General features: G+C 37.6%; 1 non-coding gene and 5 pseudogenes across 1 annotated transcript; 1 reads left to right on the plus strand and 5 right to left on the minus strand.

Annotated features, from left to right (window-relative positions):
• Positions 1-5,180: 5,180 nt before the first annotated feature.
• Positions 5,181-6,166, plus strand: LOC129025731 (adenylate kinase isoenzyme 6-like; annotated as a pseudogene).
• Positions 6,167-27,306: 21,140 nt separating this feature from the next.
• Positions 27,307-69,621, minus strand: LOC129025732 (heat shock transcription factor, Y-linked-like; annotated as a pseudogene).
• On the minus strand, positions 72,407-87,506 carry LOC129025733 (PTPN13 like Y-linked pseudogene; annotated as a pseudogene).
• LOC129025905 (actin, cytoplasmic 2-like) lies at positions 99,814-100,938 on the minus strand (annotated as a pseudogene).
• A 14,309-nt stretch (positions 100,939-115,247) lies between these two features.
• LOC129025906 (testis-specific XK-related protein, Y-linked-like) lies at positions 115,248-115,724 on the minus strand (annotated as a pseudogene).
• A 17,152-nt stretch (positions 115,725-132,876) lies between these two features.
• Positions 132,877-133,036, minus strand: LOC129026025 (U1 spliceosomal RNA). The gene has a single exon (XR_008497407.1). It is a non-coding gene; the product is annotated as a U1 spliceosomal RNA (small nuclear RNA).
• Positions 133,037-144,179: the final 11,143 nt, after the last annotated feature.

A 144,179-nucleotide genomic window follows, 5' to 3' on the forward strand; every position in this document is an offset into this window, starting at 1 on the left:
CATCTGCTCTAGGATCTTCTTCCTCTGAGAATCTGCCCTGAAGTCAGATGGAAGCAAATGGCCAACACTCCCAGGGATGCCCCCTGTCACATGGACAGCTCCCTAGAGGGGACTCAAGCAGTGGGGGCAGATAGTTTGGGCAGAAGCTCTGGAGTTTTGGCTGGCTGGTTCATCCCATAAGCATCTGTAACTTGACACAAGACGGGGGAGATGAAACAGTGACATTACTTTCATTTTATTTTCTTTTATTTTACTTTATTTTATTTTATTTTATTTTATTATTTTTTTAGAAGAAGTCTCACTCTGTCACCCAGACTGGAGTGAATCAATGTGATCTCAGCTCACTGTAACACTTCACCTCCCGGGTTCAAAGAATTCTTCTGCCTCAGCCCCCTGAGCAGCTGGGACTACAAGCATGCATCACCACACCCAGCTAATTTTTGCATTTTTCATAGAGACAGAGTTTCACTGTATTGGCCAGGCTGGTCTTGAACTCCTGACCTGGTAATCCACCCACTTTGGCCTTCCACAGTGTTGGGATTAAAGGCATGAGCCACCAAGCCAGGCAGCCTTACCTTTTCTTTCATGGCATGACAAAGAGTTTTGTGAAGTTCAGGCTGTTGTACTTGAGCAGCTCCAGTAGGTAATGGCTTAGGAAGCAAGGGCTGGTGGGCTTGGGGTTGAGCAATAGGCTGTAGGCCTACAAGGAGGAAGTGGGCACTGAGCACATGTCCTGGTTATCTGTCCACAGACCCAGAACCAGTGACATCCCAAGAGTCTGTAGGGAGCTGGCAGAGACTTACTGGATCCAGTAAAAGCCAAATGCAGATGCACTGATGGGGCCCTTCTGGCCCTTGTCTGTAATACAAAGAGGTACATGAAGTCTCCTTGCATCTTGCAGTTTCCAGGAAGTGGGTTCCAGCTGCTCATGCTAGGCACTTTCAGTCACTGAAAGCGCTTCAGGAATGGTCTAGTAGAAATAAGCTGTTCATCTCACTGAGGACCCTCTTCTTTGTTCCCTTTGGGAGTTCCACCTTCCAGTCATGGCTCTGGAGACACAGTGGCTCCTCATGGATCCCTAGAAAGATGTGCTCAGGTGGCACACAGTCAATTAGATTCATCTCCAAGCCATTCTTTCACTTATTGTCTGAGGTACTTGAGGCTGGTGGTCAGCACAGGGCCACCCAAGGCCAGCGGTCTCCACCTAAATTTGACCCTGGTTTGAGTGCCTCTAGGCCAGACCCCTCCAGGTGGGAAAACCTGGTCCTCAGCTTCTGGTATCCATGCTCCCCTCCCCTATTTTTAATCCTTGCCCCAATGTCTCCCCCACCTCTCAGATCATTGGAGAAGATGCTCAGGAAGAACCAGGAGCTTTAGTCAGCCCTGCGGAAGGTGGCAGATGGGTCCAGGCTCTTAAGCTGCTCTTTGATGTGGTTCATGTGGAAGCAGGCCTTGAATAGTGTGTATAGCTCTTTCAGGGAGAGGGAAATAGGATGTTACCAGGGCCCTGTACCCTTAAACATCACATCTAGCACAGAAAATATTTTGTAAGATAGTTTCACGGGTGATTTTAACTTTCAAATTTAGGCTTCCATTTTCAAATTCCATAATGAACACAGAAGGTGGGGTTCTAATTTCAACACACACCCCCACACTCACACAAACACACACTCCTGTCTGCTAGTGGGCAGGGATCCTTTCTTACAAAGAATCTTCTACCAAATGCCTCTGAAGCACTCGTGGGCCTTGAAGAGCTGACAAGGCTAACTGCTTTTTTTGCAATAGTGTCTTGGGTAGATGGAACATTTAGAGCTGCCTTTTTGGGCAGCCCTCATGCAGGGGTGTGCTGAGGACTCCCCAGGGCCTCCAACTTCAGGACCATCTTTCAGTATGGGTTGCATAGAATTTTAATGGTGGCTGTTTTGGGAAAGAGGAAAGATTCTGTGATCAATTATGGGCATCATTGAGCTCCAAATCTTTTCCACAATTGCTCTTAGCAAGCAGGTAGACCCTGGGAACATGAGTGGCTTTTCCCCAGGGAACATGAGTACATGAGAGATTTTGCTTTACAACCAGGTGAATCTCACCACAGCAGTTGGTGCTGCACTGGGCAGATTTCTGCACTCAAATACTGTGAATCTTTTTAAGTTTTTTTTTTTTTCCAAGACATCATTTATCTTTATAGAATTTTATTGGGCTGATATTAAGCCTGGATTTGTATTGCCTGATTTTTTTAGAATCACAACTCTGTTCTTTAACTTGTGGGATATGAAGTTATAAGGTGTTGGTGGGACAGGCTAAGAAGGAGGCTTGGGCTTGAATCCACATTCACATGCTTATCTGTGACACAAAGACCTCCGAAGAGTGGGGAAGTGCTACCTGGCCCTTCTTTTGGGATCCCTCCTCTAGGCCTTCTACCCAACTTCCAAACCAGCCGTCCCTCTTACACAGCCCTGAGCCCCCTGCAGCTCCTCACTGTTCTGCAGCCCTGGGAAGTTGTTTGGCATGTTGCTGTCCAGGTGCAGTGAGAAGAAGGTGCAGTGAGAAGCAGGTGCAGTGACACATATCTTCATGGACCATCAGCACCGGCTAAATCTCCTGCAACATCTCCTTAAGGGACACCTGCAGGGAGAAGGCCCCAGCAACTCTGATGAGAAACCGCATGGCTGGAAGCAAGGACTTACCGTTTCCCCAGCCCAAAGCCCTGAGAATCATGCCCAAAATTCTCAGGTTTCCACTTTTTGAATATTTAATTCCTTTTAGAATCCCATGCCCCCTCTATACATGCCATGCTTACCTACATCTGTCTGTGTGTGCAGAACAGAGCCTGGCCACATTGACTATTCCTGCAGACCAAGAAAAATCCCTATGCAGAGTGGGGGAGATGGAAGAACTAAGGGAGACAAAATGGCAGCTTTGTCTCATCCCATGCCCAGTGCTAAGGTCCCCAAGGCAAACAGCTTTTGCCTTCAACTTCAAGTTAACAGCATACAAAATATATTCATTTTTACTTCCCCCACTATCTTACTAATGTTACAAATTATATCTTTATATATTGTGTGTATTTTCACAGATATTTAAGAATTTTATGCACCACTATTATTACAATAGCAAATTTTATATCGGTGTATATACTTATATTTAACAGAGAGCTTTGTATTATCATATGGTTTTATGATGCTGTCCAGCATCATTTAACGTTTCAACATAATTGACTGTCATTTGTATTTTGTTCTAGGGTTATTCTAGCAGTAAGCAACTTTAGATTTTTTATTTTAAACTTAGAAAGGTTTTCTTTTTTCTAATTTTTGAAGTATAGTGTTTTCCAGATCAATTATTCTTGGTTACTAGTATGCTTTCTTTCATCACTGAAATGTGTAGGGGTCTCAGCATGCCCTCTTTTTCTCCTAAATAAGATTTATGTCATTTTCTTCCTATATTCTTTTTATAAGACTCATTCTCTGAATATATTGGTCTACTTGATCGTGTCCAGTAAGTCTCATATTTCACACTTATTTTTTCCATTTTTTTCAAAAATTTGTTTCCAGGCTTAAATGTTTGTGAATAATATATGTTTAATTTCCTGATTCCTTTTTTGCTCCATTGTTTGCTGTTGTGTCTCTGTAGTGAATTTGTAAATGCCAGTTATTGGATCCTTCAATGCCACAATTTCTGTTGGGTTTTTAGAAAAATGTTTCATCTCTTTGTTGATATCATATTTTGGTCATTTATTATTTTTAAATGTTATTCAATTGTTTATTTTTGTTTTATTTTTGTTCACTGAGACTGTTTCTTTATTTTTAATTCTTTATCAGATATGCAAAAATTTTCATTTCTTAACATTCAACTTCTGGATATTTATTCTCTTTCTTCCACTGAAGTGTATTTTCCACCATCTCCGTATGCCTTGTAATTTTTTTATAAGATTTGGAAAATTACACAACATCCATCAAATGTAGCACTTAAAACCTGGCATGGTTGGGTATGGTAGCTCATGCTTGTAATCCCAGCATTTTGGCAGGCTGATACGGGCAGATTACTGGAGGCCAGGATTTTGAGACCAGCCTGGCTAACATAGCGAAACCCATCTCTACTGAAAATACAAAAAAAAATTAGCTGGGCATTGTGGTGTGCACCTCTCGTCCCAGCCACTCAGGAGACTGAGAGAAGAGAATCACTTGAACCCAGGAGATGGAGGTTGCAGTGAGCTGAGATCACTCCACTGCACTCCAGCGTGGGTGACAAAGCAAAACTCTTTCTCAAAACACACACACACACACATTAAAAAAAAAAAAAACTGGCTTAGTAAAGGGGGATATTGACAGCACTCAGCCAGGCTATAGATTCTGGGTGCTTCACAGATGCATTCTCAGATATGTCTTCTCTGGATCTGTGTGTATTTCTCAGTTAAAGGGAATTTGTTTCATTGTTTTTAGATGGATTACCTATTTTCTTCCCCAGTTGACTCTCTGTGGTATTACAGTTTCTCTAGTGCTGCAATTTTCTTTCTTCTCATCAGACACAACTGTCATTTGTATGACTCCATCATGTCCTTCAGCACTCCATGTCAGGAAAGACAGAATCTATTCATTAGGCAATCTCTCCAAAAGACAAACATTTCAACACATACACTACAGCTTTAATTCTTTCCTGAGGAAGATGCTGGGAGTTGGGCATTTTCTGGTGAGCCCAATTACTATTGTGGGGAAGGAAAAAAAAAAAAACTTTGGTGGATATACTGTAGCAAAGAAAAAATTCCTGCAGTGTGGAAAGAGAGGAGGCAACAGCCATATAAAAAGCAAGGTGAAAATAAATGAGCAGGTAACACATGGAAGAGGTCCAAAAGTCACAGAGAAAGCCAGAGTTTAAATATGGTTTAGTCATCCCTATTCCAATGGAAGTTGTTTTAGAAAAGTGTAATTTTATTTTTCTTGCTGTCACAGAGAAACATGTTCCTGTCCCATGCTTACTATTCTCTTCAATCTTCTACGGCTTCTTTTCTCCCTCCCAGAATCTTCCAGTGCATTCACACTGAAAACCAAAGTCCTTCCAGAATCTGTAAGAACCTACAAGATCTGACTAGTTTTCATTAGTTTTGGGAATCTGGGGAAATGTGTTCACATTTCTGGAGACCTCTATGTTATGCAATTTTTTAATAAATATGTGGTGTCTGAAGTCAAATGTGTGTGAAGGGAGTTGTGGAGGCATTGGGATTTGGTTTAGAAATTCCAAGAACAGTAGTGCAAAGGACATGTGAACAAGGCACTCGGAGCCCTCGCGGCAAGCCATCATTGCTTCTGAACATCCTTCCCACCGGTACAACAGCGGGTGGAAGAACCACACTAGGCAAAGAACTTGCATGAATATCAGGATTGAAATACACTGATGTGGGTGATTTATCTTGAGAAGAGCAATTGTATGATGGCTATGTTGAAGAGTATGATTGTCCTATTTTAGATGAAGACAGAGTAGTTGATGAGTTAGATAACCAAATAAGAGAAGGTGGAGTTATTGTTGATTACCCTGGTTTTGATTTCTTCCCTAAATGCTGGTTTCACATAGTTTTTGTGCTGAGGACAGATACCAACGTATTGTATGAAAGACTTGAAACAAGGGGTTGTAATGAGAAGACTCTAACAGACAATATTCAGTGTGAGATTATTCAAGTTCTTTATGAAGAAGCCACAACATCCCACAAGGAAGAAATCATGCATCAGTTGCCCAGAAATATACCAGAAGAGCTAGAAAATAATGTAGATCAGATTGGCTGGGTGCAGTGGCTCACTCCTGTAATCCCAGCACTTTGGGAGGCCTAGGCGGGTGGATCACCAGGCCAAGAGATCAAGACTATCCTGGCTAACACGGTGTAACACCAACTCTAGTAAAAATACAAAAAAAAAAAAAATAGCTGGGGCCTGGTGGTGGGTGCCTTTAGTCCCAGCTTCTCAGGAGGCTGAGGCGGGAGAATGGCATGAACCTGGGATACGTAGCTTGCAGTGAGCTGAGATCACACCACTGCTCCCCAGCCTGGGTGACAGAACGAAACTCCTTCTTAAAATAAATAAATAAATAAATGAATAAAAATAAATATATAAATAAAAAAGAAAATAATCTAGATCAGATCTAGAAATGGATTGAACAGTGGATCAAATATTATAACTCTTGACTTATAAGGCCAGCTGCTTTACAATCATTCTTGTTGATATTACTCTACTGACATCATAGAAATTGTTCAAGTATCAGCAATACTTTATTAAAATCATGTTGCAGGACTAGCAGCTGGATAGTATAGAGGTTTATGCCTGTGTTTCTTTTTCTCCGTGAGAAACCTAAACATCTGAAATATAATGAATATAGTATTATTAAGGATTGAGACAAAAACTGTACTTTTAAAACAAATTGCTAAGGAATAAATAAATCTGACAAAATGGGTGGATATGTTTTAAGTTTATTACAGAAAAAAATACAGATGATCTCTTAACATAAAACTAAAGACTAAAGAGTATTCCTTTTTTAAAGATAAATATCAGAGTATTCCTTTTTTTCTTTCTATAAATTAGAAAATAAGGGAAGTGTTGTACTCTATACGAAATTTAAAAGGCACAAAAGAGCATGTTGAAAAGTTAGGTCTCCCTTCCAGACCACAATATTCACAGGCACTCCAGGATCCTTTACTTTAGGAAATAATGTTACTGGTTTCCTGTATGCCTCTTGAGAGGTTTTATGCCTGGACAGTGTGTGTTTGTGTGTGTATATATATATATATATATATATATGTACAATTTTTTAAAGAATATACTAGTATATTGCACACACTGTTCTGTACCTTTCTTTTTTACTAAATATATTTGGAGATTATATCATATCCGTACAGAACTCCCTGTTCTTTTTTTTTTATCGGAGATATACATATCATACATTAAAATTTACAAATTTGAAGTGTATTATCAGAATTGGATATGGTGACTTATGCCTGTAATCCCAGCAGATGGGGAGGCTGAGGTGGAGAATTGCTTGAGGCAGGAGTTCAAGAACAGTGTAGGCAACATAGTGAGACCTTAGACTCTAATAACAAACATAAATGAAATATACAATCCATTGGTTTTTAGTTTACTAACAAGGTTATGAGTGTCACCACTGTGGGGGAAGCAGTGATGATAAAGGGAAATCCTACACCCTTTAGCAGTCACTCTCTATCCTTTCCTCCTCATCCCTTTGCAGTTACTAGTCTGCTTTCTGTCTCTATGGATTTGCATATTCTGGATATTTCATATAAATTGGATTACACAATAAAAAAAGAAATTCCAGGAATACCAAAGAGAGATGACACATATTTTCTGCTATATAATTTCACATCCTATGAAGGTTTAAGACATAATTCTACAAAAAAATTTGATGGAAAATCTTTATGTGCAAAAATATCTTGCTAAATATAAGAAAATTATTGGGAGATATACCTAATGCTAGATGACGTGTTGGTGGGTGCAGTGCACCAGCATGGCACATGTATACATATGTAACTTACCTGCACATTGGGCACATGTACCATAAAACCTAAAGTATAATAATAATAATAATAATAATAATAATAATAATAATTACAATAAAAGAAAAAAAAAGAAAAAAAAATAAAAAAATAAATAAAAAAAATAAAAAAAGAAAATTATTTTATGGAGAATTCTTTTTTTTTTTATCAGGACCTAATTTTAAAAATTTAAACTCTGTATGCCAACAATGTCTACTGTAGGGTGGCTTATGTATGTAATTGTTTTATGGATTCCTTACAAAAACTTTTCCCATCGGGGAAATTAGAACACTGCTCTACATACATTGAATTTCCAATTCTTACCTTATTTCTCACTTATTATTTTGTGATTCTGTCTTCTTCAACATGAAGATTTTCATGACTGGGTTTTCACTTTCTGAATTGTCATATGTCTGTAATTTTTCTGTAATCTTAGTTTCAGAAGTTCTACAATAGCATGCTCAAGGCCTGGCATGGTCTCTCATGCATGTAATCCCAGCACTTTGGGAGGCAGAGGTGGGCAGATCATGACGCCAGGAGTTTGAGACCAGCCTGGCCAACATAGTGAAAACCCAACTACCAAAAGTACAAAAATTATCCAGGTGTGCTGGCAGGCACCTGTAATCATAGTTACTCGGGAGGCTGAGGAAAGAGAATCACTTGAAACTCGGAGGTGGAGTTAGCAGTGAGCCAAGATCCTTCCGCTGCACACGAGCCTGGGCAGCAGAGTGACACTCTACCTCAAAAAATAAATACATAACTAAAATAAAACAACATTCTCAAATGTATATGTTATATGTAAATTATATAGTTTATTAAAATATTTGTCTTGTATGATTCATCGAATTTAGGCACAATGTTATTACTAGCATTTTCTTCCATTTTCCTCAGCTTTTACCTGAATAATAGCAAAACTTATTCCCAATTTTATTTTATATATCAATTTTTTATACTGTATTTAAAATATATATAGTTATTGTATTTAGAAATGTAAGACTTTCCTTCTAAAGGCCAGATCACAGCCTTACCATTTTGAAAGAAAAGCAGCAATGGGCCGGGCACAGTGGCTTATGCCTGTAATCCCAGCACTTTGGTAGGCCAAGCTGGGCGGATCACCTGAGGTCAGAAGTTTGAGACAAGCAGCCTTGACCAACATGGAGAAACCCTGTCTCTGCTAAAAATACAAAATTAGCTGAACATGGTGGCACATGTCTGTAATTCCAGTGGCTCAGGAGGCTGAGACAGGAGAATAGCTTGAACCTGGGAGGCAGAGGTTGTGGTAAGCAGAGATCATTGCCTTCCAGCCTGAGAAAAAAGAGTAAAACTCTGTCTCAAAAAAAAAAAAAAAAAACGAGAAAACAAAGCAGCAACATATCAATGTATCAGTAGCATAATTTAAAAGTTTCTCTAGTATTTATAAAATGCATATTGTTTAAAACTTTCTCATCAAAGCACTTTATGAATAATTATAATGTGTTTTCTTTGAAATGTTGTTGCCCTAACTGTATCAAACAATTCAAAATCCATGCTTTTCGTGGATGCACAGTTAGAGTTGAAAATTGCAGGTATCTAGAATTTTTTCTCTGTTATTGAGGATTTTATGCGTTAAAGTTGCTCTTCATTAAGTTTTGTATTTTATATTTCTGTATTTTACAGAGTAGGCTGTCTCACAACAGTTGTGTTTCTAGTTTCTACCTATTTAGTGTGGTTTTGAATTGCAGTATTCAAATCAGAATTTTGGGGATTAATGTTAATTTTAACTTTGTTTGCAATTTTATATCTGTTTGTTTCATTTCTTAGGGTAGGCCACCTTACATCAGTTTACTGTTTTTAGTTTTAATTTATATATTATAATTTTGTATGACAATTGTCAACTCTGTACATCTTAATACAGTGTGAGGCAAAAGTCAATTATGAATCAGCCCTACCTCCTTTGTCAATATAATTATCAAAGTGTTTGTTTGCTTGTATAAACCTTACCCCTATTTTGTTTATGATTTGTATATTTTTCTTCTTGGCTGGTGGCCAATAATTGATTCTGTCTAGGTAAGTATTCATGGAAATTTTCTTAATTTCAACATCTTTATATTATAATATCTTAGAGTGAAAGAAACCATTTTGTGGTTTGAAGGTAACATTTTAGAAAGTTTGTAACTCTATCTCTGTTAGCTATCGTATTTACTTTTAAGACAGACTCTTGCTCTGTCACCCAAAGTCTTGCTCTGTCACCCAAAGTGCAGTGGCATAATCTCAGCTCACTGCAACCTCCACCTCCCAGGTTAAAGCAATTCTTCTGCTTCAGCCTCCTGAATAGCTGGGATTAAAGGCATGCACCACCATCCCTGGCTAAGTTTTGTATTTTTAGTAGAAATGGGGCCAGGCTGGTCTTGAATTCTTAATCTCTAGTGATCTGAACACCTTGGCCTCCCAGTGTGTTGTGATTCCAGGCCTTAGCCACCTGCCCTACGGTGTCATTGTTAATTTTAATTGTAGTAAAAATACATAACATAAAATTGATAATTTTAAATATTTTTTCTTATACAGTTTTGCTATGTTAAGTGTATTTACATTGTTATGCAACATATCTGTAAAACTTTTTTCTGTTGCAAAACTAAAACTCAATATAAATTAATAATATCCATTTTTTTTTTTTTTTACCACCTGGCTCTGGATTAAAACCATACCATTTTCTGTTCCTAAGAGTTTCAATACTTTAGATATTACATGTAAGTGGAATCATAGAGTATCTGTTTTATTGTGGCTAAGTTTACTTAGCATCATGTGCTCAAGGTTTATCTTTATTGTGGATGTTACAAGATTATCTCCTTTCAAAGGCTGAGTAGTTTTCCATTACTTTTATATCACAAATCATATTTATTCATTTATTCGGTGAGGAAAGTTTGTTTTGCTTTCAAATATTGGCCTTTGTGTATAATGCTTCAATGAGTATAGGTGTTCCAATAACTATTTTCACATATGTGCAAGGTTTTCATCTGTGCTGCATTGTGCTTTTTTGGAAAACTTGTCTGACTTCATGCCAGAACCAAACTGTTTTTATTACTGTAGCTTTGCAATGTGCTTTGAAATCAGAAAAAGTGACATCAATAACATTATTTCTTTTTTTAAACATTTTTTGGCTGTTTTGTGTCCTTTGAGATTCCATACAATTTGTTGGTTACTTTTTCAATTTCTAAAAAAAAAAAGAAAATAATTGTTAATTTAAAAGGGATTGCATTGAATCTGTAGTTCACTAGGAAGTATGAACATTTTCACAATATTAAGCCTTACAACCCTTGAACACAAGCATGCTCAAAAGAGAGTTGTTTAATTTCTATATGTGCTGATATTTTTATTTCCTTCTGTTATTGATTTCTAGTTTTATTCCATTTTGATCAGAAATAATAGCCTTTAAGATTTCTGTTCTAAAAAATTGTTAAGTCTAATTTTGTGGCCTAATAAGTGGTGTATCTAGGAGAATGTTTTATGAACTATAGAGAAAATTGTGTTCTTCTGTTGTGTATTCTGTATATTCTCATTAGATCTAATTTTTCTCTTGTGTTTTCAAAATTTGTTTCCTTATTAGTATTTAGGCTAGCTTTACTATTTATAATTAAAAGTTTGAATTAAAGTATTCTACTCTTATTATTTTTCTCTCTATTGTAATAATTATTTCAATGTTTGCTTTGTACATTTGGAAACACTGGTGTGAAAAATTTATGTGTATATATATGTACACATACATATATATAACAAAATTTCATAAGTTCTAAGTGAATGAGCCCTCTTATTGTTATTTAATGGCCTTCTTTGTCTCCTGTGACAGTTGAAACTAAAAGTTTATTTTTATTTTTGAGAAGGAGTCTCACTCTGTCGCCCAGGCTGGAGTGCAGCGGCACGATCTCAGCTCACTGCAAGCTCCGCCTCCTGGGTTCACGCCATTCTCCTGACTCGCCTATCTAGTAGCTGGGTCTACAGGCACCCACTACCATTCCTAGCTACCTTTATGTATTTTTAGCAGAGATGGGGTTTCACCGTGTTAGCCAGGATGGTTTCCATCTACTGACGTCGTGACCCACCCACCTTGCCTTTCAAAGTGTAGGGATTACAGGCTTGAGCCACCATGCGTGGCCAACTTAAAGTTTGTTTTATGAACTATGACTAAAATGTATTTTGCCTAACACAGCTGTGACCAGCAATGCTGTCATTCGATTTCCATTTACTTCAAACTTCGATTTTGATCTTACTACTTTCAGTCTAGTTTTGATATTAGATCTAAAGTGAGTCACTGATGGAGAGGATAAAGTTGTTGTTGTTCTTTATTAATCCCTCTATCCAGTTTACATGTTTTGATTGAAAAGTTTAGTTCATAAATATTAAGATGTGTTTTTAAAATTGAAGAAATTAATTTTGTCATTGTTTTCTCTGATTTTTATAGCTATGTGGTCCCCTTTACCCACTCCTTTTAATCTTCCCTTTTGTGTTGATTTTTGTAGTGACATGCTTTAATGTATTTATGTGTGTTTGTGTGTGTATCTCCGCAAATATTTTTCTTGTGGTTACCATGGGGATTTCATAAAACCTTCTTTCTTTTTTTTTTTTTTTTGAGATTGAGTCTGACACTGTCACTCATGTTGGAGTGCAAGGATGTTATCTCAGCTCACAGCAACCTCTGCTTCCTGAGTTCAGGTGATTCTCCTGCCTCAGCCTCCCCAGAGCCTAGGATTACAAGGGAACACCACCATGCCAAGCTAATTTTTTGTATTTTTAGTAGAGACGGGGGGTTTCACCGTGTTGACCATGCTGGTGTCAATCTCCTGACTTCATGATTCGCCTACCTCAGCCTCCTAAAGTGCTGTAATTACAGAGGTGAGCCACCATGCTCGGCCAGTAACAAAATAATTTTAATTACATACAAACATTCTTTCTCTTTCCATCTGCCTCAACTTAATATTATTGATGTCACCAATATCTTTTTATATTATATATCATTAACAAATGTTTTTGCATATTTTAGGCTTTTGTTTTAAATTATATTACATAATTACATATGTTTTATGAGCAATCATTTGAATTCATCATAATTTTATTTTTGTGCCTGTGTATTTCTTTTCCAGAGAGTTATGTACTTTCATCTAATTATGCGATGCTATTTATCAACACTTTATATTTATAATGAGAAAATCTCTCTTTAGCATTTCTTGTAGTGAAGTTCGAGTGGTGATATGCTATTGAAGCATGTGCTCATCATGAAAAGACTTTATTTTTTCTTCATTTTGATAAATAGTATACTTGGATACAGTATTATTGCTTAAATTTTTTTCTTCTTTCAGCACATTAACAATATTACCCATGTCCCTTCTGGCTGGCAAGATTCCTGCAGCTAGATTCACTGATTGTCTCATAGAAGCACCTATATAAATGATGCATAGTTTTTCTTTTTCTGTTTTCAAGATTATCTGCTAGTCTGTGACTTTCAAAATTTGCTTGTAATTTTTCTCATTATGAATCTTTTTGTGTTTATCCTAGTTAAAATTTCTTGAACATTTTTAGTTTTTATCTTTTTTTCTGAAGCTTGATAATTTCTCAGGCATGTTTTCTTTTATATTCTTCAACTCCATAATTTGCTCTTTAATATTTTTTATGTTATTGTTTATGTTCTCATTTTCCTGATTTTATTTCATTGTCTGTGCTCTCAGATTTTGCTCACTGAGCACCATTTAGATAATCATTTTAAATTTTTTTAGGTAATTTATACCTCTCTATTTCTTTATGGTAGATTTCTGGATTTTTTTTATTATTATTTTGCCGTATTATCTTAATACTTTGTATATATTGTAATATTTGGCTGATTACATTATATTATATTACTTTAGATATGTCCATTAAACTTGACTATTTAAAATTATCACTGGTTGGGAGGAGAAGCCAAGATGGCCAAATAGGAACAGCTCTGGTCTACAGCTGCCAGCGTGAGCGACGCAGAAGATGGGTGATTTCTGCATTTCCATCTGAGGTACCGTGTTCATCTCACTAGGGAGTGCCAGAGAGTGGGCTCATGTCAGTGGCTGAGTGCACCGTGAGCCAGCCAAAGCAGGGACGAGGTATTGCCTCACTCGGGAAGCACAAGGGGTCAGGGAATTCCCTTTCCAGGGGTGACAGACGGCACCTGGAAAATCGTGACACTCCCACCTGAATACTGTGCTTTTCCAATGGGCTTAGGAAATGGTACCCCAGGAGATTATAGCCTGCACCTGGCTCAGAGGGTTCTACACCCACAGAATCTTGCTGATTGCTAGCACAGCAGTCTGAGATCAAACAGCAAGGTGGCAGCGAGGCTGGTGGAAGGGCGCCCGCCATTGCCCAGACTCGCTTAGGTAATCAAAGCAGCTAGGAAACTCGAACTGGGTGGAGCCCACCACAGCTCAAGGAGGCCTGCCTGTCTCTGTAGGCTCCCCCTCTGGGGGCAGGGCACAGACAAACAGAAAGGCAGCAGTAACCTCTGCCGACTTAAATGTCCCTGTCTGACAGTTTTGAGGAGAGCAGTGGTTCTCCCAGCACACAGCTGGAGATCTGAGAATGGGCAGACTGCCTCCTCAAGTGGGTTCCTGACCCCTGACCCCCGAGCAGCCTAACTGGGAGGCACCCCCCAGCAGGGGCAGACTGACACCTCACACAGCAGACCAGGTACTCCAAAAGACTTGCAGCTGAGGGTCCTGTCTGTTAGAAGGAAAACTAACAGAAAGGATATCCACACCAAAAACCCATCTGTACATCACCATCATCAAAGACCAAAAGTAGATAAAACCACAAAGATGGGGAAAAAACAGAGCAGAAAAACTGGAAACTCTAAAAAGCAGAGTACCTCTCCTCCTCCAAAGGAATGCTGTTCCTCACCAGCAACGGAACAAAGCTGGATGGAGAATGACTTTGACGAACTGAGAGAAGAAGACCTCAGGCGATCAAATTACTCCAAGCTACGGGGGGATATTCAAACCAAAGGCAAAGAAGTTGAAAACTTTGAAAAAAATTTAGACGAATGTATAACTAGAATAATCAATACAGAGAAGTGCTTAAAGGAGCTGATGGAGCTGAAAACCAAGGCTCGAGAACTACATGAAGAATGCAGAAGCCTCAGGAGCCGATGCGATCAAATGGAAGAAAGGGTATCAGCCCTGGAAGATATGAAGAGAGAAGGGAAGTTTAGACAAGAAAGAATAAAAACAAATGAGCAAAGCCTCCAAGAAAAGTGGGACTATGTGAAAAGACCAAATCTACGTCTGATTGGTGTACCTGAAAGTGACGGGGAGAATGGAAACAAGTTGGAAATCACTCTGCAGTATATTATCCAGGAGAACTTCCCCAATCTAGCAAGGCAGGCCAACATTCAAATTCAGGAGATACAGAGAATGTCGCAAAGATACTTCTCGAGAAGAGCAACCACAAGACACATAATTGTCAGATTCACCAAAGTTGAAATGAAGGAAAAAATGTTAAGGGCAGCCAGAGAGAAAGGTCGGGTTACCATCAAAGGGAAGCCCATAAGACTAACAGTGGATCTCTTGGCAGAAACCCTACAAGCCAGAAGAGAGTGGGGGCCAATATTCAACATTCCTAAAGAAAAGAATTTTCAACCCAGAATTTCATATCCAGCCAAACTAAGCTTCATAAGTGAAGGAGAAATAAAATACTTTACAGACAAGCAAATGCTGAGAGATTTTGTCATCACCACGCCTGCCCTAAAAGAGCTCCTGAAGGAAGTACTAAACATGGAAAGGCACAACCGGTACCAACCATGGCAAAAATCATGCCAAAATGTAAAGAACATCGAGACTAGGAAGAGACTGCATCAACTAATGAGCAAAATAACCAGCTAACACCATAATGACAGGATCAAATTCACACATAACAATATTAACTTTAAAAGTAAATGGACTAAATGCTCCAATTAAAACACACAGACTGGCAAATTGGATAAAGAGTCAAGACCCATCAGTGTGCTGTATTCAGGAAAGCCATCTCACATGCAGAGACACACATAGGCTCTAAATAAAAGGATGGAGAAAGCCCTACCAAGCAAATGGAAAACAAAAAAAGGCAGGGGTTGCAATCCTGGTCTCTGATAAAACAGACTTTAAACCAACAAACATCAAAAGAGACAAAGAAGGCCATTACATAATGGTAAAGGGATTAATTCAACAAGAAGAGCTAACTATGCTAAATATACATGCACCCAATATTGGAGAACCCAGATTCATAAAGCAAGTCCTGAGTGACCTACAAAGATACTTAGACTCCCACACATTAATAAAGGGAGAGTTTAACACCCTACTGTAAACATTAGACAGATCAACGAGACAGAAAGTCAACAAGGATACCCAAGAATTGAACCTAGCTCTGCAACAAGCGGACCTAATAGACATCTACAGAACTTTCCACCCCAAATCAACAGAATATACATTTTTTTCAGCACCACACCACACCTATTCCAAAATTGACCACATACTTGGAAGCAAAGCTCTCCTCAATAAATGTAAAAGAACAGAAATTACAACAAACTATCTCTCAGATCACAGGGCAGTCAAGCTAGAACTCAGGAATAAGAATCTCACTCAAAAATGCTAAACTACATGGAAACTGAACAACATTCTCCTGACTGACTACTGGGTACATAACGAAATGAAAGCAGAAATAAAGATGTTCTTTGAAACCAACAAGAACCAAGACACAACATACCAGAATCTTTGGGATGCATTCAAAGCAGTGTGTAGAGGGAAATTTATAGCACTAAATGCCCACTAGAGAAAGCAGGAAACATCCAAAATTAACACCCTAACATCACAAATAAAAGAACTAGAAAAGCAAGAGCAAACACATTCAAAAGCTAGCAGAAGGCAAGAAATAACTAAATTCAGAGCAGAACTGAAGGAAATAGAGACACATAAAACCCTTCAAAAAATTAATGAATCCAGGAGCTGGTTTTTTGAAAGGATCAACAAAATTGATAGACCGCTAGCAAGATTAATAAAGAAAAAGAGAGAGAAGAATCAAACAGATGCAATAAAAAATGATAAAGGGGATATCACCATCGATCCTACAGAAATACAAACTACCATCAGAGAATACTACAAAGGCCTCTAAGCAAATAAACAAGAAAATCTAGAAGAAATGGAGAAATTGCTCAACACATAAACCCTCCCAAGACTAAACCAGGAAGAAGTTGAATCTCTGAATAGACCAATAAAGGGAGCTGAAATTGTGGCAATAATCAATAGCCTACCAACCAAAAAAAGTCCAGGACCAGATGGGTTCACAGGAAAACTCTACCAGAAGTACAAGGAGGAACTGGTACCATTCCTTCTGAAATTATTCCAATCAATAGAAAAAGAGGGAATCCTCCCTAACTCATTTTATGAGGCCAGCATCATCCTGATATCAAAGCCTGGCAGAGAAACAACAAAAAAAGAGAATTTTAGACCAATATCCTTGATGAACATTGATTGAATATCCTCAACAAAATACTGGCAAACAGAATCCAGCAGCATATCAAAAAGCTTATCCAACATGATCAAGTGGGCTTCATCCCGGGATGCAGGGCTGGTTCAATATATGCATATCAATAAATGTGATCCAGCATATAAACAGAACCAAAGACAAAAACCACGTGATTATCTCAATAGATACAGAAAAGGCCTTTGACAAAATTCAACAACACTTCATGCTAAAAGCTCTTAATAAATTAGGTATTGATGGGACATATCTCAAAATAATAAGAGCTATCTATGACAAACCCACAGCCAATATTATACTGAATGGGCAAAAACTGGAAGCATTCCCTTTGAAAACTGGCACAAGACAGGGATGCCCTCTCTCACCACTTCTATTCAACATATTGTTGGAAGTTCTGGCCAAGGCAATGAGGCAGGAGGAGGAAATAAATGGTATTCAATTAGGAAAAGAGGAAGTAAAATTCTTCCTGTTTGCAGATGACATAATTGGGTATCTAGAAAACCCCATTTTCTCAGCCCAAAATCTCCTTAAGCTGATAAGCAACTTCAGCAAAGTCTCAGGATACAAAATCAATGTACAAAAATCACAAGCATTCTTATACATCAATAACAGACAAACAGAGAACCAAATCACGATTGAACTCCCTTTCACAATTGCTTCAATGAGAATAAAATACCTAGGAATCCACCTTACAAGGAATGTGAAGGACGTCTTCAAGGAGAACAGCAAACCACTGCTCAAGGAAATAAAAGAGGATACAAACAAATGGAAGAAAATTCCATGCTCATGGGTAGGAAGCATCAATACCATGAAAATGGCCATACTGCCCAAGACAATTTACAGATTCAATGCCATCCCCATCAAGCTACAAATGACTTTCTTCAAAGAATTGGAAAAAAACTACTTTAAAGTTCTTATGGAACCAAAAAAGAGCCCGCATCACCAAGTCAATCCTAAGTGAAAAGAACAAAGTTGGAAGCATCACACTACCTGAATTCAAACTATACTACAAGGCTACGGTAACCTAAACAGCATGGTACTGGTACCAAAACAGAGATATAGATCAATGGAACAGAACAGAGCCATCAGAAATAATGCCACATATCTACAACTATCTGATCTTTGACAAACCTCAGAAAAACAAGAAATGAGGAAAAGATTCACTATTTAATAAATGGTGCTGGGAAAACTGGCTAGCCATATGTAGAAAGCTGAAACTGGATCCCTTCCTTACACCTTATACAAAAATCAATTCAAGATGGATTAAAGACTTAAATGATAGACCTAAAACCATCAAAACCCTAGAAGAAAACCTAGGCATTACCATTCAGGACATAGGCATGGGCAAGGACTTCATGTCTAAAACACCAAAAGCAATGGCAACAAAAGCCAAAATTGACAAATGGGATCTAATTAAACTAAAGAGCTTCTGCACAGCAAAAGAAACTACCATCACAGTGAACAGGCAACCTACAAAATGGGAGAAAATTTTTGCAACCTACTCATCTGACAAAGGGCTAATATCCAGAATCTACAATAAACTCAAACAAATTTACAAAAAGAAAACAAACAACCCCATCAAAAAGTGGGCGAAGGACATGAACAGACACTTCTAAAAAGAAGACGTTTATGCAGCCAAAAACCACATTAAAAAATGCTCACATCACTGGCCATCAGAGAAATGCAAATCAAAACCACAATGAGATACCATCTCACACCAGTTAGAATGGCAATCATTAAAAAGTCAGGAAACAACAGGTGCTGGAGAGGATGTGGAGATATAGGAACACTTTTACACTCTTGGTGGGACTGTAAACTAGTTCATCCCTGTGGAAGTCAGTGTGGCGATTCCTCAGGGATCTAGAACAAGAAATTCCATTTGACCCAGCCATCCCATTACTGGGTATATACCCAAAGGACTATAAATCATACTGCTATAAAGACACATGCACACGTATGTTTATTGCGGCATTATTCACAATAGCAAAGACTTGGAACCAACCCAAATGTCCAACAATGATAGACTGGATTAAGAAAATGTGGCACATATACACCATGGAATACTATGCAGCCATAAAAAATGATGAGTTCCTTTCCTTTGTAAGGACATGGATGAAATTGGAAATCATCATTCTCAGTAAACTATCGCAAGAACAAAAAACCAAACACCGCATATTCTCACTCATAGGTGGGAATTGAACAATGAGAACACATGGACACAGGAAGGGGAACATCACACTTCGGGACTGTTGTGGTGTGGGGGGAGGGGGGAGGGATAGCACTGGGAGATACACCTAATGGTAGATGACGAGTTAGTGGGTGCAGCGCACCAGCATGGCACATGTATACATATGTAACTTACCTGCACATTGCACACATGTACCATAAAACCTAAAGTATAATAATAACAATAATTAAAAAAATAAATAAAATAAAATAAAATAATCACTGGTCACAGTTCTTACATAGAGGCTTTGTTCGGAGAGAGTCTGACACAAACTTTTTGGCCTAGAAATTCTGAAGTTCTCTCAAAACTTTTCTCAAGATTCATTTTCTTTTATTACATTTGGTCTCAGCCAAACCAATCTGTCATTCAAAGTACACCACCACGTCTTTGAGCATTCTGAAGCCAGGAGTTGGGGGTCCATTCCTACGTGCACCTTGTTGTATTGGGAAGGAGAAAGAACTGTCTTGTGTAAATGTAACAAACATTTCTTTTTTTTTTTTTTTTTGTAGGGGGAATATGGTTTCACTCTCGTTGCCCAGGCTGGAGTGCAATGACATGATCTCAGCTCTCTGCAACCTCTGCCTCCCAGGTTCAAGTGATTCTCCTGCCTCAGCCCCCCGAGTAGCTTGGATTACAGGCATGCACCTCCACGCCTGACTAATTTTGCATTTTTAGTAGAAACGGGGTATCTCCATGTTGTTCAGACTGCCCTTGAACTCCTGACCTCAAGTGCTCTGCCTGACTTGGCCCCACACAATGCTGAGATGACACGCATGAGCCACTGCACCTGGCCACAAACATTCCTTCTTGTGAATGTGGAGGACATGCATGTCCCTGACAAAAAAATTTTAGGCTTTTTAAAAAATTCGATATGGGTTTGGGAGTAATCTAACCACTACTAGCTACAAGAAATCCTCAAGTAATTTTGTCAACTGTGAAGCAACAGTATCCATCAGCATTAATAGCCTGTATGAAGTGCATTTTTCCCACTGAGTTCTCCAAAAAAGTCCTCAGTGTAGAGATGAGAAAACACAGGCTACGAAATTTCAAATGGCTGCTGAACAGCACATGGGTCAGACCTAAGAACCTTCCAGAGAGGGCTGCATGAAATTTCTTCTAAATTACCTGAAACAGAGAAGCTTCTGACATTGAGTGTAAGAACCTGGAGAAGCCATATTTCCTCTCCATTTTGGAGACAGTGAACAGGGCAAGACAGCTTAGAAAGAAATAAAGCAACATTTTATTCTTCCTTTTTTTTTTTTTTTTTGAGACAGAGTCTCGCACTGTCACCCAGGCTGGAGTGAAGTGGCATACTCTGCTCACTGAGAGCTCAGCCTCCTGGGTTCACGCCATTTTTCTGCCTCAGCTTCCTGAGTAGCTGGGACTAAAGGAGCCTGCCACCACTCCCGGGTAATTTTTTTGTATTTTTATTAGAGACGGGGTTTCACCGTGTTAGCAAGGATGGTCTCGATCTCCTGACCTCGTGATTCACCCATCTCAGGCTCCCAAAGTGCTGGGATTACAGGCATGAGCCACCGTGCCTGGCTTTTCTGTCTTTAATATTAAAGAAAGTCTTAAGAAAGAGACACAACATTTTCAGACCTGGTAAGGAGACAAATGCTGGAGACTGCAGGATTAATAAGATAGTCAGAGATCTGAGGAGATAAATTGAGGAACAGAACACCCATATCTATATTTAAAATAACAACTAACAAGTGACTTAAACATATCAGTTGGAAAAATGGAAATAAAATGATCAATGTGTTTTTATTGGCCCCACACACATGAGATTGTCAGAAAATTAAAAGAATGTTAATATCCAGGTGAGGCTGAGTTCAGAGAATCAGCTTTATTCTGGGACTGTGGATGACAATGTACTTGCCACAGACCTTGTGGAAAGTCTCCTGGCTGTAGCTTTAGAAATTTTACATGTGTATATCCTTTTACCCAGTAATCACTTTCCTGACAATCAACAATTAATACATATCATGTTCTAAATTGTTTCCCTTCTCCCAAATTTATAAGTTGATATTCTAATATTTATATGTTGACATTCTAAGGCATATATAATGTAATTAACCTCAAACTGTGAGTAAGTGTGTGTTTGGACATATCATTTTTAAAGAGGTGACTATGATTAAGTAAGTTCAGTAAAGTGGAACCTAATCTAACATAACTGGAGTCCTTTTAAAAAGAGTAAAGACACAGGGGCTCAAGAGAAGACCCTGAGAAAAAACAAATGTAAGGTGGTCAATTAATCTCAAATAGAAAGAGGCATTAGAGAAACCACTTCAGCCAATAGTTTGTTTTTCAATTTCTAACCACCAGAATTATGAGAAACTCAGTTTCCATTGAGAGCTTCAGTACACGGTACTGGATTATGGAAGCCCAAGCAAGCTGTTACAGGAAATCATGACATGCAGATAAATTTTCTTCATTACAACTAAAATGAAAATAGAGTGTTATCATGGCAGGCTCCACCATTATTGAAAGGTTAAGCCACTCTGGGAAATGGCCTTCTTTAATAGAATATTACAAAGACATCTGAAGGCACAGTTTCTACCCTGATGGCCTACAGGGATGAGTTCTCTGAGGTGACATATTGCAGGCAAATGCAGAGAACAACATAACTTTTTTTCATGTAACCACTTCCCTATTTTTGTGTAAAAACCTCCCTAGTAATAGTGGTGGCTTTTAAGTCTCAGAGAAAGTCTGGCAGTACAGTGAAGCTGCCTGTTACAGAAGATACCTGGGGTAAATAGTTAAAACAATACAAACTGTAGCAACATGAATAAATACAGCCTAGTGTAAAGTAAAAACAACAAAAAGACCTCCTCTGGTATTTCCACAAGTATGTGAACAGGGAATTTACACTTAATCAAGTTGCCATTGGGACTAATAAAGGCCAGATTTTTTGACGGCAGAACTTTGGGTCACTCTGAGAAAAAAGCTCTAAGACAGAGCCCAGAGACAGTCCATATTTGGGTCTGGGTTTTGGACCCATCCTGGCCTTGTTAGGCCTCTGTCTGTAGAGACTCCCATGTGCCTGCTCTCACCATAGCTCACCGTAGGACATGCTTGGTTGTATGGCAAAACTGCCCCTTGTCCAAAGAGATGGGGACTTGAACTCATCAAAGAGCTGCTCATTGATTTTAATACAGCTCTGTAAAGAGAATGCCCAGCAGCCAAGCCAACCCAAAAAAACAAAAAAGTTAATGGTCTCCCTTGTATTTACCACAAGGTGACATCCCGATTAGAAATTCTGCTCCTGGCTGGGCATGGTGGCTCACACTTGTAATTCCAGCAGTTTGGAAGGCTGAGATGGGTCAATCACATGGTCAGGAGATCAAGACCATCCTGGCTAACACGGTGAAACCCCATCTCTATTAAAAATAAAAAAAAAATCAGCTGGATGTGGTGGCAGGAACCTGTAGTTCCAGGTACTCGGGAGCCTGAGGCAGAAGAATGGCATGAACCCAGGAGGCAGAGCTTGCAGTGAGTGGAGATTGAGTCACTGCACTCCAGCCTGGGTGACAGAGCAAGATTGTCTTTAAAAAAATAAAATTTCTACTCCCAAGATCAGGCACACAGGAGCATCTGCATAGACCCCCAGGCCCTGAGGAAACCAGAGGACAGATAAAGGCCTTGGGATTCACATCTGAGTAGACACACTTGGTCTCCACACTCAACTTTTTATTCAACCAGCCATGGCCTGTGTGGGAACATGACAGACTTACCAGAGTTCCAATGCCTGACAACCTGCATATGTGAGGAAAAGCCACCTCCTTTCCTGTTCCCCCTGCAACACATGGTTATGGTGGGCCAGATGAGGTTTCCCAGATTAGAAGACAAGAGAGGCCTGGAATGGACAGACCTGTCCTGGGCTACAGTGCCTTATCTTTGGGTGTCTCTTGCCAAATAGACACAGGTGTCAAGGATGTGGGCTTAGCCAATGTCTGTATTATTTGAAAAGGCTCTCACTTTGGACATTTCTAAGGCAACAGCTTAGAAATGTCACCATGAAATAAGAACACAATGTTCTCTTAAGCATCCCCCATAAAATGAGCTAGGTACAGGTCTGTCTCTAGAGTGTTTCTCTAGATTATGTCTAGTTTTCAAACTTGTAAATTCTGTCAGGTTCTGTCACAAGAGGAGTGTGTTAGTTCTTCAAGATTCCATCATTTCCTGAGCTCTTTTCTTCTATAAACGTATGCAAAGTCCCTGCGCAGCTGCTGATTACTCATCTTCCTTTCCCATGTCAACTCTTCACCTGTACACAATTATGCAAACACAAGCCCCTTACCGCATGAAGATATCTAAATGTAGCCAGGGCCCCAGGTTTGAGGGAACAGAGCTGGATTAAAACATTATTTTCTTCTCATTTCTGTGACCATCACAAATCACTGTTTCAGGTCTCCCCAGACCTGAAATATATGCACAATGGGGATTATGCTAGCATTGACTTCCAAGCAATTTCTTTGAGTATATATGAGATAGAGTGAATAAAATTCAGTTAGGTGCAGTGGCTCAGGCCTGTAATCCCAGAACATTAGGAGGCCAAGGCAGGTGGATCAAATTAAGGCCAAGAGTTCGAGACCAACCTTGACCAACATGGCAAAAACTCAGGAGGCTGGGGTCAGTGAGTCACTTGAACCAGGCAGGGAGAGGTTGCAGTAAGCCAAGAGTGTGCCACGGCACTCCAGCCTAGGTGATAGAGCGAGATCCTGTCTCAAAATAATAATAATCATAATAAAAATGATAAAAACATTAGATAGGCATGGTGGTGCATGCCAGTATTCTCAGCTTCTCAGGAGTCTGAGATAAGGAGGAGATCACTTGAGGCCTGAAAGGTTGAGGCAGCAGTCAGTCATGACCCACTCTAAACTGGGTAGTCCTGTGAGAAAGAAAGAAAAGAAAGAAGGAAAGAAGGAAAGTAGGAAAGAAAGACAAAGAAAGAAATAAAGAAAGAAAGAAAGAGAGAGAGAAAGAGAAAGAAAGAAAGAAAGAACCAAATGTGGACAGATCATGAGGTCAGGAGATCAAGATCATCCTACCCAACATGGTGAAACTCTGTCTCTAAAAAAAGTTCAAAATTAGCTAGGCATGGTGGTGCTTGACTGTAATTTCAGCTACTCAGGGGGCTGAGGTGGGAGAATGGCTTGAACCAGGGAGCCAAAGATTGCAGTGAGCTGAGATCACACCACAGCACTCCAGCCTGGTGACAGAGCTAAAAATAAATAAATAAATATAAAAATAAAAAAAGAAAACTGCAAATCAAACTTGGCCACCATCCTATGTGCATCTCATACTGGATCTACCCATTTGTCAACTCTGAGATCTATATTTTCCATCTTCTTTTTATTTTTTTGTTGAGGTGGATTCTCCCTCTGTTACCTAGGCTGGAATGCATTGGTCCAAGCTCGGCTCACTGCAACCTCCGTCTCCCAGGTTCAAGTGATTCTCCTGCCTCAGCCACCTGAGCAGGTGGGACTACAGGAGTGCAACACCAAGCCTGCTAATTTTGTATTTTTGGTAGAGATGGAGTTTCACCATATTGGTCAGACTAGTCTCAAAATCCTCACCTTATGATCTACCTGCCTTGGCCCTGAAAGCACTGGGATTACAGGTGTCAGCCACCGTGTCCGGCCTCATCTTTTTTTTTTTTTTTTTTGAGACAGGGTATCACTCTGTCATCCAGGCCAGAGTGCTGTGGCTCAAGTTAGGCTCTCTGCTACCTCCACCTGCCAGGCTCAAGTGATTCTTGTGCCTCAGGTTCCCTGAGTGTCTGGGATCGCAGGTGTGTGCCACCATGCCTGGCTGATATTTTCATTTTTAGTAGAGATGAGCGGTGTTTTGCCATGTTAGTCAGGCTGGTCCACTCATCCTGTTTTTTATATGTATATATATATATATATATATATATATATATATATATATTTTGAGACAGAGTCTTTCTCTGTCATCCTTTATATATATATATATATATATATATATATATTTTTTTTTTTTTTTTGAGATGGAGTGTTGCTTTGTCACCCAGAGCAAGAGTGCAGTGTCCTGATCTTGGCACACTGCAACCTTCGCCTCCCAGGTTCAAGTGATTCTCCTGCCTCAGCCTGCCTAGTAGCAGGGATTATACATTCCAACCATTGCACCCTGCAATTTTTGTATTTTTAGTAAAGAAATGGTTTCACTATCTTGGCCAGGCTGGTCTTGAACTCTTGGCCTCATGATCCACCTACTTTGGCCTCCCAAAGTTCTGAGATTACAGGCATGAGCCACCCTCATCCTTGGCCCCACTCACCTTTAAGATGACAACACTGTACAGTAGTTTAAGAAAACGGGATGCGTTTACTGAATCCTACACACATTCCTTCCTTGTAGGGTTTGTGTAATGTTAGTCACCAGTCAAGGATATACACCTCCCGCCACCTTTATTTTTTTCTTTCTTTATTTTAATCCTCCCAACTTGGCCTCCCAAAGTGCTGGGATTACTGGAGTGAGCCATCATGCCTATCTGACCTAAAGAGATATCCATTGAAAGTAAGAAATAGAGAAGTCCTTTCAGTGATTTGATTGATTGATTGATTCAGAGATAGCATCTCACTCTGCCACCCTGGCGGAGTGCAGTGATACCATCATAGCTCACACACTGCAGCCTAGACACACATTAGCTCAAGTGATCCTTCCTCCTCCAGAGTAGAGTAAATGGGACCACAGGCACACGCTACTGTGCCCAGATTATTTTTAAATGTTTTCTACAGACAGTGTCTCATCACTTCGTTGCAATCCTCCTGACCCAGCATTTCAGAGTGCTGGAAAGACGGGCTTGAGCCACTTCGCCTGGCCTCCCGGTAATCACTCACGACCACGACGAGTGTACTAATTTTTTTTTCTTTCTTTTCTTTTTTCTTTTTTCTTTTTTTTTTTTTTTGACAGAGTCTAGCTCTGTGCGAGGTGAAGACCATCAACTTGGAAGCCACAGCACCGCGTTCCAAAGCCCTGTTCAAAAGCCCAAATCCTTATTCCCTTTCTGGAGTCCTATCTGGTGACTTCTATAGCCTCAGGCTTCTCTCCATTCAGAAGCTTTTCAGGAGCCACCCCACCCGAAGGCTGGGGAGTGGGGATAGATAGTCAGTCTCCCACCTTTTCTAGCTTGGCAACGACATCCCCAGCCCCCCACCTCTTGCTCACCCTTTGAGATCCCCCACCTCCACTGCCTTGGATGCTGACCTCTTACTTTACTTTCTGTCTTTCTTCCTTTCTTGGGCTTGAGTAGGGAATGCAGGGGTGAGAGTTTGTGCGGGGAGGGATCTGTGTGGTGAGGACGGAGGGAAGTGTCCTAAAGGTTGATTTACTCTCATACCTCTTTTATTATCATCACCGTAGATGAAATCAACAATAAACTAAGAGACCCACGTTCTGCGGAGGGTCCTGCACCTTCCACGAAAGGAAGGAGCGCTGTCCTTGGAGAGGAGGAGAGGAATCTAGACAGACAGCTCTTGCTGGGCTTCCCCACTCGGTTTATGATTTCTGGCGGTCGAGGCCAGATACGCACTTGGATGGAAGGGGCGTGTTCAGACATTTCCCCCTGTCACTTGTGAAGTCTACTTCTCATATTTCCCTTACAAACTCCTCAATTTAAAAATAAACGGTTAAAGAAAATCTTACCTAGTGAAACCAATTGTGAAGGCAACGAGGAAGAAAGCTCACTATTTTGGTGTAAAATTCTATACACATGGTGGGGCGCGGTGGCTGATGCCTGTAATCCCAGCACTTTTGGAGGCCAAGGTGGGCGGATCACCTGAGGTCGGGAGTTCGAGACCAGCCAGACCCACATGAGAAACCCCGCGTGTACTAAAAATACAAAATTAACCGCGCGTGGTGGTGCATGCCTATAATCCCAGGTACTCAGAAGGCTGAGGCAGGAAAGTCGCTTGAACCTGGGAGGCAGAGGTTGCAGTGTTCCGAGTTTGTGCCACCGCACTCTAGCTTGGGCAACAAGAGCGAAACTCTTGAGTGATTTCTAGTAAATGGCACTGTATCGCTACCAGGATAATACGGCGGTGATGTTCTCTTGACGAGACACTGCTCTTCCACCCCCGGCACCACTACCTCCACCCTGATCCAGAACGATGTATCGCTCGTTTCTTTTCCGTGCTGACTGACACTTGCAAGCATCGGTTGTCTTCGGGCATAACCTAGTGGCCACTGTTATTTAAAGTGGAGGTGGTACAGAGGGAGGTCTGGCCGACTTCACAGAGCCTGGGTCACCTGGTTTCTCTTCCTGCCTTCTGGAGGCCCCGCGCTCTCTCCCTCATTCCTAGGGAACCTCTGCCCTGGCGGGGCCCCTGTTGGTCTTTTATCAGCACATTATTTTTCTTCATGTGTTGGTTTCTTTAATGTTCATAGGCTCTTCCACTTTGGCCTTATGTAGGGTCACTTTAATTTTTAAGTCACCCCCAAGCCCTTTTACCGCAATTTAGTGTTAGTTAGGTAGGTTTCCCCCAACCCTTCCACCTCCCACCACCGTGCTTGGAAATGTTCTAGTGCCACCCTGGTGTGCCTCCGTCTTCTCTCCCCTTCCCCCACCCCTCCCCGGTGATCTCATTCTCACCAGGCTGACATTTGCATTGGTGGTCGTCAGGCCTCACTCATTGGCCACAGTTTTTGAAGATGTGGGAGGCACGGTCCCAGTGCCGCAGAGGCAGCTTGGGCCGATGGCATAGACCTTGACCCGCATGGACAAGGGGACAGGCAGGTGGGCCAGACTGCAGTTGTGAGTTTTTTCCCCCTTTGCTCCTCAGGCCCCTCTCCCTAGGAAAGCTTCATCCTGGATTGGTCTCAATCACTTTTCATCAAGATGTAATTTTTTTTTTATTTTCTCCTACCACAGGCCAGCATATTTTCAAAATGGGAAAGGCGTCACTGCTCTACTCTGGGCCTTATTAGTATTTGCCCAATATAGAGACGCTTTCTACAAAGCATTTTGCTCTTTTAAGATTTCCAGAGACAATGCTGTGGCCCGTGTTTGTTTGCTTGTTTCGTTTTGTTATTGTTTTTTCTTTTTCGTATTTATTTTCAGCTTAAGTAGAATTCACCAATTTTTAGGAAGATGTATATTTTCCCCAGGACATATTAGCTGCTGTTTTCTTCTGTTGTTAACTAGCACTTTTGCAAATCTCTCAACATGCAGTGAGAACCGGTTGAGGCAAACTATAGTTCAAAATATCCTACTTTCTAAAAATCTGTAAGTGAGTGTTGCTGCTGCTGCTGTTGTTTTTGATGTTCTTGTTTTCAAAGCATACTCTGGCCACTGTTTATGGCATCAGAGCATTATAAAATATTTGTAATTATTTCTTGAGTATCTCCTTCCTCTTCCTCTCTCTCTCTTTATCTGCCTCTCTCCCTCTGTCTCTGTCTCTATCTCTCTCTGTCTCTCTCTATCTCTCTCTCTCTCTTTGTATCTTTCTTTCTCTGTCCTATTCTTCCCTCCCTGTATTTTTTCTAGTATAGGCTCACGTAGATCTAATCTAATCTGTTACCAAGGCTGAATTCTTAACTTCAGAAATCCCAGATTTGATCTCCATACAGAATCCTGTACAGAACTGGTGAGTTCATTTCTGATCTTGGACATCTCATAGATATTACATACTAATTAAAATCCTACCTTAAAATCTGAGTTTGCTTTTCCCTCTCCTCGGCTGTTACCCAGAATTACTGTCTCAATAAATCGTACCTCTGTTCACCTAGGATGCTAGGAGGGTTTTCTCAATCTGTATCCCCTGTGTCCTAAACAACTCGTGACCAAGCTCTGTCTATTCTGTCTGAAATATATATCTCCAAACACTTCTCTCAATTTCCAGAACTCCCACGGCACTTGTGGAATGACTGACTCTTTGAAAAACCTCCCAGAAGTGGTTTCAGCTTCTTGGATAGGAGGACTAAGCCTGCTGAGAACTTTCCTTCCCAGGATTCAATGTGAAAAAAAAAGCCTTTGCTGGGAGCTGTGATCCTGGAGACCATGCTTGCCAGCACTAAATGACTCTCTGGAAGGTTGCACGGGACTCCACAAAGCTGACTACCTGTAAAGAGGTCAAATGCATAACTCTACATTGGCCAGCTCCCTCCCCCATATATCCCTCTCTCTGTCACCATCAGCATCTTTGTGAGCCTGCCCAAGGCATCCATTCCAGTGAAACCCCTGGGAAGGCGGCCTTCCTTTGCTTAAGTCCAAGGTGCTGGCATCCTCCACCTACATCGTCTCCACTGCACTATGAAGATGTGGAGAGTAGGTCAGAGAGGAAAGCAGAAGGTGAGACTTCTTGACAGGTGATGAGTTCCCTAGACTCTGACCAACCCAATCACATCCCGTGTCTCTGGCACATGCTGGACACCACCACTCTCTCCACTCCTCTGTCCACAACGCCCCCAACCAGCACATATGCTGGAGGTTACAAAACCACATGGTGTGAGTAGAGCCTGACATTCTTCTTATGCGAGTGTCCAGATCATCGTTCATCTGCAGCTGCATGCTAAGAAACAGATTCTCCCATTTTCATTGAATGGAGCGAGAGCCCATTTCAGGAGGAGTTCTGTAGAGAGCCTAATTATCTCACATGGGTGGCTACAGGCTAGAAGTGAATATCGCCTCTTGAGTGCAGGGGATTCCTTAGGCTATCAGGTTTGTGGGACTACCTCTCAAACCCTCCCTTGAGGCCACAAAATAGTTTCCACCCCACCCCCTGAAATTTCCCCGCATGCTCAATGTACCCTATCAATAGACCCGAGCATGACAATTTGAGTTAAACACATTCATTGGCTTTGTTCATTTGTTTGTTTCTGAGATGGAGTCTCACTTTGTCCCCCAGGCTGGAGTTACAGTGGCTCCACCTTTTGGGTTCCAGCGATTCTCCAGCCTCAGGCTCCTGAGAAGTTAGGATTAGAGGCGTGCACCACCACACTCAGCTAATTTTTGTAATTTTAGTAGAAATGGGGTTTCACCACGTTGGCCGGGCTGGTGTTACAATCCTGACCTTGGATCTGCCTGCCTTAGCCTCCCAAAGTGCTGGAATGACAGGCATGAGCCACAGCACCTGGCCACCTTTGTTGGTTTTAAATGGAGATTCAAGATTCGAGCCACACCTCATTCTATGCCACAGAATAATTTCTTTATCCTACTGATTCAGGGAAGGCCAGCCCCTTGTCATCCATTTCCAACGAAGAGTCACCTCATGTTTGCAAAATCGATCTGCTTTCAGGTTCAGTGGAGGGATGTGGCATGTAGGATGAAGGATTGTTCCTTCTGACTAGGTCTGCACAGTGGGGCCTAGGGCAAGAACTCAGTGAGGATCGATGGCTCCTTCTACCCTGGATTCCATAGACCCGCCAACCCAGAACATGGGCCTTGGCAGATCCTGGACCTTCCTGGCCCTTCAGACACTGTCAGAAACCCCATCCTTTTCTCCAGATGACAGTGGCTTTTGCCTCTACAGAAATATTTGAAATCTATCCTCTACACGTGGCCACCTAAAACCACAGAAGTGCAGGACATTCGGCCACCATCCACCTCCCTGCTTTAGGGAAAGGATGCTGAAAGTCTCTTGTTGATTCCCCCTTGATTTGAGTTCTTCATGGGCATGTGGTCAAGGTGTAATGAGACCAGATGTATTAAGTCAGGCTGGGTGCAGTGGCTAATGCCTGCAACCTCAACATTTTGGGAGGCTGAGGTGGTAGGAATGCTTTAGCCCAGGAGCTCAAGTCAAGTCTTGGAAAACACAGTCACAACCTGAAGTGCATGCCTGTGTGGTCCCAGCTACTCGGGAGGCCAAAGCGGAAGACTCACCTAACCCTGGGGAGGTTGATGCTGCAGTCAGCCATAATGGTGTCACTGCACTGCAGCCTGGCTGACAGACAGAGTGAGACTCTCTCACAAGCAGATGGACAGTCAGACAGACAACAGCTGTATTATGTTCTTCTCAGGGTAGGAAGCAAAAATAAGAGAAAACAGCATTGAAGATTTTTTATTTTTAATTTTAATCTATTCATTAATTTTGAGTCAAGGTTATGAAACCAGTTAATTTTTGTATTTTTTGTAGAGAGGTTTCACCATGTTGTCTAGGCTGTTCCAGATTGCCTGGGATCAAGGGATCCATGTGCCCTCAGGCTCCCAAAGTGCAGGCATGACAGGCGTGAAACAGTTCCCCCGACAGCATTTTATTTTTTTTATCTTTCCCTTTTTCTGTCGCTTGTCTTTATGAGAGTTTCACCGCAGAGTGTTTGGCTGGCTTGTTTAAATTCAGTCTAAATAGAAATTGAAGATGTCAGCATCTGGTCTTATGGACTCTGAGGTGATGAGTCCCCTGATCTGTCTATCATAGGACTGTACACATAATGAGTAAAGAGAGTAACATTTACAATAAGTAATTTTGTTTTACAGAAATACACAGTTGCACCCAAAACACAGAAATGATTCTTTTAAAAATTATCTTATTCCTGGTGGGTGTGCCAGTGATTCTTTTAGTTTGGACCTTGACTTAGAATTTCCAGTCAGTCTCTTGTCTCTGATTGGAAATTCCAGATTATCTGATGGTTGGGGACTTAGGTTGTGTCTTCCAGCGGCCCTGGTTGATTAGTTGTGGGGACCACCTAGGAGAGGACAGCTGTCGGGCATCACCTAGTGGACACTGTTACTCTGAAAACTGAGGCCTCAAGGAGGATGGAAGCTTAGGCTGCCTGTGCACAGCCTGGGGCAACTGTGTCTTCTTCACTGTCCCTACCCCAACTTCCAAGTTCTTCTCTCCCTTGTTGCCTAGAAATTTGCCACACTGATGACTCGGTCTGACTGTTATTTGATCATATATAAAAAATATAGGCCAGGCATTGTGGTCCACACCTGTGATCCCAGCACTTTGGGAGGCTGATGTGGGTGGAACACGAGGTCAGGTCCTTCAAGACCAACCTGGCCAGAATGGTTAAACCTTGTTTCTACTAAAAATACGATAAATTACCCAGGTGTGGTGGTGTACACCTGTAACCCCAGCTACTTGGGAAGCTGAGATAGGAGAATTGCTTGAAACCAGGCAGCAGAGGCTTCAGAGAGCTGAGATCACACCACTGCACTTCAGTCTGTGTGACACAGTGAGACTCCATTTCAGGAAAAAAAAATTCACAACTCGCTAGGAAGGGAACAAAACGGGATGGAAGATGAGTTTGATGAATTGACTGAAGTAGGCTTCAGAAGGTAGGTAATAAGAAACTCCACTGAACTAAAAATGTTTGTTGTAACCCAATGTAAGGAATCTAAGAACCTTGAAAAAATGTGAGACAAATTGTTAAATAGAATAACCAGTTTAGAGAAGAACATAAATGACCTGATGGAGCTGAAAAACAAAGCATGAGAATTTTGTGAAGCATATTCAATAGCTGAATAAATCATGTGAACAAAATTTGAGATTGAAAATCAACCTAATGAAGTAAAGTGAGAAGATAAGATTATAGAAAGAAGACTAAAAATGAAAGAATAAAGCCTCCAGGAAATATGGGACTATGTGAAAACACCAAATCTACATTTGATTGGTAATCTAAAAGTGACAAGAACAATTGAACCAAGCTGGAAATCATTGTTCAGGGTATTATCCAGGAGAGCTTCCCCAACCCAGCAAGACAGGCCAACTTTCAAATTCAGGATATACAGAGAACACCACAGACATACTCCTCGAGAAGCGGAATCCCGAGAAATATACATAATCGTCAGAGTCACCAAACTTAAAGTGAAGAAAAAAATGTTATAGACAACCAGAGAGAAAGGTCGATCACCCACTAAGGGAAGCCTATCACACTTTTATCGTGGGATATTCGGTTTTTCACTACAGGCTGCAATGGGCTCTGAAATGTCCCCTCATAGATTCTACAAAAAGAGTGCTTCCAACCTGCTGAATCAAAAGAAAGGTTTAATTCTGTGATTTGAATTCACACATCACAAAGCAGTTTCACAGATTTTTTTAAATATTTTTTATCATGGGAAATTCTGTTTTTCTCTATAGGCCTTAATGGGATCTGAAATGTCCCATTGTAGATACTACAAAAAGAATTTTTCAAACTTACTGAACCAAAGGAAAGGTTACCTCTGTGAGATGAATCCACACATCATTAAGTGGTTTCACAGATAGCTTGTTTCTTGTTTTTATTGCGGGATATTCAGTTTTTCCCTGTAGGCTCTAATGGGCTCAATAATGACTCTTCGTGGATTCTATGAAGAAATAGTGTTTCCAACCTGCTGAATCAAAAGAAAGGATTACCTCTGTGAGATGAATGGACAGATCACAAAGCAATTTCACAGATAGCTTGTTTCTAGTTACTGTCATGGAATCTTCAATTTTTCATTATAGGCCTCAGTGGGTTCCAAAATGTCCCCTTCATAGATTCTGAAAAAAAGTGGGTTTCCAACCTGCTGTATCAAAAGAAAATTTCAACTCTGTGAAATAAATCCACACATCCCAAAGTGGCTTCACAGATAGCTTGTTTCTGCTTTTTTATCTCCAGATATTCAGTTTTTCACCATAGACCTTAATGGGCTCTGAAATGTCCCTTTATATATTCTACAAAAAGAGTGCTTCCAATGTGCTAAATCTAAAGAAAGGTTTATCTCTGTGAGATGAATCCACACATCACAATGAGGTTTCACAGGGGGATTGTTTCTCATTTTTATCGTGGGATATTCATTTTTTTCAATAGACTTCATGGGCTATAAAATGTCCCTTCTTAGGCTCTACTAAAAGAAGTTTCCAACATACTGAATCAAAAGAAAGGTTCACCTCTGTGAGATTAATCTACACATCATACGATGGTTTAACAGAGAACTTGTTTCTAGATTTATTTATTTTTATTTTTTTGAGATGGTTTTTCACTTCTTGACTAGGTTAAAGTGTAATAGTGTGATCTCTGCTCACTGAAACCTCCACCTCCTGGGTTTAGGCAACTCTCTTGCCTCACCCTCCTGAATAGCTGAGATTAGAAACATGCACCACAAAGCCCAGAGCAATTTGTATTTTTAGTAGAGAAAAGATTTCTTCATGTTGGTCAGGCTGGTCTCAAACTCCCGACCTCAGGTGAGTTACCCTCATAATGTGCTGGGATTTTAGGTTTTTAGCCACAATTCCTGCCCTTGTTTCTATTTTTTATTGTGTGATATTCGGTTTTTCAAAATCGGCCTCAATGGGTTTTGATATATCACTTCAGATATTCTACTTCAAGAGTGTTTCTAAGTGCTGGATCAAAAGACAAGTTTAACTCTGTGAAATCAATCCAAATATGACATAGATGTTTCACAGATAGGTTGTTCTAGTTTTCATAGTAGGATATTCAGTTTTTCACTATAGGTCTCAATTGACTCTGAAATGTCCCTTTGCAGATTCTACAAAAAGAGTGTTTTGAACTAGCTGAATCAAAAGAAAGGCTTCACCCTGTGAGATGAATCCATACATCATAAAGCAGTTTCACAGATATCTGCTTGCTAGTCTTTATTGCAGGATATTCAAGGGATATTCAATTTTTCACTGTAGGCTTCAATGGGCACCAAAATGTCCCTTAGTAGATTCTTTTTTTTTTTTTTTTGAGAGGGAGTCTCACTCTGTTACCCAGGCTGGAGTGCAGTGGCATAACATTGGCTCACTGCATGCTCTGCCTCCCAGGTTCACACCATTCTCCTGCTTCAGCCTCCCAAGTAGCTGGGACTACAAACGCCCACCACTACACCTGGATAATTTTTTTTTTTTTTTGGTACAGATGGGGTTTCACCATGTTAGCCAGGTTGGTCTGAAGCTCCTGACCTCGTGATCCACTCTCCTCAGCATCCCAAAGTGCTAGAATTACAGGCGAGATCTACCCCACCTGGCCATCCCTTAATAGATTCTAAAAAAGAGGGTTTTCAACCTGCTGAATCAAAGAAAGGCTTACTTCTGTTAGATGAACTCACACATTGCTAAGTAGTTTCCCAGATAAGTTGTTTCTAGTTTTTATCACGTGATATTCTGTTTTTCACTATAGTCCTTGATGGGCTCAGAAATGTCCTTTGTACATTCCACAAGAGAGTGTTTGCAGAATTAAAATAATTTTTTAACTCTGTAAGATAAATCCACACATAGCAAAGCAGTTTTACAGATATCTTGTTTCTAGTTTTTATCATGGGATATTCAGTTTTTCACTATATGCCTCAATGGTCTCCAAAATATCCTATTGTAGATTATAGAAAGAGAGTGTTTCCAACATATTGAATCAAAAGTAAGTTTTAGCTCTGTGCAATAATAGCATACATCATACAACAATTCAACAGAAAGCTTGTTTCTAGTTTTTCTCACAGAATATTTGGTTTTTCACTATAGGCCTCATTCGGAATTGAAATGTCCCTTTGCAGATTCTACACAATAAGGGTTTCCAACCAGCTGAATCAAAAGAAAGGTTTAACTCTGTGAGCTGAATCCACACACCACAAAGTGGTTTCAGAGGTAGCTCCTTTCAGTTTTTATCACGGGATATTCAGTTTTTCACTATAGGCCTTCTGGGCTCCAATATATTCTTTCCCAGATTCTACAAAAAGAGTGTTTCCACCCAGCTGAATCAGAAGAAAGTTCAACTCTGTGAGCTAAATCCACACACGCAAAGCAGTTTCACAAATAGCTTCTTTGTAGTTTTTATCACAGGATATTCGGTATTTCACTATAGCCTCATAAAGTTCTGAAATGTCCGTTCATAAATTCTATACATAGAGTGGTTTCAACCTGCTGAAACAAAAACAATGTTTATCTCGGTGAAATGAATTTACACATCACAAAGTGGTTTTACAGTTGGATTCTTTCTAGTTATTTTTTGAAGTATATTCCTTTTTTCTCTATAGGCCTTAATGGGAACCGAAGTGTCCCCTTGTAGATTCTTCAAAAAGAGGGTTTCCAATATGCTGAATCAAAGGAAAGGTTTAGTTCTTTAGGATGAATTCACACATCACAAAGAGGAGATCTTCTTTCTAGTTTTTATCGTGGGATATTCGGGATTTCAATATTGGCAACAGTGGGCTCTGAAATGTTCCTTAGAAGATACTAGAAAAAGAGTGTTTTCAACCACTGAATCAAAAGAAAAGTTTAACTTTTTGAATCCATACTTTCCAAAGTGGTTTAACTGTTAACAACTTTCTAGTTTTCATGGCGGCATATTCAGTGTTTTAATATAGGCCTCAGTGGGCTGCAAAATGGCTCCCCGTAGACTCTACAAAAAGAGTGTTACTGAGCTGCCATATCAAAAGCAAGATTTCACACTTGGAGATGAACTCACACATTGCAAAGCAGTTTCAGAGATAGCTTCTTTCTAGTCTGTATGTCAGGATATTCAGTTTTTCATTATAGGCCTTACTGCACCTTGAAATATCTCTGCAGATTCTATAAAAAGAGTTTACAAACTGCTGATTCAAAAGAAAGGTTTAAATCTCTGAGCTGAAACCACACATTACAAAGCAGTTTCACAGATAGATTTTTTTTTCTAGTTTTTATTGCATGATATTCGGTTTTTCACTATAAGTCTCAAGGCCCTCTGAAATGTCCCTTTGCAGATTCTACAAAACATGTGTTTCAAAACTGCTGAATCAAAAGTAAGGTTTAATTCCGTGAGCAGAATACACACTTCACAAAGCATTATCACTGATAGCTTCTTTCTAGGTTTTATGGTGGGACATTTGAGTTTTTACTATAGGCCTCAATGAGGTGTGAAATGTCCCTTCACAGATTCCACAAAAAAAGTGTTTCTAACCTGCTGAATCAAAAGACAAGTTTAACTTTGTCAGCTGAATCCACGTCTCACAAAGCGGATTCACAGATAGTATCTTTCCCGTAATTATGGCTGGACATTTGATGTTTTACTATAAGTCTCAGTGGGATGAGAAATGTCCCTTCACAGATTCTACAAAAATAATGTTTCCAACCTGCTGAATCAAAAGAAAGGTTTAATTATGTGAACTGAATCCACAAATCACAAAACAATTTCAGATACTTCTTTCTAGTTTTTGTGACTGAATATTGTTTTTTGCACTATAAGCCTCACTGTGCTCAAAATGTCCCTTCACAGATTCTACAAAAAGAGTATTTGCAAACTGCTGATTCAAAAGTAAAGTTTAACTCTGTGAGCTGTTTGCACATATGACAAAGCATTTTTACAGAGAGCTTCCTTCTAGTTTTTAATCTAATAAAATTCTGTGTTTCACCATAGGCCTTACTGCACTAGGAAATGGCCCTTTGCAGATTCTACATAAAGAATGCTTCAAAAATGCTGAATCAAAAGAAACGTTTAAATCTGTGAGGTGAATCCACACATCACAAAGCAGTTTCACATATAGCTTCTTTCTAGTTTTTAATCAAGAAATATTCGGTTTTTCACTCTAAGTCAAAATGACCTTTGAAATGCAGCTTTGTGTATCCTACAAAAGAGTGTTTTCAAACTCCTGAAGCAAAGGAAAGATTTAAACCTGTGAGCTGAATGTCCACATCACAAGGAAATTTCACAGATCAGATGTTTCTTGCAAGTTTTTATCAAGGGATATTCTGTTTTTCACCATGGGTCTTAATGACCTTCAAAATGCCGCTTCACCAATTCTACAAAAACAGTATTTCCAATCTGTTTAACCAAAAGAAAGATTTCATCCTGTGAGATGAATCCACATGTCACAAAGCAGTTCTACAGATGCCATTTTTCCAGATTTTATTGTGGGATATTCAGATTTTCACTGTAGGCCTCACCACGTTCTGAAATGTCCCTCTGTAGATTCTTCAAACAGACTGTTTCCAAACAGATGAATAAAAAGTAAGGTTAGCACTGTGAGCTGAATAAACACAGAACAAAGAAGTTTCACAGATAGCTTCTTTCTAGTTTTTATTATGGGATATTTAGTTTTTCCCTATAAACTTCAGTTTGCTTTGTAATGTTCCTTTACAGATTATACAAAAAGGGTTTCCAACCTGCAGAATCAAAAGAAAGCTGAATCGACCCATCACAAAGCAGTTTCACAGATAGATTTTTCTAGTTTTTATCATGGGATGTGTATTTTTTCACCATAGGCCTCAATGCACTACAAAATCTCCCTTTGCTGATTGTACAAAAAGAGTGTTTCCAAACTGCTTAATCAAAGAAAAAAAAAAGTTTAATTCTGTGAGCTGAATGTACACAACATAAAGCAATTTCCCAGGGAGCTTTTTTCTAGTTTTTATCACAGGATATTAGTTAATTTAATAAAGGTCTCAGGGGCTTCTTTCTTCACAGATTCTACATAAAGAGTGCTTCAAAACTACTGAATCAAATAAAAAGTTTAACTGTGTGAGGTGAATCCACAAATCACAAAGCAGTTTCACAGATAGCTTCTTTCTAAATTGTATTGTGAGATATTCAACATTTTACTATAGGTCTCAGTGAGGTGTGAAATGTTCCTTGGTTGATTCCACAAAAAACGGTTTTTAACCTGGTGAATCAAAGATAGGTTTAACTCTGCCAGCTGAATTCACACCTCAAAAAGTGGATTCACAGACAGCATCTTTCCCATTTTTATGGCTTGATATTCTGTGTTTTTCTATAGGCCTCAGTGGATTGAGAAAATTTCCTTAGCAGGTTCTACAAAAATAGTTTTTTTCCAAACTGCCTAATCAAAAGAAAGGTTTCACTCTGTGAGCTGAATCCACACATCACAAAGCAGTTTCCTATATAGATTTTTTCTATTCTTTACCAAAGGATATTCAGTTTTTCAATATATGCCTCAATGATCTTTGAAGTGTTCTGATGCACAACCTATGAAAAGAATGTTTCCAAATTGCTGAATAAAAAGTAAGGTTTAACTCTGCAAGCTGAATGCACACATCACAAAACAGTTTTACAAACAGCTTCTTTCTAGTTTTTATTTCAAGATATTCAGTTTTTCACTATAGGTCTCAGTGGGATCAGAAATGTCCCTTTGCAGATTCTACAAAAAGAGAGATTCCAAACTGCTGAATCCAAACTAAGGTTTAACTGTGAAGTGCATGCACACATCACAAAACGGGTTCACAAATAGCTCCTTTCTTGTTTTTATTTTGGGATATTCTGTTTTTCACTTAATCCCTCAGTGGACTTTAAATTCTCCCTTCAGAGATTCAGCAAAAAAAGTGTTTTTAAACTGCTGAATCAAAAGAAAGGATTAACTCTGTAAGCTGAATGCAAACATCACAAAGCAGTTTCACAAATAGCTTCTTTCTAGTTTTTATCGTGGGATATTTCCAAATTGATGAATCATTCCGTGAGCTGAAAGAAAGGTTTCACTCTGTGAAACTGTGAGCTGAATCCACACATTACAAAGCAGTTTCACGTATAGCTTCTTTCTAGTTTTTATCATGAAATATTCAATCTTTTACTATATGCCTCCATGCCCTCTAAAATTTCCATTTTGCATATTCTACAAAAAAATCCTTTCCAATATGCACTATATGTCTCAACGGACTGAAATGTGCCCTGGCTGATTCCACAAAAACGGTGTTTCCAGACTCCTTAATCAAAAGAAAGGTTCAACCCTGAAAGTTGAATCCACACATGAGAAAGCAGTTTCACAGATAGACTCTCATTTTTATTTTAGGATATACATGTTTTCACTATAGGCCACAGTGGGCACCGAAAAGTTTCTTTGCAGCTACTATAAGAGGAATATTTTCAAACTGTTGAATCAAATGTTACATTGAACAATGTGAACTGAATTCATATGTCACAAAGCAGTTTCACAGATAGCTTCTTTCTAGATTTTATTTCAGAATATTCAGTTTTTCACTATGGGCCTCATTGGGGTCTGTAATGTCACTTTGCAGATTCTACAAAAAGAGTGTTTCCAAAACGCTGAATCAAAAGTAAGGTTGAAATCTTTGACATTAATGTATACATCACAAAGCAGTTTCATGAATAGCTTCTTCCTAGTTTTTATTTTGTGATCTGTTTTTCATTGTAATCCTTACTGTACTCCAAAATGTCCCTTTGTAGATTCTAGAAAAAGTGTTTTTCACAATCTGCTGAATCAAAGAAAGGTTTCACTCTGTGAACTGAATGCACACTTCACAAGGCAGTTTGGCAGGTAGATTCTTTCTAGGATATTTTATTTTGGGATATTTGGTTTTTCACTTTTAAGTCTCAGTGGGCTCAGAAATGTCCTTTTGCATATTCTACAAAAAGAGTGTTTCAAAACTACTGAATCAAAAGTAAGGTTCAACTCTGTGAATTGCATGCACATATCACAAAACAAGTTCACAAATAGCTTCTTTCTTGTTTTTATTTCAGGATATTTGCTTTTTCACTGCAGGGCTCTGTGGTCTCTAAATTGTCTCTTCGTGGACTCTATAAATAAACTGTTTAAAAACATCTGATTCAAAAGTAAGATTCAACTCTGTGAACTGAATGCACATATCAAAAGCAGTTTCACAAATATCTTCTTTCTAGATTTTATCTAGAAATAGTCAGGTTTTCACTATATGCCTCAAAGAGCTCTGAAACACCCTTTGCAGATTCTACAAAAAGTGGGTTTCCAAACTGCTGAGTCAAACAAAAGGTTTCACTCTATGGGTTGAATGCACGCATCACAAAGTAGTTTCAAAAATACCTTCTTCTAGGTTTTTATCATGCTATATTTGTTTTTTCATGATAGGTCTCAATGCCCTCCAAAATGTCGTTTTGCAAAAACTACAAAAAGAGTACTTCCAACTTGCTGAATTAAAGGACAGGTTTACTTCTATTAACTGAATTCACACATTACAAAGTAGTTTCACAGGTAGCTTTTTTGTAGTTTTTGTCTTGGGATATTCAGTTTTTCACTAAATGCCTCAGTGCATTCCCAAATGTCCCTTTGCCGATTCTACACAACCAGGGTTTCCAAACTTCTGAATTAAAAGAAAGGTTTAACTCTGTGAGCTGAATCTACATGTCACAAAGCAGTTTCACAGATATTTGCTTTCTAGTTTTTTCAGAAGATTTTTCGTTTTTCACTATAGGCATCAATACACTCATAAGTGTACCTTCTCAGATTCTACAAAAAGAGTGTTTCCAAACTGCTGAATTAAAAAAAAAGAAAAGTTTCACTCTGTGAATTTAATGCACACATCACAGAGAAGTTTCATTGACAGCTTCTTTCTAGTTTTTATCATGGGATATAGTGTTTTTCAGTACAGGCCTTTTGGGCCTTGTAATATCCTTTCACAGATCCTACAAAAAGTGTGCTTTCAAACTGTTGAATCAAATGTAATACTGTACACCACGAACTGAAAGCACACAACACAAAGCAGTTTCACGGATAGCTTCTTTCTAGTTTTTATTTCAGGATATTCCATTTTTTAACTATTTGCCTTAGTGGGCTCCTAAATGTTGCTTCACAGATTCTACCAAAATAGTGTTTCCAAACTGCTGAATCAGAAATAAGGTTTAACTCACTGAGCTGTATGTATGCATCACAAAGCAGTTTCACAAATAGCTTCTTACTAGTTATTTTGGGATACTTTGTTTTGCACTGTAGGCCTTACTATGTCCCAAAATGTCACTTTATAGATACTGTAAAAAGAGTGTTTCCAATCTGCTGAATCAAAATAAAGGTTTCACTCTGTGAGCTGAATGCACACATCACAAAGTAGTTTCACAGATAGATTCTTTCTGGATTTTTTTTTTTTTTTGAGATGGAGTCTCAATCTGTCACCCAGCCTGGGGTGCAGAGGCTTGATCTTGGCACACTGCAACCTCTGCCACCCTGGTTCAAGTGATTCTCTGGCCTCAACCTACAAAGTAGCTGAGATTTAGGCTCCTGTCACTGTGCCTGGCTAACTTTTGTTTTTATGCAAGCAACAGGGTTTCATCATCTTGACCAGTCTAGTCTTGAACTCCTGACCTCATGATCCACCCACGCAGCCATCCCAGAATGCTAGAACTACAGGCATAAGCCACCATGCCCAGCTAATTTTTTTCTAGTTTTAATAGTGTCTATTCATTTTTTCAGTATAGATCTCGATGCCCTTTGACATATCCCTTCACAGATTCTAGAAATAGAGTGTTCCCAAGCTGTTGAATAAAAAGTTAAATTTAATTATGTGAGATAGATGCACACATCACAAAGCAGTTTCACAAATAACTTCTTACTAGTGTTTATTTTGAGATATTCTGTTTTTCACTGTAGGCCTTACTGTGTCCCAAAATATCACTTTGTAGATTCTACAAAAAGAATGTTTCCAATCTGCTGAATCAAAATAAAGGCTTAACTCTGTGAGCTGAATGCACACATCACAAAGCATTTTCACAGATAGCTTCTTACTAGCTTTTATCCCGGGCTTTTCAGTTTTTCACTGCAGACCTCAATATACTCTGAAATGTCTCTTGGTAGAGTCTAAAAAAACAGTGTTTCCAAACTGCTGAATGAAAACAATGGTTTAGCTCTGTGAGTTGAATGCACACATCACAAATCAGATTCAGAAATAACTCCTTTATAGTTTTTATTGTGGGATAATCCATTTTTCATTATAGGCTTTACTGCACTCTGAAATGTCTCCCACAGATTCTACAAAAAGCCTGTTTCCAAACTGCTGAATGAAAACAAAGGTTTAAATCTGTAAACTGAATCCATATCTCACAAAGTGGTTTCACAGAGAGTTTCTTTCAATTTTTTTCAAGGAATATTCAATATTTCACTGTAGGCTTCAATGACCTCCCAAATGTCCCTTTGCTGAATCTACAAAAGAAGTGTTTCCAAACTGCTGAATTAACAGTAAGGTTTAACTCTGTGAGCTGAATGCACACATCAGGAATAAGTTCTATGATAACTTCTTTCTACTTTTTGTTTAGCTATATTCGTTATTTCACTACAGGCCTTAATGCATTTTAAAATGTACCTTTGTAGATTCTACAGAAAGAGTGCTTCCTAACAGCTGAATCAAAGGAAAGGTTTAACTCTGAGATGAATGCATACATCACAAAGCAGTTTTACAGATAATTTCTTTCTAGTTTTTAGGGATATTTGGTTTTTCAATATGGGCCTTGCTGTTCTCTGAAATATCCCTCACAGATTCTACAAAAAGAGTGTTTCCAACCTGCTGAATCAAAACATAGGTTTAACTCTGTGAGTTGAATGCACACATCCAAAACAATTACACAGATTTCTTCTTTCTAGTTTTTATCATGTAATATTTGGCTTTTCACTATAGGCCTTACTGTGCACTGAAATGTCCCTTCACTGATTCTACAAAAAGAGTGTTTCAAAACTGTTGAATCAAAGAAACAGTTTAATTCTGTGATCTGAATCCACATTTCATAATTCAGTTTCACAGACAGTTGCTTTCTAGATTTTATCACAAGATATTCAATTTTCTCCTGTTGGCATATTGGGCTCTGAAATGTCTCTTCTAAATTCTACAAAAAGAGAGTTTCTCAACTGTGGAATAAAAAGAAACTCTGTGAGATGAATGCAGACACCACAAAGCAGTTTCACAGTTAGCTACTTTCTGTTTTTATTATGGGATATTCAGTTTTTCACTGTAGGCCTAATTGCCTCTGAAATGTCCCTTCACAGATTCTACAAAAAGAATATTTCCAAGTGTTGAGTCAAAATAAAAGCTTAAAGCTGTGATCTGAATGCAGACATCACAAAGCAGTTTCACAGATAGTTTCTTCCTAATTTTTATCATGGGATATTGGGTTTTTCACTAATGGCCTTAATGTGCTCTGAAATATCCCTTAGCAGATTCCACAGATAGAGTGTTTCCAGGTTGGTGAATTAAAAGACAGGTTTGACTCTGGAAGCTGAATCCACACTGTTGCAAAGCAGTTTCACTGATAGCTTCTTGTTAATTTTTATCACAGGCTATATGTTTTTTCACTATAGGCCTCAATGTCCTCCAAAATATGCCTTTGTAGATACTACAAGAGATGAATCCACACACCAGGAAGCAGTTTCACAGATAGCTTCTTTCTAGATTTTATCACGTGATATTCGGTTTTTCACTATAGGCCTCAATGCCTTCCAAAATGTCCCTTCTCAGATTCTACAAATAGTGTGTTCCAAATGGCTGAATCAAAAGTAAGGTTTAATTCTGTGAGCTGAATGTACATATCACAAAACAGTTTCACATATAGCTTCTTTCTAGTTTTTATCTAGAGATATTTGATTTTTCACAATAGGCCTTAATGCACTCCTAAATGCCCATTTGCAGATTCTACAAAAAAGTGTTTCCAAACTGCTGAATGAAAGGAACAATTTAACTTTGTAAGCTGGATCCACACATCACAAAGCAGTTTCTCAGATAGCTTCTTTCAATATTTTATCACAAGATATTCAATTTTTCACTATAGGCTTAGTGGCCTCAGAAATGTACCTCACAGATTCTACAAAAAGATGATTTCCAAAATTCTGAATCAAAGGAAAGGTTTAACACTGTGACCTGAATGCTTGCAACACAAAGCAGTTTCACAGATTGCTTCTTTCTTGTTTTTATCACAACATATTCAGTTTTATGCTATAGGCCTTGGTGTGCTCAGAAATGTCCCTTAGCTGATTCTACAAAAAGCATTTTCACACGTAGCATCTTTTTAATTTTTATCTCATGATATTCGGTTTTACACTATCAGCTGTACTATGCTCTGAAATATCCATGTGCATATTCTACAAGAGTGTTTCTAAACTTTTGAATCAAAAGACAGGTTTAATTCTGAGAGCAGAATCCACACTTCACAAAGAAGTTTCACAAATAGCTTTTTCTAGATTTTAATGGTGAGATATTCAGTTTTTCAATATAGGCCTTTGTGCACTATGAAATGTCCCTTAGACGATGCTACAAAAAGAGTTTTTCCAAACTCCTGAGTCAAAACAAAGATATAACTCTGTGATCTGATTCCACACATCACAAAACAGTTTCACAGATAGCTTCTTTGTAGTTTTTATTGTAAGATATTATGTTTTTCACTATATACCTCATGGTGCTCTGTAATGTTTTCACACATATTCCATAAAAATAGTGTTCCAATCTGTTAAACCAGAAGAAAAATTTAACTCTTGAGCTGAGTCCTTTCATAACTAAGCAGTTTTATACAGAACTTCTTTCTAGTTTCTAATCACAAGATACTCAGTTTTTCACTATAAACCTCGATGTGCTCTGAAATGTCTCTTCTATAAAAAAAGTATCTCCAAAGCCAGATGCAGTGGCTCATGCATGTAATTCCAGCACTTTGGGAGGCCAAGGCAGGCAGAACACCTGAATTTGGGAGTTCAAGACCAGCCTGACCAACATGGAGAAACCCTGTCTCTACTAAAATTACAAAATTAGCCAGGCGTGGTGGCATATTCCTGTAATCCCAGCTACAGGGAGGCTGAGGCAGGAGAATCACTTCAGCCTGGGGGGCAGAGGTTGCAGTGAGCTGAGATCACTGCACCTATGCTGCAGTCCAGCCTGGGTGACAGAGTGAAACTCCATCTCAAAAAAAAAAAAAAAAGTGTTTTCAATCTGCTAAGTCAAAAGAAAGGTTTACCTTTGTGAACTAAATGCAGATACCACATAGCAGTTTCACATAACTTCTTTCTAGTTTTTATCTAGGGGTATTCAGTCTTTTACTATAGGCCTTACTGCCCTCTAAAATGTCCTTTCACAGTTTCTACAAATACAGTGTTTTCAACCTGCTGAATCAAAAGAAAGGTTTAACTCAGCTGAATTCACATATCATAAAGCAGTTTCACAGATAACTTCTTTCTAGTTTTTATCACAGGATATTTGGATTTTCACTATAGACTTATTAGGCTCCAAAATGTCCCTTGCAGATTCTCCAAAAAAAAAAAAAAAAAAAAAAAAAAAAAAAAAAAAAAAATTCCAAACTGCTGAATCAAAAGAAACCTTTAAGTTTCTGAGGTAAATGCAGACATTACAAAGCAGTTTCACAGATAGCTTCTTTCTAGTTTTCAACACAAGATTTTTTTTTCACAATAGGCCTCACTACACTCTGAAATGTCTCTGCAGCTTCTACAAAAATTGTATTTCAAAACTGCTCAGTCAAAAGAAAGATTTGGCTCTATGAGGTGAATACAGACATCACAAAGCAGTTTCACAGATAACTTTTTTTTCCAGTTTTTATCAGTAATACCCAGTTTTTCACAAAAGGCCTTAATGTGGTCTGAAATGTCTCTTCTCAGATTCTCCAAAGGAGTGTTTCAAGCCTGCTGAATCAAAATAAAAATTTAACTCTGTGAGCTGAATCCAAAATCACAAAACAGTTTCACAGATACGTTCTTTCTCGATTTTATTGTGAGATATTAGGTTTGTCGCTATAGGCCAAGTTGTCCCTGAAATATCCGTTTGCAGATTTTAGAAAAAGAGTGTTCCCAAACTGCTGAATCAAAAGAAAGGTTTAATTTTGTGAGTTGAATGCAGATATCACAAAGCAGTTTCACAGATAACATCTGTTTAGTTTCTGTCATGGGATATTCTGCTTTTCACGGTATGTCTTACTGTACATTGAAATATCTTTTAGCAGATTTCACAAAAGGGGTGTTCCCTATATCGAATTAAAAGAAAGATTTAACTCTCTGAGCTGAATTGAGACATTCCAAAAGAAGTTTCACAGATAGTTTCTTTAAGATTTTATGGTGAGATAATCTGTTTTATACTATTGGCCTGGTTGTCTCTGAATTGTCCCTTTGCAGATTTTCCAAAAAGTGTGTTCCCAAACTGCTGAATCAACAGAAAATTTTAACTCTTTCAACTGAATGACATCACAAAGCAGTTGTGCAGATAGCTTCTTTTTGTTTTTATTGCACGATCTTCTGTTTACTATTGGCCTTCCTGTGCTCTGAAGTGTTCCCTCACATATTCTAGAAAAAGTGTTTCCACAGAACCAAATCAAATGAAACGCTTAATGTTGTAAGCTGAATACACACATCCCAAAGTATTTTCACACGAAGATTTTAATAGTTTTTATTGTAGGCCTCAATGTCCACCGAAATGTCCCTTTGCAGGTTCAAAAAAAAGAGTGTTTCCAAACTGCTGAATGAAAAGAAAGGTTTACTTCTGTGAGCTGAATTCAGACATCATGAAGCAGTTTCAAAGGTAACTTCTTTTCGTTTTTATCATGGGATATTCAATTTTTTTACTACAGGCCTCAATACCTTCCAAATTATACAAAATCAAAAGCAAAAGAAAGATTTCCCTGTGTGAGCTGAAAGCACACACCAGAAAGCAATTTCACAGATAACTTTTTCTAGTTTTTGCCTAGAGACACTTCGTTTTTCATTGTAGGACTTACTGTGCTCCAAAATGTCCCTTCTCTGGTTCTACAAAAAGAGTGTTTAAAACTGCTAAAACAAGGAACAGTTTAACTTTGTGAGCTGAATCCACATTTCACAAAGCAGGTTAACAGATAGATTATTTCTGGATTTTATCATGGAATATTCTGTAGTTCACTATAGGCCTACTGGATTCCAAAATGTCACTTTGCAGATTCTACAAAAAGAGTATTTCCAAACACTGAATCAAAAGAAAATTTTAACACTGTGAGCTGAATGGAGACTTCACAAAGCATTTTCACAGATAGCTTCTTTATAGTTTTTACTTGAGATATTCAGTTTTTTTCTTACTTCACTGTGAAATATCCCTTAGCAGATGCTACAAAAAGAGTGTTTCCAAACCACTGAATCAAAGGTAAGTTTAACTTTGTGAACTGAATGCACACATCACAAAGCAGTTTTGCATATGGCTTCTTTTCAGTTTCTGTCATAGGACTTTTTGTTTTTCACTATAGGTTTTACTTTTCTCTGAAAAGTCTCTTCGTATATTCTATAAGAAGGGTGTTACCAACTTACTGAATCAAAAGAAAGGCTAAACTCTATGAGCTGAATCTACACATCACAAAGCAGTTTCACAGATAGCTTCTTACTAATTTTTATCACAGGCTATTCATTTTTTGACTATAGGCCTCAATGTCATCAGAAATGTTCATTCAAAGATCCTGCAAAAAGAGTTTTTCTGAACTGCTGAATGAAAAGAAAGGTTTAATTTTGTGAACTGAGTGCATACATCACAAAGCAGACTCACAACAACCTTCCTTCTAATTTTTCTTGTGGAAAAATTGGTTTTTCACTATAGAACTTACTGCACTCAGAAATGTCTCCACATATCCTACAAAAACAGTGTTTCTGAACTGTTGAATCAAAAGACCAGTTTATTTCTGTGAACCAAATGCACACTTCACAAAGCAGTTTCAAAGATTGACTCTTTCTAGTTTTTTATCATGGGATATGCACTTTATCATTATGGAGCTCACTGTGCTCCAAAATGTCTCTTTGCATATTCTGCAAAAAGAGTATTTTCTAACTGGTGAATCAAAATAAGGTTTAAATCTGTGAGCTGAATGCACAGGAAGCAGTTTCACAGATAATCTCTTTCTAGTTTTTATCTAGGAGTATTTTGTTTCTCACTGAAGGTCTGATGGTGGCCTGAAATGTCCCTTCACAGATTCTATAAAAAAAGTGTTCCCAAACGGCAGAACCAAAAAAATGGTTTAACTTTTTGAACCGAATCCTCAAATAGCAAAATAGTTTCTCATATAGCTTCTTTCTAGATTTCATCATGAGATGTTCACTTTTACACTGTAGGCTTAGTGGTCTCGAAATGTGCCTGCACAGATTCTACACAAAGAGTATTTGCAAACTGCTGAATCAAAAGAATGATTTAACCTTGTGAGCTGAATGGAGACTTGACAAACTTTTTCACAGATAGCTTCTTTCTATTTTATATCATGAGATATTCAATTTTTCACTATAGGCCTTAGTGTGCTCTGAAACGTTCCTTCACAGATTCTGCAAAAAGACTATTTCCAAACCACTGAATTAAAAATGGTTTAACTTTGTGAGCTGAATCCACACATCAGAAAATAGTTTTACAGATAACTTCCTTTTAATTTTTATTGTGGGATATTCAGTTTTTCACTATGGGCCTTACTGTGCTCTGAAGTATCCCTTTGCAGATTCTACAAAAAGACTCTTTCCAAACTGCTGAATCAAAACAAAGTTTTAACTCTGTGAGCTGTATACGCACATCACAAGGCAGTTTCACAGATACCTTCTTTCTATATTTTATTGCGGGATATTCTGTTTCTCTATAAGCAAAATGGGATTCGAAATGTTCTTTTGCAGATGCTACAACAAGAGTGTTTCCAAACTGCTGAATGAAAAGAAATGTTTAAATGTATGAGCTGAGTCCACACATAAAAAAACAGCTTCAAAGATACATTCTTTCTAGTATTTTAGTGGGATATTCTATTTTCAATGTAAGATTCACTGCACTCTGAAATGTCCCTTTGCAGATTTTACATAAAGAGTGTTTCCAACCTGCTGAAAAAAAGGAAAGTTTCAACTCTAGCAGCCTAATCCACACAGCATAAAGCCATTTCACAGATAGCTTTCTTCTGTTTTTTATCACAGGGCATTCAGTTTTCCACTAAAGCCCTCAATATCACCTCATGGATTGCACAAAAAGAGTTTCCAAGCAGTTTCCAAAGTGTTGATTCAAAAGTATGTTTTAACTCTTTGAGCTGAATTCACACATCATAGAGCAGTTTCACAGATAACCTCTTTCCAGTTTCTATTGTGGGATATTCAGTTTTTTAATATTGGCCTTACTCCAATCCAAAATGTGCCTTCACAGAATCTATAAAAAGAGTGTTTTTAATCTGCTGAATCAAAAGAAAGATTTAACTCTGTGAGCTGAATTCACACAAAACAAAGTAGTTTCACAGATAGCCTCTTTCTAGTTTTTAATGTAGTATGTTTTGTTCTTCACTATAGGTCTTAGTGCATTCCAAATTGTTCATTAGCACATTCTGCAAAAAGAGTGTTTCCAAACTGCTGAATCCAAAGAAAGCTTTAACTCTGTGAGCTGAATCCATATATAACAGAGCAGTTTCACAGATAGCTTCTTTTTAAATTTGACCTGGGCTCTTCTGTTTTTGCTATATGCCTGGTAGGCTCTGAATTGTCCCTTCACAGATTTGACAAAACAGAGTTTCCAAACTACTGAATGAAAAAGAAAGATTAAATCTGTGAGCTAAATGTAGAACTAAGAAAAAAGCTTCAGATATAGTTTCTTTTTAGTTATTACCATGGAATATTGATTTTTCACTATAGGACTTATGGTGCTCCAAAATCTTCCTTAGTGGATTGTGCAAAAAGAGTGTCTCTAACATGCTGGAAGTAAAGGGAGGGTTTAATTCTGTGAGCTGAATACATATCATCAATCAGTTTTGCAAATATCTTCTTTTTAATTTTTACATAAGGATATCTGATTTTCATCTATAGACCTTACTGCCCTGTGAACTGTCCTTCCACAGATTCTTCAAAAGAGTGTTTCCAAACTGCTGAATGAAAAGAATGGTTTATCTTTGTGAGCTGAATCCACACATCACAAAGCAGTTACTAATATAGCTTCTTTCAATATTTTATTGTGGCATATTTGATCTTTCTCTATAGGTCTCACTGTGCTCCAAAATGTTCTTTAGCAGATTGTACAAAAAGAGTGTTTCCAACATGCTGAATCAAAAGTAAGGTTTAACTCTGTGAGCTGAATCAACAAATTGCAAAGCTGTTTCAGTTTCTCTTTAGTTTTTCTCATAGAATATTCGGTTTTTTACTGTATGCATTACTGTGATCTGAAATGTCCCTTCACATATTCTATGAAAAGAGTTTCACACCTCCTGAATCAAACTAAAAATTTAACTCTGTGACCTGAAACCATTCATTTCAAAGCAATTTCACAGATAGCTTCTTTTGAAATTTTATTATGAGATATTCTGTTTTTCTCTATAGGCATAATGGGCTCCAAAATGTCCCTTTGCAGATTCAACAAGAAGAATGTCTCCAACCTGCTGAATCAAAACAACAGTTTAACTCTGTGAGTTGTATCCACATATCACAAAGAAGTTTCACACATAGTTTCTTTATACTTTTTGTCACAGGATATTCAGTTTTTCACTATAGGCCTCAAGGTCCTTCAAAGTGTCCCTTTACATATTCTACAATAAGACTGTTTCCAAACTGCTGAACCAAAAGAAAAGCTTAACTCCGTGAGCTGAAAGGAGACAAAGCAGTTTCTCAGAAAACGTGTTTCTTTGTTTCTAGGTATATTTGGTTTTTCACTATAGGCCTTACTGCTCTCCAAAATGACCCTTCGTATATTCTAAATGACCCTTTGTAGATTCTAAAATAGGAGGGTTTCTGATCTGTGGAATCAAAATAAAGGTTTACACTGTGCACTGAAATCATACCTCAAAAAGCAGTATCACAGATAGCTTCTTACAAGTTTTTATTGTGGGATATTTGGTTTTTAACGATAGGTCTTAATGCAGTCCAAAATGTCCCTTTACAGATTCTACAAAAGGAGTGTTTCCAAGCTGCTGAATTAAAAGAATAGTATAATCCTGTGAGCTGAATCCACACATCCTAAAGCTGTTTCACAGATACCGTCTTTCTCGTTTTTATCGGAGGATATACTGTTTTGTACCATCAGCCTCAATGGGCTCCCAAATGCCACTTTGTGGATTCTCCAAAAGGAGTGTTTCCAACATTCTAAATGAATAGAAACGTTTAAATCTAAGAGTTGAATCTTCACATTACAAAGCAGTTTCACCAGTGGTTTCTTTCTTATTTTTATCTGGGGATGTTCAGTTTTTCCCTATAGACAACAATGGGCTTACAAATGTCCCATAGCAGATTATCCAAAAAAAGTGTTTCCAACCTGCTGAATCAACAGAAAATTTTAACTCTGTGAGGTGAATCCACACATCACAAAGCAATTTCACACATAGCTTCTTTCTAGTTTTTATAAGGGGATATTCTGTTTTTCTCTGTAGGCCCTAATGGGCACCCACATGTGAGATTTTCCAAAAAGAGTGTTTCCAACCTGCTCAATAAGAAGAAAGTTTTAATTGTTTGGGATGAATCCACACATCACAGTGCAGTTTCAAGATAGCTTGTTTCTAGTTTTTATCTGGAGATATTCTGTTTTTCCCCTTAGGCCTCTGTGGCTCCCAAATGTCCCTTTGCAAATTTTCCAGAAAGAGTGTTTCCAACATGCTGAATCAGAAAAAAATTTTAACTCTGTGAGATAAATCCACACATCACATAGCAGTTTCAAGGATAGCTTCTGTCTAGTTTTTGTCTTGGGATATTCAGTTTTTCCCCATGGGCCACTGTAGGCTTCCAAATGCCCTTTTGCACTTTCTTCAAAAAGAGTGTTTCCAACCTGCTGAAACAAAAGAAACGTTTCCCTCTGTGAGATAAATTCACACATCACAGAGCAGTTTCACAGAGATTCTTTCCAGTTTTTATGTCAGGATATTTGGCTTTTCCCCATAGGCCTGAATGGGATCCCAAATGTCCCATAGTGGATTCCTCAAAATGTGTGTTTCCAAACTGCTGAATCAAAAGAAATTTTTAACCCTGTGAGATTAATTCAAACATCACACAGCAGTTTCATGGAGAACTTCTTTCTAGTTTTTCTGGAGATATTCTGATTTTCCCCTTAGGCCTCAATGGACTGCCAAATGTCCATTTTCAGATTCTCCACAAACAGTGTTTCAAAAATGCTGAATCCACACAAAGCTTTAACTTTGTGAGTTGAATACACACATCACAAAGTAGTTACACAGGTAGCTTCTTTCTTGTTTTTATCTAGGGATATTCAGTTTTTCCCAAAAGTCCTCAGTAGTCTTACAAAAGTCCCTTTGTAGATTCTCCAGTGAGATTTTTTCCAACTTGCTGAACCATGAGCATGAAATATTCTTCCATTTGTTTGTGTCCTCCTTCATTTATTTGAGCAGTGCTTTGTTGTTCTCCTTGGAAAGGTCCTTCACATTCTTGTAAGTTGGATTCCTAGGTATTTTGTCCTCTTTGAAGCAATTGTGAATGGGAGTTAACTCATGATATGCCTCTGTTTGTTATAGGTGTATAGGAATGCTTGTGATTTTTGCCCATTGATTTTGTATCCTGAGACTTTGCTGAAGTTGCTTTTCAGCTTAAGGGGAGATTTTGGGATGAGACAATGGAGTCTTGTAAGTATACAATCATGTGATCTGCAAACAGGGACAATTTGACTTCCTCTTTTCCTATTTGAATATCCTTTATTTGTTTCTCCTGCCTGATTGTCCTGGTCAGAACTTCCAACACAATGCTGAACAGGAGTGGTAAGAGGGCATCCCTGTCTTGTGCCAGTTTTCAAAGTGAATGCTCCAGTTTTTGCCCATTCAATATGATATTAGCTGTGGGTTTTTCATAAATAGCTCTTATTATTTTGAGATACATCCCATCAATATCTAGTTTATTGAGAGTTTTTAGCATGAAATGCTGTTGAAATTTGTCAGAGGTCTCTTCTGCATATATTGAGACAATCATGCGATTTTTGTCTTTGGTTCTGATTATAGGATGATTACGTTTATTGATTTGGATATGTTGAACCAGCCTTGCATCCTAGGGATGAAGCCCACTGGATTGTGCTGGATAACCTTTTTGATGTGCTGCTGGATTCAGTTTTCCAGTGTTTTATTGAGGATCATTGCTTCAATGTTCATCAGGGATATTGGTCTAAAATTCTCTTTTTTTGTTGTGTCTCTGCCAGGCTTTGGTGTCAGGATGACGCTGGTCTCATACAATGAGTTAGGGAGGATTCCCTCTTTTCTATTGATTGGAATAGTTTCAGAAAGAATGGTGTCAGCTCCTCCTTGTACCTCTGGTAGATTTCAGCTATGAATCCGTCTGGTCCTGGACTTTTTTTGGTTAGTAGGCTACTAATTATTACCTCCATTTCAGAGCCTGTTATTGATCTATTCAGGGATTCAACGTCTCCCTGGTTTAGCCTTGGTGTGTTGTATTGCATCTATTTGTTTCTTCCCTCTTTTATTCTTTATTAGCCTTGCCAGTGGTCTATCAATTTTATTGATCTTTCCAAAATAACAGCTCCTGGATTCATTTATTTTTTGAAGGGTATTTTTTTTTATTTCTCTATCTCCTTCAGTTGTGCTCTGATCTTAGTTATTTCTCATCTTCTGCTAGCTTTTGAATGTGTTTGTTCTTGATTCTCTATTTCTTTTATTTGCGATGTTAGGCTGTCAATTTTAGATCTTTCCTGCTTTCTCTTGTGGGCATTTGGTGCTATGAATTTCCTTCTACAAACTGCTTTAAATGTCTTCCAGTGATTCTGTTATGTTTTGTCTTTGTTCTCATTGGTTTCAAAGAACATCTTTATTTCTGCCTTCATTTCGTTATTTGCCCAGTAGTCACTCAGGAGCAAGTTGTTCAGTTTCCATGCAGTTGTGTGGTTTTGAGTAAGTTTCTTAATCCTGAGTTCTAATCTGATTGCACTGTCGTCTGAGAGACAGTTTGTTATAATATTTGTTCTTTTACATTTGCTGAGGATGCTTTCCTTCCAAATATGTGGTCAGTTTTGGAAAAAGTGTGATGTGGTGCTGAGAAGAATGTATGTTATGTTTATTTGTGCTGGAGAGTTCTGTAGATGTCCATTAGGTCCACTTGGTCCACAACTGAGTTCAAGTGCTGGCTATCCTTGTTAAATTTCTGTGTTGTTGATCTCTCTAATGCTGACAGTGGGGTGTTAAAGACTCCCATTATTGTTGTGTTAAAGAGATTCTAAGTCTCTTCGTGGGTTTCTAAGAATTTGCCTTACAAATCTGTGTACTTCTGTATCGAGTGCATATATATGTAGGATAGTTGGCTCTTCTTGTTGAATTGATCTCTATACCATTATGTAATGGCCTTCTTTGTCTCTTTTGATCTTTGTTAGTTTAAAGTCTGTTTTATCAGAGATTAGGATTGCAAACCCTGCTTTTTTTGTTGTTGTTTGTTTTCCAGTTGCTTGGTAGGTCTTCCTCCATCCCTTTATTTTGAGCCAATGTGTGTCTCTACATAGAAGATGGGTCTTCTCAATACAGAATACTGATGGGCCTTGACACTTTATCCAATTTGCCAGTCTGTCTTTTAATTGGGGCATTTAGCCCACTGGTGTTGAAGGTTAATACTGTATATGTGAATTTGATCCTGTCATTAATATGTTAGGTGGTTATTTTGCTCGTTAGTTGATGTTGTTTCTTCCTAGCATTGATGGTCTTTACAGTTTGGCATGTTTTTGCAGTGGCTCTTACCGATTGTTCCTTTCCATGTTTAGTACTTCCTTCAGGAGCTCCTGTAAGGCAGGACTGGTGGTGACAAAACCTCTCAGCATTTGCTTGTCTGTAAAGGATTGTATTTTCCCTTCACTTATGAAGCTTAGTTTTGCTGGATATGAAATTCTGGGTTGAAAATGTTTTTCTTTAAGAAAGCTGAATATAGGCCCCACTCTCTTTGGCTTGTAGAGTTTCTTCTGAGAGATCTACTGTTAGTCTGATGGACTTCCCTTTGTGGGAATTCCAACCTTTCTCTCTGGCTTCCTTTAACATTTTTTCCTTCATTTCAATCTTGGTGAACCTGACAATTATGTGTCTTGTGTTTACTCTTCTTGAGGATTATCTTTGTGGTATTCTCTGTATTTCCTGAATTTTAATGTTGGCCTGCCTTGCTAAGTTGGGGAAGTTCTCCTGGATAATATCACGCAGGTGTTTTCCAACTTGGTTCCATTCTCCCTGTCACATTCAAGTACACGAATCAGATGTAGATTTGGTCTTTTCTCACAGTTCCATATTTCTTAGAGGCTTTCTTAATTTATTTTTACTCTTTTTTCTCTAAAATTGTCTTCTTGCTTCATTTCATTCATTTGATCTTCAATCACTGATACCCTTTCTTCCATTTGATTGAATTAGCTACTGAAGCTTCTGCATGCATCACGTAGTACTCATGCCATAGTTTTCAGTTCCATCAGGTCATTTAAGGTCTTCTCTAGGCTGTTTATCCTAGCTAACCCATCGTCTAATCTGTATTCCCCAAGTTTTTAGCTTCTCTGCAATGGGCTCAAACATCCTTCTTTATCTCAGAGAAGTTTGTTATTACCAATCTTCTGAACCCTACTTCTGTCATCTCATCAAAGTCATTCTCCCTCCAGCTTTGTTCTGTTGCTGAGGAGAAGCTTGCTTTCCTTTGGATGAGAAAAGATGCTCTGATTTTTAGAATTTTCAGGTTTTCTGCTCTGGTTTCTTCCCATCTTTGTGGTTTTATCTACCTTTGGTCTTTGATGATGGTGACCTACAGATGGGGCTTTGGCATGGATGTTCTTTTTGTTGATGTTGTTGCTATTCCTTTCTGTTTATTAGTTTTCTTTCTAAAAATAAGGGCTCTCAGTTTCACCTCTGTTAGCCTTTGTTGGAGGTCCACTCCAGACCCTGTTTGCTTGGGTATCTCCAACGGAGGCTGCAGAACAGCAAATACTGCACAACAGGAAATGTTGCTGCCTGATCCTTCATCTGGAAGCTTCATCTGAGAGGTGCACCAAGCTGTATGAGGTATCAGTCAGCACCTGCTGGGAGGTGTCTCCACGTTAGTCTACTTGGGGGTCAAGGACCCACTTGAAGAGGTAGTCTGTCCATTCTCAGATATCAAACTCCATGCTGGAAGAACGACTACACTCTTCAAAGCTGCCACACAGATACCTTTATGTCTGCAAAAGTTTCTAGTGCCTTTTGTTCAGCTATACCCTGCCCCCAGAGGTAGAGTCTCCAGTAGCAGGCAGGCCTCATTGAGCTGTGATGGGCTCCACCAAATTTGAAGTTCCCAGCTGCTTTGTTTAGCTACTTAAGCCTCAGCCATGGTGGACGCCCCTCTCCAGCCTTGCGGTTGCCTTGCACCTCAATCTTGGACTGCTGTTGTAGCTGTGAGCAAGGCTCTGTGGATGTGGGACCCTCTGAGCCAGGCACGGAATATAATCTCCTGGTGTGCCATTTGCTAACACTGTGGAAAAGTGCAGTATTAAGATGGGAGTGTCCTGATTTTCCAGGTACCATCCACCATGTCTTCCCTTGGATAGGAAAATGAATTTCCCAACCCCCATCCTTCCTGGGTGAGGCAATGTCCCAGCCTGCTTCAGCTCACACTCCATGGGCTGCATCCACTGTCCAACAAGTCCCAGAGAGATGAACCCACTACCTCAGTTGGAAATGCAGATATCACCTGTCTTCTGTGTCACTCTGGGAACTGTAGGCTGTTCCTATTTGGCCATCTTGGATCAGTCCCTCAAGTCTTTCTAGTTTTTAAATGGAGATATTTGGTTTTTCCCCATATGCCTCAATGGGCCCCCAAATGTTTTATTGCAGATTGTCCTGAAAGAGTGTTTTCAGGCTGGTGAATCAACAGAAAGATTTAACTCTGTGAAATGAATCCAAAAGTCACAAAGCAGTTTCACAAACAGCTTCGTACTAGTTTTTATCCCTTGAAATTATGTTTTTCCACATAAAACTCAAACGGCATCCAAATGTGACTTTGTAGATTCTCCAAAAAAAGTCTTTCCAACCTGCAGCACAAAAAGAAAATTTTAATTATGTGACATGAATCCACATATCACAAAGCAGTTTCACAGATAGCTTCTTCATAATTTTCACCTGGGGATATTCAGTTTCTCACCAAGGACTCAATGGGCTCAAAAATTCCCTTTGGACATCATTTAAAAGGAGAGTTTCCAAACCACTGAATCAAAAGAAAGGTGTAACTCTTTGAGCTGAATCCAAATATTACAAAGAAGTTTCACAGATAACTTGTTTCTTGTTTCTATCTGGGGATACTTTGTTTTTCACCACTCACTTTAGTGAGCTCAATATCTGTCTTTGCAGATTCCACAGAGTGTTTGCAACATGCTAAATGAAGAAAAGGTTTAACTCTGTTACATGAATCTGCACATCAGAAAGTAGTTTCACAGAGAGATTCCAGTTTTTATCTGAAGACATTTGGTTCTTTTTCCATAGGCCTCAATGGCCTCTCAAATGTCTTCATACAGATTCTCCAAAAATAATGTTTCTAACTTCTCCATCAAAAGACAGTTTTAACGTGTAAGATGAATCTCTATATCAAAAAGCAGTTTCACAGATAGCTACTTTCTAGTTTTTATCCGGAGATATTCAGTTTTCCCTCTTAGGCCTCAATGTGCCTCAGATGTTTCATTGCAGATTCTCCAAAAAGAGTGTTTTCAACCTGCTGAATGAAAAGAAAGTTTTATATCTGTAAGATGAATCCACACATCAGAAAACAGTTTCATAGATAGCTTCTTTCTATTTTTTACTTGTGAATATATGGTTTTTCCCCATAGATTTCAATGGGCTCCAAAATGTTCCTTCACAGATCACTTTCCTGGCATAGTAATCCAAAATGGCCTTTTGAATCGTGTCGTGCAAATGGGTGACAAAATCTGGATAAGGCTCCCTTGAAGCCTATTGAACTGAGTTAAAATATGGGTAAATAGTACCAAGGTCATGAATTTTTTTGCCTGGTTCTTAGACATATAGTTCTGAGCTGATGACCAGTTTCAACACCCATTATCATTGCTTGATTTTCAGTACTTCATGTATGTCCAATTCCAAGCAACTGATCACATGTGATATTAATGGAAGGTTAGGCTTGAGCATTTCTGCATGTCTGATTTATTGCTTGATCCATCTGACAGGTTTTAAATTACAGAAATTGAGAGAACAGTGTGGATCAGGTTAATGACTCCTAATCTATAAGTATTAAATGTTGGTTATAAGCCACAGATTGTAATAAGGAATGAACATAAGGAGAATTTGGTCCATATTGTCCAATTGCTTGCTTTAAGTCTTTTAATATTTTAAAATAAAATAGCTCCCACTCTGCTTCATCATGTTCTCTGGACTTCTCAGCTGGCAAAATATTTAATGAAAACTGCCAAACATCCAAATACCCCATTTATCCTGTTGGGAGAATGGATGCCTGCATTATCCCTGAGCCATCATTAGTATTTGGGGTGGCTCACAACATTCCTTTACCATAATTATCAGGAGTACAAGCTTGGGTTATTCCCTCACTGTAATTCACTGTTGGGTAAGCCTGAAGCTTTCCTTCACCATAGTTAATGGTGGGGCATGAAACGGGAGTGGGAAGCCACATCTCAGTCTCCCTTTCCAGAAATTCATAAGGCTGAGGCAGGGGTGGCCATTCCAGGCGTTCCCCTAAAGGCACAGTAGGTGGCACTGTTTCTGCAGTAGGTGGAACTGTTCCTTTCATAAGTTTTAGGAAGTTAGCATATATAGTTTCCCATTTCTCCCCCTTTTTAAGCCTAGACCGTAATGGTTCACTTTGCTGATCATCAGACTTCTGATTATTACAATTTTCTATGTCATCCTGAAACTCCTACTCCTTCCACTTCAGTGAGGAAGCACTTTAGTGCTCTTTTAATTGCCAATGACACAGACCAAGAGAAGAAAGGAATATTGTGGCTCTCTTGTTGTGCTCATTTTGAGTCTGATCTGACCTTATACCAATCTTTTACATTCTTTTTTTCCATATTCCAGGAACCAAGGAGAATACTCTTCTATGAGATGGAACAAAGATGTGAGGTTTCGGATACTCACAATTGCCCCACTGCAGCACAATGACTGCAGCACCAGCCTTAAGTAATTAGCAAACTTACTTTCAGCCTGACCCATATTTTCCTGCAGTTACCATTGAATTCTCCATAGAGCCTGAAGTGAAAACTTACATGGATGTCCTTTGTCAGTCATGCTCCACTTTCCATGCTCTGACATATCTTCACTGGATTATTTGTAGAGATTATAGGGAGACCCGTGTTGGGTGCCAGATGTTGGGGAAACCAATCCCACACCACCTAGCAGGTACCCCGACTCTGGTGGAGAAAAAAGGAATTAGAAAGAGACAGCATAAGTGTTTAAAAGGTGGGTCTAAGGGGCTGGAGCATTGACGGCTTGCTCACAGCCCAAAGTTCTCAGGCTCCACCCAATTTATTTGTATATAAGCTCTTTGTTCTTACAGCAGATGGAAAGGGGAGGAAGGAATGAGGTAAAGGATTAATCAGTGAAGGAGAGCTTGTGAATCATTCCATAAGATTTATAGCAGTAGTGATTTATGTGAATTTTCTTGAGGAGAGGCGTGTGTCTAAACTACTTAAGACTTTTAACTTATTGGGACTGAAGCAGGTGGTAGCAGGTTTTAGGGGAAGCCAAGATGTTTGACTATACTCCACTGCTTCAATGGAGTATTATCACCCTGAGAAAACTGTGGAATGCTGCTGAGTGTTTATGCTCATGGGGCATAAAATCCCAAAGGCAATAAAGAGACTTTTTTCCTCAGAGGCCACCTATGGCTTTCAATGTGTGTCCCATACAGAGGAGACCAGCACAAGTGGCACCCCAGAAACTCTCTTTCCCACATTTCCAACCAGATAAATCAAAAGAAAGGTTTAACTTTGTGAGGTGAATCCACACATCACAAAGCAATTTCACAGACACTTTCTTTCTAATGTTTTGCTGGGGATATTGGGTTTTTCCACATGGGCCTGAATGGACTCCCAAATATCCCATGCAGATTCTCCAAAAAGAGTGTTTTTAACCTGCTGAATCCAAAGAAAGGTTTAACTCGGTGAGATGAATCCACACGTGACAAAAGCAGTTTCACAGATAGGTTCTTTCTAGTTTTTACCTAAGGATACTAGTTTTTTACCCAATAGGCCTTAATGGGCTCTCAAAAATCCCTTCATAGATTCTCCAAAAAGAGTGCTTTTAATCTGCTGAATCCAAAGAAAGATTTAACTCTGTGAGATGAATCCACACATCACAAAGCTGTTACACAGATTCTTTCTAGTTTTTACCTGTGAAAATTCAGTTTCTCCAAATGGACGTCAATGGGTTCCCAAAAATCCCTTCACAGTTTCTCCAAAAAGAGTGTTCCCAACCTGCTGAATCAAAAGAAAGGTTTAATTCAGAAAGATGAATCCACACATCATAAACCAGTTTCATAGAAAGTTTTTTTCTAGTTTTTACCTGGGGATATTGGGTTTTTCCCTGTATGTCTCAATGGGCTACCAAATGTGCCTTTGCAAATTTTCCAAAAAGATTGTTTCCAACATGTTGAATCAAAGAAAACATCTAATTCTGATAAGAAGCAACAAACCACAAAGTATTTTTACAGATAGCTTCTTTCTAGATTTTACCTGGCAATATTTGGTTTTTCACATTGTCCTCAATGGGCTTCAAAACGTCCATTTGCAGATCCTCCACAAAGAGTGTTTTAACCTGCTGTGTCAAAAAAGAGGTTTATCTCTAAGAGATGGATCCACATACAACAAAGCAGTTTCACAGATACCTTCTTTCTAGTTTTTACCTGGGAATATTTAGTTTTCCCATAAGTTTCAATGGGTTCACAAATATCCCTTAGCAGAATCTCTAAAAAAGAGTGTTTCCATCCTGCTGAATCAAAAAAAACATTTAACTCTTTGAGATGAATCTACCCATCACAAAGGAGTTTCACAGACAGCTTTTTTCTTGTCTTTACCTGGAGATATTAAGTTTTTCCATATGGGCCTCAGTGGTCTCCCAAATATCCCTTTGCATATACTCCAAAAAGAGATTTTCTTTTTCTTTTCTTTTTTTTTGGAGGTGGAGTCTTGTTCTGTCACCCAGTTGGGAGTGAAGTATTCCAATTTCCCAGTCACTGCAAGCTCCACCACCCAGGTACACACTGTTCTCCTGCCTCAGCCACCCAAGTAGCTGGGACTAAGGCACCCACCACCATGCCTGGATAATTTTTTTGTATTTTTAATAGAGATGGGGTTTCACCATGTTAGCCAGGACAGTCTCAAACTCCTGACCTTGTGATGCACCCACCTCAGCCTCCCAAAGTCCTGAGATCAGAGGCATGAGCCACCCCACCTGGCTGAGATTTTCTAACTTGCTTAATCAAAAGAAAGGATTAATTCTGAGATGAATCCACAAATCACAAAGCAGTTTCACACATAGATTCTTTCAAGTTTTTACCTGAGAATATTCTGACTTTCCCCATGATCTTTTATGGGATCTAAAATGTCCCTTCACAGACTTTCCAAAAAAAAAAAGTGTTTTCAACCTGTCGAATCAAAAGAAAGTATTAACTCTGTGAGAAGAATCTGCAAGCCACAAAGCAGTTTCACAGATAGCTTCTTTCCAGTTTTGAATCACAGCATATTGCATTTTACCCCACTGGCCTCAATGACCTTCCAAATGTCCCTTCACAGATCCTCCAAAAAGCGTGTTTCCAACCTGCTGAATCAAAAGAAAGTTTTAACTCTGGGCTGTTTGACAGACAGCTTGCTTTTAGTTTCTACCTGGGTACATTCCGTTTTCCACATGGTCCCCTAGTCTCCTAAATTTAACTTTACAGATTCCCCAAAAAGAGTTTTTCCAGCCTGCTGAATCAAAAGAAAGTTGTAACTCTGTTAGATGACTCCACACATCACAAAGCAGTTTTACAGATACATTCCTTAGACTTTCTGGGGATATTTGATTTTTTCCCATGGGCCTCAATGAGCTCCCAAATATCCCTTCCTAGATTCTCCAAAAAGAGTCTTTCCAACCTGCTGAATCAAAAGAAAGGTTTAACTCTGTGACATGAATCCACACATCATGAAGCCATTTCTCATACATCTTCTTTCCAATTTTTATCTGTGATATTCTGTTTTTCCTCAAGACCTCAATGGGGCCCCAAATGTCCCTAAGCAGATATTCCAAAAAGAGTGTTTCCAATCTGCTGAATAGAAAGGCAATTTTACTTCTGTTAGGTGAGTCCACACATCACAAAGTAGTTTTACACATAACTTCTTCCTAGTATTTACCTGGGGATATTCAGTTTTACCCCATATGATTCAATGGTCTCCAAAATGTTCCATTGTAGATCCTCCAGAAAGAGTACTTTTTACATGCTGAATCAATAGAAATTTTATCTCTGTGAGATGAATCCACACATCACAAAGCAGGTTCTTGATAGCTTTTTTCTAGTTTTTACCTGGGGATATTGATCTTTTCCCCATAATCTTCAATAGGTTCCCAAATGTCTCTACTCAGATCCTCAAAAAGAGTATTTCCAACTTGCTGAATCAAAAGAAATGTTTAAAACTGTGAAATGAAGCATACATCACAAATCAGTTATACCAATATCTTCTTTCTAGTTTTTACCTCAGTATATTTGTTTTTTCCCCATGGGCCTCACTGGGATTCCAAAATTTTCCTTTACACATTCTCCAAAAAAAAGTTTTTCCAGCATGCTGAATCAAAAGAAACGTCTAACTCTATGAGATGACTCCACACATCACAAAGCAGTTTCACAGATATATTATTTCTAGGTATGGGGAAAAATTGGCATTTTCGTTATGGGTCTCAATGGGCTCCCAAAAGTCTTTTTGCAGATTCTCCAGAAAGAGTGTTTCCAACCTGCTGAATCAAAAGAAATGTTTAACTCTGTGAAATGAATCCACACAAAACAAAGCAGTTTCACAGATACTTTCTTTCTAGTTTTTACCTAAGGATATGTGGTTTTTTTCTGCATGGGCCTCAAAGGTCTCTTAAATGTCCCTTATCAGAATCTCCAAAAAGAGTGCTTCCAACCTGCTGCATCAAAGGAAAGGTTTAAACTCTGTGAGATGTATCCACACCTCACAAAGCAGTTTTACAGATACCTTCTTTCTAGTTTTTACTTGAGGATATTCAGTTTTTTCCCTTAGGCCTCAAAAGTGTCCCAAATGCTCTTTTGCAGATTCTCCAAAAAGAGTGTTTCCAAACTACTGTATCAAAAGAAATGTTTCACTCTGAGAGATGAATCCACTTCTCATCTGTAGAACAAGGCAGTTCCACAGAGAGCTTCTTTCTAGTTTTTACCCAGGTATATTCTCTTTTTCCCCATAGGTCTCAATGGCCTGTGAAATGTCTCTTTGCATATTCTTCAGAAAGACTGTGTCCAATCTCCTGAATCAAAAGAAATGTTTCACTCTGTGAGATGAATCCACACATCATAAAGCTGTTTCACAGATAACTTCTTTCTAGTTTTTACCTGCAGATATTCTGGTCTTCCCCATTGGCCTCAATGGGCTTCCAAATGTCCCTTTGGAAATTTTCCAAAAAGAGTGTGTCCAACCTGCCAAATCAAAGGAATTGTTTAACTCTGTGAGATGAATCCAGACATCACAAAGCAGTTTCAGATAGCTTCTTTCTAGTTTTTTCCTGGGGATATTCTGTTTTTCCCCATTGGCCTCAAAATGTTCCTTTGCAGATTCTCCAAAAGGAATGTTTCCCACCTACTGAATCAAAGCGAAATTTAACACTGTGAGATGTATCCACACATCATAAAGCAATTTCATAGGTAGACATTTTCTAGCTTATATCTGCAGATATTTGATTATTTCCTTTAAGCCTCAAAGGGTTCCCAAATATCCCATCACAGATCTCCTGAAGGAGTGTGTTCAACCTGCTGAATTAAAAGGAAGGTTTACCTCTGTGAGATGAATCCACACATCACAATACAGTTTGATACATAGCTTCTTTTCAATTTTGATACGGGGATATTCTGTTTTTACCCTAGGCCTCAATTGGCTCCCAAATGTCCCATCACAGCTTCTCCAAATACAGTGTTTTTTAACTGCTGAATCAAAAGAAAGGTTTAATTCTGTGAGATGAATCCACACATCACAAAGTAGTTTCAGAGATAGTTTCTTTCTAGTTTTTATCTTGGGATATCACATTTTCCTCCATAGGTTTCAATGGACACCAAAATGTACCTTCACAGATTCTTCAAAAAGAATGTTTTCAACCTGCTGAATCAAAGAAAGGTTTAACTCTGTGAGATGAATCCAAACATCAAAAAATAGTTTCAAAGATACCGTCTTTCTAACTTTTATCCGGGAATATTCAGTTTTTCTTCATAGGCCTCAAAAGACTCCCAAATGTCGCTTCACAGATTCTACAAAAAGAGTGTTTTCAGCCTGCTAGATTGAAAGAACAGTTTAACTCTATGAGATTAATCCACACATCACCAAATAGTTTCACAGATAGCTTCTTTTTAGTTTTCATTTGGGGATATTCTTTTCTTTTCAAAAGACATCAATGGGCTCCCAAATGTCCCTTTGCAGATTCTCCAAAAAGAGTGTTTACAACCTGCTGAACCAACAGGGAGGTTTAATTCTGTAAGATGAATTTACACATCCCAAATCAGTTTCACAGATAGCTTCTTTCCAGTTTTCATCCAGGGATATCTTGTTTTTCACCATAGACCTCATGAGCTACAAAATGTCCCTTCACAGATTCTGTTAAAAAAGTGCTTCCCAACTGCTGAATGAAAAGAAAGTTTTACCTCTGTGAGATGAATCCACACATCACAAAGGCATTTCACAGATGGCTTCTTTCTAGTTTTTGTTTGTGGATATTCTGTAGTTCATTATAGGCCTCATAGGACTCCCAAATGTCTCTTCGCAGATTCTCCAAAAGTTTTCCAAACTGTTGGATCAAAGAAAAGGTTTAACTCTGTGAGATGAATCCACACATCATCACAAACCAGTTTCACAGATAGTTTCTTTCTAGTTTTTACATGGGGATATTAAGTTTTTCCCCATAGGCCTCTGTGGGCTCCCAAATGTCCCACTGCAGATTCTACAATTAGAGTGTTTCCAACCTGCTGAATCAAAAGAAAAGTTGAACTCTATCAAATGAATCCATGCATACAAAGTCAGTTTCAAAAATAGCTTCTTTAAGTTTTTATTTTGGGATATTTGAATTTTTTCAATAGGCCACAAGGGGCTCCCAAATATCCCTTTGCCACTGGGAATTGCTACTGCACATAAAGGAAAGAGTGGTAAGGAGACAGCTAGTTCTTTCAGGCAAGGACCTACCAATCAAAGCAGAAGATGAAAAAGAAGTTTTAGATGAAGCATGGAAAAATCATAACTAGACATAAAAAGAAAGTGTGATAGTTGAAGTGATAACCAGTGATGCTAGTCCCCATAAGTCAAAATTATTGCATCTCTAATGAATGATACTGTGACCTACCCTTTTAGAAAAAGTTGTGGTGAGGAAAAAAGAATAAAAAGTAATGCCACAACACCAAGAATGTTCATTTTGACAATGAAAATAGATGTTATATTCGTATGTCCCAGTCAATATTGACTAATTCACATACATATGTGTATACATACACACACACACATATATGTATTAGGTACTGTGTTACATCATTTCTGGGTGTCCAAGACAGACAGACAAGAAAACTAATATGATAGATAAGAAGCAACTCCTGGAAGGAGTGATGTCTGTGTTGTAGGAGTCTTAAGTAGGCAAATGGGGGAGACATTTTTATCTCCAAGAAATAAATGGGACTCAAGTTGCCAGATGGAAAAGGGCATGTCTGAAAGTGGAGCTGTCTGAATCTCTCACTGTGGTGAAAGAGAAGGACATGAAGCTGAAAGGAAAACAAATAACAGGTCTGAAAGCGATTTATTTAGCCATGCTGAGGATCTGGACTCAGAATCCAAAAGGTATTAAATCCTGACAAAAGCAATTAACTCTGACTTTGTATGGAGCATGAAACCAATGTGATGAAAATCTGCATTAGAGGTGGGGTTTGGTGGCTCAAGCTTGTAATCTCAGCACTTTTAGGGGCCATGGTGGGTGGATCACATGCAGCCAGGAGTTCAAGACCATCCTGGCCACAATGTTGAAACCCCATTTCTACTAAAAATATAAAAATTAGCCCAGCATGGTGGGCATATATAATTTTACCTGCTCAAAAGGTTGAGGCACAAGATTTGCTTGAACCCAGAGGTTGAGTTTGCAGTGAGCTGAAATAATGCCACTGCTCTCCATCTGGGGTAACACAGGGAGATGTTCTCAGAGAAAAAAAAAAAAAGTAAGGAAATGTGCATTAGAAAACATGAATGGTGGACTCTAGCAGGAGGTAATGAAAGTCACAAGCATGTTGGAAAGCTTTGATATAAGATTTAAATGATGTTTTGTTAATGCCAGCTGTAAAATTCCACCATGTGCTGACAGTGAAGAAATCCATGAGCATAATATGATGTAAACATTATTATTCAAGTGATGACACAAATTATTGTGATCATGGACACTGAGCTCATTACATATGGATTGCAAAGAAGAAAATCTTTGCCAACTAAAATCTAAGTTTCAAAGAACTGAGGAAATGTAACTGAGAAAATACTGAAGTATATAGTGTGTGTTAACCTTTCTCTAGATGTTCTCTGTGTGTGTGTCTGTGTGCATTTATGTGAGTATCTATTCCCTTTGTGCCGCCCAAATTTATGCCCTATTTGATTTGTGCCAGACTACCTGAGAAGTCACTTACTACTTTTTCCTAACTCCAGTTGTTTCCTTTCCCTTGCCTGCTGTCATGGTTTTGTATGTCCCCTCCAAATTTCACATTGAATTTCTGTGTTCATTGTGACAATGTTGGGAGGTAGGACTTTTGAGAGTTGATTAGCCGTGTGTGTAACATCGTGACTAAATTGATGGTATTATCTGGAGAACAAATTAGTTATTTTGTGAGTGAGCTTTGATGAAGGATGAGTTTGGTCCCGATTTTCTGTTCATCTCATGCCCTTCACCATGTAAGGTCAACCTGCCATGTTGTAACATAGAAAGAAGATCTCATGAGATGCAGCCCATTGGACTTCCCCACCTCAAGAGCCATGAGCAAAATAAGCCTTTTTACAAATTACCCAGGTAGTGGTACCGTGTTGTTTCAGCAGCAAGTGGACCCAAAGACTTTATTATTTTTTCTTCTTTAAAGAACTAAATTACTTAACTTACAAAGGAGCACATCAAATTTCCTTACAAATAATCAAAAAGCCCACATATATTTTTATAGGAAGTAGTACAATAGCCTGACACTGAAAGAAAACACCATTTTACTTTTAACTATACTTTGAGAAATAAAGAAAAAGCAAACATATAAGTTGACATGCAGTTTTATTTTTCAGTAAGATAATTGCAGATATTTTTAGGGTTTTTTTGGTCTATGTAAATGTTAGTCTCTGTTGTCATGCATAATCTGATACTGTTTTAATGGAAGATCATTTGTAATTAGGGTGATATTTGTCCAGTTGTGATGGTTGAAGATCTGGCCTCGAATGGGTGACAGCTGATGTATCAGGTATCGTAGGCCTTTGCAACCATTGTTTGCCTACTGGTAGCAGGTTAGGATGTGGAGCCTCGTTGACTAATATCACAGGATATCTTGTTGGAAGAGCATATGGTTCCACTATCAGCCCCAGAAAACAGTTTTGCAAGGGAGATATGTTGTGGTATTGAGAAGTTGTGGTTGTAATGAAATTCACAATGTGGCCACTTGCTTGGATGCAGGTGCTATGAGAGTGCATATGAATAGAGGTCAACTGATTTAAAATAGCATGCTGATCTGTTGCAATTTGTTGAGACAAGTGACAATAACAAACACTTAAAATATCAGATTTCTGTTTCATCACACAAACTTAATATCATCAAAAAATTCATGAACATGGTTTACTATTTTCAAGAATGTGCTTTTGGGAAAAAAGCACTAAAGTTGCTAAGCCCTCAAGTGAAAACATTTTATATATTAATAGTGACATTGCATTAAGTGGCTTTGGTACATTTATTTTGATTTCACTGGTAAGATTCAAAGTTGTTAGCAAAATTTCTTAAAATGCTGGAAGGTTAATGCTCAAGCTGAACTCAATAATTTCAAAGAATTAAAAAATTTTTACCTTAGTATTTTATATAATTTTCAAGATCTGGTCTTACTGCGTGTATTAACATATTTACTGAGGTAGAAAGTAAAATTACATATATACTCTATATAAAGTGGTAACTGAAATATGTTAAATATCTTGCTTAAGACAATGGATTCATTCTCTTCTGCCAGAAAGGTGGCTACAAAGGCAGATCTTTGAAAATTCTGTCAAATTTTACTAAATCCATAAAGGCTGAGCTGTCAAGCAAAACTTTTGATTCTGTCAGCTTGAAATATTCCGTAAGGAGTCTTTCTATCCAAAATTTCTTTCTTGATGAGTTCTTCATTAATCACTAGGCAAGTTCCATTCTCATCACATAGAATAGACTTGAACTGGTCACTCTCAAATATTTTCTGATATTTCCTGGGGAAAATCAGAGAAAAAAAATCATTATCTTTATCTGGCTCAGAAACACAAACTGTGTCACATGGCCATTTTAACAAGGATTCTTGTGAAAAAGCCTGAACAGCATTTTCTTCAATCATTGACCTTAAGTCTGAGTCCCGAAGGAATGTGTGTTTACACAGTAGCCATCTAGTGGAGGCTTCTGAATCAGTTCATTCATCTCTGGGAGAAATAACTTGAGTTTCTGAAGAAACATGTGCCATCTCAAATAAATAGTTCTTTAGATACTTTTCCAGCCTGTATGGTTTTCAAGACTGAAGCTTCAAACGCACCTTCAGAAGGCCTATGCAGGTAAGGCAATCTAAAGCATCATTCTAAATGCAATCTAAAGCACATCCTCTCCAGTACCTGTTGTTTCCTGACTTTTTAATGATTGCCATTCTAACTGGTGTGAGATGGTATCTCATTGTGGTTTTGATTTGCATTTCTCTGATGGCCAGTGATGATGAGCATTTTTTCATGTGTCTTTTGGCTGCATAAATGTCTTCTTTTGAGAAGTGTCTGTTCATATCCTCCACCCACTTTTTGATGGGGTTTGTTTGTTTTTTTCTTGTAAATTTGTTTGAGTTCATTGTAGATTCTTGATATTAGCCCTTTGTCAGATGAGCAGGTTGTAAAAATTTTCTCCCAGTCTGTGGGTTTCCTGATCAATCTGATGGTAGTTTCTTTTGCTGTGCAGAAGCTCTTTAGTTTAATTAGGTCCCATTTTTCAATTTTGGCTTTTAATGCCATTGCTTTTGGTGTTTTACACATGAAGTCCTTGGCGATGGCTATGTCCTGAATGGTAATACCTAGGTTTTCTTCTAGGGTTTTTATGGTTTTAGGTCTAACGTTTAAGTCTTTAATCCATCTTGAATTAATTTTTCTATAAGGTGTAAGGAAGATATCCAGTTTTAGCTTTCTACATATGGCTAGCCAGTTTTCAAGACTAATTTTTATCTAACCCTAACAGAAACATTTTATTAATGCCTATACTCTCAGCACTTTTTGAGGCCAAGGCAGGCAGATCACTTGAGTCCAGGCATTTGAGACATGTCCAGGCAACATGGCAAAGCTTTGTCTCCACCAAAAAATACAAAAAGTTAGGCAGAGATGATAGCTGAGTCCAATGTGGAGGATCAGTTGATCTTTGCAGCTAGAGGATGCAGTGAGCGATGATGGCAATTCTGTACTCCAGGCTGGGAAAAAGAATGAGATCCTGTCTCAAAAAAAAAAAAAAGAAAAAAGAAGAAGAAGAGAAGGAATAATTGTTGAAAATTTTATATCCTGTGATAAACTTCAGTATTGTTTAATATTGTCTTCATTTTGTTTACTACTACAATTTAAGAAATTTACTTAAAAACAATTTTGGAAGGTTATTAGGTACAGTATTTGAAGAAGCAACAGAACTATACACAGATGGTCAACAAGTCAGCTATATGACTTAAAAGCAAAGCATCTCTGACAACTTTAAAAACAGAAAGAAAAAAAAATCTGGCAAGATTTGGTGGCTTAGATTTTTTAGTGTTTTTTTTTTTTTTAATTTAAGAAATCCCTTTTTTCTCTTAGACTAATTATTATGTATAACAATTTAATAGGTAATAGTTTTGTAAATAGAAGTGAAACCTTTTAAAAAAAATTAACTCTTAAGTCCCCCCACCCACCACAGTCATCTGAATGAACCCCACCATTTGACCAAGGGCATTCCAAAAGTGATCCAGTTCCCAACAGGAAAGAGGGACACACATGATTCATTACATGCTCCTCCCTTTTGAACTTTAGAAAAAGTTGATCATCATTAACAGCAACACATAACTTAAGTCTGATAAGCAATATTTACCTTCTATTCTCTCAAGCCTGCTACATGGAATCTTCATCATCATGCTAAAACTTTGGTCTCTACAGCCCTTACTATTTATTGTAACCCAGTCGTTCCTATCTTTTGATTTTAGGTTTTTAGGTAATAACTTAACTCTTTCAGACAACTGCCAATGAAAACATATTTAAATCTACCTGTAACTTGAAAGTCCAACCCTGCACCATCGCTGTTTCCAAGTTGTCCATCCTTTCTCCACCAAACCAATGTACATCTTACATATGTTTGATTGATGTCTCCTGTCTCCCTAAAATGCATAAATATAGGCTGTGTACACACCACCTGGGGCACATGTTCTCAGGATTTCCTGAGTAGGGCTGTGTCATAGACCATTTGTCAATCATATTTGGCTCAGAATTCTTCAATTAATTTATGGTATAATATTAAAATTTGATACTGTTAGTACATCTCACCTAATGTAGGATGTCAATCTTCACAAAGTGGATATTTCCATCGTCATTAGAAATCCACTCTCAATTAAACTGTGACTGTGTCAGGAAAAGAAAAAATGTTGCTAACCAGTCATATATCATATATTTAAACTTAAATAATCATTCAAGTTCTCATATACCTACTTAAAAATTTTTCTATATTGTTTGAACTACTTTAGTTCTCTAAGAAAAATGAGTCATTAAATCATGAAAAAAAGTGTTGTTGGAGGTTGTGATTTCTCCCCTGGCCTCAGCCAGTCATAGTGGTTCCATTCAGCGCCTCTCCTTTCCCTGTACCAGAATCTCCCCCAGAAACAAGCCCAGATCATCTGCAAACCACACTTTGGAAGCTGTGACAATGCGTGTTCACTGACTCATTCAAGGGACACTTTCGTATAGTCAGAATTGTAGGCTAAGGCTGGGAATTAAGGCTCAGGGCAGTGCCCCTCCTCAGTTCTGGGTGCGGCAGACAGGGTGACTTTTCCTCACCTCGCCACTAGATGTCTGAATGCCATGTCCTCTCCTGGGAGGGTGCCGAGGAGACGTTTTTATTCTCACCTGGTCATAGCACCAGATCTCTTGTAGCAACGGCCACTCCTGGACATGTACGAAAGAGAAAGAGGCTTCATCTTCATGGTGGAGGCGACCCCAGGTGTGCCAAAGCCGCGACCACACTTAGGCAGGTCCTGAGATGAAGGAGGCTTAGTCTTCACCAGGAACGTGCCACAGGTGTCCCCACATACCCTGAAACAACGGCCTTTCTCCGTTGTGTCCTGAGGAGAAGGAAGCACTGTCCGAAGCACTGTGAGGACACCCTGCTCCTCAGAGAGTTGGTTTCCGGGCTCTGCGGTCTCAGTGCCTAGGCTCCGTGCACCCTCTGGTGGTAGCCCGGGAAAATCTCTGAAATTCGGGGTGGGTTCATACAGGAGGTAATCTCAGGAAGTGGAAGTGAAATACAGCCAACATTCCCATACCTGAGTGGAGATAAAAAGAAGCAAAGAAGACGGGCAATAGATAAAACTCGATTGAGTTTTTGTATATCAGAAATAATGAATAGAAATCTTTGGAATTTGAATATTAAAACACCACTTACAACACTACCCACAAAATTGAATACATTAAGTATAAATGTAACAAAATATGCAAGATTCATTCAGTAAACAACAAGTCACCTTTGAGAGAAATCAAAAGAAATGTTAGTAAATGCAGAGAGGCCTGGCATGTTGGCAGATGCCTGTAATCCCAGCACTTTGGGAGGCTGCCACAGGCAGATCACTTGAGCCTAAGAGTTGGAGACCAGCCTGGGGAACAGGGTGAAATCCATCTCTACCAAAAATACAACGCCTGTAGTCCCAGCTACTTGAGTCATTGAAGTAGGAGAATCTCAGTGAGTTGAGATAGCAGCACTGCACTCCAACATGGGTGACACAACTCTTTTTCAATCAATCAATCAATCAATAAACAGATGTTTCTCATTCTGGAGAAGTACATTTTTGATTATTTCAGCCATATCCCAATCAAATTCCAGGTAAATATATCAACAAACTCTTCCTAAACCTAGAATAGATGAAATAAGACTGAAGAAGAACAAAGCTAAGGGACTTGCACATCTGGATATGAATACTTACACTAAAGCTAACGTAATAAAGAAGAGTGTGGCATTCATAATTTAACAGACAAGCAGATAAGTGGAAGAGAATAGATAGCCCCAAAACCATCCCAAGTCAACTGATTTTGTCAAAAAGGCAAAGCATATTCTTTGGAAGAGGCAAAGCTATTTCACAAGTGTCAAGAAAACTGCTGGAAACTAAATGGAAACCAATGAATATAGACAAAACTTTTACAGTTAAAAAATTAGTCAAAAATACCCATACATTAAATTTATTCAATGCAAAGTTGTAATTAGAAAATATCTTCATGGGTCTGGGTTTGGTAATGAGTTATTAGCAAGTCCATGAAAGAAAAAGAATGGATAATAGGAACTTTATTGGAAGCTGAATTGTCTACTCTGTAAAACACCCTGTTGCCATTGGACATGGCAGTTCAAGCCCGTAATCTTAGCACTTTCGAAAGTCAAAGTGGACAGATCACCTGAGGACAGGAGTTCCAGATCAGCATCGTATACATGGTGAAATCACGTCTGTACTAAAAATACAAAAATTTAACTGGGATTTCTGGTGTGTGCCGGTAATCCTAGCTGCTCAGGAGTCTGAGCAAGGAGAATCCTTTGAACTTGGGATGTGGGGATTGCAGTGAGGCTAGATCTGGTCATTGAACTCCAGCCTTGGTGACAAAATGAGACTCCACATCAAAAAAATAAAAATCCGATAAAGGGAAACAAAAAGCCAGCCACAGGTAGAAAAATTTAGCAAACTCATCTGAAAAGTGACTTGCATGGACAATATATGAGGAAACTCTCAAACTCAAAAAGATAAGCAACCCAATTCCAAGGTAAAAACCTGAGTAGATATTTCACTAAGGAAGATATAGAGATGGAAATCAGGCAGGCACGCCAAACACTGCTTGCGGAAAGCCTGCTCTTTCTGCTGAAGGCTGAGACTCCTAGCTATCCATGGGGAACAGCAGTGGCTGCCAGAGCAGCAGTGACTCCAAAGGCCGCCCCCACCTACCCCACTTCCATCCTTCCTCCAGGGTCCAAGAGTCCTCAAGGCACTGGGCATCCTTTCCCAGAAAGAGCCTGAAGTTGGATATTTTGTTTCTCCGCTTTCCTTAAAGTTCTGGAGGCTGCCAAGTGTCATTAGGTTGGAAGTTTTATTTTTATCATAAGAACCTTGCCGCACTGACAAGCATTAGGAGAGTTGGTTTTTAATCCATACTTGTCTTCATAAAGAGATAAAAGAATTGGCTCCAACTGCTTTTTAGTAAATTCTTTTAAAATGTTCGGTACAATATATTTTTATTTTGTTTCCCTGGACACACAAAGCACAGACAAATTATAAAGTAAAAACCAAATAGGGAGTAATCATGAATTCATGGATACTATTTAGTCTGTCATTTAACCTGACTTTTTAAAATCATAATTTAACTTCTAGGATACATGTGCAGAACAGGCAGATTTGTTACATTGGTGTACATGTGACACAGTGGTTTGCTGCACCCATCAACCCCTCATCTAAGTTTTAAGTCCTGCATGCATTAGGTATTTGTCCTAATGATCTCCTTCCACTTACCCCCTACTCCCTGACAGGCTCCATTGTGTCTTCATTGTTCCATTCCCACTTATGAGTTAGAACAGGTAGTGTTTGCTTTTCTGTTCCTATGTTAGCTTGCTGAGAATGATTGCTTCCAGCTTCATTCATGTCCCTGAAAAGGACATGAACTTATTCTTTTTCATGGCTGCATAGTATCCCATGGTATATATGTTCCATATTTTCTTTATCCAGTCCATAATTGATGGGCATTTGGGTTTGTTCCATGTCTTTTTTGCGTCTGAATCGTGCTGCAATAAACATATGTGTGCATGTTTCCTTATGTAGAATGATTTATAATCCTCTTATGGTATACAACATAATGGGATTGCTGGGTCAAATGGTATTTCTGGTTATAGATCATTGAAGAATCACCACACTGTCTTCCCCAATGATTGAACTAATTTACACTCCCACCAGCAGTATAGAGCCTTCCTTTTCCTCCACATCTTCACCAGCATCTGTTGTTTCCTGACTTTTTAATGGTCACCATTCTGACCAGTGTGAAATGGTATCTCATTGTCCTTTTGATGTGCATTTCTCTAATGACCAGTGATGCAGAGCTTTTTATATACACGTTTGTTGGCTGATTAAATGTCTTCTTTTGAGAATTGTCTGTTCATCTCCTTTGCCCACTTTTTGATGGGTTTTTTTATATTGTTGTATATTTTAAAAAAATTCTTGTGGGTTTTGAATTGTAGACCTTTTTCAGATAGATAGGTTGAAAAAATTTTCTCACATTTTGTATGTCACCTGTTCACTCTGATGATATTTTCTTTTGCTGTGGAGAAGCTCTTTAGATTAGTGAGGTCCTATTTGTCAATTTTGCATTGTGTTGCAATTGTTTTTTGGTTTTTTGGTAATAAAGGCTTTGCCCATGCCTATATCCTGAATGGTAATTTCTTGATTTTCTTCTAGGGCATTTAGGGTTTTAGGTTTTATGTTTAAGTCTGTTAATTCATCTTGAGTTAATTATGTGGTGTGAGAAAGGGATCTAGTTTCAGGTTTGTGTGTATGGTGAGCCAGTTTTCCCATATCAGGGAATTCTTCTCCAGTTGCTTGTTTTTGTCAGGCTTGTCAAAGATCAGATCACTGTAGATGTGTGAATTACTTTAAGCAGTATGGTCATTTTCATGATATTTATTCTTCTTACCCGTGAACATGATTTTTTTTTTTTTTTTTTTTTTGGTGTCCTCTCTTATTTCTTTGAATGGTGGTTTGTAGTTCTCCATAAAGGAGTCCTTCATGTTCCTTGTAATTTTTATTCTTAGTTATTTTATTTTCTTTGGAGCAATTGTGAATTTGAGTTCATTCATGATTTGACTCTCTGTTTGTCTATTATTGGTGTATAGAAATTCTTGTGATTTTTGCACATTGATTTGGTAGTCTGAGATTGCTGGAGTTGCTTATAAGCTTAAGCAAACTCATACAAAAGACAAGTTTCTTGTCTATTGTTGAGGAGTTTTAGAGGTGAGATAATGGGGTATTCTAAATATACGACTATGTCCTCTAAAAACAGGGAAAACTTGATTTCCTTTATTTTTATCTGAATATTCTTTATTTGTTTCTCTTGCCCGATTGCCCTGGGCAGAACTTTCAATTCAGTGTTGAATAGGAGTGGTGAGAGAAGCCATCCTTGTCTTGTGCCTTGTGTTTTATGTTTTCAAAGGAAATGTTTCCAGCTGTTGCCCATGCAGTATAATATTGCCTATGTGTTTCTCACAAACAGTTCTCTTTAGTTTTTGATACATTCCATCAATACCTGGTAAATTGAGTGTTTTCAGTAGGAAGGGATATTGAATTTTATCTAAGGCCTTTTTTGCATCGATAGAGAAAATTATGTGGTTTTTGTCATTGGTTCTTTTCACGTGATGAATTACGTTTGTTGATTTGTGTACTTTGAAACCAGCCTTGCTGGTTGGAGCTGATCTGATCATGATAGATAAGCTTTTTGATGTGTTGCTGGATTCAGTTTGTGAGTATTTTATTGTGAATATTCACGTTGATGTTCATTGGGGATATTGGCCTTTTTTTTTTTATGTCTCTGACAGGTTTTGGTATTAAGATGATGCTGGCCTCTTAAAATAATTTCGGGGGCAGTCCCTCTTTTTCTATTGTTGGAATAGTTTCAGAAGGAAATAGCACCAGCTTTTCTTTGTACGTCTGCTAGAAGTCAGCTGTGAATCTGTCTGGTCTGGGCATTTTATGGTTGGTAGGCTATTAATTACTGCCTCAACTTTAGAATCTGTTGGTCTCTTCAGGGATTCTAATTTTTTCTGGTTTAGTCTTTTAGAAGTGTGTTTGTCAAGGAGTTTATTTATTTCTTCTAGATTTTTTGCTTTATTTACATAGAGGGGTTTAGAGTATTCTCTGATGGTAGTTTATATTTATGTGGGATCAGTGGTTACATCCCCATTATCTTTTTTTACTATGTCTAATTGATTCTTCTCTTTTTTTCTTTATTAGTCTGGCTAGCAGTGTATCTATTTTGTTAATTTTTACAAAAATAAAAAAAGAAACACTCCTGGAGTCATGAATTTTTTGAAGGGTTTTCCTGTCTCTATCACCTTCAGTTATGTTCTGAACTCAGTTATTTCTTTTTTTGTCTCAGCTTTTGGATTTGTTTGTCCTTGCTTCTCCAGATCTTTTTCTTTCTTTCTTCTTCATTTTTTTGTTTTTCTTTTTGAGAAGCTGTCTTGCTCTGCCATGCACACTGGAGTGGAGTGGTGCTACCTCAGCTCACTGTGGCTTTTATCTTTTGGGTTCAAGAGATTATCTCAACTCAGCTTCCCAAGTATCCTGTATTACAGCTGTGTGCCCCCATGCCAGGCTCCATTTCTTTTCTTTTTATTTTCTGTGGAGATGGAGTTTCACCATGTTGGTTGGCTAAGCTGTTCTTGAACACTTGAACTCAGGTGACCTGCCTGGCACAACATCCCAATGTGCTGAAATATCAGGCATGAGCCACTATGTCTGTCCCTCTAGTTTTTTTCATTGTGATTTTATGGTGTTGATTTTAGATCTTTCCCACTTTTGATGTGGGCATTTAGTGCTATAAATTTCTCTCTTAAAACTCTTTTAGCTGTGTTCTAGAGATTGTGGTAGGTTGTGTCTTTGTTCTTATTGATTTCAAACAACTTTTTTCTTTCTTTCTTAATTTTGTTATTTACCCAGTGGTCAATCAGAAGCAGGTTTTACAGTTCCCATACAATTGTGCTGTTTTGAGTAACTTTCTTAATCTGAGTTCTAATTTTATTCCACTCCGGTGTGAGACACTGTTTGTTTGCATATCCGTTCTTTTGCATTTGCTGAGGGGTGTTTTACCTCCAATTATGTGGTCAATTTTACAATAAGTGCTACGTGGTGATGAGAAGAATGTATATTCTGTTGATTTGGCATGGAGACATCTACAGATGTCTATTAGCTCTACTTGGTCAAGGCTGAATTCCCTTCCTGAGTATTCTTGTTAAAATTCTGTCTCATTTATCTGTGTAATATTGATAGTGGGGTGTTAAAGTCTCCTGTTACTATTGTGTGTGAGTCTAAGTCTGTGTAAGTCTCTAAGAACTTGCTTTTTAATCTGAGTGCTCCTGTATTAGGTTCATAGATATTTAGGATTGTTAGCTCTGCTTGTTGAATTGATTCCTTTACCATTATGCAATTCTGTTCTTTGTCTTTTATGATCTGTGTTGGCTTAAATTTTGTCTTAGGATAGACTACAACTTCAACCCCTGCATTTTTTTTTTAACTTTCCATTTGCTTGGTAAATGTTCCTCCATCCCTTTATTTTGAGCCAATGTGTGTCTTCACCTATGAGATGGGTCTCCTGAATATAGCACACTGAAGAGTCTTGACTCTTTATACAATTTGCCTGTCTCTGTACTTTAATTGGCAAACTTATTTCATTTACATTTAAGGTTAATATTCTTAAGTGTCAATTTGATCCTGGCATGGCAATGCTAGATGGTTGTTTTGCATATTAGTTGATCCACTTTCTTCATAGTGTTGTTGTTCTTTATAATTTGCTATTTTTTTCAATGGTGAGTACCAATTTTCTTTTGTTTTGTTTTTGTTTTGTTTTGTTTTTTGAGATGGAGTCTCACTCTGTCGTCCAGGCTGGAGTGCAGTGGTGTGAACTCGGCTCACTGAAAAGTCCCGCCATTCTGACTCAGCCCCCTGAGTCTGACTAGCTGGGACTACTGGCTCCCACAAACACAGCCAGCTGATTTTTTTGTATTTTTAGTAGTGATGGGGTTTCACTATGTTAGCCAGGATGGTCTCCAGCTCCTGACCTCATGATCCTCCTGGCTATGCCTCCCAAAGTGCTGGGATTACAGGTCTGAGCTTCTGCACCAGGTGAGTACTGGTATTTTATTTCCATATTTAGTGCTTTCTTCAGGAACTCTTCTAAGGCAGGCATGGTGGTGACAAAACCATCTACATTTTGTTGTCTGTAATAATTTTATTTTTATTTTGCTTATAAAGCTTTGTTGGGCTCAATATAAAATTCTAGGTTGAAATGGTTTTTCTTTAGGATTGTTTTATATTGGACTCCACTCTGTTTTGGCTTGCAGAGTTTCTGCAGAGAGATCCTCTGTTAGTCTAATGGGTTTCCCTTTGTAGGTAACCTGACCTGTCTCTCTGGCTGTCCTTAATATTTTTTCTTTTTGTTCAACCTTGGAGAATCTGACAGTTATATGTCTGTTACTCCTCTCAAGGAGTATATTAGGGTGTTATCTGTATTTCCTGAACTTGAATGTTGGCCTGTCTTGTTCCATTTGTGAAGTTCTCCTGAGTAATGACTTGAAGTGTGTTTTCAAACTTGGTTCCATTTTTCCCCATCACTTTCAGGTACACCAATCAATTATAGATTTGGTCTTTTGACATAGTCTCACATCCCTTGAAGGCTTTGTTTTTTGCTTTTCTTTCATTTTTCTCTAATCTTGTCTTCATGCTTTATTTCATTAAGTTGATCTTGAATCTCTGATACTCTTTTTTCCTCTTCATTGATTCAGCTATTAATACTTGTTTTTGCTTCACAATGTTTCTTGCACTGTGTTTTTTAGCTCTATGAGTTAACATATATTCTTCTCTAAACTGGTTATTTTACTTAGCAGCTTATGTAACATTTTATCAAGGTTCTTACCTTCCTTGCATTGATTTAGAACATACTCCTTTAGCTCAGAGAATTTTGTTATTACTGACCTTCTGAAGCCTACTTCTGCCAACTCATCTTCCTCATTCTGCATTCATATTTGTGCCCTTGCTGGAGAGGAGTTGCAATCATTTGGAGGAGAAGAGGCAATCTAGTTTTTTCAATTTTCAGCTCTTTTTTGCTGGCTATTCCTTATTTTTCATGGATTTATCTACCTGTGATTTTTGATCCTGAATGTCTTTGGATTGGGATTTTGTGTGAGTGTCTTTTTGTTGATGTTGATGTTACTGTTTCCTGTTTGTTAGTTTTTCTTCTAACAGTCAGGTCTCTCTTCTACAGATCTGCTACAGTTTGCTTCTCTACCTCAGATGCTGTTTGCCTGGGTATCACCATATGAAGTTGCACAACAGCAATGATTGGAATATTTCTCTCAGTGTGATACCTGGCTGATGCCAGCCACAGCTCTTCTGTACGAAGTGTCTTTTGACCCCTGCTGGAAGGGGTCTTCTAGTCAGGAAGCACATTCATCAGGTGCACACTTGAAAAGCCAGTCTGTCCCTGTGCAGAGATTGAGCACTGTCCTGGGAGATACACTGCTCCCTTCAGAGCAAGCAGGCAGGAATGTTTAAGTCTGCTGAAGTTGCACTTACAGCCATCCCTTTTTCCAGGTGTTCTGTCCCAGGGAGATGGGAGTTTTACATATAAGCCCCTGACTCAGGCTGCTGCCTTTCTGTCAGAGACGCCCTACCCAGTGAGGAGGAATCTAGAAAGCCAATGTGGCCACAGCTGCTTTGCATGCTTCTGTGAGTTCCATGCAGTCCAAAGTTCCTGGCAGTTTTCTTAACACTCTGAGGGGAAATCCTTATGCTCATGTCTCAGTAATGGTGGTCAACCCTCTCCCAACCAACCATGATCAGTCTAGGTTGACTTCAGGCTTCTTTGTGTGTAGTGAGAACTTGAAGACATTGGATATCAGCTGGCTGTTGTCCATGGGATTGGGGCCTGCTCAGTGAGACCACTTAGCTCCCTGGCTTCAGCCCCTTTCCAGAGGGGTTAGTGGTTCTGTGTCACTGGTGTTCCACATGCCACTGGGGTACAAAAATTATTTTGCAGCTAGCTCAGCATCTGTGAAAGCAGTCACCCAGTTTTGTGCTTGAAACCCAGGTCTGTGGTTTTGAAAGCGCACTAGGGAATCTCCTGGTCTTTGCATTGTAAAAACCATGGAAAACTGCAGGTTATGGGCTTGATAGCACAGCCCCCAATTGCTTTCCTTGGTTAAGGGAGGAAGTTTTCAGCTCCTTGCACTTCCTGAGTAAAGCAACACTCACCCTACTTCTGCTTGCCTTTTGTGGGCTGCATTCAATGTCTAACCACTTCCAGTGACCTGATCTGGGTAACTCAGGTGGAAATGCAGAAATCACCTGTCATTTGTGTTCATCTTGCTGGGAGCTGTAGACCAGAGTTGTTACTTTTCAACCATATTGCCAGATGCCCATCACCTTTTCTTCTTATTTAAAGTTTGCACTGCTGAAATTATGAGAAGTTTCACTTGTAATGTCTCAAAGCCAAAGGGAAAAGAACAGTGAGAAATGATTTAATATATTAATCTCTGTCTTCAAATGTCAATCGAAAGCTGTGCCACGTTACGAAAGGTGAAGAAAAATGAATAGACCAAAAACATGTGATTTCACATTTTCATTTACTTTTGAAAAAGCAGATTTAAGAAGGTAAACCTCGAGATTTCTAATCTCTATCAAGTATTAAGCATTGTGAAGTATGCACTAAAATTGAAATCAATGATTTCTTCAATTTTCACAGAAACGAATTTGTACTCTAGAAATTCCTGTTGTTGCGTTGATATCTGTGGGGTTTCAGTCAAGATGGTGGGCAAAATTAGCAGATGCAAGCCTTCTTGCAAGGCCTAGCGGGTTGGCACAAGCCCCAGTAATAAACTTGCCTGAAAATGGCCTTTTCCCTTTAGTTAAGTAAGTTAGAATAGAAACAAATGAATATGGGGTGTTTACCTAACTAGCTTGCTTACTCATGTGGTCCTAAGTTTAATCTTTGACTTAGTACAGTGCTAGATTGCTTTCTAATTGGGAAGTCCAAACTGTCAATTACCCTTTAGTGGTGTTGACTTCAGCCTTGGTCAATTAATCTTTACTAAATTAATGCGAGTCTCACTAGCTGGTTGGGGCCATAGTCAAAGCTCTGCAGTGAGCAGAGGCCACACCACTGCACTCCAGCCTGGGCCACAGAGCAAGACTCCGTTTGAAAAAAATAAAAGGTTCCTACTCACTCTAGGAAAGAAGAGTCTTGTTTTGTTCCACATGGAACTATTTCAGGACCAGTTCTCAGGAAGCCTTTATTGTATGTGTTAAAAGAAACATAACATAAACTTTACTAATCTAACATTTTTACATGTATAGGTAAGTGGCATTAAGTAAGTTTATGTTATTGTGCAACCATCAGCATCATTTCACATTCTCACTAGCAATACACAAGGGTTCTGTTTTCTCCACAAACACTCCAACTCTCCCTTTTACCAAAAAAAAAAAAAAAAAGACATTCTAGTGGGTATAAAGTAATCCCTCTCCTGCCCCACTGATGCCTGTTTAAATATCTGTAACACACCCACTGGCCATTTCAAGCTACAGGTCACTTTTTCTATGCTGCCTATCCAAACACCCAGTGATCAGTGATGTCTACTCAGGGTATAAAAGGTCTTCTGCATCTTGCTCTTTTGTAATCCAGACCTCACATATAATATCCATGCATTGTTCCACTTAAATAAAGGGAAATTAACATTTTCTGAGCACCACTATGTGCAGATGACTTGCCCAGGTGAACTCACAGTAACTCTGCCAGGTATGGGTAGTCCAACATGTAGAGAAAAAGGCCAGGATAGGGTGATTGAGTGACTCACTTTCAATCACACAGCTTCCAAGTAACTTCAGGTTCCAACCCCTGGCCAGGTCTCCAGTTGTCATTTAGAAAAAGTTGGTGAGTCACTTGAACACATGTCCAGGCCACACCCAGTCTTCTTTCTATCAACCAAGATGAGCTCCAGGGACAAGGGGTGACAAGACACACCCAGTCATCTTTCTTCCATTCAAAGCTATTGTAGGTACTTGATACTCATCAGGAACACTCTCTTATCCCAAAACCCTCTCATACATAGGATGTTTCAAGGGCAATGTGTTACACATGGGTCACAGAAGGCAACTTTAGTGAGGGAATCAAAGCCATAACATGGAGAAGGAGCTGGTGATTCCAAGTGTAAAGGAAGGGTGGTATGCTAAGAAGTTATTGCCCTTGAGGGTGAAGGAGACAAGATGTTAGTATGACTAAATCAGATGGAGCAAGACAGAAATCAGGGAATGGACCAAACACTTAGCACAAGGGTCAGTGGTTCCTTAGCAAGGTTGAAGCAGACCTACCATGACATGATGTAGCCACTGCACTCCTAGGAATGAACGATGAGAAATGAAGGCAAATTTACAGGCTACATACATAAATAAATTTTCAAGACATCCTTATACACAATGTTCCCAAACCAGGAGCTCCCAAATGCCCATACACAGAAGAAGGGTGAACAAGCTGTGGCACATCCACACCATGGCATGTGGTTCAGCATGAAAAGGAATGGACTGTTTATGCACTCAGAACAGAGTGACTCTGAAAGTGGTTCTGCTAAATAAAAGAAGCCAGATCAGAATGATGCACATAGACCCAAGTACATACTGTATTTACATGTAATTCTATAAAATACCTGCTAAATTTTAGTCAAAGAAGCAAATCTGTGATCTGAGATTGGCCAGAGAGAGGTTGTTATTGTGGGGAGGAAGGTATGTTTTCATGACCTTCATTGCACTTCTGGTCTTTCGGTGAATGAAATACTCACATGGAGAAAACCACCAGTTCTTCTATCTGCACATGTGCAGTTTACCGTATGCCAATCACACTTCAATGAAGCTGTTTTTAAATAAGGAATCACCGTCTGAAGCTTAGAATATGGATGAGCAGGAGGTCTGAGAAGGCAGATTTTTTTCTTTTCCTAATTTATGAGGCTGTACAATGAGAATTAAGTTGGCCCTGAGCTCATAAACAGAACAGGCCTGAGAGGAAGGCTCACACAGTCCTTCCTTCTGCACAGAAGAGTGACGATCTAACATAGTACCCGGCTACCCCTGAGGACCTTTATAGGTCAAAGTGACTTTCCTGTCCTTGTGTCTATTTTCTGATATTTCCTCTTACATGCAGAATCTTACATGCCCTCTGATGTAGAGGAAATGATGTTCAAGTTCTAATATGAACATTCTGGTTCCATCACAGTAGAGAAATGGGTTGCATTGTCTCTCTTTAAGACAAAGAGAAGGGAAAAGCCATGAGCACAATGTCCATGGTTGTGCAAGTCAGATTGCAAGTGGAGGAAGAGCATCGCCATGCCAAGGCAGCAGCAGGACAACTGAAGGTGAAGGTTACTGCAGAGGAAACAAGGAAGCTTAGGGATTCCCAGAGGAAATCATCCTTCCCATGTGTAGACCCCTGGATTGATGGCCAGCTCCTCTTGTCCCAATGTGAAATGAGCCTGTAAACATCCCTATTTCAGCCTAAGTACTAATTGCACAGGCAAACATGAGTGTTCAACAGTTTTTAAAACTGCAAAAAATAAAAGACATATATGATCAAACACACAACTCACCTCCAGAGAAACGAGTCTTTAAGTTCCTTTTTCCTTCTGACCCCATGCCCTCCGTTCAAGGAAATTTCAGAATGCATGCTCCCTATAGTCTCAAAGAAGTATAAAATATTGCATCCATAGAAAGTAACAAAATTTAGGAAGATAATAAGAAAATTCTGAGATTAGGAAAGACAGCTTGAAATTCTCTTAAAATGTGTAACTATCAAAAAATGGAAGACAGAATCTACAAAATATTTCAAAAGCACATACAACTAAAAAAACGAACCATAAGAAAAGTGGTTAGCTCTCTGGGAGATGAGTCATCGAGTTGCAGTAGTGAAATAGCATTTGACATGTAAAAACCCAGGGAGGCAGTTATGAAAGCCCTTGGAATGACAGCTCCATCCCAGGCCTAGAGAGATGTTGGTTAGGTGGGAACAGGAAAAAGGAAGGCATCCAGCAGTGACTTTTCAGATGGGAGGTTAGAAATGAGGGAAGATGTTAAGGATGTGATAAAAGGAGACAATTTAATTTTAAACAGAAAGAGAGAAGAAAAGGAATAGAAACTTCAAGAAAATAGAGAGCTAAAGAACAAATGTGTATATACCCATAGAACACCAAGATGTGTGTGTGAATTCACAGTGATAATATACTTCCTACAAGAGGAAAGTCACAAGATTCTATTGTATTGGATCAACAAAATATATATATATAAATATTTATATTCTATAGTTACTTACAATTTCAATGATAACTAAGAAAGAAACTAAAATCATGGCATTCCTATAATTGGCTGAGGGTGGAGGAAAGGTGGGAATGTAAGAAATTCGGTTGTCCTCTGTGGTACCTGGTTGTTAACAGTTAGTTCAGGTGACTAGAGTGAGGTGTACATGGTGGCAGCTCCTTCTATGTTACTCTTGGCTCACGTCTGTATTTTTCAGTCATGTGTATATATTTTTATTTTCAAAATAAAATATATGAGAAATAATATATGGTATCAGAGACTCTAGGAACAGTCTCTGTTCCAGGTGTACTTGTTCCAAGTCTAATTAAATGTCACAGATTCCAGCAGAAAATCCTGGCTCTACCCACACTTCCACTCCCTCAAACAAGACCCAAATAATCACCAGATCCAACTCAAAAACTCAAGATCTTTCCAAAGCAGATCCACATGTAGGCATCACCAATGGTATCAATAGACACAACCACAGAGGTGTCTGCAGTGTGCATCATGAAGTCCAGCCCCTAACTGTAGACCAACTTCCCAGTCTGGAAGGAAATTTCCTTAGAGGATGCCAGTTCTAGTGCCATCAACCACGACTCAGGTGCAGCCATAGAGTGGTCCAGCATGTTACTGTAAGCAGCCAGAAGGCAGATGAAAGGAGCAAGAAAGATGAGAGGAAGGGCGGTGACAACATGGTTGGGCCCCTACTGGTACATCTCACTACCCTGCAGTGGCCTGGGGGACACAAAGAACACCTTATTTTGGTGGGCAGAGGCTCTCTCGGGTCAGAGTAGTACGACTTGGAAAGAAACTGAAGACAAGCTGAGGAATGTGGTTTCCTGTTTCAATTTGGCCACTCGTGGCTGTGGGTCCCAGGATATCACAAATTGCAATGCCTTTCCCATTTTCTCTGTGGCTGCAAACACTTGGCTCAGGCTCTATTGACCTGGCACCCATGAGGCACTTAATAATGCCTATTACTTGAAATTGATAATATGTTAGCACTTTATTTACAATGACTTTCAATGAAGTACAGTTCTCCAGTATTGAAAATAGGAAAACGATTAACAAGAGCTTGATAGTTATTTGAATAAATGATGATTGATCCTAAAGAACAATTAGGCAGCACTTGATAATAAAGAATTTGTATTTCATGAATGCACACTGTACCTCAATGGTACTCTTAGGCTTTTGATAACCACTGCCACTTAAATTTGCAACAATCCCCATGGCAGGTCCTGGCACCATCCCCATTTTAGAGGTGAGAAGTCACATTAACCTGCCTAGGGTCACACATCTGGGCAGTGCGGGATCTAAATATAAGCTGGCAAAAGAGGTGCCAGGAAACATGATAATATCCTTACGGTATGTGGAAAGGAGGAGAAAAAGTGCACATGATGTGAAGGCCAGACAAGATGTAGGCCAGCCCGAAATGTAGACCAGATCCACAGCTGGCCAGCCGGTACTTTTCTTATCTTAAAGGATCCTCCTCATCAAAGGAAGATCACGGAGTGCAGGTAGTTTGCTCAAAAAAGCACTGACATGTAGCAGAAACATGAGAAAAGAGAAACAGACAAAATACTAAAAATAAACACTCCAGAATTACAACTGGGTTTGTCTTAGGTGACAGGACTGCAAGTGTCTTTTTCTAAGTCTGTTTTCTCCATTCTCCAAAATAGACATAAATTCAGGTGATGAGTCAGGCTGCAGGAGTAAGCATGAGGTCAGAGGAAACTGCTGCCCACACCTGGCCCCCGACCTGGACTCCTGGCTGGAGGCTTCCCCTTCCCTGGGGTCTGTCCTTATCCCACAGACAGGGCCCTGTCGTCTGTCATCCCTACACCCATTCCATGCCTTAGTCCCCAATAAAATGTAGAGAGGAACTGAACAGGTGAAATGGTCTTGTGGCCCATGGGATGACTGTACCTGGTAGTCAGTGGCATTCAAATTGTCTTGTCTCCAGGAAAGTCCAAGCCCAAGTCCTTGAGTGCTTTCTTGGGACGGTGGAGGCCCATTTTATTCATGTCCCTCTAGAAGGGATCAGATGGAAGAAGAAGTTTGTGGGACTCTGAGGCCCAGCCTTCTTCCCAGAAGGTAAAGAAGGCCTGCTGGCTGGAAAATGCTGTCACCACAGGGCCACCCCAATATTTTTGTTTATCTCTTGTCCTCTCTTTGGTCCAAACCAAAAACCCATAATTGCTAACTGTGGAAAAGCGTGTTTCTGGGGTGCCAGTTATGTTGGTCTCCCCTGTGTGAGAAACTCATGGGGAGCCATGGGGAGCCTCTGAGGAGAAAAGTCTCCTTATTGCATTCACTTATTTATGCACCAAGTGCATAACTGCTCAGCAGCACTCCACAGGTTGTTCAGGTAGATAACACTCCCTTGAAGCAGTGGAGTATAATCAAACATTTTTGCTCCTCCTGAAACCAACTCCCACCTGTTTCAGGCCCAATAAGTTACAGAACTTAAGTAGGTTAGATACACACCTTTGCTCAAGGAAATTCATGGAAACTGCCAGTGCCAAACATCTTATTGAATGACTCACGAGTTCTCCTTCACTGATTAATCATTTTCCTCATCCCTTACTCCCCCTCCCAGATGCCCTGAGAACAAAGAGCTTGTAAACCAATAAATAGGGTGAAGCCCAAGAGCAATGGGCCATGAGCAAGCCTTCAATGCTCTGGTCCCCTGGACCTACTTTTTAAATGTTTATTCTATCTCTTTCTAATTCCTTTGTCTTCTCCAGAGTCAGGGTACCAACTGAATGGTGTGGGGTTGGTTTCCCCAACACTAAGCTGTTACATTCCAAATCTTGTTGATTGTATTGTCTCTCAAATCAACTCAAAAAGCCCTCCTCTGGTGACACGATAACCTTTTCTGTAGCCAAAGAACTGACCCTATCATACAGTGACCTTGAAATGCAGGCAGGCAGCCACAACACTGCCTGGGCCCGTCCTGAGCCTCAGATCACTGGTTTCAATGATCTCACAGCCAGCTGATTGACAGGGACAGGGAAGTGTGTGGAGGAAGCACTCTCCACACCACTGAACTCCAGCCTGGGTGACAGAATGAGATTCCATCTTAAAAAAAAATTACTTTTAAAAATGCATCCTATTTTTTCCTGGGGGTTTTCCAAGATCGCAAAATAGGAACAGCTACAGTCTGCAGCTCCCAGAATGATCAATGCAGGTCAGTGATTTCGGCATTTCCCACAGAGGTACTTGGTTCATCTCACTGGGAATGGTTGGACAGTGGTGCAGCCCATGGAGGTGGGTGCAGCCCACAGAGAGTGAGCTGAAGTAAGGCGGGGTGTCACCTCTACTGGGAAGTGCAAGGGGTTGGGTGATTTCCCTTTCCTAGCCAAGGGAAGACATGACAGACTACCTGGAAAAAAAAGGGTACTCCTGTGCAAATACTGCACATTTCCAAGGTCACCACATCTGGAAGAACAAGTGATTCTCTCCCATGCCTGGCTTGGTGGGTCCCATGCCCACAGAGCCTTGCTCACTGCTAATGCAGCAGTTTGAGATCAACCCCGAAGGTGGCAGCCTGACTGGTAGATGGGCATCCACCATTGCTAAGGCTTGAGTAGGTAAACAAAGCATGCAGAAAACTTGAACTGGGCAGAGCCCACCACAGCTCAACAAGGCCTATTGCCTCTAGACTTTGCAACTGTGGGCCAGGCATAGCTAAAAAAAGGCAGCAGACAACTTTGGCAGACTGAAACATCCCTGTCTGACAGCTCTGAAGAGAGCAGTGGTTATACTAGAATTCCATTTGAGCTCTGAGAATAGACAGACTGCCTCCTCACATGGGTCCCTGACCCTTCTGTAGCCTATCTGGGAGAAACCTTCCAGTAGGAACTGACCTCATATAGGCAGTTGCCCCTCTGGGACAAAGCTTCCAGAGGGAGAATGAGACAGCAATATTTGCCATTCTGTAATATTTGCTCTTCTGCATCCTCTGCTCATGACAACCAGGCAGACAGAATCTGGAGTGGAACTCCTCCAAATTACAAAAGACCTGCAGCTGAGGGACCTTGTAGTTGGAAGGAAAACTGACAAATGGAAAGGAATAGCTTCAACATCAAAAAAAAAAAAGTGCATTTACACCAAAACCCTACGTATAGGTCAAGAAGCTCAAAGACCCAAGGTTGATAAATGCACAAAGGTGGGGAGAAACCTGAGTAGAAAAGATGAAAATTCTAAAAATTAGAGCACATCTTCTCCTTCAAAGGAGCACAGCTCCTCACAAGCAGTGGAACAAAACTGGATGGAGAATGACTTTGATGAGTTTCCAGAGGTAGGCTTCAGAAGGTTGGTGATAACAAATCTCCTTGACCTAAAGTTACATGTTTGAACCCATCACATGGAAGCTAAAAACCTCAAAAAGTGATTAAATGAATGGCTAACTAGAAGAAACAGTGTAGAGAAGACCTTAAAAGACCTGATGGATCTGAAAACCATGGCACGAGAACTTTGTGACACATGCACAAGCTTCAATAGCCAATATGATCAAGTGGAACAAAGGGTGTCTGTGACTGAAGATCATATCAACAAAATAAAATGAGAAGACAGGGTTAGAAAAAAAAGAGTAAAAAGATACAATCAAATCTTCTAAGAAATATGGGACTAAGTGAAAAGACCAAATCTTCATTTGACTGGTGTACCTGAAAGTGAGGGAAAGAATGGAACTAAGTTGGAAAATATTCTTCAGTATAATAACCAGGATAACTTCCCCAACATAGCAAGGCAGGCCAACATTCAAATTCAGGAAATATAGATAACATCGCAAAGATACTCCTTGAGAAGTACAACCCAAAGACACATAACTGTCAGGTTCACCAAGGTTGAAATGCAGAAAAAGTGTTAAGGGCAGCCAGAGAAAAAGGTTGAATTACTCACAAAGGGAAGCCTGCCAGACCAACAGTGGATCTCTTAACAGAAACCGTACAAGCCAGAAGAGAGTGAGGCCAATATTCAAGATTCTTAAAGAATTTCAATGCAGAATTTCATATCTTGCCAAACTAAGCCTTGTAAGTGAAGGAGAAGTAAAATCCTTTACAGTCAAGCAAATGCTGAGAGATTTTGTCACCACCAGGCCTGCCTTAAAAGGGCTCCAGAAGGAAGCACTATGCATGGAAAGAAACAACCAGTACCAACCACTGCAAAAACATGACAAATTGTAAAGACCTTCAATGCTATGAAGAGACTGTATCAATTAATGGGCAAACTATCCAGCAAACATCATAATGACAGGATCATATTCACACATAACAATATTAACCTTAAATGTAAATGGGCTAAATGCCCCAATTAAAGGACACAGACTGGCAAATTTGATAAAGAGTTGAGACCTATCAGTGTTTTGTATTCAGGAGACCCATGTCTCATTCAAAGACTCACATAGGCTCAAAATAAAGGGATAGAAGAAGACCTACCATGCAAATGGAAAGAAAAAAAAAAAAAGCAGGGTTTGAAATCCTAGTCTCTGATAAAACAGATTTTAAAGTAACAAAGATCAAAGGAGACAAAGAAGGCCATTACATATGGTAAAGGGATCAATTCATGAAGAAGAGCTAGGCATCCTAAATATATATGCACCCAATACAGGAGCACCCAGATTCATAAAGCAAGTCCTTATAGACCTACAAAGGGACTTACACTACCACAGAATAATAATGGGAGACTTTAACACCGCACTGTCAATATTAGACAGATCAACGAGGCAGAAAGTTAACAAGGATATCCAGGACCTGAACTCAGCTCTGCAACAAACAGGCCTAATAGACATCTATGGAACTCTCCACCCGAAATCATATGCATTCTTCTCAGCACCACATCACACTTATTCTAAAATTGACCACATAATAGGAAATAAAGCACTACTAAGCAAATGTAAAACAATAGAAATCACAACAAACTGTCTGCCAGACCACACTGCAATCAAATTACAACCCAGCATTAAGAAATTCACTCAAAACTACAGAACTACATGTAAACTGAACAACTTGTTCCCGAATGACTGCTGGGTAAATAACGAAATGAAGGCAGAAAAACAGATGTTCTTTGAAGCCAATGTGAACAAAGACACAATGTACCATAATCTCTGGACACATTTAAAACAGTGTGTAGAGAGAAATTTATGGCACTAAAAGCCCACAAGAGAAAGCAGAAAAGATCTAAAATTGACACTCTAACATCACAATCAAAAGAAATAGAGAAGCAAGAGTAAACAAATTCAAAAGCTAGCAGAAGGCAAAAGATAAGGAAGATCAGAGCAGAATTGAGAGAGATAGAAATACAAAAAACCTTTCAAAAAATCAATGAATCTAGGAACTGCTTTTTTTAAAGATAAACAAAATTGATAGATCCCTAGCAAGACTAATAAGGAAGAAAAGATAGAATAATCAAACAGAAGCACTAAAAATGATAAAGGGGATATCACAAACAGTCCCTCAGACATACAAACTACTATCAGAGAAAACCATAAACACCTCTATGCAAATAAACTAGCAAATCTAGACTAAATGGATAAATTCCTGGACACATACACCCTACAAAAACTAAACCAGGAAGGTGTTGAATCTCTGAATAGACCAAAAACAGACTCTGAAATTGAGGCAATAATTAATAGCCTTTCAAAGAAAAAAAAGTCCAGGACCAGATGGATTCACAGCTGAATTCTACTGGAGGTACAAAGAGGAGCTGGTAGCATTCCTTCTGAAAATATTCCAATCAATAAAAAAAGAAGTAATCCTCCCTAACTCATTTTATAAGGTCACCGTCATCCTGATACTAAGGCCCGGCAGAGACACAACAATAAAAGTTAATTTTAGACTAATAGCCATGATGAGCATTGATGTGAAAATCCTGAGTGCAATACCAGTAAACTGAATCCAGCAGCACATCAAAAAGCTTATCCACAACTATCATGTCATCTTCATCCCTGAAATGTAAATATGGTTGAACTTATGCAATTCAATAAATGTAATCTATCACATAAACAGAACCAACGACAAAAGCCACATGATTATCTCAACAGATACAAAAAAGGCCTCTGACAAAATTCAGTAGTCCTTCATGCTAGAAAACTCTCAATAAACTAGGTATTCATGGAACGTATCTCAAAATAATGAAAGCTACTTATCACAAACCCACAGCCAATATCATACTGAGTGGGCAAATACTGGAAGAATTCCCTTTGAAAACCAGCACAAAACAAAGATGCCCTCTCTCACCACTCCTATTCAACATAGTGTTGGAAGTTCTGCTCAGGGCAATCAGGTAAGAGAAAGAAATAAAGAGTATTCAATTAGGAAATGAGGAAGTCAAATTGCCCCTGTTTTCTGATGACATGATTGTATATTGAGAAAACTCCATTGTCTCAGCCCAAAATCTACTTAAGCTGATAAGCAACTTCAGCAAAGTCTCAGGATATGAAATCAGTGTGCAAAAATCACAAGCATTCCTATACACCAATAACAGAGAGCCAAATCATGAGTGAATTCCCATTCGAAATTGCTTCAAAGAGAGTAAAATACCTAGGAATCCAACTGACAAGGGATGTGAGGGACGTCTTCAGGGAGAACTACAAAACACTGCTTAACAAAATAAAAAAGGGCACAAACAAATGGGAGAATATTCTATGATCATAGATAGGAAGAATCAATAGCTTGAAAATGGCTGTAGTGCCCAAAGTAATTTATACATGCAAAGCCATTCTGATCAAGCTACCGAAGACTTTCTTCAGAGAATTGGAAAAAAAAACTACTTTAAAGTTTATATGGAACCAAAAAAGAAGCCACATTGCCAACACAATCCTAAGCAAAAACAACAAAGCTGGAGGCATCATGCTACCTGACTGGAAACTATACTACAAGGCTATGGTACTGGTACCATACAGCATGATACTGGTACCAAAACAGATATATTGACCAATGGAACAGAAGACAGGCCTCAGAAATAACACCACACATCTGCAATGATCTCATTTTTGACACATCTGACAAAAAGAAGAAATGGGGAAAGGATTCCTTATTTAGCAAATGGTGCTGGGAAAAGTGGCTAGCCATTTTTAGAAAGCTGAAACTGGATCCCTTCCTTACACCTTACATAAAAATTAATTCAAAATGGATTAAATACTTAAATGTTAAACCTAAAACCATACAAACCCTAGAAGAAAACTTAGGCAATACCATTCAGAACATAGGCATGGGCAAGCACTTCATGACTGAAACACCAAAAGCAATGGCAATAAAAGTGAAAATAGACAAATAGGATCTAATGAAACTAGAGAGCTTCTGCACAGTGAAAGAAACTACCATCAGAGTAAACAGGAAACCTACAGAATGAGAGAAAATTTGGCAATCTACCCATCCAACAAAGAACTAATATCCAGAATCAACAAAGAACACAAACAAATTTATATGAAAAAAAGTCATCAAAAGGTGGGCAAAGGATAAGAACCGACACTCCTCAAAAGAGGACATCTATGCAGCCAACAGGTGCAGGGAAAAATGCTCATCGTCATTGGTCATCAGGGAAATGCAAATGAAAACCAAAATGAGATACCATCTCATGCCTCTTAGAATGGCGATCATTAAAAAGTCAGATGCTGGAGTAGATGTGGAGAAATTGGAATACTTTTACACTGTTGCTGGGAGTAAATTAGTTCAACCACTGTGGAAGACAGTGTGGTGATTCCTCAAGGATCTAAAACTAGAATTACCATTTGATCCCGCAATCCTATTACTGGATATACAACCAAAGGATTATAAATCATGCTGCTATAAAGAAACATGCATACATTTGTTTATTGTGGCACTATTTACAATAGCAAAGGCTTGGAAACAACACAAATGTCCATCAATGGTAGACTGGATTAAGAAAATGTGGCACATATACACCACTGAATACTAAGCAGCCATTAAAAAAGATGAGTTTTTGTCCTTTGCAGGGACATGGATAAGCTAGCAACCATCATTCTCAGTAAACTTTCACAAGGACATAAAACCAAACACCACATGTTCTCACTCATAGGTGAGAATGGAATAATGAGATCAGCTGGACACAGGGCAAGGAAAATCACACACCAGGGCCTGTCAGGAAATGGGGGGGGCGCAGCGATTTGGGGGAGGGATAGCATTAGGAGAAATACCTAATGTAAATTATGTGTTGATGGTTGCAGCAAACCAACATGGCACACGAATACCTATGTATCAAACCTTCACACTGTAGACATGTACCCTAGAAATTAAAGTATAATAAAAATTTAAAAATAAATAAATAAATAAAAATGCATCCTATTATGTTCATTTCATGTGTACGACATATACTATGGGATACCTATTGCTATTTCAAAGGCTACCATACTAGAGCAAATTAACATATTTCTAATCTCACATAGTTACTCCTATAGTTTGGATATTTGCTTTTACAAACTTTATGCTGAAATTTGATCCCCAGTGTTGGAGGAAAGGTTGAGTGGGAGATGCTCAGGTCTTGGGGGTGGATACTTTTTGAAGAGTTTAGTGTCATTCTTGTGATAAGGAGGGAGATCTTTTTTTATTAGCCTTTGAGAACTCATTAAGAAAAAAAAGCCTGGCACCGCCCTCCCTTCTGTTGCATATATGTGACTATAAATATTTCTCTTTCTGTGTCTGGTTTATTTCACTTAGCATAGTTACCCCCAAGCTCCTCCATGGTGGGGCAAATGGCAAGATCTCATTCTTGCTTAGGGCTAAATAATATTTCTTTGTACTGGACAATAAGGTTGTTTCCATATTTAGCTATTGTTAATAATGCTGCAATGAACATGACAGTGCAAATATCTCTATGAGGTAGGGATTTCCTTTGGTTATATGTCTAAAGGAAGAGTTGTTGAGGCATAAGTGGCTTTATTTTTAATTTTCTGGAAACCTCCATACCGATTTTTATAATTGCTACACATTACCAACAACACTGTACATGAGTTTCATTTTCAATACATCCTAGCCAATCTTTGTGATCTTTTGAGTTTTTAATAATAGCTATCCTGATGTGAGTTATGTAACGTCTCAAAGTATCTTTGATTTAATTTTTTTCTGATGATTAATGATGTTGAAAAGTTTTTAAATACCTGTTGCCCATTTTTACATGTTCCTTGGAGAAATGTCAATTCTGAGCTTTTGCTCAGCTTTTAATATATTTATTTGTTTTGCTACTGTTGAGTTGTACAATGTCGGGGAAAACAGTCTCACAACACCCCGCAGGTACCTTGAGTCTGGGGGAGACAAAGGAGATAGAAAGAGAGAGAATAAGCATTTAAAATGCTGGTCCAGGGGGCCTGAGCATTGGAGGCTTGCTCACGGCCCAAAGTTGTCAGGCTCCACCTAATTTAGTGGTTTACAAGTTCTTTGTTCTTAGGGTAGATGGGAGGGGGAGGAAGGAATGAGGAAAATGATTAATCAGTGAAGGAGAACTCCTCAGTCATTGAGTAAGATGTATAGCACTGGTGATTTCTGTGAATTCCCTTGAGCAAAGGCGGGTGGCTAAACTACTTAAGATCTTTAACTTATCAGAACTGAAATGGGTGGGAACAGGTTTCAGGAAGAGCCAAGACGTTTGATCATACTCCACTGCTTCAAGGGAGTGTTATCTCCCTGAGCAACCAGTGGAATGTGCTGTGCAGTTGTGCTCTCAGGGAAAAAGACATGAAGGCAGTAAGGAGATTTTTCTCCTCAGAAGCCACCCATGGCTCCCCATGGGTGTCTCACACAGGGGAGATCAAATCAACTGGCACCCCAGAAACTTTCTTTCCCACATACAATTTTTTCATAAACTTTAGATCTTAACCCATCATCAGATATATAGCTTGAAAATATTTTCCCCAATATTTAGGCTATTGTATTTGGTCGATTGATTCCTTTTTCATTTGATGTAGTCTTGCTTATTTGTTTTTGTTTATGTGGACTGAGTTTTTAATATGGTATTCAAAATAATTATTATCAAGGCCATCGTTCATGAGCTTTTTTCTGTGTTCTCTTCTAGGTGTTTTAGAGGTTGCAGTCTTACATTTAGGATTTTTCAACTCATCTTCATTTGATTTTTGTGTATGATGTAAAATGTGGATCCAATTTTTTTCTTTTGCATGTGGAAATCTAGTTTTCCCAGCACTACTCATAGAAAACATGATCCCTCTTCTCATTTTATGATTTTGCTGTAGATTTCAGAAACTAATTGACTACATATGCTTGGATGTTCTGTTCTGTTCCTTTGGTCATGATTCTGTGTTCATGCCAATTTCAAATAAGGTCATGTGATTCTTCCTACTTCTTTTTTGTTTCTCAAGAATTGTTTTCACAATTTATGGCTCTCTATATATCTATACAAGTTTTATATTTTGTTTTCTATTTCTGTGAAGAATGCCATTGAAATTTTGTTGGATCGCATTGAATCTGTGTATTGATTTTGATGCTATAAATATTTTAACAATATTAACTCTCCCAATCCATAAGCATAGACAATCTTTCCATTTATTTTTGTCTTCTTAAATTGCTTTTAACAATGTCTCATAGTTTTCAATGGAGAGATCTTTTACTTTCTGGTTACCTTTTTTTAAGTATTTAATTTCTTTGATATGCTTATAAGTCAGATGAGTGTCTTGAATTCTTTTTCAGTTAGGTAATTATTTGTACAATGATGTTACCAAATTCGTTCATTGGTTCTAACAGTTTCTTAAATAGAATATTTGAACTGTCTTTACATATAGGAGCTTGTCATCTGCAAAGAGAGACAACTTTACTTATTTCTTTATAATTTGGCTGCCTTTATTTTTTTCTCATCAGATGTTTATGTTCCCTATTTGATTTGTTTCTGTTTTAATTATTATTTTATTAATTGTGCTAATTTTGAATTTAGATGTTTTTCCTTCTAGTTTCTTAGATACAATGAGATGTTGCTTATTTGGTATGTTTTTTTTTTTAATGTATGCATTTATTGTTGTAATTTTCCATCATAATTCTGCTTCACTGCACACCATAGGTATAGGTATGTTGAGTTTCCTCTATTATTTGCCTCAAGATATTTATGAATTTTTCTTTTCATTTTTCATTTCATCAATTCATTATTCAGGACAATGTTTTAAAAATGCCATGTAGGCTGGGGGGTGGTAGGTCATGCCTGTAATCTCAGCACTTTGGGAGGCCGAGTTGGGCAGATCATGAGGTCAGGAGATCGTGACCACCTTGACTAACATGGTGAAATTCAATCTCTACTAAAAATATGAAAAATTAGCTGGGCGTGGTGGCAGGTGCCTTTTGTGCTAGCTACTTGGGAGACTGGAGAAGCACTATGGCGTGAACCTGGGAGGCAGTGCTTGCAATGAGCCTAGATTGTGCCACTGCACTGCATCCTGGGCAACAAAGCGAGACTCTGTCTCAAAAAAAAAAAAAATGTTCATTATTTGCGATTTTTTTTTTTTAAGATTTCTCTTCTTACTGATTTTTGGTTTGCTACCATGACGGTCTGAAAAAATACTCACTATATTTTTAGCCATTTTACTTTGTTAAGACTTGTTTTATGGCCTTGCATATGGTCTATCTTACAGAATCCTCTAGGCGTGTTACAGCAAAACATATATTCGGCTTCTACACGATGAAAAGTTCTGTATATGTCTGTGGGTTCATTTAGCTAAAACTACAATTCAAGTCTGGCATTTTCTTATTAATTTTCTGCCGAGTTTGTCTGTTCCTCGTTTTAATTGAGGTACTGAAATTTCCTACAACTATTTTATTGCCATTTTTCTCTTCATTTCTATTTATATTTGCTTTAAATATTTAGGTGCTCCAATGTTGAGTGCAGATTTATATATATAACTGTTATAACCTTTTGATGAATTGGTTGCTTTATTATTAAATGATGACCTTCTTGGTCTTATGACAGGTTTTGAATTGAAATCTCTTTTATAGATAGGAGTATAGCCACTCCAAATTTTTTATTACCATTTGCATAGCAGTATCTTCTTCAATTCCTTCACTTTCAGCCCATGTTTGTCCTTAAAGATTAAGTGGGTCTCATAGGTAACATGTTGTTGAATTCCATTTTTAAAATCCATTTGGTCACTCCACAACTTTTAATTGCATAATTTAATTCATTTGCATTCAAGATAATTATTGATAAGTAAGTTCTTACTACTGTTATCTTGTTAGTTGTTTCTGATTGAGTCATACATCATTTTTTCCTTTCTTCCTCCCATGTCTGCTTTTAAATGTTTAGCATTTAAATAATTTCAGTAGTGATAAGCTTTGATTGCTTTGTTTTTATCATTAGTGTTGCTGCTGTAGTTTTTGATGGTCTTCAAAGGCTCAGAGAAAACATCTTATACTTAATTATCAACTAGCTTAAGCTGACAACTTTTGTCATATAAAAACTATAGACATTTACCCTCTGTTCCAATTATGTTTTTGATGTCACAATTTATGTCTTTTAATACAGTGTCTTCCTTAAAATCCTATTGGTGACAAGTCTTTTGCTGAATGATTTCAAGCTCCTCCTTTTTTTGTTTATTTTCCCTTAGTGCTTTTAGAATTTTCTTTATTTCTCAACCTTTGAGAGTTTGATTCTTTTTTTGGCAGCACTTTTATTTTTTCTTACACAGTGATGTGTTGCTGGGTCCTAACGTTCTCATATAACAGTAGAAACAAAAATTTGTTATCATGTCTTTAAAGAATCTAGAATATCATACAAAAAAACTTACATAAATTAAAAGGATGAATACATTTACAGGTGTAAATGCAAACTGCTTTCAACTCAAGGCAAGTGACAGCCCAGGGTGTTCTGGCAAAAAACATCAGCTAAGAAAGGAAACTGGGTCCTATGGCTTGGGCTTTTCAACTGTGACAGAGAGGCAGGACAGAAGCAACTAAGTCAGGAGTCCTTGCTAGCCGCTAGAGAAATCCCAGAACACTCAGCCCTGATACATTAATACCCTGCACAGATCAGAGACTGCTGGCCATGCAGACTCACCAAGCCACAGGCTTGTCTTCCACAAGCACATTCTTACCTCAGTCATGAAGTGACCAAGCCACGTGCACTAAAGTTTGAGCTCAAAGATATGTACACAGTATTAAACAAATACCAAGGGGAACAACTAACTTGAATACAAGGTCAAAATCAGCAACAAGTTCTATGATCCAGTGCTGATGATATCAGATACAAGCTTCAAAGACAATTTCTTCTCAAAGGCTTATTCCAGTTTCATGAGTCTAGCATGAGGTGTATGCATTTGCTAAGGGCAAATTTATACTTCTTCTGTATTAACCTATGCAGCAAATGCTACACATCTGCTCAGTCCATTTAGAAGCATTTGTGGTGGACGATGGAGGGTCCCAACTCATCATACTCCTGCTTGCTAATACACATCTGCTGGAAGGTGGACAGTGAGGCCACAATGGAGCCACCAATCCAAACTGAGTACTTGTGCTCTGGTGGAGCAATGATCTTAATCCTCATATTGCTGGGCACCAGGGCAGTGATCTCCTTCTGCATTCTGTCAGCAATGCCTGGGTACACGGTGGTGCTGCCAGATAGTACCATGTTGGCATACAGGTCTTTGCAGAGGTCCACGTCACACTTTATGATGGAGTTGAAGGTGGTCTCGCAGATGTTGCAAGATTCCATGCCCAGAAAGGAAGGCTGGAACGGCACCTCTGGACGCTGGAACCACTCGTTGTCAATGGTGATGACCTGACCATTGAGCAGTTCATAGCTTTTCTCCAGAGAAGAGGAGAATGTGGCAGTGGCCATCTCCTGCTTGAAGTTCAGGGAGATCTAGCATAGCTTCTCCTTGATGTCGTGCATGATTTCCCACTTGGGTGTGGTGGTGAAGCTGTAGCCTAGCTTGTTGAGGATCTTCATGAAGTTCTCAGTCAAGTCCCAGCCAACCAGATCCAGATTCAGGATGGCATGAGGAAGGGATTAGATCTCCCAGAAGGGCACCGTGTTGGTGACCCTGTGTCCAGAGTCCATGAAAATGCCAGTGATACACCCAAAGTCATAGAGGGACAGCTCATCTCAGATGGCCGCATACATGGCTGGGGTGTTGAAGGTCTGAAACATAATCTGAGTCATCTTCTCTCTGTTCGCCTTGGGATTCAGGGGTTCCTTGGTTAGCAGCACTGGCTGCTCCTCTGGGGCCCCATGCAGCTCATTGTAGAAGTGGTGCCAGATCTTCTCCATGTTGTCCCAGTTGGTGACGATGTCATGCTTGATGGAGTACTTCAGGGTCAGGATGCTGCGTTTCCTCTGGGCTTCCTTGCCCACTTAGGAGTCCTTCTGGCCCATGTCCACCATCACGCTCTGGTGTCAGGGGCAACCCACAATTGAGGGAAACATGGCTCGGGGAATGCTGTCCCTAGCAAAGCCAGTTTTGCACATGCCAGAGCCATTGTCAATGACCAGCATGGCGATCACTTCTTCTATTGCGATGGGCGGAGGAGTGGGATAGTGGAGCCACAGAAGAACAAGGTGAGGAGCTGGCAGTGGTGACTGGGAGCGAGAGTTTGATTCTTGTTTGTTGTGGGATAGTTTTATGCAGTGTTAATCTTTTTTGTAGTTTCCGATCTTTCTGAACCTATATATTTATATTTATCTCAAATTTTTGAAAGTTGTTATTATTCATTTGAATATGCTGTATATAACTTCCTTTTGCTGAACTCTTTCATGAATATTGCTAAATCTTAGATTTTCTTATTTAAGGTAATTCTGTATATCTGGTAAATGTTCTTCATTCTTTTTGATTGTTTTTCTGTTTTGTTCTTTGTGAATTTCTTAATAACCTCTGTTAATTTACTTTTCTTTTCTTTTTTCTTTTTCTTTTTTTTTCTTTTTTTTTTTTTTAGACAAAGCCTCTCTGTGTTGCCCAGGCTGGAGTTCAATGACACCACATTGACTCCCTGAAAAATCAAGGTTTCACCATGATGTCCAGACTGGTCTTGAACTGCTAACCTCAAGTGATCAACCCATTTCAGCCTCCCAAAGTGCTGTGATTACAGGCCTGAGCCTGCACACCTGGCCCTAATAACTCATTTTACAGCTCACTGATTCTTTATTCTGTTTGATCTATTCTGCTGTTGAAAGCTTTCTGAATTTTAAACTTCAACTCGTATATTTCTCAGTTCTGGGACTTTTTTTATTTTTAAATAATTTCAGTCCATTTCTAAAAATTTCTTTCAGAAGTGTATCAGTTCCTTTTCTGTGTTGTTTTAGAGATCTGAGTTTCCTGAAAACTGATACCTTGAATTCTTGATCCAATAAACACTGATAGCCGTCTCATTAATTGGCATTGGTCAATGGTTTATGTTTTGTCCATTTAGGGAGGTTATAATTTCCTGTTTGGTATTATTTCTTGTAGTTGTACATCTATATCTCTTTATTGAAGGAGTAGTTATTTACTTTATTGTTTTCTCTGTCTTATTTTGCATTTTGAGCTTTCTTTAAGACATAAGTATTGTGGGGTATTGTTTGCTTGATTTTGGCTAGGTCAGTGCCTCTGTTTTGGCAGTAGATGATGCCTTAAGCCCAGGTTTATCACGGCTCTAACAAACTTTGAAACACTGCCAGTCTCTTATCTGAGAGATTTTGAAAGGGATATCCTAAGAGTGTGGGAAGGCTCTCCATAGGCTTGTGATCAAGGAAATTATGCACTATACCTCCTACCTTATGGTAATGCTGTACAGGCACTCAGGGTTGACATCTCCTGTGACTGAGATATCCAGGCTGGAGATGGTAGTCCTGCCTTTCTACTTCATGCCTGGTTGTCCTCAGGTTTTTTTTTTTTTTTTTTTTTTTTCTCTTTTCAGCACTCACAGGGCTTCCTTGGGTGAAGACAAGAATAAGTCTCCTGCCAGGGAATCCACAGTGATGGGGAATCTGTCTATCCACTTCAACTTTATTTTGTTCTGTGTAGTAACTAAGAGTCGGAGGAGTTTTTTTTTTTCTTTTTTCTTTTTTTAATGTGAATACAGATGAGTATTTTATTTTATTTTATTTTATTTTTTTATTTTATTTTATTATACTTTAAGTTTTAGGGTACATGTGCACAACATGCAGGTTAGTTACGTATGTATACATGTGCCATGCTGGTGTGCTGCACACATTAACTCGTCATTTAGCAATAGGTATATCTCCTAATGCTATCCCTCCCCACTCCCTCCACCCCACAACTGTCCCCAGAGTGTGATGTTCCCCTTCCTGTGTCCATGTGTTCTCATTGTTCAATTCCCACCTATGAGTGAGAACATGTGGTGTTTGGTTTTTTGTCCTTGCTATAGTTTGCTGAGAATAATGATTTCCAATTTCATCCATGTCCCTACAAATGACATGAACTCATCATTTTTTATGGCTGCATAGTATTCCATGGTGTATATGTGCCACATTTTCTTAATCCAGTCTATCATTGTTGGACAATTGGGTTGGTTCCAATTATTTGCTATTGTGAAAAGTGCTGCAATAAACATTCATGTGTGCATGTGTCTTTATAGCTGCCCACCAACAGTGTAAAAGTGTTCCTATTTCTCCACATCCTCTCCAGCACCTGTTGTTTCCTGACATTTTAATGATCACCATTCTAACTGGTGTGAGATGGTATCTCATTGTGGTTTTGATTTGCATTTCTTTGATGGCCAGTGGGGATGAGCATTTTTTCATGTGTTTTTTGGCTGCATAAATGTCTTCTTTTGAGAAGTGTCTGTTCATGTCCTTCACCCACTTTTTGATGGGGTTGTTTGTTTTTTTCTTGTAAATTTGCCTGAGTTCTTCGTAGATTCTGGATATTAGCCCTTTGTCAGATGAGTAGGTTGCAAAAACTTTCTCCCATTTTGTAGGTTGCCTGTTCACTCTGAGGGTAGTTTCTTTTGCTGTGCAGAAGCTCTTTAGTTTAATTAGATCCCATTTGTCAATTTTGGCTTTTGTTGCCATTGCTTTTGGTGTTTTAGATATGAAGTCCTTATCCATGCCTATGTCCTGAATGGTAATGCCTGGGTTTTTCTCTAGAGTTTTTATGATTTTAGGTCTAACGTTTAAGTCTTTAGTCCATCTTGAATTAATTTTTGTATAAGGTGTAAGGAACGGATCCAGTTTCAGCTTTCTACATATGGCTAGCCAGTTTTCCCAGCACCATTTATTAAATAGGGAATCCTTTCCCCATTGCTTGTTTTTCTCAGGTTTGTCAAAAATCAGATAGTTGTAGATATGTGGCATTATTTCTGAGGGCTCTGTTTTGTTCCATTGATGTATATCTCTGTTTTGGTACCAGTACCATGCTGTTTTGGTTACTGTAGCCTTGTAGTATAGTTTGAAGTCAGGTAACATGATGCCTCCAGCTTTGTTCTTTTGGCTTAGGATTGACTTGGTGATTCGGGCTCTTTTTTGATTCCACATGAACCTTAAAGTAGATTTTTCCAATTCTGTGAAGAAAGTCATTGGTAGTTTGATGGAGATGGCATCAAATCAATAAATTATCTTGGGCAGTGTGGCCATTTTCATGATATTGACTCTTCCTACCCATGAGTATGGGATATTCTTCCATTTGTTTGTATCCTCTTTTATTTTATTGAGCAGTAGTTTGTAGTTCTCCTTGAAGAGGTCCTTCACGTCCCCTGTAAGTTGGATTCCTAGGTATTTTATTCTCTTTGAAGTAATTGTGAAAGGGAGTTCACTGATGATTTGGCTCTCTGTTTGTTATTGGTGTATGAGAATGCTTGTGATTTTTATACATTGATTTTGTATCCTGAGACTTTGCTGAAATTGCTTATCAGCTTGAGGAGATTTTGGGCTGAGACAATGGGGTTTTGTAGATATACAATCATGTCATCTGCAAAAAGGGACAATTTGACTTCCTTTTTTTCCTAATTGAATACTCTTTATTTCCTTCTCCTGCCTAATTGCCCTGACCAGAACTTCCAACACTGTGTTGAATAGGAGTGGTGAGATTGGGCTTCCCTGTCTTGTGCCAGTTTTCAAAAGGAATGCTTTCCATGTTTGCCCATTCAGTATGATATTGGCTGTGGGTTTGTCATAGATGGCTCTTATTATTTTCAGATACGTCCCATCAATACCTAATTTACTGAGAGTTTTCAGCATGAAGTGTTGTTGAATTTTGTCAAAGGCCTTTTCTGCATCTATTTAGATAATCATGTGGTTTTTGCCTTTTATTCTGTTTATATGCTTGATTACATTTATTGATTTGCATATACTGAACAAGCCTTGCATCCCGGAGATGAAGCCCACTTGATCATGGTGGATAAGCTTTTTGATGTGCTGCTGGATTTGGTTTGCCAGTATTTTATTGAGGATTTTTGTATCAATATTCATCAAGGTTATTGGTCTAAAATTCTCTTTTTTGGTTGTGTCTCTGCTCAGCTTTAGTATCAGGATGATAACAGCAGATATTGGTGAACTGCAAATGCTGCTGTCTGATTGTTCCTCTAGAAGTTTTGTCTCAGAGGAGTACTTGGCCATGTGAGGTGTCAGTCTGCCCCTACTGGGGGGTGCCTCCCTGTTAGACTGCTTGGGGTTAGAGGTCAGGGACTCACTTGAGGAGACAGTCTGCCCATTCTCAGATCTCCAGCTGCGTGCAGGGAGAACCACTGCTCTCTTCAAAGCTGTCAGACAGGGACATTTAAGTCTGCAGAGGTTACTGCTGTATTTTTGTTTGTCTGTGCCATGCCCCCAGAGGTGGAGCCTAGAGAGGCAGGCAGGTCTCCTTGAGCTGTGTTGAACTCCACCCTGTTCGAGCTTTCTGACTGCTTTCTTTACCTTAGCCAGCCTGGGCAATGGCATGCGACCCTTCCCTAGCTTCGCTGCCACCTTGCAGTTTGATCTCAGACTGCTGTGCTAGCAATCAGGGAGACTCCATGGGCATAGGACCCTCTGAGCAAGGTGTGGGATATAATCTCCTGGTGCACTGTTTTTTAAGCCCATCAGAAAAGCGCAATATTAGGGTGGGAGTGAACCGATTTTCCAGGTGCCAGCTGTCACCCCTTTCTTTGACAAGGAAAGGGAACTCCCTGACCCCTTGCACTTCCTGAGTAAGGCAATGCCTTGCCTTGCCTTGCCTTGGCTCGTGCACAGTGGGCTGCACCCACTGCCTTGCACCCACTGTCTGGCACTCCCTAGTGAGATGAACCCGGTAACTCATATCGAAATGCAGAAATCACCCTTCTTCTGTGTCACTCATGCTGGGAGATGTAGAGCGGAATCTTTCCTTATTCGGCCATCTTGCCTACCAAACTTTTTTCTTTTTTTTCACACTTGGTTGTCAGCAGAATAGGGGACAAGTGTCATGAATATAAAAGGTCAAATTTTTTACACTTTGCCTGGTTTCTTCACTTCTCTGTCACCCTAGGAGCAGCCTCATTCTCAATTTTGATCTCTGCTTTATTGATGGTGATAATCTCAGCACTGTATACTCAGTTTTTCTGTGGGTGTTCTTTGGGGGTTAGGCTTGGAGGCAATTGATGGCAGCTTCCTTTACTATGCCATATTTTTTATAAAAGTACTCTACTCTAGTTTAAACTTTTTCTGCTTCTTTTTGTATACATTTATGTTATAAATTTTACATTTCTTCTTTTTTATTTATATGTTTACACATATATATTTCTCAAAATTGATTTAGTGCATTTCAAAAGCTTTAGTATGTTTTAATTTTCCTTTTATTTGTGAAAATTATTTAATTCCTTGCAGATTCTTCAGTTAACCATAGGTTGTTGAAGAGTGTGTTTATTAGTTTCCAAACAATATGTATTTTTTCAGTTTTTAGAAAATGAGACTCAGTCAGGTGTGGTGGTCATGGTTATAATCCCAGCACTTTGACAGGCTGAAGTGGGTTTATCACCTGAGGTCAGGAGTTTGAGACTAGCCTCCTCAATACAGTGAAACTCCCTCTCCACTAAAACTGCAAAAATTAGCCTAGCATGGTGGTGTGTGCCTGTAGTCCCAGCTACTCAGGAGTATGAGGCAGGAGAATTGCTTGAACATGAAAGGTTTTGGTGAGTCGAGATCACACCACTGAATTCCAGCCTGGGTGACAGAGTGAAACTCCAACTTATTTATTTATTTTGTAAAGAAAGAAAGAAAAAAAGAAATAAAGAAAAAAAAGAAAATGGGTCTCTAGTTTTATTCCATTGTGGTTGGAGAAAGCATTATGTGTGATTTCAATTATATTAGATATAATTACACTTGCTTTGTGGACTACCATAAAGTCTATTCTGAAGATAGCTCAGAGAATAACACATAAGCAGTTTAGAAGAATGTGTAGTCAGCTTGTGGACTGTTTTGTATATGTCTGAGAGACTTATTTAGTTTATACTGCTTTTCAAGACCTTTTTTTTTCTTATTGAACTTGGATGTGGTCGCTTCACTCATTATTGAAAGTGGGCTGTTGAAATCTCCAACTATTATTATTATTGCAGAACTGTCTAGCTCCACAAATCTATTTGTTTTTGTTTCACATATTCTGAGGATCTGTTATTAGGTATATATGTAAGTGATATATCTTCTTGATTAGTTAAACAATTTTGATATTTATCTAGTAATTCCACCTCTATTTTGGTTACAGTTTGAGTTATTTTTTCCCTCACTTTTAAAACATTTAAAAAGTTATTCTGCCAGTCTTTGACATTTAACTGGAGTTTATTTGGACTGAAATTAATTGCTGACAAGAATTTAATTTCCTATTTTTGTCCTTTTTTCTACAAGTTTTGTTGTTGTTATATTTCATTCCTCCAAAACTGCTCATATTTACATTTGTTTTTCTGGGGTACAATTCTGACTCCTTCATTTCTCTTCAGTATATTGAACAGTTATTTTCCTATTGGCCATTAATGGCACTATAATTAATATCTGAAATTTATAATAATACAGTGTGAATTACAATAACTGAGTATTGACATACACAAATCATTTTCCTATATTGCTCTCCCTACCTTTCTACTTTTTTTGTCAAAAATTGTTTGTCATACAATATGTAGTAACAACACAGATATGTAATTATTGTTTTATTCTTTGTCATTTCTTCATTTTATTATTGAATTTTATTTTACTTCATTGAGACAGGGTTTCAGTCACATAGGCTAAACATGGTTCACTACAGCCTTGAGCTCCTGGGCGTAAGGGATCCTTCCACCTCAGCCCCTCATGTACCTGTGACAGAAGTGTATGCCACCACAGCTGGCTAATATTGTTGATTTTCTGTAGAGACAGGGTCACGTTTTTTTGCCTTGACTGGTCTCAAACTCCTGGGCTCAAGGAAATCCTCATCTTTGGTTGGGATTACAGTTGTGAGATACTGTGCCTTTCCTCTTGTCATTTAAATCCAGTAGAAAAATACAGTTACAGAAACCCCATATACAATAATATTGGCTTTTCTATTTCCTGGTGTAATTACTTTATTGATATTCTTTATTTCATTTCTTGATTTGCACATGAGGTACGGGTTTACTTTCACTCCTTATATGTTTTTATCATGTTTGGTAAGGCTGATCTAGTAGTAATGTACTCTCTTTAATTCTGTTTGCTTGGCAATGCCTTACTTGCTCATAAATTTAAATTTTGGTTTGGACAGATATTGAGTTTATGATTGACTTAATTTTGTTTATTTCAGCACTTTGAAGATCTCATCACAGTGACATTTCCTTAAAGTTCTCTATTTATTTGTCTTCTGTCAATTTCAGTGCATGTGTTTCAGTGTGGATGTCCTTGAGTTTATTCTTCCTGGAGAATTTTTTTTTTTCTTTGGAGATACCTGGATGAGTAGATTTCCATCTATCAACACATTTGTGAAGTTTCAGCCACTGTTTATTCAAATATTCTTTTCCTTCACCTCATATTTCTCTTTTATCAGTGGAACTCCCATTATGAATATGTTGATATTCTTGATGGAATCCCATGGCAACCTTAGTTTTGTTCATTATTCTTGCTTCTCTTTTTGTTTCATACACTGAATAATATCAAACAATCTATCTTCAAGTTGCCTCATTATGCTTTTTGCATGCTCACACAAGCAATTCAATCTTTCTAGTTACAGATTTCATTTTTTAAATAATGTATGTGTATTTATTGGTATTTTCAATTTTGAATCACTGTTCTACTGGGTTCCCTTAGGTCTTTGAGAACATTAAAATGAAGAGAATTGAAAGATTTCCCTAGTTAGTACCATGCCTGGGCTTTCTGAAATAGTTTCTTTTAATCATGTTTTCTTTGAATGTGCTTTTTTGCATTTATCTTTGAATGGCTTTTATTTTATTGTTGAATTTTGAACACTTTGGATATTATTCAGCATATTTAGATAAAAAATTCTTGACCTCCACAATTGCTTAGTTTGTGGGTTGTGTACTTGTTTAAAACTCTTTAAAGCTAGTTTTGTAGTCTGTGTTCTTTGTCATGTATGGCCACTTAACCTGTTTTCTCTCATATTTTTGTTCATATCTTTTCCTTGACACATTAAAAAAAAGATCCAAGGAAGGAAAAGAAAGAGAAGAAAAACTGTCCAGAATTTGCATATGGACTCTTTCAGGAACTCTAGTGTTTAGTACAAAGTCAGGAAAAAGTTAAAAGTTTTGGGGTCTTCTCCATGCATGCATCCAAAAATGGGCATACTTCTATCCGTCTAAATATACCAGTAGGAGTCTGGGTGCGGTGGTTCATATCTGTAATCCCACCAATTTAGAAGGCTTAGGAGAACAAATCACTTGAGCCCAGAATTATGAGACCAGCCTTGACATCATGACAAGATCTCTTCTGTATAAAAGAATACAAAAATAAGCTAGTTTTGGAGGCCCATGCCTGTACTGTGAAATGCTGAGGGGGAAGGATTGGTGGAGTCCAGAGAGGTGAGATGCTCAGGAGGCTAAGTTGGCAAGATCATTTGAACCCAAGGAGGTTGCTGCTGCAGAAGGCCATGATCATGCCACAGGATTCCAATGTGGGCCACAGGGCAAGTTATGTGACTATTTAAAACCAAATCCAATATAAACAGCAATAAACTGTGAGAATTTTTCAAAGGTGATTTTCCTCATCAATTTTCTTTACCAGACTCTTATTTCTAGGCGTTTTGTTTGTGTACTGCTTGACCTGACTCTTATTCCTTGCTACTAGTGGCCCCGACTAGTATATTTCCTTTCCACAAATGTCTCCTGGGAGTCAACTTATGCCCCCAAGAAAGCTCTGAGGTGGGCTAAAGAAAAGCTTCTGAGCTAATATTCTCCAAGGGATCCTCAGACATTTTAAATCACACAACCACAATTATTTGAGATAAGCTCCATATTTCCACACGTGCATCAAAATCTGCATCTAGAATCTAATCTTCCTCACAGTTGTCATGAAGCCAAGGAGTTGGTGATGATGGTCAGTTAAAATGCCACATATTGTCTTGCCCAAACTTAGAGGTCAGGTCTTTCTTCATTAAACACACCCCTGAGTTATGTTATTAGATTCCAGAGCTCCAAAAATCAAGTCTGATGTTGTTTTCTCTTCCTTATAGATCTTCACTTTTAACTCAATTAACTTTAATGACAGCTTAAAATAGAAACTTGGTTAAATCTACCTTGCTTTTTAATGTTCAGAGAGGTTTTTCTCGAGATGTAGTCTCACTTTCTCACCCAGGCCAGAGGGAAGTGGTGCAATCTTGGATCCCTGCAGCCTCTTCCAGGTTCAAGGGATTCTCTTGTCTCAGCTTCCTGAGTAACTGGGGTTACAGGCATGCACCCTCATGCCTAAATAATGTTCTTATTTTTAGTAGAGTAGGGGTTTCACCATGTTGGCCAGACTCATCTCAAACTCTTGCAATGAAGTCATCCACCTCCCTCAGCCTCCCAAAGAGCTGGGACTACAGTCATGGAGCCATCCTGTCCAGACAGTTTTGTAAGATTTTATTTGACACTGCTTCCATCATTATCATGAAAGCCATTCTGTCTTTCATGCCGTAAGAAATGTTTAAGAATATATGTTTCTGTTAGCAACTTTTAAATGATATGATTTTACTATTTTCCAAATTATTAAGAGTTCAGTTACTTCATTTCACAACAGTATGGTAGTTGTTATAAATAATTAAGTTCCATCTTGGGCCAGTTTAATCTCACAGTCCCTAACTAAAGTATTTGAGTGTAAAAATTAACTCTCTAAATAGACTATATAATGTGCAGCTCATATATTATTATTACATTAGTGTTGTTTTATATAATTAAATGTAAGGGTGATATTTTAGGACACTATCCTATTCATCTTGTAGAGTCATACCCTCCTAAGAAGGCAGAATTACACTTGGTAGATGTAGGCATATCAATATAGATTTCAAAAGACACTCTTCAGATTTCACTGGGAAATGAAAACTGAAATGTTACAACTGTTCTGGAAATATGACCCTAACCAGTAAGGAGAAGGCTTGTGACCTCTATGATAAAAGGAATGATAAATAATGAATTACTTGAGATATTTCCACATTTGTTTCCCGTATTGTGTTTTGAATAATAAAAAATGTAAATGACAACTCTAATAATATATTTAAATAAAAAAAAATTTAAATACATTTTAAATTTTAAACATTTATATTTATTTATATGAATTAAATAGTGAGCATACATTTCTTTATTCATATAACAGGCTCTCAAGTATAGAGAAGAATATGTCAAGTTCACACCTCTAAGGGTCTTATAGCTAGGTTGGATAGAAATGGAAGGAGTGAGTGAGAAGATAGCATAAGCTTATCTGCAAGTCAACTAAAATATTGTTTCATAAATATTATATAGACTTAGTATTCAAAAATGTAATACTGAAATTACAAAGTTGTATTATTTATTATAATATTAAACACTTAGAGAGACATTATTATATCTCAAAATTCTAGCTTAAAATGGTGGATATAATAGTAAATAACACTGAAATGGCCCCTCACTTCATAAAGTAACAGTTAATAGTAAAGCAGAAAGGAACAAGAACAGAAAAGAAAAGAGATGTGTTTCATTCGTTGAAAAGTAGAATAATTCTAGACCCTCAATGAAAAATAAATTGATCAGGGTAACACAGAAGAAGGAAGTAAATTAAGATGTTAATACTATCATTTTGGGAACAGTAAATGATGACCTCACCTTTAATGCATAAACAGCAACAAGAAAAAAAATTGTAGGCAGTAGATAATAGATAAAATATTGGTATAGATAAAATATGAAAGAGATGAGGGAAAATAAGTGTATTTGGAATATCCCCAGTTTTTATGTTATATAGGTGATGCACTTTTGGAAAAAAAATAACAGAAGAGAGAGGCATATAGAAAGTGTAAAGAAGTTCAGGGGAAGTTTTAAATTTGGCTGTCTTAGTCTTGGGGCACTCGTAAGAAAAAAAAAACAATGTATAGAAATTCAGAGATCATATCACTGGTTGAATTCCTTAGAACCACAGATTTAAAACTGAAGAGGCTTTTTTCTCAAAACAACCTCAATAAAAAGCCAGGTGTGATGGTGTGCATCTGTAGTCTCAGCTACTGAGGAGACCAATGCAGGAAAATTGCTTGAGCCCAGCAATTTGAGGCTGTAGTGAGTCAAGGTCTCATTACTGCACTCCAGACTCGGTAACAGGACACTTTCTTAAAAAAGAAAAGGAAAGAAAAAGGGAAGGGAAAAGGGAAAGGAGAAAGGGAAGTAGAAAGAGGTATTCTGTGTAGTTACATTAGTGGTCTAACGAACAGACATCTATGAGATAAAATGAAACAAAACACACTGACAACTAAATAGAGAAATCAGATGAAAGTTGAGTCATGTAATCCAAAGCAAAATAGTATTTCAAGAATGATGGTGTGACTCAGTTTTACAAATACACATGACTGAGTGATATGCAAAAGACAAGTGATACATGGGATTTAGTGACAAGTAGAAGATATGATTCTAAAAACAGGGTAAATTCCTTAAGAAAGGAGAGTTAAGAAAAATAAAATTAAACCTTGTCAGGGCCAACTCTTTCCATGAGTCTTCCTATCACAGGATTTAAATAAATGAGTTGACAGTGGCATATCTAGGACTAAGACAAGCAAGATGTAGATCTAGTAAAGAAAATGATCAAGCCTGGTTTGGTGGCTCACACCTGTAATTGCAGCACTTTGGGAGGCTGAGGCGGTGGATCATTTGAGGTCAGTTTGAGACCAGCCTTGGCAACACAGTGAAACACCATCACAATTAAAAATTCTAAAACTAGCCAAGCGTGGATGTGCATGCCTATAATATCAGATACTCAGGAGGCTGAGGCCGGAGAATCACCTGAATCCAAGAGGCCAAGGTTGCATTGAACCAAGGTTGTGCCAGAGACCTTCTCTCAAAAAAATTAAACTAAACTAAAATAAAAAGAAATGGTCCTGCAGGTAGAATGAAGAAGTAATGGTACAAGGAGACAATAAATAATAAGCAAATCAGTGTTTTAAGAAGCTGGGAAATTCAAAGCAAAGGCAAAGAGGGTCATAACAAGGAGCAGTAAAAAGTACACACAAATCTATACAAGTTTTTTTTTTGGTGGTGATTTCTTAGGAGAAAGAAACACAAAAGAAAGTGTGAAAAAGAAAGTGTGAAAAAGAAATTTGTCACCATTGCTTTGGTAGAAAGGAAAAAAGGAGAAACACCAACCACAACAAAATAATGTAAATTATACAATGTTAAGCTTTAGTGTTCTTCGTCCCTTCCCATGGTTATTGTTTCCTCAAGAAATAACAGAAGCCAAATATTCAAAATAGAAGAAAACTTTAGCATATATTACTATCTATATATATTAAGCCAAGTTTATTTTAACTGTCATTCTTTTAAAATTTGTATTTTAGATGAAGAAATATAAATATTTATGGGACACAAAGTGATTTTATAATGCATGTATATATTGCAAAATAATTATATTGGGTTATTTACCATATCCATTACCTCACATACATACCATTTCTTTCTTTGAGGTAAGAATATGTAAATTCTAATTTTTAAACAATCTGTATTTTTGAGATAGAGTTTTGCTCCTGTTGCCCAGACTTGAGTGCACTGGTGCAAACTCAGTTCATTTCAACTGCCACCTCCGGAGTTCAAGTTATTGTCTTGCCTCAGCCATTTGAGTAGCTGGGGTGAGAAGTGCATGCAACCAAACCTGGCTAATTCTTATATTTTCAGTAGAGACAGTGTTTCATCGTGTTGGCCAGGCTGGTCTGGAACTCCTGACCTCTAATGATCCTCCCTCTATGGCCACTCAAAGTGCTGGGATTTCAGACATGAGCCACCATGCCTGACCTTCTTTTATTAAACAATTTTGAAGTTGACATTTATTAACTGTGATCACCATTCGGTGCAAAGGATCACCAGAACTTCTTCCTGTCTCACTGAAATTTGTTGTCATTTGATGAACACCTCCCCTTTCTCTATCCACTCCCATCACCACCACACACTCCAATCTCTGACTACTTTTTGTGTGTTTGTAGAAAGAGTCAGGGCCTTGCTGCATTGCCCAGGCTGAAGTACAGTGACACAACTATGGCTCACTGTGGCCTCAAACTTCTGACCTCAAGTTATCCAATCACCTCATCCTCCCATAGTGCTGGAGTGACAGGCATGAGCCACCACATCTGTCATATTCACAGTTTGAATGAGTTCAACTTTTTTAGATTTTACATATAATTGTGATCATTGTATACTTGTCTTTCTATGCCTCTCTTATTACACTGAGCAAAATATCTTCCAATTCCATTCATTTGATCACAAATAAATAAAATATCTTTCTCCTTTTTTTAAGGCTGTATAGTATATCTCCTTCTGTATATGTGCCACACTTTATCTGTTGCTGCATTGATGAGCACTTGGGTTGTTACCGTATCTTGGCTGTTATGAATAACGCTGAGATGAATACAGAAGTGCAGATATCTCATTGACATGCTAATTTTATATCCTTTGAGTACATATTTGGAAGTAGAGTAACTGGATTATGTGGTAATTCTTATTTTTAATTTAATTGTATTTTTGAAAACTCAATTCTATGACCCCAAAAGCACAGACTACAAAAGCACAACAAAAAACAATTGGATCACATTACATCAAACTGAAGTGTTTCTGCACCACAGAGGGAAAAGTGTGAAAAGAAAATGTTCACTGATAATCTATATGCTATATTACAAACACTTATGAAATTAAAGGTATAAGTTCCAAAAATGTACTAGGTGAAAAATGTATTATGGTTATTTTTTCTGCTTAGTTTTTGGAGCCAGATGGAGTTTGGATTTTGTTTTGTTTAATAAGTTGTACAATTATATTTAAGAAAACAAAAATTATTAATGCATAGTCACATTAGAAAAGTCAATTTTATTTGAAACTACTTCTAAGATTTTGTTGTTTATAATTTTTTATGAGTATCTTTATAAAGTCACACTCACCCTCTTTTCTCTATCTTCTGTGAAAGTATATATGGATATAGCATACTCATTTATTGAAAATATCTAACCCTTCTCCATGAGTGATAGTAATTCCTCAGCTGCTTACATTTATTATTTTAATGGAATTTTCTCCAGATGCTTACACTATATCACAGTGCTTCTGGATGATTTTCAGTATCTCCTGGCAATACTTTGACTGACCACATTGGTTGCAAATACTGACAGAAGAGGAGCATAAAGCCAATGGCTACTATGTAGGTTATGATGAGCTACACAGCAGTTATTTAGTCGCAAGACTTCAGTAAAGTGTTTCCTCCAGAGTATCTAAATATCACTATTATTATCACATTTTCTAAAAACTGAAAACTGTAGTGTAGGATTGTATGGCCCACGTTGGCCTCTTATCAATTCCTGATTTGACAGCTGCAGTTTCACTGCTGACCAGCAGGAGAATTGATGGCAGCATATACTAGCATGATTAAGATAAGCATCCATAGTTACCCACCAAGCTGGAATTATTTTCTGTGTTGCTAGGAAGATGAGCTCCACTTTTCCAAAACTCCAGCCATGGTGTCAACAATAACACAAAATATGTGATTAATAGAAAATGTAAGCTCCCCTGTTTCAGAGATGCAGGGAAAAATGACAGCCTCTACATGTGAGATAATCACCAAGGAATGCCATATCAAGATATAGATGAATTTTATCACCTGTAGCTTAATGGCAGCAAAGTCGTTGACAGTGTGGATGGCCAGTATGTTGCAGTGAATGGCACTTACACAACTGAGAAGAGGGAGTATGCATCAGCAATGCTATTAAAGATAAACATGTAAATGTTAGAGAATAATTTTCATTAGTAATGGCCACTTTCTCTTTTAAACTTGCCATGTTAAGATATATTTCTCCCAACCCACCTCCTTCAGAAAATAATTTACTTACAAAAAGGAAAAAAAAAAACTGTTATCTTTCCATTATCAGGGATTTAGTAAATATCTGCATGCAAAACATATATTACACCTGGGAAAAACAAATAATAAGTGAATACACACATACCCAAATTTATAAATGTATATACACATTCCCTCAAAATAAAATAACTGGAACACAGGAAATTGGATAGAGACATTCATATCTGATGCTATAAGGTGTGACAGCACCTAGAAAGAAGTCTCAATTAAGAACAAATAAAATTACCTGAACTAGATATTGAAAAGGTAGTTTCTTTTTTATGGAAAGTTAGAGTGTAAAGTAGGAAATTACAGTGTAATGGTGATAACAGGAAATCAGAAATAATCTGTGGAGTCCAAGTAAATTCTGGAAGTGGTGCTGCCAGATTTTGCTGAGTGATGGAATACAAGGTGCTAGAGAAACAGAAAAATTAAAAGTTTTAGAAATTAAGTGATATGTGTGGGCATGTTTTTGTTTGTGTGTATTTAGGTAATTTTATCAGAAACTTTTTAAGATGAAAATTAATTTAATTTTGACATTGTTATCCCAATAACTAGACTAATATGCACAAGGAAGAAAACCAAAATTATGTAGTAGCTGAATAATCAGTTTAAACAATCTTCTACTACATTCAGTTGAAAAAGTAGAAATTCATTTCATGTATACAGGAGGGTTAAAATAACACAGTCTTCATACACAATGAAATGAAGTCAGAAAACAAAAAGAGGCCAAATAGTCTTTACTCATCTAAAGTAATTGTTCATTTTCTAACACTATTTAGAAAATGAATATCAAGAGTCCATTTATTCCTTCAGGAATACCCAAAGAGAAACTCTAAAGCAATAACATTCTTAACTGCATTTATGAGAAATAAGACTGAAAAAAAGAAATGACCTAAAAGTTAAATTTTAGAAAGTAAATTTTAGCTGGCTGTGGTGACTCATACCTGTAACCCTAGCACTTTATCATGCTGAGGTGAGTAGATCACTTGAGCCCAAGAAAAACAACAACAAAACACCAAAAATGTCAGCCAGCCATGGTGGCACTTTCCTGTAGTCTCAACTATTCAGGAGGTGGAGGTGGGAGGCTTGCCTGGGCAAAGGAAGTAGGCATAGTACATTTTGCCTTGGGACTTTTATTTGCCTGTCCCCTTACCCCAGCACTTTATGAGGTTGATACCCAGGGGTAATCATGTAGACCAACGCTGGCAACAGATAAGAAACTATGACCTCAGCAGAATGGAGCTGAGTTCCAGTCAATATTCCTGCTGATTGACTACAGTAACCTCAGGCACCAAATAAAGGTCAGAGGGGAGACCATGGAAGCTACAGGCCTTGAGTGCACCCAGTGCTCAACTGTGTGATGCAGGTGCAACCTTGCACTGAGTCAACATTGTCGGTCAAATTACTCCAGCCATGAAAGTCTGCTCATTAATGTTTCCCTTCATGCTACCAGGGCTGAAGTTATCATAGACTTAAAGACCTTAATTTCCTTCTTCTCCTTGCCCTGAATCTCTGGACAGCCTTACTGTGGAAGAAAGCCTCCAAACAAAGACAAACTACAAACACTGAATTAGGCACCTACATCACTGCATAGACATTGATGCATAGTCACAAGCATTAGGATCAATGAGAGAAATATGATGTCATCAAGTGGTCAAAATAAAGGGCTGTTGGTGACTGACCCAAAAGAAATGGGCATGGACACATGGCCTGACAAGAAATTCAAAATGCTTGTTTTAAGACAATGCAGTGAACTTCAGCAAAACACAGAGAACTCTGAATTTTATCAGAGAAACTTACAGGTGAGATTAAAAAATGGGAGGAAAAAACAAACAGAAATCTTGAAGAATAAAACACAACAAAATAAAAAATGCAATTGACAGCAGTGACTATAGAAGTGGTCAAGCATCAAAACTCAAAGACAGGTCAATTTAAAATGTACAGTCAGAGGAGAAAACATAAATAAGATTCATAAGATTAATGGGATAACCTCCAAAGAGCAAATATATCAGACGGTGGCATTGAAGAGTGTGGTAGAGCTGGGTGTGATGGCTCATGCCTATATCCTCAGCACATTGGGGTCCAAGGTGGGTGGATCATATGTTATCAGGAGCTTGAGAGTAGCATGGACAATATGGTGAAACCGTTTATCTATCATTAAACAAAAATTAGCCGGGTGTATTGTTGGACATCTGTAATCCCAGCTACTCAGAAAGCTGAGTCAGGAGAATCACTGGAACCCAGGAGAATCACTGGAACCCAGGAAGCCGATGTTGCAGTGAGCCACAATCCCACCATTGCACTCCAACCTGAGAGACAAGAGCAAACCTGCATCCCAGAAAAAAAATATAAAAAAAGAGTACAAAGCTTATTTGAAGAAATAATAACAGAAGCCTTTCAAACTTAAATAAAATATAAATATTCTGATATAGGAATATCGAAGGCTTACAATCGCATTCAATTGCTATAAAAAGATCCCCATGATTTAATATTATCAAGCCACTAAACATCAAAGACAAAGAGACGATACAGAATTAAGCAGCAGAAAAAAAATAACATACTATAACAGGAATTCATCTATATGAGTAATATATGCATATACATAATACAAATGTTAATAGATCCACAGGAAGAAAAAAATGCAAGATAATACTAGAAAACTTCAGCACCTTACTTTCAGCAATGAATAGATAATGCAGACATAATTTAATAAGTAAACATTGGATGAAAATGCGATGTAGAGAAAATGCTAAAAACAGTTATTGAACTATCCATCCAAGAGCTATAGAATAAACATTTTTATCCACTGCATACATGAGACATCTTCCAGCATATGTCACACATTAGGAAAAAAATCACATCTTAATGAATTTGGAAAGATCAAAGTCATATCAAGTATCTCTTCTGAAATCATAATTCATAAGTATATTAAAATTAAACATGCTCCTGAATAACCAATAAGTCAGTGAAGACATTAAAGAGGAAACACCATATTTCTTGAGACAAAAATAGAAACACAGCACACCAAAACCTATGAGATTCAACCGAAGCAGTTTTAAGAGGGAAGTTATGACAATAAATGCCTTCAACTACAAGAAGATATCAAATACACAACTTGATGTTTCAATGAAGGAATTAGAAAATAAAAATCTAAACTCAAAAATAAAAAAAAAAACAAAAAAGAAAACAAAGTCCCTAATAAAGGAAATCAGAGCCATAAAAGAGATACCATCACTGATATCCAGAAACAAATTAATAGTAAGAAATCAAATCAGCAATAAAAGGTCACCTATGAAAAAGAAGCCCAGGACCTGATGTATTCACTGCTTCATTCTACCTACCACAAAAAGAAACTACTGCCACTTTTTTTTTAACCTAGTCAAAACATAAAACAAAAAGGAAGATATGGGAACTGTTCCAACTCATTTCATCGGGATGGCATTATGCTGATTACAAAACCAGACAAGGATACAAGAAAAAGGAGAAAACTATAGGCCATTATATCTGATAAACATAATGTAAAAATCCTCAATAAAATACTGGGAAAATTACTTATAATGACCATTTAGAAAATCATTCACTGTGATCAAGTGAGATTACAGGGATGCAGGAATGGTTTAACACACTAGAATCATTAAATGTCATACATTATATCAACAAAATAAAGAACAAAATCCATGCAGTCATTTCAATAAGTGAAAAAAAAAATTGACAAAATTCAACATTTTCTCAATAAAATCTCTTAACAAATTATGCGTGGAGCAACTGTAACTCAACACAACAAAAGACATAGACCCAAATAACCAGATAATGCCATATATACAAACCCTTAGCTAATATCACACTCAAAGGGAATTAAAAGGTGAAAGCTTTTCTGTGAAGATCTGAAGGAAGACCAGGATGTTCATTTTCACTACTTCTATTAATGTAACAATAAGAGTCCTTAGCCAGAACAATTTGACAAAAGAAAGTAAGAAAACCTACCCAAATTAGACAGGAATAAGTAAAGTTGTCCATATATGCTAATGACATACTATGGAAATCCTTAAACACACAACTAAAAAGTAGTTAGAACTAATACAGAAGGTCAGTAAAGTCTCAGCTTACAAAATCAACATATAAAGTTGCATAGCATTTCCATACACTAACAGCAAAATATCAAAAAACAAACAATTAAGAACACAATCTCATTCACAATAAGTATGGGGGATAAAATGGAGTAAATTTAACCAAGGAGATAAAAAAAATCTGCATTCTGAAATCTATGAAACACTAACAAAATGTTAAAATGACATAAATAAGTGGAAATATATTTATGTTCATTGACTGGAAAAAGCAATATGGTTAAAATGTTTATATGATCCAAAGAAGTGCACAAGTTGAGTGCAGTCTCTATCAAAACACCAGTGACATTTTTCACAGAAATTGAAAAAAATCCTAAATAAATATGAAACCACAAAAATAAAACCATGAATAGTCAAAGCTATCCCGAAGATGTCAATGGGGTTGGGGATTGAATCCACGGAACTGGGATGTCACAATGCTATAAACCAATACAATAGATAACACTGAGCAAAAATAAATCTGCACCTGTATAGCCAATTGATATTCTGCAGAGGTGCCAAGAAAACAAAATGAGGAAATGTCAGTCTGTTCAATTAGTGGTGCTGGGAAAATGAGACAACTATATGCAGAAGAACATAATTAGAACTCTGTCTCTCATTGAATACAAAAATTAACTCAAATGGATTAAAAAGCCTAGTGCTGTGGTGTGCCTCTATAATTTAAGCTACTCAGGGGTCCCAGCAGGGAGGATCACCTGAGCCTAACTGTTCAAACTATAGAATGAAACACTTATGCCATTGCAGTCTACACCAGGTAATATAGTGAGACCTGACCTATAAGAATATATATTTAAAAACATTTAAAATTAAAGATGTAATGACAACACCAATCTGTGAAACAAGTAGAATAAATCACAAGATGCATTTAATGAACTTGGTCTTGGCAAGAATATTTTTTGGATAAGACTTCAACAACACAAGCAAAAAAAAAAATGCACAAACAGAAAAATGAGGTTATATGATACTACAAAAATTCCTTACAGAAAAAAATAAAAATAAAATAAAATAAATCACCAGACTAATATAATGAGAGCAAATATTTGCAAACTGTCCATCAGACAAGGGGTTAATCAAAATGTACAAGGAAAGAAAAACAGATTCAAAAGAACAAGAAAATAATAACCCAATTAAAAATAAGTATCTTCTGTTTACCAAAGAATACATATACACAGCTAACAGGTGTAGTGTGTGTGTGTGTGTGTGTCTGTAGCTGTGTGTGCACACACACTATATATAAATATCTCAACATTTCTCATCATCACGGAATTGCAACCTCTACCTTCCAGGTTCAAGTGATTGTACTGCCTCAACCTCCTAAGTAGCTGGGATTACAGGGGCATACCACCACTCCCAGCTACTTTTGTATTTGTAGTAGGGGTGGTTTCACCATGTCATCTAAGCTGGCCTCGAACTGCCACCCTCAGATGATCTGCATGACTTGGCCTTTAAAAGTGCTGGGATTAGAGGTGTGAGCCACCATGCTCAGCCTATTGCAACAAATTTAAGAAATGTATAAAATTTCTTAAATTAACCTTGTAACAAAGAAGAAATTTGCCAGGCACGATGGCACATGCCTGTAACCCCAACAGTGGGAGGCCCATGTGAGTGGATCACGAGGTCAGGAGCTTGAGACCATCCCGGCCAATATAGTGAAATGCCATCTCTACTAAAAACACAAAAATGAGCTGGGCTTGTTGGTGTGTGCCTGTGGCCCCAGCTATTTGGGAGGCTCAGGCAAGAGAACCTCTTGAACTTGGGAGTTGAAGGTTGCTGGGAAGTGAGATCATACCACTGCACTCCAGCTTGGGTGACAGACACTGTCTCCAAACAACAACTACAGCAACACAACTAGGTGTGTTTTTACTACATCGGGATTTATTTGTTCTAATATTTTCAGGTGTTTTATTTATCGGTTGAGTTTTCTGGCTAATGTATTGTTCATTTTTTTGTTCCTTCTGCCTAAATCCTTTTATTTCAGGAGATTCAGTCAATTAAACTTAAATTATCTCCAGAGTATGGCCCAAAATCACTTCATCCATTATCACTGGTATTAATTCTTTGGCTTTGCAGGAGTGTTTATTGCCCTGCTAGTGTCACCAATTGCCCTAGCAATTACTAATTTTTATTTGCATAGAAGATTAAATCATGAGATTGCACACTTTTGCAAGTGTTTATAAACTTCTGCACTTACCTTTCAAAGAAAAGTAACACTTATCCCCAGTGACTCCTTATTCTATAAAACGTACATATTTTTTATACATTCTAGTGTCTTGGAAGTCTAAATGCAGATCTGAATGAAATTAGTTGTTAGAAAATTTATAGTACTCGTGAAAATCATTATAGTAGTAGACAGAAATCATATGGAAATGAATTGTTTAGCTAATTTTGATATTCCAAGTCACAGCTCCAAATTTAGGATGACTAGAAAATCTACCACTAACATGTTAAATCACATGAGTTGGCAAATAAAACTTGTGAGATTATTTTTGAGCCATACTCTCTTCTCTCTCACTCTACCCTCATTCCTTAATTTAAGGTTATATTCGTATCCCTCATTACTATTTAGAATGCCCATTAGGCTGAATGAGAATAATATTAAAGGGAGCAGAAAAAACCACTAACTAAATCCCATTTTCATTTTTTAAAAACTATTATCTTATGACTGATAAAAATTGAATAGGAAAATTTTCAAAATTGTGAAAGCTAAATAAAACTGAACAGGGATGCATTTCAGTTAGAGGAATGATGATTACCCCATCCTTAATCTTGTTAGTGAACTATATGTATTCTATTTACTTGTTGGAAACAGAATGAGAGATATTTGTGTCACTTACATCACTGTAGGTCCTAAAGGAAGAACGTGCCAAAAAAAGTAATGCAGATTTATTTCTTCTAAAGTCTTTGCTGGAAAACATTAGGAAGCAAAGCTCATATGGGGTCTGTGCCCAAGGACCAATTTTTCTTCCAAAGATAAAACTCCTCCTGTAATTTGTTTATCAGTCTCTTCAAACATGGTGTCCATTCTCAGCATGCTGCTAATTCAAACACTTCTTGTCAGTGAATCCAGTATATTTCCATATCAAATCCAAAGAGAAGAAAACAAGATTCTGTATAATTCACTATACATGGAAAATGTAAAAAGGTAAATATGGATCCCTAATCACAATACAAATACATATATCTGGTTTAGGAAATAGTGAACCACGACTTGACATAATGCAGTCAATTTAAGCATTTGACATAATTTAGTCAATATGTCAAATAACTTGACATATTATTTCTTCAGCAAACATTGTTTCAAGGAAATAGACAATAAACCTTCTATGAGGTCTAAACTACCTCTTAACACCAAGATGATACTCCTGTATTCAAGTAGTAAGAAGAAAGGGATATATTTCTCATAAGTTTTCTTTTTGTGCTCTGCAGCCAATGTCTGCCGCCGACATTGACTAAAAAAAAAAACGGCACAAGTTCTAAGCCAAATCCAACCATGACACTAAGAAAACTATCTAGCAGATATTTCTTATTTGGAAAGGAATACAAAACAGTGAGTCCTTTAAGTTCCACTTGTTAGATGTTAGTCATTTTGCATTTAAAATACTGTTTCTTGGCTTGATGCACTGAAGTTATTAATCAAGTAAAGTTTCAATTTAAATAGAATGGAAATCTAGACTTTGCATGGTTATAGAACATGTAAATTCTATTTTGCTGGGGGGCCGTATGAAGCAGGTCATAATAGGTTCTTTCTAGACAAACTATCAGAGAAATTTTGTGAAGGTCAATTAGTCATTATGGGTGGGAAGCAATATTCAACAAAAATGAATAGGAAGGAAGACAAAAGGCAACAGTACTTTTAAATCAAGTAAATATTGGAATGGAATTTAGACAGAAAACTTTTCGGACTAAAAATTCTGTTAATATAATAAAAAGACATGAAATGTGTAAGAATGCAATGCAAATTACCAGAGAGACAACATAATATTTCCCCAGAAGATGGTGGTCATTTGTTAAAATATCAATGGGAAAAATAGACGTAGTAGTTTAAAAAAGAGGGAGGGAAGAATCAAGAAGTTATCTATTTTATTTTTATTTTATAAGATGTTCATTTCCTGAACTTTCTTTGCATTGCTTTTATTCTCATAACTTACCATAAACATCCTTTCCTCCAATTTGTTAAGTTTTAAAGTAGAGTATTAATTTCCTCAACTTCTGTTGTTTGTTATTCTGATCTAAATCACACCTTTAACTATATGCATGTATTTATTCAAAGACAAAACCTTTATCATATTTTAAAATACATCCTCCTGGACCCAATCCATCAATGTGATTGATTTTTTTCCTCTTCCGTATAATTTCTTTTATTCTCTTCTTCACTGCCCTGATTTCTTTATCTCACATATATAAAAACTCCATATTTTACGATCCACAGCAGAGACTGTCTCTTTTGGTACTGACATTTTTCTCTGCTTTTAATTTCAACAGAGAATTTCTATTAGCTATTTTATTTCCATCAGTTCATATTCTGTCTCAGGTTTTATCCCACAACAATGAAGTCACAGTCCTTTCTCAAAGGCCATGAGTGACACCCTAACTGGTAAATTTAAAAGGTTACATTGAATTTCAGGTGAATATTTTTTCCATTGATAATATGCTCTCACTTGAAAATTCCACTTACCTTACCATCCCCAACAGTCTACCAAATATACTATACTTAAAATAATCACATTTTTTGCCAAATATTATATATATATTATATATATATTTTTAATTTCTTGTCTTTGTTGTTTGTTTGTTTACTGAGACAGGGTCTTCCTCTGTTGTCCAAGCTGGAGTGCAGTGGTGTGATCAAGAACTCACTGCAGCCTCAAACTCCCATGCTCAGGTGATATTTCCACATCAGCCTCCTGGGTGACTGTGAATACAGGCACAAAGACTAGCTAATTTTGTTAGAAATGGGGTCTCTCCCATGTATACCAGCCTTGACTTGAGATTCTAGGATCAAGTCATCTGCCTGCCTCAAGCTCACAAAATGCTGGCATTGGAGGGGCTAGCCACCAGGCCTGGCCAAATATAAGTTACTTCTTATTCACCCTCTTCCTTGAACTATTTTTGATAAATTTGCTCTCAATCTCCAGTTATCTCTTCCTGTACGATGGATTTCTGAATGGTACTATGAGTCCCAAATGGTAATCTCCTGCCACTCTCTTACCAAAGACCAAATCATATATGGCTCTATTACACATACTCATGTTTAACAGGCAATTTGATCTCAAGGCTATACACTGAATTCTGGTGCTTCTTCCAAACATCTTCCCCCAAGTGTATCCCATTTAACCTGATAGTAATTACATCCTGTTGCAAAGGCCTAAAACTGTAAGGTCATCCTTGATGCTTTTCTTTTCATCTCCTCATTTCTATTGATCCTCAAATTCTGCATGTTTTCCTTTTAAAACAGGTCCAGAATCTAACCACTTTTCCCTATTTTTCCTGCTATCACCCAGATACAGGTTATCCACATTTCTCATCTGATTAACTCAGCCTCTTTACTGATCTCCTACCTTACACAATTACAAGTATTACACTATCACTACTATTACAACTAGGTGAATTATATCTCAGATACTATAAAATTAACCATTTTAAAGTACACATTCAGTGATTTGCAGGATATTCCCAGTGTTATGAAACCATCACTATTATTTAAATATAGAATGTTGCCCTTACCTTAAAAAGTAACTCTACCTATGAACATTCAATATCAGCTTCCCTTTTTCCTAAGCTAAAACCATGGTCTTTATAATGTCACAAAAAACCATATATTATTTTCTTCTTATTCTCTTTTCATATCTTCTTCTACCATCCTCTTTCTTGTTCAGAGCCTCAGTATACACTGTGACTTCAGCGGTTTTCCGCTCCTTTTTGTTTCAAGAAGTTTGCTCAAATCTCCTTTGAGCTTATGCTATTCACCTGCTGATAAATGAACCCAAAATCCTTATCCTTCTTACATAAAAATAAAATCACTAGATATTGTCACTACTTTCCACTAAAGCAAAAATGTAAGTTCCATCAGTACATGGATTTTGTCTTTGCTCAGGTGAACTGGCATAAACAATACCAAATGTATTCACAGTTAATTTGATCTTTTCTCATTTATTTATTTTTTATTTTTGGCACATGAGTGGGGTGTGATTAAATCTTTCTCTGTTGTTCAACCTGGAGTGGCAGGATCTCAGTTCACTGCAACCTCCGCCTCTCAGGTTCAAGCAATTCTCCTGAGTCAGTCTCCTGAGTAGCTGGTAGCTCAGGCACCTGCCAGCTTAACTGGCGGTTTTTTTGGGGTTTTTTTTGACATTTTTAGTACAGACTGAGTTTTGCCATGTTGGGTAGGCTGGTCTCAAACTCCTGAATTTGAATGCAATATATTATATAGACAAAGGAATACCTAGGGAGTTTTTAAATTATAAAGCTGTTTTTGTTCATTAATAAGAGTTTACTTTGAAAGTGTATTTTCCTTTAGAAAAAAATTAACTCTTTTTTTAGTTTGTTTTTGATCAACTAGTTTACCATTTTATTAGCTATCAGGTATATATTTAAAATAATTTATGTCAGACAATATTAAATTAAAAATATATGTATTTCTTAAGTGTTCCCCTATACTTGGTGTTAACTAAACTGAGTTTTATTGAATCATATGTTAAAAAACACTGAAACCTTAGTGTAAAAAGTAGCCAAATTTAATGGTACAAAATGTTTGTATTTAAAATGTGTTCATGAGAAATATTTTAATAAGCCAAGCCTTGAAGTTGCTTAATGTTATTTTATTTAAATTCTAAGAGAGGTATGGCTTTAAAAATCATAATGTGAGAAGAGAAACTTTGAGTGCATTGTATTACTTCTAAATATCAACCTCTGTCCAACAAAGTAAGTAGTAATGTTCAAATCTTACATAGAATTGAAACTCAGGGTGGGAAGTCATATAAGTAAATTAACAAATGATAACAAAATTTAGTTCATTTCAAGAGAAAACTGAGGTTTAAGAATACAATTCACAACACATTCTGTACAGATCTTTAATTGGAAAACGTGAAGTTATATTTGTTTATGTTTTTATCTATGTGAATGTATTTTCTAGCACATTGCAGAATTTTCTAGCTAAACTCACTGCTTAAAAGGTCAGATCTTTATTTGTCTTGTGGGATCTATGTACAAAGAAGAGTTTCCTCTATAAAAACACTTTTGTTTTTGTTAATTTATTTACAGTTGCATTGACATAGTAAATGTATATAATCAAAAGATTTTTTTTAAACAAACAAATTTTTTTAAAAAACAAACAGATAATGTCATTAAAATATGAACCTAAGGGATCTGTAGTTAAAAATCTGTATAGTTAATGGATTTGTTGTTAATATCAAAATTTAAAATACTCCTTCAAAAATGGCTGTATTGATAAATGAATTGTTGTTGAAATTAATTTGTCACTTGATGAAAAGACAAGTGGACAGAATTATTTTCATACTACAAGCATTATTTTTTCTTCTTATCTCAGGTTGTGAGCAGTTTTTGAGTGGGAATATCTGCTCTCTGTTAGATCTCACCCACCAGAAAAACTTATGGGACTCAAAAATACTGGTGCTAATTTTCACATGAATTCTGTGGTCCAACAGCCACATATAATACATTGTATATACACTATATATAATACATTTTATAATATATAATTATATAATATATTATGTAAATCCATATATTATATATAAATCTCTATATAGTATTATATAATTATATATTATATATAGTTTTTATATAGTATAAACTATATATAATATATATAATTTATGTGTGTGTATGTGTGTGTGTGTGTGTATATATATATATATATATATATATATATATATATATATAGTTTCCACCAGAAACAGTATTCTTGCAATTGAATGCATAGGTGAAAATATAGACAATGAGTTTTCAAAGATGAGAAGCAGAACAGTTAGGTAAACTCTAATTATTAATTATTATTACTTCGAAGATTCTGATAGCAGCTACTATTTTTCTCTCAGAAATTACTGTACTTTGAAAGAATTATGGGGGAAGATCTTCTTCATAATATGGCTAAAATCTCTGAGATACTATGACTGATATATTTATGTTATCTGTTTCATAAGCTGTGCTTTTTCTAAAATTCTCTCTATATTTTTCTCAAATGAGAGCTTTTTCTGCTAAAGAAACAAATTTCTTCTTCAAATTATGTTATGTGAACTTGTAAAAAATATTAGTTAAGAATTATCATGAAACTGCCTATGAAAGGTATTCATTTGAATATAAAATGGTAAAAAGTTAGATCATAGTGGTAGGTCACCTATTTAGGATACATCTCCAAATAAGAGAATATGGGATACCTAAATTTTGGTAATGTTTATACTCAAGATCTTTATTATTGTTATTTTTTTTTTACCTTTCTGTACAGATATTGATAGAAACTAAATTTAAAAATTAGAATATTTTAACTGTAGTAAATGGTTCTACAATTTCTTCTTTTTTTCCTTTCAGTGGGCAGAAATAGTTTGTCTTTTAGCTACTAGCTTCTCAGCACTTATCATATATAGGATTACAAAACACACACTTTCTTTCTCTTTGCTAGATCCAGTAAATTATATCATCCAAACATCGCAGTCGTGGTAGCTTTACTTTTAGTAGAGTCTTCATATGGGATGTTCACCAATACTTCCTTAACAACCACTATTGGAAGAAAAATTGTAACGTAAGTTCTGGTACTATAGCCTGTGTGCCCCCTAGGGTGTTGAATTTAACATATATAGTGATGGTTAATCATACCAGCAAGAAGCAAATGAAACAGACAGAATATAAAATTGCAAATTAGATATCTCACCTTTGTACTTGGTTGCTTTTGCTTTATGTTGTCTCGGCAACATACTGTGGCACATATGTCTGCCTTGTTTCTTTTTCTATGCAATCAGCTTCTCCAGGGCAGGACGTGGGTATTGTTTCTTTCTTTGTCACAAATCTAAGACAAAATTAAAAGCATACAGAAATTTCTCAGATACTTGTAAACAGACAATATTTTGCTATATGGCTACAGACATGTTTTGACTTTTGGAGCTTCTGTCTATGCTCCCCTTCCTTCCACAACTATGGTTAATAGGCATATTTATTGAATGTTAATAATTCTGATTTAATCATGTAAATAATCTTATGTAATTTGGAAAATGCATTATTCTCAAAAGAAGATTCTGAATCCTAGAAAGACCAATTAACTTACTCCCCAAACTGTACTTATTCCCCCAAAGTTACTCATGGCAGAGGACTCACTTGTCTTTACTCCTGCCTGCTTGACCAAACTTTACTGTATTACGTCCAGTGTATATTATTATTTTATTACTCTTTTATAATAACTTCTCTGTGAACTCAGTTATAATAGTCCATGTTTGAAATAAGCAATAATCATAAAAATTAAAAAATAAATTAAGTGCTTTGAAAATTAGGAGCATAAACAGTATATCACCTTATTCAGTAACTTTTGGTATTTCTTGTAACCTCTTTCCTTGTATTTATAAAGTTAAATTAGTGCATTACTGATTTCTTTTGATCTTTAATGTTGGTACCCAAGATAATTTACTAGAATTGTTTTATTTATTTGAAGACAAACCAAAGTTAAGTAAGACAAGAGACAGAAAAGAGTACAATATTAGTGTCCTAAGACAGCTTCAAGACATCTTTGTTCATTTAGCTGTTTCCAAACTACAGTCCTATGTACCCAAAGAATTTTGGTCACAGTTAAGGTAAATTTCATGTAAATGATTATTTCAGTTTCATAAAAACCTCAATACATTGACTAAACATTACTCAGAAAAAGGCTTCATACAAAGGACAATATGTCAAGTGAAATTAGCCAGGAAATATAAAAGACAAAGATTGCATCTTTTTATTTATATGTGAGAAATAACAAAGTTGATCTCATGGAGGTAGAAAATAGAATGACAGATTATTATAGGCTGTGAAAGATATTGAGCAAACAAATAAGTGAGTTAGTTGATGAGTAAAAAATACAGTTAGAAGGAATAGGTTCTAAAGTTTGATTGTATAAGAGGGAGAATATAGGTATGAATAATTTGTTATAGATTTCAAAATAAATAGAAGTTTAGATGTGGAAAGCTGTTTACACAAATATGTCAGTAATAATTTAAGGGGTGCATTAAAGAAGGACATGGTGATTTCCATTTGAAGAATCCTCTCCAGGATGATTGGGAGGTGATTAGAACCAGGACAACATGATGCATTCACTTGAGGTAGCAAACTTACAGAGATGCAGCAGTAATACAGAGATAAGATTAATCTACACATATTTCTCTTACACTCTCTAAGGAACAGAAATTCCAAAATCTAAGTCTAGGCCAGAAGAGAAACATAGACGGCAAATAACAATAGGCCAACTAGGAAGGGCCATAACATAGTTGGATTACAATGTACAAATATCAGTAGCCCTGATGATGTATTTATAAGTCTCGACTAAGGTAGACTTCAAGTTGCATTCATACTGGTTGATGCTACTGCTTATGTACTATAAAAGATAAAAACATAGTATATTCTAACCAATTTGAACAAACAAATTGCTGTTCCTCAAGCTACACAACACACTTCATATCCTATTGTTTCCAACAATGGGTGTTGAGATATTAAGTCAAATAAAAAATTATATGAATTATTTAAAATCTGAAGGCGCTTATATCCTCAGTAAACCCTACATCTAACAACAAAAGCTTTAAAATAATATAGAAATAGACTAGGAGACTTACTGCTCTCAAGGAAAATTGTGACTGGCTAGCAAAGCAGTCAGAAATCTTGGCACAATGGTGATTCAAGGTACTGTGGATTCTGATAATATGCACTTCACTGGGATAAGATGAAACCAAATTTTAGAAGCATCACTTAATAAATTCTACCACAAAAGTACCCCAAGCACAAAAATATAATCTACTATGCTTCACACATTGTGACATAGGAAAATTGTGCATATTGGTTTTAATATTTTAGAATTTCTATTAAAATATATCCATATTCTTTATCTCAACAAGAAATTAAACTATCAAACATTAAAGGTGAAGAACGTGTATAATTAAAATCTTCTTGTTTTTTACATTTTTCCCCATTTTATATTTTTTCTGGTGATAAAAAATAAGGTTTCTGAGCAATACAGCTGTTATTCTGGGCAACTGTTGTAATTCAGGTAATTCCATCCCTTGGCTACATGAACTTGATGAGAAGTCATGCTGAATGTTACTTTAAATGATTAACCTGGCCGGGTGCAACGACTCACCACTTGTAATCCCAGGAGTTTGAGAGACCGAGGCGGAGGTGGGTGGATTGTGAACTCAGGAGATCCAGACCACCCTAACTAACACAGTGAAACACTGTCTCTACCAAAAATACAAAATTAGCCAGATGCATGCCTGTAATCCCAGCTACTTTGGAGGATGAAGCAGGAGAATCGCTTGAACTCGGGAGGTGGAAGTTGTAGTGAGCCAAGATCACAACCATTGCACTTCAGCCTAAGCAACAAGAGTGAAACTATCAAAAGAACAAATAAAACAAAAGAAGAAAGGGAGAAGGAAAGGAAAGAAATAAAGAAAGGAAGGAAGGTAGGAAGGAAAAGAAATGGAAAGGGAAGGAAGGGAAGAAAAGAGAAAAGAGGGAAGAAAAGAGAAAAGAGGGAAGAAAAGAGAAAAGAGAAAAGAAATCTGCATTACTCACATTGTGGCTAATCTTCCCAGAATATTTTAACACAAATATTTGTTTTAACTTAGAAGTGCTCATAAATGGATTTTATTTATATTTTTGGTCAGTATTTGTTCTTTATGGTAAATTCCGTATTAAAGCTGGCAAAATTGTTAAGTTTTACTGCCACTGGATTTTAAGAAAGACTAAATAAATTACTTTATACTCTTATTGAAATATCACACATTTTTATGAACTAGGACAAGGTAGCACCTTATTACAAATAAAATATCACAAGGGTAAAATAAAACATGATCCCACTTAAACTATTCTTCCTCCGATCATCTTGCCAAAGCTGTCCTAGAAATTTTTTTTTTAATTTGCAGTCACAGCTGATAAGTTACAAAATATGTTATAAAATAATAATTGAAGACCATATAAGTAAATCATCAAAATGAGTTTTGAAAAAGAAAATTATTATTATTATTATTATTTAACCTGCTGATACATAGAGCCTATTGAATGAGGATATAATGGAGCATCTTCTGTTGGAGAGGTCTTATGCCCATCTAAAGCGTCATGGTCAACTGGCTCCAAATTCTAAATATTTAAATATCAACAATTTGATTATAAAAGTAACTTTATACCTTATAATTTATTTTCTTTGTTAGAATAAACTTTTAAAAAATGCAAGAAAGCTGACAGCTATAACATCTTTACAATTCCTGCAAATGATTTATAATTTAGGGAAAAATTCTGAATTATTTTAACTACATAATTTTTAGGTCATTTCACACAAGTTGCTTCCAAAAGGAAACTGCTTTTCGAGAACAAACAAACCAATGCTAATAATTTCACAAAATAAATATTTTTAAGGGCAATATTAATACATACACATTGGCTTATGCATTTAAAAATTACTTCTCTTTTTCCCAGATATATCTGCTGCCCTTTGGGGGCTTCCCTCAGCCACCTCATCTAGACAAAGTTCTCAAGCATTTGCAAGTGTCATCCTAGCACTATTTGATTTTTCTAATAAATAACAATTTGATGTTTTATTGTTTTGTACTGGCGGACAAAAATTTTTGTAGGCATATTTAATTCTTTCCAGTTTATGGTTTTCTTTCAATTTTCTATATACACTAAATGACTCAATTTTCTTTCTTTCTTTCCCACGTGAAAGCACAAACACAGTCCTTCACTTCCACAAATTATGCAGTTGAGTTTCCCACATTTGGGGAAATCTCATGGGTCAACACATCTAGAGTGCAATAGATCTGCCTTTCCTTGGGAAAGCCACCTTCGTGATCATGGTGTCTCCCCTGGCAGGGAAGTATCCATTTTCTTTTTAAGACTTCCATTAGCCTTTGAAAGAAAATACAAATATAAATGTAATAGAATTCAGAATAATTTTCAGTATCAGCTTAAAATGTTAATTTCAATCATCCATGATTATTCTTTTCTAAAAGAGTTCTTAATTCTGACACAGGCTTCTACAAAATTGTAAGAAAAAACAGTATGATAAACAACGAAATGACTGCTAAATAAAACTACCATACATTTTATGCACTGATATACTCATTTTTGATAGTGACTCTTAGAGTGTTCTATTGTATCTAACAGCCATTCTCGGTCTTCTGGAATTTTATCATGTGCACTATGAGTTTTAAAAATAATCAGATGAAAATAACTTACAATATGTAGTAGCTAATATTTTACTGCCTAATGTGTGTCATTCAGAACAAGTTTTTGAGGTAATCTAATTAATATCAGTTAGTTTCCTAAGCAGGTAGCATTAGTAAATCCATTTAACAAATAAAAAATCAATTACAGTTAGAACAAATACTTCACCAATTATTACAGATTTAGCCAGTTGAGGAGCTAGTTAGCAATCTGACCCAATCATCTGACCTTTTGGTGTATTATCAATTTAAAATATTATGGTTAAGTATACTATCCATGCATTACTACAAGTGAATTAAAAACTGTAATGCTATAATACTTTTCATAGTTCTATTTTTTATTCTATACTTAGGATTATGCTCCCTGGCCCAGGCTGGACTACAGGGACAAGATGATAGCTGATAGCTCAATGAGGCCTCATGCCCCAGGGTTCAAGGAACACTCCTGCCTCAGCCTTCCAGCTACTTGCGATTAGACAAATGCACCACCATGTCCCACTCACCTCATTATTTTTACTAAATATGAGTAGCATTTTATGACTACCTTTTTAAAGAAAAAACAAAACTTACTTGGTTTTTACTCATTTTTCAGAGACAACATTTTAGAATGTAAAGCAAGAATCTCATGATAATAAAACAGTGATATTAATTGGCAGTACAAAATTGATTTCAATTCTGACAGTAAAAGAACACACACGATGAGTAAAACAATTTTCAACGACAAAAATAAAAATTGCCTGATTTACTAATGATCAGTCATTTTCTTTCACAGCTGGCTAAATTGCAATATATTTACACTGCCAACTGTTTTATGTTCTCAGGAATCAATATTAAAAATCACAAAAAGAAGACCTCTGTCTGTTTTGTCATCACCATGACAGATAAATAAAATAGTTTTTTTCTCTCTACCATGTATCTTACTTAATAAAATGATATTATATTCCAAGTCAGAGGCCAGGTTTTTTTTCTTTTTGCCATAGGAACATTTATAATATATATTTCTTTTGAAAAAGGTAATTTTTATAATCTAATTTCAGGTAAAGAATAACATGGATAGGCTTCTTCTAACACTTAAACAATACATATTTCATTATCTTATTCTCTTAAAAATTATAATAAAGTGAAAATCATGTCATTTGCCACATTATTAATAGTATCAAAAGTTTTCATGTGAAATTTTGATTAATATTATCTTTGCCTATATTGTTATCTGCTGCCTTGAACAGTGTTGGTACTCAGCAGATGCTAATATATATCTGTTGAATACTGCCTATTGAATAGACTAAATGTTCATTAGACAAAATATTTCAAGCTTATCTTAATAAAGAGAATAATAAATTTATACATGAAACCCACATTAATCCACATCAACTATTTTCCACATTATGTCAACATGTATACCTTTAATGTAAACACCTCCTTGGATGAGATGAGGCTAAGATGTGATCTAGCCTTACTTTAGGGCAAATACAAGAAGTTACGTAATAAACAATATATGACTACAAACAATTTTTAAAATGGTATAAATTAAATTCTATTGATAGGGAACTCAGTGTCATTCATACAACATTAATTATCTCCTTGAAATCTATGATGGTGGACCAAAGAACAATTAGAAAATTTTAATTGCTAAAATCTAATATTTCTGTTGTTTAAAATTTAAAATTATCTTTTGCCTTTAATTATTGTGTTCTACAGCTTTATAATTATTTTAATATCAGGTTTTCAGTGTGCTTATTATAATGTTTATTGAGTGAAAATTGTGTGTTTGTGTGTGGGCATGTGTGTATAGAGTTTCCAGATGTATAGTCTGATTGTTTCTAGAAACCTATAACAATAAAACTTCGAATCTCCTGGCAGAGTTGGGCAACTAATTCTGGTGCAAATCTTTGGCTTATTTTATTGCAGATGACTCAACTAAGAATTCTAGAAGAATGCTAAAGATTTGTGTTGAGCATTAACATAGTTCTTTAAAATTATAATTTTTCTCGAAACCAGTCTGGCCACGATTGTGAAACCCCATCTCTTCTAAAAACACAAAAATTAGCCAGGCATGGTGGCAAGCACTTGTAATCCCAGCTACTCAGGAGGCTGATGAAGAGAATTGCTTGAACCCAGGAGGCAGAGATTTCAGTGAGCTGAGATTCCACTCCTGCCCTCCTGCCTGGGTGAGACAGCGAGAATTCCTCTTACACATACATGCACACACACACACACACACACAAATAATAGTAATAAAAAATAAAAAAGAAAAAAAGCTCTTTTTCTTACATCCTGATAGTCTAACTACTTAGAGGCTACAGATTGCTTTTGGATAACTTAATGTTGTCTGCCATGATAACATTAACTTTTCCAAAAATGTTTCCATTCTAGGACATTACTTTCTATGACTGTTTTTCATTGTTACTTCTGTAGTAACACATGTATGCTTTTAGATGATTCCAAATTCTGGACATATGTATCCAACTCCCCATTACAATTTTTTATTTGGTGCCCCATATGTTTCTAAAATGCAATCCGCTCAAAGAGGTTCACTTTTTCTATCAGTAAATTGCATTACTATACTCTCAGCTTATCAAATCACACCCAGGACATAGGTGGTAACATCTCTTTCCTGCTCCACTTCCTCAAATATCCAATTACGAACACCTGCCTATCCTAACTCATAAAGAGCTCATAAATCTGTCCACACATATATTCTACATTGCCAGCTTTTCTAATATAGAGCACCCACAATTTTTTTCTACAGATTATTTTGAATACTTCCTTACTGTGGTCTATTGTGAAATTTTCTACGCTATAGCCAGTGAGATGTTACTAATATATGCCCTTTGTTGTCCTCTGATGGTTTATCAAGTCACACTGATTATCTCACATGATTGCTAAAAAGCCAAGTTATGTCAATAATAAGTCTGTACCCACTGTATACTTAAAAAAATCAACTTAACAAAGCAACCTTTTTCAACTGCAAGATGCTTTTTACTCTCCAAATCTAAGTCACATACACCCTATAATAGGCAGATCTCTTTGTATTGTATTTTTTGGTTATGATGCTTTGTATCCCACCTGAGCTCTTTATTCAGTACTGTATTTTCAATATCATAATTAAGACAGATTCAAAATACTTTATCTGAAATTGAAAAAGCTCAATTAAGCAAGACTTTTTAAAATAAGATTGGTATGTAACTCAATTTCTGATGCAATAAAGACTTAATTGAGGGAAGCTATTTCAGTCTGCATTCATGTATCCTTCACCCTTAAAGAGAATATCCATTTCTCTTCCTAGAGACATTAGCATGTTTGATTCTTGAGTACTTTTGGGAACCTTACAGGTAATGGTACACAAAGTGATGCAAATGTGTTGACTCAGTTTTCTCAAATGCAAGAATTCCTAAAACCTAAAACATACTACCTAAATGCCTCAAGATGTATAAATGTATACTGAACCTTAGCAATTAAAATAAAACTTAGGTTATATCATAAACTGAACATGTGTTTTGTATGAGCAACTAAAATCTCAAGTTAAATTGTGCAAAACAAAGTTTTTGTGAGTTCTTAAGTTAGATACTTTTACATTTAAAATAAATATATATTTTTTTCTCTGATGTCTTTATGAAATCTGAAACCAAACACATGGATCCATTTTCCTTTGCTGCTCTTCAGCTAGATAACTTCTCTTCATTAGGGTGTCAGCATAAACCTCACCTTTTCTTTTTTTTTTATTTTTTTTTCTTTTATTATTATTATTAGTAGTAGTAGTATTAGTATTATTATTATTACTTTAGGTAAAAAATAAATAAATAAATAAATAAATAAATAAATAAATAAATATTGTGTTTATGTTTGTATAATATATGCTCCTACTCGACTAAAATTATCCCAGCATCTTAGATATTGTCAGGCTAGGCTGAGAAAAAGAAAGTACAGAGGTGGTCAGAGCAGGAAGAGTAAATGGTAAAATTTATTTTCTCCTGAAGGTATATATTAATAATACAAAAAAACTTTCATTACAGAAATGTGTGACCATAGAACTTAATTTTAGGTAGTAAAATATTTGTGATTTTAACAAGTTACTTAAAATGATCTGCTAATTGTCTGAGTCAATCATTCATATAAATGTGACCTCTAGCTCATCTTTCTGTTGAATGTGAGAGATAAGGCAGACACATTCTAACCAACTCACATGTATACACAAAATCAACATGGACATGGAGAAGAGAATTAGTGTTTGTAAGAGTGTATTACTTACTAATAAAATTAAACAAGTGTATATATCTGCGTCATTAGTTGATGGGAGATGGGACAAATCCACTCATAGAGGAATATATTTGCTCAATAATGGCACCTTACATTTATAAACTGTAATGGTTTTCTGAAAATGTTTCTTTGATTTTCATATGTAAATTAGAGAGCTAATAAATGAGATGACCACGACTTTAATTACAATTAAAATAAGAAACTTGACTACTATAGAATTCACACTTGGATTTTTTTCCTGGAAAAACCAGATACTACTATTTATATGTACATGATTTTTATGCAATTAGTATTGTATTCTTGGTGAAAGAAAATGATTTCCTAAAACAATAATGTTAGATATGAAAGATTAGAATCTACTGCATTTGCAATGCATTCTTATTTAATTTACTTCTTTATTCTTTTCAAAATGACTTAACCTTTTTTATTTTCATTCTACATAGCATTAGAATTATTCTCACTAGCAATTACTCCATCATTTGTATGCCATTAATGAACTTCTTCCAACATATATCATGTTTCACTGCCCCAGCAGGAGGAAGGGCCAACAGTGGCACAAGGGTTGCTTCATACAGTCTGTCACACATCCTGCTAAATTCAAGTTCTCCATGGATAAAAAGCCTTTCCATAGCCAACGTTCAGCTTTAAGAAAAAGGCTAACTACTGAACTTGGAGAAAAGACAAATCTGCCTTTGATAGCTGATTTAAGAAATATAATGTGTGTGTAGAGGATACAAAATTACAATTCCACTAATGGGATAGTTAATATTTGTGTTACTTTCTTCACCCTTGTGGAAAGTCTACTAGTTGAAGTTAAACCATTTCTTTTTCACACAAGACAGAAGGCAACCTTATCACTCTCAGAGGAAATACTAAGAAGGATTGTACTTTGTCAGAGGGTAAATCAAGACATCTTTATTAGGCCACCTATTTACTTAGTGTCTCCTCTATTACTGAACATTATTTAGTGATTTGCTTTCAAGGATTTTTGTGTTTGTTTAAAAAAAAATCCTTGGCACAATGATGAGACTTGATAAAGCAAATTGTGGCCTCTTGTGGATGTTCACATTCTGTGCAGTCGGTAACTGTCTGATTCTGTGGAAGCTAATCGAAGCTTGGACTGAATGTGGATGAGACCCACCACTGGGGAGTGATGGACGTATCAAAGGACAAGATGGGTGAGGGGAGGTGGCTGTCACATAGGGAATAGAGTTTTGAAAACTTACATCGAAACATTTCTCTTACTGGCCCCACCCAATATTGCCATCTGGAAACATTTGATAAAAAATACAATAGGAAATGTTGGCAGAACAAAGCAGGCAGTGAGTGTGGCAGCAGGAGCAGTCAGAAGCAGCTGCAGAGCCACCCTGGGCAGAAGAACCATAGATGATGCTCCACAGTTTGAACAAAGTGTGGTTCCCGGTGGTACAGAAGTTGGTCCATACAGTCTGTCATATATCCAGCTAGATGCAAGCTAAGAATGGAAAGATTTTCCATAGAGAGAGTTCAGTTTATTGAAAAAGGCCAACTACAGAAATTGAAGAAGAGACAAATGTGCATTTAATAACATAAGTAATAATTACAGTGTTCTGAGTAGAGGATAAAAAATAACAATTGCATTCCAATGAAATAAATATTTTTGTTAACTTTCATCTTTGGGGAATGTTTCCTAGTTGAAGACAAAACATTCCCACTGTTTCTTATCTTAGAAGAAAACTACTTAGGTTTCTGTATAAACCTAAGTTTTCACTTTTATATGAAGCACCACCATGTAACTTTTATTGCAATAAATGTGTCATACCGAGTAGTAAATTGATAAGTAGAGAAATGCCCCAGTGTGTTACCCAGTGAAAGGTGGTGTCTGGACAGTCAGTGCTTTCTAGAACCCTGGACCAACAACCAGGAAGTGTTGAAGTGACTGAAAAGTTAAAAATCACAAGTACAGCATGAGGAAAACAGAGATCAATATTATCTATGTCCATGCCAAAGGAAGTATCCTAGGAAATTTTGGCTATGACAAGAGAATGAAACTCCATATGCACATTTCTTCTGGATCACTTTTGGAGCACTGAAGCAGAAAACAAACTTAGTGCTAATGTACATGTGCTAAAGGGAGGCTGATTTTAAGACTGACTTCATTCTTTCCACATGTTAAAGAGACTTCACGGGACATTGCCTTCTAGATCCAAGCTTAGCCAGCTTATTTTTCCTCATGATCAGCTCCTATCTATCAGCTGATATTTCTACACATGTGCACCAGTGCTCTTCTTCACAGCTTCACACCTGTAATACTGTTCTCTGCAGCCAACATACGAGGTCCCAATTAATGCTCCACTTTCCTTCCAGCTCCTTCAAAGAATTGGCCACACATGAAATTTGGCACTTAACTTTACTAATTTACACCCAGGATGTGGATTACTAGTTCCTACCTCACGTTCATTAGCCTGGAGGAAAGGTTATTTTCAGAGTGTCACTGTCATGCAGCTCGGCCATGTCTTCCTGCTGTCACTCATCCTGCTGCTCTTGGTTGGATTTCATCATAATCCTCAGGATTGTATGCTCATTGAGGGCAGGAAAAACCATATTAAAAAATATGTGCTTGCAGAAATTACTCCCAGAATTCTAGATGAGTTTTACCTTTTTCTGCACCCATAGCTCTGGGATTTAGTTTGTTTTAATATGAGTGCTACCTAACAGGTTAAGATATCATATTAGTTTGGACACTACCGATAGGGGAAATAGAACAAAAACAGCTGTGGTTGGCAGCACTTTAAAAATGAATATTAAACTGCCACAATCTTGAACAAATATCTTTAGTGTAAATATCAAATAAGTGGGGTAAAAATGATGGTAGCTATTTCACACAAGGACACAAGACAAAAGCTTAGAATTACTTGCTTAAAGTTAATTCAGAGTGGAAAAAATTGTTCAAGTGCTTAACATTAGAACAGGTTGTATAACCTGGTTTTCAATGGAAATTACCTATTTTACAGTAAGATCTTGTTATAGGAACAAAGAGATGATTCCCAGCCTCCTGTGGTGTATCATCTCTGCCTCCCAAAATACTGAGATTAGAGGCATGAGCCACCATGCCCAGGGCAATTCCAAACTTTTTATAAAAGTTCTGTGACTTCCTCCACCTTGCCTTCACCCACAAAACAAGCACTACTAAGAATTCCAATATATAATACAAATAAAGCACTGCCATGACCAATGTACTACATTGATATGAGTGTGTATCCATGCTCTGTTCAATTTTTTTATTGCTTTAACAGAGACCTTTGATGCATCTAAAAGGATGAGTACAAATATTAATGTAATCCTGGATTTTCTCTGACAACTCTCCAAAAACGGACTTACAACTTTTTCCAAGTATAAGTATCAATGGTTTACTCTCTGAGGGAAAGGAAATAATCAGCAGGACCACTATTCCTAGCCACCGGCAAAAGAATATATGCAACACTTAGCACCACACATGTGTTTCCTTGGCTTCTTGAGTACTCCTGTGTACACTGCCTATACATTTTTATAATATCTCTAAATGTATAAAAGAATTAATGTGAATGTATGTGCTAGCACATATCATTTCCAACTGCAGAACATGTTAGTTTTATATCTATCTACCGTATCTTGACTCTGACATTGATTTTTGGATTGTTACATTAAAATCAAGTACCTGGGACAGTCGCTGTGGCTCATGCCTGTAATCTGAGGGCTTTGGAAAGCAGAGGCAGGTAAATCACCTAAGGTCAGGAGTTTGAGACCAGTCTGGCTAACATGAAAACAGTGAAACCCCATCTCTACTAAAAATACAAAAACACATCACACATGGTGTTTGGGCCTGTAGTCCCAAGTATTCCAGGGACTGAGGCAGGAGAGTCACTTGATCCCTGGAGGAAAATGTTGCAGTGAGCCAGGATCATGCCACTGAACTCCAGTCTGGACAACAGAGTGAGACTTCATAACAACAACAATAAAATCACAAAGAAAAAACCAAACTAAATAAACAACTGGCAACATTCTTCTTAAATGACTATTTGATCACAGAAAATTCAATTCCTGACAGGTCATGATCTCTAGTAGTAACACAGCAACTTATTTGAAAGTAGATGGAAAGTAGATGGAAACATTTCAGATGACATTTTTATTTACTTTTCTATTATATAGGCTGCCTCCTTGCATGATGAGAAAAGGCGGTCTGAAAGGTAAGCTGTGCAGCCTAAGGGAGTTACTTCAAAAGGCCAGTTTCCTGACAAAGATCAAATATTTTTTCTATCATCAGATTTTTAAAATTATAGAACATGCCTTACTTTCACATGTAAATCATAAACATCAGCAAAGAAGTGATTTATTCCATCTTCTTGCCTTATGCCATGAAGAATAATAATTCTCATATGTGACATATTTAAGGCAATGCTTTTCTTAGAAATAATAATTTAAAAAAGCAACCAGTTCATTGAGACAATATTCCTCAAATTAGTCAAAGGCCATGTATTTGTGATGGAAGATTTGAATACATTAACTGGGTTTAAAATTAGCTTACTTTTACCAGAAAGGGAACATAAGCATTGTAAGTGAGAAAATAACTTCAAAATAAAGTAGCATCACCCTTGATATTATTCAGATAAACTTTTTGGTCGATGTGAGACTTAGTTTTAAAATTAGCTGTTCATCAAAATATTTTCTCCCTTAACAAAACAAAAGTAGTCCCATTAATGGAAACTTTTAAATTCATACAAATTGTGAAGTGTACAATCTCAGAGCCTGGCATCTGTCTTCCATCATCTTCTAGTTTGTGAACCCAAACATTAGTTAATTAACTTTACTAAAATGGTAAAGTTATGTCCTGAAGCAATGAATGCTGACACAAACCACTTGCTGGAGTTGCCCCTACTTTTCAAGAACATGTTGATCAAAAGCCACATGTTCTCATCTATGCGGTCAAGAGCAACATGAGCTATGAACTGGTGCAGATGATGATACTCATAAATGACTATCTGAGCAACAACAGATTAACTTACCCACATAGAATAAAGAAAGTAAACAATAAGTTCTGTAAATTCTATGGATGGTTTTCTTGTGCAGAAAAAGGAAAGTTTGACTTTGCTTTTTTTATTATTTTCAAGAGACATACAAGAGGTCTGTTTTCTCATTTTATCTAATTCTTTCTTTCAAAATATCATTTTAAAATGACTCCTCAGTTATGGGTTGAAGTGTATGCTCTCCAAAATTCCTTTGTTGACATCCCACGTGAACAGTACCACAGAATGTGTCTTCATTTGGAAGGAGAGGTTACATGTAGACATGGTTATTTCAAATAATCTCATTTTACAGTAGGGTGGGCCCCTAACAAAACCATACATGTATTTAGAAAAAAGGATCATTTGCAGATACACACAGGGAGAAAAATGACACAGGAAGACTGGAGTTACACTGTTGCAAGCCAGAGAACTTCTGGAAGCTTGGAGATTAACCAAAAAGGTTCTTACCTTAACACCTGCATAGGAAGCATGGCACCACTGACACCTTGATTGTAGACAGTGACTCTCAGAAATGAGGCAATACATTTCTGCTGTCCAAAGCCACTAAATTTTTGGTACTTTGTTAGAACAGCCACAGGAAACAGAGACAGCCTCTTTGTTGAAGAAGCTGTTCCCAGTCCTGGGCTGGAGGAGGGTGGCCCATTGTCCCAAAATGTCTCTGACATCTAAAGCATTCTTTACTTCACTCATGTTGTCATGAGAAACCTAAGTGAATCTTTAGATAAATGGATGTTATTGTGTCTAGTCAAGCAGTAGTTTCTTTTACAATGATGATCAATCCTGAAAGCTTAGGAACAAACTGTGAAAGTGCCTTAACAAGGTGAATGGTAGCAGGAGAAAGAATTAAAATCAATGTATGCAACAAATTATTTTTATGTGTGCTCCTTTGTCCACCACAGGAACAGTGGAGTGCACAGAAACTATATACAAGTAGCTGCATCCCAGGAAGCAATACTGCTACAAGTACTCAAAACAATTTTTATGAGTATTGTTCTCATAATATGAGAAAATAATGTCACAACAACACCTGTCACATAATCTTGTCTATCATATTTTGGTGACAAGTCCTGACTAGTTGAAAAGTATCACACAATTAAATATTATGCATTACAAGCAACTTACTATATGAATTCCTCAAAAGCCATTAAAGCTGACTTGGGTGCTTGAGGGAAACAGTGCAAATGTTCCAGAAATGTATTAGAAACATAAATTGGAAAGGACTGGGCTCTTCTCATGACAAAAATCTATGGGCCTGTTTACTCTGAATGACAACATGTTCTCGAGCCAAGCCTGGTTTCTGGAAACATTCTTGACAAGAAAGTCAGGTGGCATCATCTCTGGTGTTGCTTTTGAGCTTCCTGTGCATGGCCAAGGTGGTCACTGGGGAGGAAAGCATGCATGTATGACCCAGCCAGGAAGTGCCACTAGGGGACACTGAGGGTCTTTTTCAAACCCGTAGGTCCTCATCAAAAACATGATTCATGGAAACTGTCTGAATT

This window comes from Pongo pygmaeus, chromosome Y (assembly GCF_028885625.2).
Source record: "Pongo pygmaeus isolate AG05252 chromosome Y, NHGRI_mPonPyg2-v2.0_pri, whole genome shotgun sequence".
Taxonomy (NCBI): Eukaryota; Metazoa; Chordata; class Mammalia; order Primates; family Hominidae; genus Pongo; species Pongo pygmaeus.